This window comes from Sapajus apella, unplaced genomic scaffold (genome assembly GCF_009761245.1).
Source record: "Sapajus apella isolate SASKATOON/1434 unplaced genomic scaffold, GSC_monkey_1.0 scaffold66, whole genome shotgun sequence".
Classification (NCBI taxonomy): Eukaryota; Metazoa; Chordata; class Mammalia; order Primates; family Cebidae; genus Sapajus; species Sapajus apella.
Genome location: NW_022437006.1, coordinates 1,942,430 through 2,086,608, shown reverse-complemented (window position 1 = coordinate 2,086,608; position 144,179 = coordinate 1,942,430). Strand labels below are relative to the sequence as shown.

At 35.4% G+C, this 144,179-nt stretch overlaps 1 protein-coding gene, 1 long non-coding RNA gene and 1 pseudogene across 5 annotated transcripts; 1 reads left to right on the top strand and 2 right to left on the bottom strand.

Moving 5' to 3' along the window:
- Positions 1-32,153: 32,153 nt before the first annotated feature.
- Positions 32,154-33,261, bottom strand: LOC116530414 (annotated as a pseudogene).
- Positions 33,262-45,949: 12,688 nt separating this feature from the next.
- Positions 45,950-48,345, bottom strand: LOC116530280. The gene is made up of 2 exons (XR_004259921.1): positions 47,222-48,345; positions 45,950-46,933 (listed from the first exon to the last, which is right to left on the bottom strand). It is a non-coding gene; the product is annotated as an uncharacterized LOC116530280 (long non-coding RNA).
- SYT10 (synaptotagmin 10) lies at positions 46,664-140,405 on the top strand. 4 transcript variants are annotated; one of them, XR_004259918.1, is made up of 9 exons: positions 46,664-47,122; positions 59,674-60,031; positions 75,642-76,206; positions 95,386-95,506; positions 98,135-98,306; positions 100,670-100,799; positions 103,263-105,602; positions 115,954-116,105; positions 138,340-140,405. XR_004259918.1 is itself a non-coding variant. In XM_032248306.1 (7 exons), the coding sequence occupies exons 1-7, from the start codon at positions 46,972-46,974 to the stop codon at positions 103,332-103,334; spliced, it is 1,569 nt and encodes a 522-aa protein (XP_032104197.1). In that variant the 5' UTR covers positions 46,664-46,971; the 3' UTR covers positions 103,335-106,501. The 4 variants fall into 4 exon arrangements, 1 of the variants encoding a protein (XP_032104197.1); XR_004259919.1 differs by lacking the exons at positions 115,954-116,105; positions 138,340-140,405 and having other exon boundaries at positions 46,932-47,122; positions 103,263-103,411; positions 105,482-106,501; XR_004259920.1 differs by lacking the exons at positions 115,954-116,105; positions 138,340-140,405 and adding an exon at positions 102,946-103,092 and having other exon boundaries at positions 46,932-47,122; positions 103,263-106,501.
- The last annotated feature ends 3,774 nt before the right edge of the window (positions 140,406-144,179 follow it).

Sequence of the window (144,179 nt, the reverse complement as noted above, 5' to 3'; positions counted from 1 at the left end):
CAAGGGCTTAAGTTGAGGCAGCAATTAATAGCCTACCAACCAAAAATAGCCCAGGTCCAGATGGGTTCACAGCCAAATTCTACCAGAGAAACAAAGAGGAGCTGGTACCACTCCTTCTGAAACTATTCCAAACAATACAAAAACAGGGAATCCTTCCGAAATCATTTTATGAGACTAAAATCCTAATACCAACACCCAGCAGAGACTCAACAAGAAAATAAAATTTCAGGCCAATATCCATGATGAACATAGATGCAAAAATCTTCAACACAATATTGGCAAACCGATTGCATCAGCACATCAAACAGCTTATCCATCACAATCAAGTAGGCTTCATCCTAGGGATGCAAGGCTGCTTCAACATATGCAAGTCTATAAACATAATTTACCACATAAATAGAAGACAAAAACCACAAGATTATCTGAATAGATGCAGAGAAGGCCTTCAACAAAACTCAGCAGCCCTTTATGCTAAAAACTCTCAACAAACTAGATATTGATGGAACATATCTCAAAATAATAAAAGCTATTTACGACAAGCCCACAGCCAATATTATACTGAATGGACAAAACATGGAAGCATTCCCTTTGAAATCTTGCACTAGACAAGGATGCCCTCTCCCACCACTCCTTTTCAATATAATATTGGAATTTCTAGCCAGAGCAATCAGACAAGAAAAAGAAATAAAGCGTATTCCATTAGGAAAGGAGGAAGACAAATTGTCTCTATTTGCAGACAACATGATTGCATATTTAGAAGACCCCATCATCTCAGCCCCAAAATCTCCGTAAACTGATAAGCAACTTCGGCAAAGTCTCAGGATACAAAATCAATTTGCAGAAAGCACAAGCATTCCTATACTCCAATAACAGACTTAAGGAGAGCCAAATCAAGAACAAACTGCCATTCATAATTGCTACAAAGAGAATAAAATACCTAGGAATACAACTAACAAAGGATGTAAAGGACCTCTTTGGGGAGAACTATAAACCACTGATCAAGGAAATAAGAGAGGACACAAACAGATGGAAAAATATTCCATGCTCATGGTTAGAAAGAATCAATATTGTGGAAATGGCCTTACTGCCCAAAGTAATTTATAGATTCAATGCTATCCCCATCAAGCTACCTATGACTCTGTTTATAGAACTGGAAAAAACCATCTTAAACTTCATAAGGAACAAAAAGGGAGCATGCATAGCCACGAAATTCTAAGCAAAAAGAACGAAGCTGGAGGCATCATGCTACCTGACTTCAAATTATACTACAAGGTTACAGTAATCAAAACAGCATGGTACTGATACCAAAACAGAGAAATAGACAAATAGAACAGAACAGGGGCCTTGGAGGCAATGCCACATATCTACAACCATCTGATCTTTGACAAACTTCACAAAAACAAGCAATGGGGAAAGGATTCCCTGTTTAATAAATTGTGTTGGGAAAACTGGCTAGCCATGTGAAGAAAGCAAAAAACTGGACCCCTTCCTGACACCTTACGCTAAAATTAACTCCAGATAGATTAAAGGCTTAAACATAAGAACTAACACCATAAAAACCCTAGAAGAAAACCTAGGCAAAACCATTCAGGACATAGGCATAGACAAGGACTTCATGACTAAAACACCAAAAGCATTGGCAACAAAAGCCGTAATAGACAAATGAGATCTAATTAAACTTAAAAGCTTCTGTATAGCAAAAGAAACAATCATAAGAGCGAACCAGCAACCAACAGAATGGGAAAAAATTTTTGCAATCTACCCATCAGACAAAGGGCTAGTATCCAGAATCTACAAAGAACATATTTAAAAGAAAAAGCAAACAAATCCAATCAAAGTGAGTGAAGGACATGAACAGATACTTTTCAAAAGATGTCATATATGATGCCAACAAATATATGAAAAAATGTTCATCATCACTTGTCATTAGAGAAACGCTAATCAAAACCACATTGCGATACCATCTCACACCAGTTAGAATGGCGATCATTTAAAAAATCTGGAGACAGATGCTAGAGAGGGTGTGGGGAAATAGGAACACTTTTACACTGTTGGTGGGAGTGTAAATTAGTTCAACCATTGTGGAAGACAGTGTGGCACTTCCTCAAGGACCTAGAAATAGAAATTCCATTTGACCCAGCAATCCCATTACTGGGTATATACCCAAAGAATTATAAATCATTCTATTATAAAGACACATGCACATGTTTGTTCACTGTGACCTTGTTTACAACAGCAAAGACCTGGAACCAACCCAAATGTCCATCAATGATAGACTGGACCAGGAAAATGTGGCACTTATACACCATGGAATACTATGCAGCCATAAAAAAGTTGAGTTTGTGTCTTTTGTAGGGACATAGATGAATATGGAAACCATCATTCTCAGCATACTGACACAAGAACAGAAAATCAAACACTGCATGTTCTCACTCATAGGCGGGTGTTGAACAATGAGAACACATCGGCACAGGGAAGGGAGCATTACACACTGGGGCCTGTTGGGGGGGACTAGGGGAGTGATAGTGGGGAGTAGGGAGTTGGGGAGGGATAACATGGGGAGAAATGCCAGATATAGGTGACGGGATGGAGGCAGCAAACCCCATTGCCATGTATGTATCTATGCAACAATCCTACATGTTCTGCACATGTACCCCAAAACCTAAAGTGCAATTATATATATATATATATATACACATTATATAAATTTAAAAAAAGAAAATAGATTACGCAAGTTTTGGAGTGCTACAAGAGCCAAAGATGATGCTCACTGTTGGTAGAATAAAAATAAAAGATTTGCGTTCTTAGAAATTAGGAGTTAGAAGTGAGGATCTGCAAAATAAGAGCTCAGGTTTCAAAGGATGGAAGCATCTTTGTTGTTACTGGTACCTTAAGAGTTTCAAGGGGAGTTCACAGGCCTCTGAGAAAGGGTTAGCAGCACCATCCAGCTTTTGCAGGTGCCTTTGAGGAGGCAGAATGACAGTGACTCTAGAAGTGCACATAAAGAAGCTGAAATCAGAAGCCAATTGCCTCTCCTGCAGTGACTGCTGCTGGTCAGGTGTGGTAAAGGAAGATCAAAGTAAGAGGGAAGACCCTTTCCTTGACAGTGACCCTATAGTGTAATAATTCTTAATCTTAGGTGCTTATTAGACTCACTTAATATTAAAAACCCTGATTCCCAGTCCACACTTGCAAACAACGAAATCTGACTAAGTGGACGTAAAAATTAAGCAATAGTCTTAACAGCTCTCCAAGCGATTCCAATATGTAGCCAAGGTTAACACCCACAAACCTAGTGCCTCCTACTGGCAGAAGCCCTGTAGCCAATGAATCTGGATAATAGGATTTGCAAAGTTCCTGCTCCAAATGAGAAGAGAGAAAATAGAAAGTTGGATTTAGAGCAGAGAGATAATAGTTAACCAATCACTGAAAAATGTGACAAATATTTCTTGGCTATAAAGGCCAAATGAACTTGTGGAAATAGTAATACAGGAAAATTTTAACAGTCTATACTGATGTGTACCAATATGGTTAACATATTGTGCTGTATTATCAAAATGATTCAATAAAAGGCTGATATATATACACCCCACAAACACAGGCAACCAAAACCAAAATGAACAAATGGAAGCATATCCAGTTAAAAAGCTTCTGCACAGCAAAGGATAAAATATTTGCAAACTATCCATCTGACAAAGGATTAATAACCAGATTATATAAAGAGCTCAGACATCTGAATAGAAAAAAATCTAATAATCTGATTTTTTTAAAGAGCAAATGATTTGAATGGACATGTCTTAAAAGGAGACATACAGATGGCAAACAGGCATATGAAAACGTGCTCAACATCATTGATCCTCGCATACAAATCTAAACTAAAATGAAATATCATCTCATCCCAGTTAAAATGGCTTTTATCCAAGAGACAAGCAACTACAAATGCTGGTGACAATGTGGAGAAAAGAGAAACCTCATACAGTGTTGGTGAGAATGTAAATTAGTAAAACCACTATGGAGAGCAGTGTGATGGCTCCTCAAAAAAATAAAAAACTCTCCTCCTCTCTTTGCAACAATAGTTTGAGTAGGATTGGTATTTGTTCTTCTTTAGATGTTTGGTAGAATTCAGCAGTGAATCTGGAACTTGAAAACCAAGTTCCAGACCTTGCTTTTCTGGGAGACTTTATTATGGCTTTCATCTTGTTACTTGTTATTGGTCTGTTCAGGTCTTAGATTCCTTCATGGTTCAAGCTTGATAGATTGCATGTTTCTAGAAATTTTTTAAATTTCTTTCTTCTTCATTAACCCACTGGTCATTCCAGAGTGTATGTTTTTTAATTTCCATGTGTTTGCGTACTTTCCAATGTTCCTCTTGTTATTGATCTATAGTTTTATTCCATTGTGGTCACAGAAGATATTTGATACGATTTTCACTAGTTTGAATTTTTAAAGAATTGTTTTGTGACCTCACATTTGGTCTATCCTAGAGAATTATCTATATGGGATAGGAGAAGAATGTGTATTCTGTAGGCGTCAGATAAAAAGTTCTATAAATATCTATTAGGTCTATTTGATCTGTAGTGCAGGTTAGGTCTGATGTTTGTTTGTTGATTTTCTGTCCGAACAATCTTTCTAAAGGTGAGAGTAGGGTGTTGCAGTCTCTGGATATTATTTTATTGGGGTCTAGCTCTCTCTTAGCTCTAATAGTTGCTTTATTTATTTGCATGCTTCAGGTTGGGTCCATATACACCTACAATTTTTATATCCTCTTTCTGAATTGATCCTTTTATTATTATACAATAATTGTTATCTTTTTTGTATTTTTGTCTTGAAATCTATTTTAACTAATATAAGTATGGCTACTCTCCTGCTTTTTTTTTTTTTTTTTTGGTTTCTAATTACATGGAATATTTGTTTCCTTTACTTCTTTACTTTATGTTTAGCCTATGTGTGTTTTATATGTGAAGTGTGTTTCTTGTAGGCAGCAGGTCAATGGGTCTTAATTTTTTTTAATCAATTCAGCCACTCTATGCCTTTTCGTTGAAGAGCTTAGCACATTTACATTCAATGTTATTATCGATAAGTTAACACTTACTCGAGCCACTTTGTTATTCGTTTTGTGTTTTGTGTGTTCCTTCCTTGCTTCCTATCTTCCTTTTTTGTGAAAGTGATTTTTCATGGGCATCATGTTTTATTTTCTTGGTTTATATTTTTTGTGCAACTGCTGTGAGTTTTTTTAATTAGAGTTTACATAAGGCTTGCAAATAACATAACATTATATAAACTGATAACTTTGATTACAAAAACAGACTAACAAGCAAAGAGAAAATTCATACTTTGTACTTTAATTTTAGTTTTCATTTTTTTAGTTTTTGTGCTTCCTAATTATATCTTACTACACTGTCTATGTCTTTAAAAGTTGTAGTAGTAACCTGACCTTTCTCTCTGGCTGCCCTTAGTATTTTCTCTTTCATTTCAACCCTGGTGAATCTGGCAATTATGTGCCTTGAGGTTGGTCTTCTTGAGGAATATCTTTGTGGTGTTCTCTGTATTACCTGGAGTTGAATATTGCCCTGCCTTCCTAGGTTGGGAAAGTTTTCCTGAATAATATCCTGAAGTGTATTTTCCAGCTTGGATTGATTCTCTTCATGACATTCAGGTACACCTATCAAACGTAGGTTAGGTCTTTTCACATAGTCCCATATTTCTTGGAGACTTTGCTCATTCTTTTTTATTCTTTTTTCTCTAATCTTGTCTTTTTGTTTTATTTCATTAAGTTGGTCTTCGACCTCTGATATCTTTTCTTCTGCTTGATCAATTCGGCTGTTAAAACTTGTGCATAGTTCGCTAAGTTCTCGTGTTGTGTTTTTCCCCATAAAGGGAAGCCTATCAGACTCACAGCAGATCTCTCAGCAGAAACCCTACAAGACAGAAGAGAGTGGGGGCCAATATTCAACATCCTTAAAGAAAAGAACTTTCAACCCAGAATTTTACATCCAGCCAAACTAAGTTTCATAAGCGAAGGAAAAATAAAATCTTTTGTGAACAAGCAAGCACTCAGAGATTTCATCACCACCAGGCCTGCTTTACAAGAGCTTCTGAAAGAACCACTACAAATAGAAAGGAACAACCAGTATCAGCCTTTCTAAAAAATACCAAAAAACAAAGAACATCAACATAATTAAGAACTTGCATCAACTAATGGGCAAAACAGCCAGCCAACATTAAATGACAGTATCAAACTCATATATATTGTTATTAATTCTAAATTTAAATCGACTAAATCCCCCAATCCAATGACTCAGACAGGCAAAAAAAGCCAAGACCCTTTAATGCTACATCCAGATCCATCTCACATGCAAGGATACACAAGACTCAAAACAAAGGGGTGGAGAAAAATTTACCAACCAAATGGAGAGCAAAAATAAATAAATAGAAAGCAGGAGTTGCAATTTTTGCTGATAAAATACACATTAAAGCAACAAAGATCAAAAGAAGCAAAGAAGGACATTACATAACAATAAAAGGATCAATGCAACAAGAAGAGCTAAAGATCCTAAATATGTACGCACTCAATACAGGAATACCCAGATATATAAGACTTATAAAGATACTTGGACTCCCACACAATAATAGTGGGAGACTTCAACATCAATATTAGACAGATCAATGAGACAGAAAGTTAACATTGATATTCAGGACTTGAACTCAGGTCCGGAACGAGTAGACTTAATTAACATTTTTAGAACTCTCCACTTAAATACACAAAGTATACACTCTTATCAGTACTACATCACACCTATTTACAGGTTTAAATGAAATATTGGTTGGCTGCTTGTTAATTATTTTCTTCTCTCATTTTTTTTTAATATCTCTATTATTAAACACAATTACAGGCATACCCATTTTTAGACTGCATTCTAGCCCGGGCAATAAAGCAACACCCCTGTTCTCTCTCCTTCTTTCTCCCTTTCCTTCATTCTTTTTTTTAATTCTTTCTCTCTTTCTTCCTCAAAAAAAAAAAAAAAGTTGTAGTAGTTACTATATTTAATAGTTTAATTTTTTAGTCTTCCTAGTAAAGATTTGAATATTTTATGTACCACAATTAGATTGTTCTGAAATTCTGTATTTGTCTGCCTGTGCATTTACTGTTACCAGTGAATTCTGTACCTTCAGTTGATTTCTTACTGCTCACTAATGCGTTTTTCTTTCAGACTGAACAACTACCTTTAGCATTTCTTGTAGGATAGGTCTGGTGTTGATGAAATCTCTCAGCCTTTGTTTCTCTGGAAAGTCTTTATTTCTTCTTCATGTTTGAAGGATATTTTCACTGGATGTAACATTAAATGGTAAAAGTGTTTTTCCATTAGCCCTTTAAATATGTCATGTGACTGTCTCCTGGCCTGTAAGGTTTGCACTGAGAAATATGCTGCCAGATTTATTGGAGCACCATTATATGTTCTATGTTTCTTTTCTCTTGCTGCTTTTAGGATCCTTTCTTTAGCCTTGACTTTTGGGTGTTTGATTATCAAATGTCTTGAGGTAGTGTTATTTGGGTTATATCTGCTTGGTGTTAGAATATAACCTTCTTGTACTTAAACATGAATATCTTTCTCTAGGTTTAGAAAGTTCTCTGTTATTATGCCTTTGAATAAACATTCAACCGTAATTTCTCTGTTTCCATCTCCTCTTCAAGGCCAATAACCCCTAGATTTACACTTTAGGAGGTATTTTCTAATTTTGTAAGTGTGCATCACTCTTCTTTTTTTATTTTTATTTTGTCTCCCATAAGTGTATTTTTAAATAGTCTCTCTTCAGGCTCACTAATTCTTTCTTCTGCTTTATCAATTTCACTGTTGAGACTCTGATGCATTCCTCAGTTTATTAATTGATTAAAATTTTCGCCAAAATAATTTCTACTTGATTCTTTTTAACCATCTCAATCTCTTTATGAAATGTATCTAATTGGATTCAGAATTCCTTCTCTGTGTTGGATTTTATTGAGCTTCTTCAAAATAGCTATTTTGAATTATCTGTCTGAAAGGTCACATATCTCTGTCATTCCAAAATTGGTCACTGTTGCCTTATTTCATTCGGTTGGTGAGGTCATGTTTTCCTGGATAGTCTTGATACTTGTCACTGTTTATTGATGTCTGGGCACTGAAGAGTTAGGAATTTATTCTAATCTGCACAGTCTTGGCTTGTCTGTACCTGTCCTTCTTGAGAATACTTTCCAAGTATTCAAAGGGAATTGATGGTTGTGGTTTAAGTCTTTGGTCACTGCAGCCATATGTCCATTATGGTATAACCCAAGCCCAGTAACACTGTGACTCTCGTAGACTCATAGAGGTACCACTTTGGTGACTTCCAGCAAGATCTAGGAGAATTTCTGGATGACCAGGCATAGCCTTTTGTTCTCTCCCTTACTTCCCCTCAAACAAATAGGGTCTCTCGTTCTCCATGCACAGCTGCCAGGAGTTGGAAGAGGGAAAATATAAGCACTCCCACGGCCATCACTGCTAAAACTGTGATTTTCAGCTCCATCAAGTCATTTATATTCTTCGCTAAGCTGGTTAGTCTAGTTAGCATTTCGTCTAACCTTTTTTCTAGGTTCTTAGTTTCTTTGCATTGGGTTAGAACATGGTCTTGTAACTCAGAGAAGTTTGTTATTACCCACCTTCTGAAGCCTACTTCTATCAATTCTTCAAATTCATTCTCTTTTTTTCATACCCTTGATGGTGAGTTGTGATCCCTGAGAGGAGAAGAGGTGTTTTGTTCTTTGATGGTTTCTTCCTTTTTGCACTGTTTTTTCTCATCTTCATGGATTTATCTCCCTTTGATCTTTGAAGTTGGTGATTTCAGGGGGAGTCTCTGAGTGGACTTTTTTTTTCTGTTGAGGTTGGATCTGTATCTTTTTTTGGCCTGTAGAGGGCACTGCTGGCCTCTCTTGGGTTCAATCAGGTTGTTGAGTGGGAGGTCCTTCCCTGGAGTTTGTGTGCAGGTGAGATTGGCCCTGCCTTCCCAATGGTGTCTCTCTCAGAGCTCAGTCTTCCTGGTTGGGGTCAAACTGGTGTGTTTGCTGCCAAGCTCTCTAGCGAGGGCTTCAGTTCAATTTCTGTGGATGTGTGGCCTCCTAGGCCTTATGGTCTGTTTCCCTGCTTTCAACTCTGCCTCCCTCTGTGGGACGGTCCATCCCACTGCCATTAGTCCAAACTTCTGCCCAGGTCCCTGTGACAACTTGCCCGGCTGGGCGGGAGCCGCTGCTCAAATTTGCATGGACTACCCATGGCTCCCTTCAGTCTGGCAGGGCTCTCATGGACCATTGGTTGCAGGAGGGATGAGGTAAGCACAGGATCCTAATCGGAGCAGGAGAGGGTAAAGTTCCTCCCACCCTCTGAGCCAGCTGCACGTTTCAGGTGGGAACGTGCCCCCCCATCTCGATTTGCTCCCCTGGCCGGTCTCACCCTGTGGCTTCTTCCTTGGGCTACTTTCAGTGCCCTATCAGTCCCATCGAAACAAACCTGGCACACACCTGGCACTTCGTTTGGAATCGTGAAGTCCTCTAGCTCTCAGGGACTCATTCGCTGGGATCTGCATTCCGCTGTGGCTTTCTCACCGCCATCTTGGCGTCCCCCCTCTATTTTCACTTTTTAAAATATCAAGAACACATAGTAATATTTAATTAAATAATGTATTTTGAGTTTCTTGATTTTTCGGTCTTCTTTTAAATAGTTGAAACTTTATCAGTCAATTAAGTTAAGCTTGATCACTTTAAGGTTTTTCATCTTGCTATAGAGAGACTAGTGCTGCTTTTTCTCTGACATCAGTTTAGTCTTTCTGCAAGGCTGGGCCCTTATGGGACCAAGGTTCAGAAAGTGCCTACAGACAGAAACATAGAGTATTCCTTACAACTCTCCTCATTACTTTATTTTCTCTCAGAGAGAATAGTCCTTTGATGCTTATTGCCTAATGTCTGAAAATCATTGTTTCATGTACAGTCATGCATTGCTTAGTAATGAGAATATGTTCTGAGAAATGGGTTGTCTGGTGATTTTTCTTGTTTGAACATTATCAAGTGTGCTTACACAAACCTAGATAGTCTAGCCTACAACACATCTAAGCTATATGATACAGCTTATTGTTCCTAGGCTACAAACCCATAAAGCATGTCACTGTACTAAATATGTAGCAATTGTAACACAATGTCAAGTATTTGCATATCCAAACATATAAAGGTGCAATAAAAATACAATATTATAATCTCATGGGACCACTGTCATATGTACAATCTGTCAAGCATTATAATGCAGCATGTAACTGTTTTGTTTTATTTTCCAGTTTTATTTATTTATTTGTTTATTTATTTGCAATAGGAAGGCAAGTCTAGTATCAGTTATTCTGACATATCAAAAGTCGAAATTTCCTGTTTCACTGAACTTTACTTTTATATTTTCTTTTCCCTTCTGTGATTGCATTTGTTGTGTTCTCTTTTTCTAGCTTCTTTGGTTATATGCTTCCCTTATAGATTTTAAGTATTTATTCTTATCTTTTATATGCATTGAAGACTACATATTTCCTTTAAAGTACTATTTTGGCTACCCTCCACATGTTGTAGTGTGGTATATTAAGTACATTTCTGAATATGTTATGTGCATTATAAATTCTTCCTTCTTCTACAACATATTTAGAATGCTATTTGTAACTTATTTGTAATTAACTGAATTATATAATCAGAGCATACTGTTTGTATGGTTAATGTTTATCAGTTATCTGAAAATTTGAGACAATTTGTGACATATTAATTGCCAATTTTGGTAAATATTCCATAAATGCTTACAAAGGTTATGAGTTCTCTAATTTTTACTGTATTTTATCCATTTTATTAAGCTTATTAATTCTGTCTTATATTCTTATTACTTTTGTCTGCTTGATCTCTCAGTTATTTAGAAGAGTATGTTGAACTCTCACATGATAATGATTACTTTGTCCACTAATGTTTATAGTTATGTCATTTTTTTGCATATATTCAGAGGTCATGCTACTAGGAACTTAATGCTCAGAAGTAAATTATGTTTATCACGGTCTGAACCCCTTGACACTATATTATGACCTTAACAACATTTTTACTTTAAAATGCATTTTATCATGATATAGTGACTCAAATATTCTTTGAGTAAGTAAAAGCAGGTAATTTTAAGTGATACTGACTTATTCCCACTTAAGTTACCAGTTCAAACCTAAATAAAGCCTAATTAGGAGAGACTATGCCTGCATTTCATTTAAAGGTAGAAAAAAAAATATTTTCCCATTGGAAATATCAGACTTAAATGTCAGACTCTCCTGTATCTTCCACTTTAGTATTGAACTCTAAAATATTTTATATAGAATATAACAGAAATAGACAAGCACCATCATATACACATTAAAATGTACCATTAAAAAAATCTCAAAAAAAGCAAAAAAAATCAGTTGCACTTCGATTAAATATCCAGAGAATATTTCACATTTGTAGTCAAATAGTACATTTGTACACCTTTGTTATTTTTAAAATAATGCCTATCTATAATGAGTTAATTATTTCCTATGAATCAGGCACTAAGCTATGCATTGTATACATATAATCTCAATAACTATGCACAATAGAACACGTTATTTGACTTTTTCCTTTACCTCAAATTTTTCATCTTTAAAAAAACAGTAATATAAGTCTTCTCAGTTGCTTTTTAGTAACATAAACTTATGAGAAATATACTTTCCTGTGAATAATCCTTAGGTTAAGAAAGGCTAAATTTTTTTAAAACCCTACAGTGTTGTATGTTTATATCAAATACATATGAGTCATAAGAAAAACACAATAAGCCTTCAATTGTACCTGTTTTTAAAGGTTCTATTACACACACAAAACTTAGAATTTCCTCTTAAAAAATGTTTCCAAATAATGAGGAGACTGATAAAAGGGCAATTTAATAGCATCAGCAACTGATGGGCTCATTGCCAGGATTTTATTGATCTACTTGTCTACTAAAATGAATCTCCTTTTAAACCAGTCATCTATTTGTGCTTTATTACTGCATTTACAGAGTTTTTCTCCTTTACTAAATGTTTTTGTATACTATTAATTCAGCATTTTCCTTTATATTTTAAAGATTTGAAATTGTCCATGCAGTTTATAACAGTACTTTATATTAGAAGTAAGAAGATTCCTTATTAAAGATTAACTATAAAATTGATGCTATGTTAATCATGTGCTTTCTGTATTTTAACATGTTATGAAATCTTAAAAAGCCTGCTAGCCAGAGACAGACAGCCCCTCCCTGGGCTAGCCAATTTTTAGAGATGGCAAAAGGCCAGGAGCCTGTCTTTTATTTACAAACCAACTAATCACAAGTTGATAGCTCCAACCTCTCCCTTATCTATCACACACCACACTAATATTTCCCTAAATCATCTCAGAGCCCAGTGCCATGTAACTAGAGAACACTCCTATAGCCTACAGCTTGTGTGAATTATGCAAACTAGACCATCCTAAACTGTTTATTCTGCCTTGCTTTTCCCACAGACACTCCAATACAAGCTCTGGTCAACTTTCTCCTCACTGTGTCTTCCACCACCTCAACCAAAATCTGACACTTCTCTGATGGCCCTGCAGGCATGCAGTGGCCCCCTCACTGGGACTTGTATGTGTAACACATTTCTTCCTTCCAAATCTCATTCTCATTTCCTCCTGTAGCTGTGGTTACTTTACCGTACCATATCCAACATAGACAGTCTAAGAAAATATACAATATAGGATTTTTGAAATTGTAAATAAGCAGTTTGGGAGGCTTTAGATATGTGGACAATGTTTCAGTAAAGACTTGAAAAAGACAGGTTTCAAGAGTCACAGTTACTTAGGCACACTAATCAACTAGCTTTCATCTAAAGAAGTATGTATGAAAGTAAGCATATAGGAAATAAAATGAGAATATTGTTCGTAGAACTGCTAATGAATATTATATAATAAAAAAGAGCTGTTTCTTAAAAATAAAATGTTCTATAATTCTACATTGCCCATGCGTGTTGAATGAAAGAACAAGAAAGTGATCATTAATGTAAGTTAGAAAGTAATACAAAAAGGAGATTTTAGTGTATGAAATGCTACCCTCATAAACTTAAGAAATTAAATCCATTCCACCATGCATTCAGGTTTCTTTCAGATTACTCTGCAAGCATGTATGTCTATTTTTCTTTGTCTTCTGCCAATCTCCAGCAACTTTCATTGTATTTTTTTCCAAAGCAGAACTGCTATTAAAGACTACCTTCAGAAAGAAAAATTGGGCAGTAGTACTCCAAAGGACCCAAAGAAGTTAAGGTACAAAGCCTGTATGTACAGCCACAAAATCTGGGAACAGCACATGTAACTAAGATGGGATTGTTTACCCTTCAGGTAATGACCCCGGTCAGTGCTAATTAGAAAGATTTCCAACTCTGGGGATCTTCAATCAACAGGAAGGATTCTCCATGAAGGAATACAGTTACCCATGGAAGATGTATGTGTCCAAATATGAAACATTCTCCTTGGGGGTTAGGATGAGGCTCATTTACTTATACATTTGGTAAATATGATTTGAGTTTTTATCATGTGCCAGGCAAAATTCTAGGTAGTGGAATAGAGCAGTGAAGTAAAACATGTTTTCATCATTGCGGTGCTGAGATTGTGATGGAAGAACACAAACATTAATCAGCAGTTATTTAAAAAACTACTACCATTTCAGAGAATCATAAATATGAAGAATGTAAGTTAGAACAGTGGGATTAAGGGTGATTGAAACTTGGTAGTTAGGAAAATAAGCTACTTAAGATAGGATGTTTGGGTAATGCCTCTTTTAGAAAAGGACGTGTAAACTGAGAAAAGACAGAATTATAAGGACACAGTCACATGAAGATAAAGGGAGGAATACTGGGCCAGTCAGGACACTGGCAAGTGTAAAGCCTGGTTCAGAATCACATTCCCTTCCCATTAGTTAAGAACTGGAGCACCAAGAATGATTATCTATGGCAGAGAGGAGTGGTTAAAAAGGGAGAATTTAGAAGCATGGTACAATAAATTCCCTTTTAGAGAGCATGACAAGTGAAAGGACATAGTGTATCCTCCGCTAAGGAGAACAAGAAGATCTAAACTAACAAATTGGGCTAAAGACACAGGAAGACAGAGTAGGGGAATCAAAGCAGAGGCTGCCAGAAGCAAGATGACAATTCTAAGGACAGTATACATTTATTTATATACTTTGGAAAAGATGTATCTCTTCTACAAGGCTGTAATTTTCTTAGAACAGGCTTTTTCTTATACATTTTTCTATTTTTGATGTGATCTATCACCCCCCAAAATGACCTATTATTGAATATATTTCAAAAGAATAAATGCTTATTAAATATCTGTAGAGAATATTCATGAAATAGGAGACATTGAGGTAAAGGCTATATGGATTTATATTCAGAGATCATTTGAAAGGAAAAAATGTATTGAGGAGAGAGGAACTATAGAGTAAGACCTATCTAGTGCATATTAGAGGCGATTTTGAATACTTGAAGACTATTTTGAACTACTCTAGATGATCGTAGTATCTCCAGAAATCTTGCACAAAGTATAACCTTTGTCTGAGTTTCACTTTTAATTAAGGTTTGTATTTTTTCCAGACTCATCAGTGAGAGAAGAAAGAGCAATCATACAGTAAGGGCCAGCATATGTAGCACACCAGGGTCAAAATTAGTTGTGGCAAAGATAATTAACAGATAATGTCAATGTGATGAAGTGTTGTCACAAGATAAGGGTCTCCTGCTGCTATATACATGTTGAACTGAAGCCCATTTTTCAAAAACAAATGTCAAAGTTGAGACAGGAATTTTTAACCCATAAAATATTAACCTTTAAACAATGTTCTATTGCAATAATGTATTTCGGATACATTATACTTTGCTTTAAAAATGCTAGAAAAAATAATCATTTTTAATAGCAATGCTATAAATGTGCCCTAACATTTATTTGCTATAATAGTTAATACTATGGGTAGTCAACTGGATCAAAATCTGGATGTTTTTATTTTTAGCAGTTTAGAGATACTAATTTTACTGTACCTTCCAGTACAACTAGCTGTCATCTTACCACTTATGCAGGCACCTGAAAATAATGAGAGTCTGAATGGCAGGTTATATTCTTAATTATCAATAAGATGTCACTGATACAAATTTTTTAATTCAATTAATACATTTTAATCTAATACCTTTAATCAAGAATTCTAGTTTGATACGCCTATTTTTAAAAAAACAACTGTTAATAAGGAATATACATTTTTCTTCTAAAGAATATATCTTTTCAACTTCCAGATGATTGAAGATAATATTACAAACCAAGGTAATAATTCGGTAATCACATACATTAATATGGGAAGCTACTTCAACAGCTAGAGATTCTTGCGTAAACTGTATTATCTAAACTCACTTTATTAGAATAATTTTGTGCCATTATCAATTTGTTTGTCTCTCAGCTGAAACACCCCCTTTTAATCCTGCTATACAATAACAGAGGGAAACCATGTAAAAATTTCTTCCTTGTCAGTGGCATAATATTAAGTCTGTTAGTGCGGTGTAACTGCTCCACTAAGTTGGTTAACGTAAACTTCTGCAGTGTGCAGCAGTCAGCAGCACTTCTCAATGAGCATCTTCCCCCAGAAGGTACCTTTCAAACACACCACCCTGTAAGGGAGCCTTCCTATGCATGACCCTTGCAGAGTATTACCAGTTAGTTCCCCAATATGGGACCTCAGGAACACTTCCACCATCCTTCAGACCACTGCCATCCTCCCTAACAAAGTCTGGATCTCAGTCCTGAAAGGCAGGCTCCTCCCTATTTCTGCTCTTCCTGTATTCTTCAGAATTTTCTTTTTCTGTTAGTAGGTAATCCAGTATAATTACCTCTATATTCCACCTCCCCTGTTTAAATTGCTGTGTGGCTTCTGTGTCCTAATTGGTCAGTGAATAATACAACTTTCCATTTCACGCCATTTGTTTTTAAATGTTATCAGAATATAATGGCTTCTTTATAGATTTTCTCATTGAAGTAGGATTCACATAATATAGAATTAATCTTTTTTTTTTTTTTGAGATAGGGTCCTGCTCTGTCACCTGAGCTGGAGTGCAGTGGCAGGATCTCAGCTCACCGCAGCCTCAACCTCCCAGGCTCAAGTGATCCTCCCACCTCAGTCTTCTGAATTGCTGGGACTACAGGTGTGTACTACCATGCCTAGCTAATTTTTCATATTTTTATAGAGATGGGGTTTTGACATGCTGCCCAGGCTAGTTTTGAACTTTAGTTTTACCTCTTCTTTTCTAATTTGTATTGCTTTTTCTTGCTAATTGCCCTGACTTAACTTCTAGTACAATGTTGAATTTCAACATCAAATAGGCATACTTGTTTTTATTTTCAGTCTTAGGGAGAAAGCTTTTAGTCCTGCACCATTTAGTATGATGTTAGTTTTTAATAAACGCCCTTTTCGTATTGAGGAAATTCCCATCTATTTTAAGTGTGCTGAGTATTTTAATCATGAAACAGGGTTGAATTTTGTCAAATACTCTATCTCAGTCAATTAATATGATCATGGAATTTTCCCCCTTCATTCTAGAAATGTGATTTATTATATTGACTTTCTTATGTTGAATCATCCTTACATTCCTGGGATAATCTCTCTTGGTCATGATGTATAATCCTTTTCATATGCTGTTGGATTTGATTTGCTTGTATATTGTTGATGATTTTTACATATTTATTAATAAGGGATATTGGTCGATTGTTTTCTTTTACTTAGTGTCTTATTTTGGCTTTGATGGTAAAGTAATGCTGTCTGATAGAATGTATTAGATTATCCTTTCTGCTTATATTTTTTGGAAGAGCTTGAGAAGAAGTGGTGTTAATTATTCTTTAAATGTTTAGTAGAATTCACCAGCAAAGGCATCAGACCCAAGATGTTTTTGCAGGTAGAGTTTGGACTACTAATTCAATATATGCCTTCACAGCTCATATATTCTACATGTGCAGAGTTAGTACCGCATGGATGCCACAAGGATTTACAGCCTGTAGCAGCAGCCTGAATTCATACCTGGGCCCACTTGAACCCAAAGGCTGGGGCAGCCAAGGAGTGCTGCACCCAACTGTGGGAGTAGAGACTTCATACAATGCAAAGCACCAAATATTGAGATTCTGTGGGCACCCAGGACCCCTCTTTGGACACAGTTCTGTCCCCTAGGCTTTGGCACTCTGGGCCTCTGATGGAAAGGGCAGAGAGACACCAATAATCTCTGAAAGGCCTGCAGGGTCATTGCTTCATTATCCTGATGGACAATATCTGGCTCTCTTTCAGCAATGCTAATTTCTTTATCAAATGGTCACTTGGCTACACCCTTGGTGTTGTCTCCCAAACATGTGTTTACAACCTGGGCAGGCCGCGAATTTTCCAAATCTTTAAATTCTGCTTCCTTTTTAATCATAAATTCCATTTATAATGTGTTTCTGTCTTCCCACATTTGACTAAAAGCAGTTAAGAGAAGCAGTGTAGCACCCTGAATCTTTGCTTAGAGATTTCTTCCGCCAGAAATCCCAGTTAATTGCTCTTAAGATCTGCTTTCTACAAAGTACTAGAACATGAACGTAATTCAGCCAAGTTCTTTACATTGTTATACGGATTGCCTTTTCTCCAGTTACTCCTCATTTTTGTCTATGACTTCATCAGAATCACTTTCACTGTCTGTATTTCTACCAGCATTCTGATTATGACCACTTAAATAATCTCTAAGAAGATTCAGGATCTCTGTACAGATCTCTTCTTCTGAGCACTCACTAGAATTGCCCTTAACCCTCCATATTGGGCAAAAATCTAGGCTTTTTGTAGCATGTACCTCCAAACTCTTCCAACTTCTACTCATTACTCAGTTCAAAAGCTGCTTCCACACTTATAGATATTTGTTACAGTAACACCCTATTTCTCAGTCCCAATTTACATCTTAGTTCATTTGTGCTGCTATTGCAAAATACTCGAGACTGGGTAAGGATTTAACATGAATATCTCATAGAGAGCATATAGCTAGGTTATGTTTTTTAAAATCTATTCTGCTGAAATCTGCCTTGAATTTGCAAGCTTAACCATTTACATTTAAAGTGATTCATAATAAGTGAAAACTAAGGACTTACTTCTGCCATTATGCTTTGTGTTTTCTAAAGTTTCTCAGTTTCTCCAAGACTGCTTTCTTTTTGTATTTGATTATTTCCAGTGTATCATTTTAATTCCCCATCATTTTCTTTTCTATATAGTCTCAGTAATTTTCCTAGTAATTTCTCTATTACAATTAAAATCACAAACTTATAGCTAGTTTAAATTGATAATCTAGCTTCAGTAGCATTAAAAAACTCTATTTTCATCTAGCTCCATTGCCCCCTTTTAAGTCAAAAGTTACATTTGTGTGCCTTGTGTGTCTATATTGTATGTTTCTAATCATTGTTTTATACATTTATTTTTCAAATCATATATGATAAAACAAGTGTTATAAACCAAACAACACTGTTTTACATTTACCTATGTAGTTATCTTTACTAGTTATTTATCTCTGTGTATGCATTTGATTTATTATCTAGTATCCATTAATATTTCTTGTAGGTGGGCCTACTAGCAATGAAATCTTTCAGTTTTTGTCTATCCATGAATGTATTAATTTCTGTTTCATTTTTGAAGAAGAGTTTTGCCAAATATAAAATTCTTGGTTGAGAGTCTTTTTTCTTTCAACACCTTAAATATATTACCCCATTGTTTTCAGGCCTCTATAATTTCAAATAGGAAATCGAATGTTAACCTTATTGAGGATCACTTGTAGGCGATGAGACACTTCACTTTGCCTCAGTATGTCTATATTTGAGTTCATTCTACTTAGAGTTCATTAAGATTCCTGGATTTGTAAATTCAGACTTTCATCAAATTTATGGTTTTCAACCATAATTTCTTTACATATTCTTTCTCCCTCTTTATCTCTTTCTTCAACTTCTAAGAATCCCACAATGTTATGTTATACTTGATAGTGCCCAAAAGATTCCTTAGGCTTTATTAATTTTAATTGTTTTTCCTCTCTTCTCCTTAGAGTGCATAATTTGAATTGTCCTTTCTTGGAGTTTATTGATTTCTTTCTTCTGCCTGCTCGAATACACTGCTTATCTCCTTTAGTGAATTTTTCACTTAGGCTTTTTAGCTCCAGAATTTCTATTTGTTTCCTTTTTTATAATTTCTATGTCTTTATTAACATTCTATATTCGATGAGACATAATTCTTCTGGTTCCTTTAGTCACTGCCATAGTTTCTTTTAGCTCTTTGAGCATACAGTTTGATTTAAAATTTTTGTCTAGTAAGTCCAATGTCTGCGTTTCCTCAGTGATAGTTTCTGTCAGTCAACTTTTTTTTCTTATAACGGGCATAAGTTTTTGTTTCTCAGTATGCCTTTTGTTTAAAAAGTTGTTAAAAAATCAAAATTTTGAAACTTATAACATGGAAAATCTGGAAATCATATTATCCCTCCCCAAACTTTAGTGTTGTTGCTTATTGAGGGCTGCTGTCATCCAATTATTTAGTGACTTCTTAAAACTATTTTTTCAAAAATGTATTCCTTGCTGTGTATAGTCACTGAAATCTCTGTTTCATTATCATAGCCTTCAGTCAGTGACTTGACAGAGATTTCCTTAAATGCTGTAATTTAGCAGTGTTTTCTTTCATTAAGCGCTTCTCTGGTTCCTGCAAGTTTTCTATTAGATTAGTTATTATTAGATTCTAGAGTTTTGAAAAGCCGTTTCAGTTATTTTTCATCTTAATGCTTGTTTCAGTAGAGAGAGCTCTTTACTCTGCTATGTTTTAGGTTGTCCCCCCTGAATTGTGTTTTTTAACTGTTTCACACACAAAAAAAGTTTTAAAAACTATAGAGACAGATTCTATGAGCTACAAAAACGAGAATAGTCCTTTTAATTTCATTTATAACTTATTTAGAAATGTATTACCTTTAGGGTCTAGGTGATCAACAAGTTTCGCTAAACTCTTGGATCTCAATAATGTAATCAAGCTATTTTCCATGCTTACCCTTTTAACGATATTTTCTGAAAATGTATCCAGTATAATTTAAAAGTAGTAATATCCTCAAGCAGGTTTGTTTTTAAAATGGATCTGATGTTTTCTAGTACATTTTGTTGAAATTAAGAACAGAGTATCATATAGCTACTCATTGCAAAAAAATTTAAAGACATTTACCATTTTCTTTAATATAATCATGAATACAAGTTTTTGTCTTGTTAGACCAAGAATGGCCATCTAAAAATTTTAGGTTATAAGTGATTATAACCTAAACATTTAAAGGTTCTCTTAAAAAATCACGCCACTCCTCCAAAGAATATGAGAAACCCACGTGAAGAATAGTGGTGTCACAAAACACAGACTAGTATATCATAAAATTCTTTTTCCTCTACATCTTTTTTCAATTCAAATGATAAAGAAACTCGACAAGAACTTTATTTACAATAACTTTAAAAATTATATTCCATTTTGTTTTCTATTATTAGCCAAATCTGACTAAAACTATAAACATGATGATGTCTTACCAACATTCCTATTTACCAACATTCCCATTACAAAAAAAGAAGCACGGGAGACATGTTGTTCATGTCTAAATTTTATTATTTACACATAATAAAAGTACAATTCAACAATAATTATATACATTTTTAAAATAAAAGCATTCAGAATGGGTGCACTTCTTCAATTTAGTGGCTCTGCACAACTGATTTTTTATGTTCTTCCAGGATTCAGCTGATGGAACATAAGCCATTTGTATTTGTTCTAAAAAAAAATGTTGTTTGTTCCTTTCCAACCAGGAAGCTAATGAATTGACTCAAGAAAATCTGGTCTGATCCATTTAATTTATATGTTCATACATATAAATAAAAAATATTTGTTTAAAAAAATAAATTAACCAAACCAGAACAAATGTATGCCAGAGCTTTACAAAATCCTTACAAATAGCAAGAAGCCAGAATTAAAGAAAATGTTCCCATCAGCGAAGGAGGATGACTTTAAACAGGAAGTCCAAAATAAAAGCGTAGACAAAGGTGAATCCAATAAAAATGATTAGACATGTATGTGTAGAATGAGGGTTTGGGCTCCTAAAGAATAAGCAGGCTAGAAAATTAATTTACTCAACTAACTGATGCAATCTTAAAGTCTTTTTTCCAACTTTTGTAGTTTTTAGTCCCAGCCATGAATTGATGCCACCTGTGCCACTTTGTGAAAATGCAAGTTTTGGGGCACTCCCTTGGGAGATTCTTAATCATGGTCTTTGGTATGATTCAGACATGGCTATTTTAGAAAGCCCTGCAGGCAACTCTGATGCATGACCAGGAGTGTATACTGCTGACTCAGCTGTTTGGATGTTCCATGTAAATTAGATAGATAGATACATAGATAGTTGCCTTTATTTTTATATATCTGAATCCATTTCATTAGGCAAAATTCTAATCTCTGTTCTTCTGGAGGTCTCCACAATAATAATAAATGCATGAATTTAATAAATTTATTTTATGTGCTAAATTTTTATTTAATGATTAAATAAAAAGTAGAAAACTAGGTGATGTATAAATCCATCCTGTCAAGCCCCAAAATTCAGTAACTAGTATAAATTACCAAGTTTGCCCCAACCTCAGAGTCCTTGCCTAAAAAGTCTAAACTTTATGTGCATCAGGTTCATTTTTTATTACTTCTGATATGGAAGCAATATGTCTTTTGTCACAGCCTGCTTGGGCTTCTCAGTACAATTTTGTTAGAAGCACCAGGACCTTTCTTCCTCTTGATAACAAATAAGAGTATAAATATGAAATTAAAATCTAGTTTTGAATCTATTAACAGCTTAAGAGTAGCCACTCAGGACAGAAGAGTAACCTTAATTCTAGAACGTTTAGAAGGGCATTAGCATAAGGATGAAGCAACAGTCACTCTCTGAATAGACTGTGACAGTGACTCCTAGACTCTCTCACCAAAAGAGAGCAGACTTTGGCTGGGCATGGTGGCTCATGCCTGTAAACCCAAGACTTTGGGAGGCCGAAGAGGGTGGATCACCTGAGGTCAGGAGGTGGAGACCAGTCTGGCCAACATGGCGAAATCCCACCTCTACCAAAAATATAAAAAATTAGCCAGGCATGGTGGTGGGCACCTGTAATCCCAGCTATTTGGGAGGCTGAGGCAGGAGAATTGCTTGAACCCAGGAGGTGGAGGTTGCAGTAAGCCGAGATGGTGCCATTGTACTACAGCCTGGGCAACAGAATGAGACTCTGTCTCAAAAAAAAAGAAAGAAAAGAAAAGAAAAAGAAAAGGAAAAAGAGAAGACTTCCACGGAAAGGCTGCAGATACCTATCATTCTTAAAGGACAAAACTACTGTTCATGAAGTGTAAACCTCACAGGTTTTAGAGTCTGAATAAACTAACTTTATATTCCAGCCCCACACTTCACAGTTGGGTAACCTCAGGTAAGTTGCATAACCTCTCTGTGTCTCTATTTTTAATTCTGTAAGTTAATAATAAACATATGTATATTGTAAACATACATATGCATATATGCATATTTTACACACCCACACACAAGATCATTTTCTTTTTTTTTCTGCCCAGGCCAAATAGGTAAATGGCCAAATAGGTAAATGGGGTTGTGGTAGGAATCAGCACCTCTGAATCTTTCAAGTCCTTGATGGTAATAATAATTTCTGCAATTCCTCCAGGATTGCAATATTGTCTTTCATTTACTATTTTCTTAGGTAGAACTAGATCTAGGGGTTTCCATTCGGCCTTTCCTGACATAATAACCCTCATTCCAGAGGTCAGGGGAATAACATGGGGATTATATCAGTTGCTGAGTACATCTATTCTAATTACACATTGTGGAACTGGAGAGATAACCACAGGATTGGTATGTAGACCTGCTGAACTCTGACACAGGCTTCAGCTAAAATTGATAACCTGACCCCCATAATCTTCTACTCTGACTCCAAAAGCCCCTAACTTGACCTCCATTAGCCACTACTGTGACTGGTAGAACACAATAACATTTTGAGTCTCCTGGAATTAGAATAGATAGATATAGACAGAAAGATAGATGTGATAGATATATTTATTTCAAGCAATTGGCTTATGAAATTGTAGGGATTCGCTAGTTTGAAATCTGTAGGGCAGGCTGGCAAGCTGGAAATTCTGGCACAGAAGCTGAAGTTGCATCCCATACGTAGAATTTATTATTCCTCAGAGAAAGTTCAGTTTTGCTCTTAAGGCCTTTCGACTGATTGGATGATTGGATGAGTTAACTCCAAATTACTGAGGATAACTTCCTTTACTTAAAGTCAACTGACTTTAGAGATTAACCACATATACAAAAATACCTTCAGAGCAATACTAGATTTGTGTGTAATTTAATAACTGGGTACTACGTGCTGGCCAAGTTGACACATAAATCTAACCAATGCCGAAACAAAAATAACAACTTACAGGTCAACCATAAAGCAATCTCAACATCTTCCTAAGGTCTATATCTTCTTCATTATGCAATATGTAATGTATTATATATAACTATTCTGTTTAAATCATTTAGATGTTCCATTCCATCTAATTTATGATTAATGTTTACATCTGTTTCCACAAACAAGTTATATGAAAATCAGTGTAGGTCATTTTATCCCAAAACAAAAACTTCGGAAAATGTCATTAGCAGGTACACTGACATTCCAATATGAGAACAGGCACAAAGTGACATTAACTGCTAAATTCATTCTCAAAACTTTCCATAGGTCACAGCCATCTTCCATGAAATTCTGATGTAAAAATATAGAAAGGCATACTTCAAAAAACTCCCAGATTATTTTAAGCTTCATCCGACATGAAAGAAGTGTTCGTCTTTTGTCATGCTCCAACCTATCCTGTTTATTTTAAACTTTTTATATAACATTACACAAACAAGATCCTCCCACTTCTATACAATGATCCTCCAATTATAATAACCAATAATTTCATTTAGGATAAACCTTTGCTCAAACATAGAGCAGAGTCTTTCAGTTTCAATAAACACTTACTGAAAAAATGGTTAGCTCTGTGAAAGCAAAGATTGCTACTTTTTGACAGCTACAATATCCCCAGTTCCCTGAGACATTACTTAGCATAAAGAGGATATTCAATTATTTTTCATTTTTTCATATATCAGCTTTATTCAGATGTAATTCACATAATATTCATCCTTTTAAAGTTGGTGGTTTTTAGTATAATCACAAATTGTGCAAACATCACCATTACATAATTTTAAAACACTTTTCATCACCCTGTAAAGGAACCCCAGAATCCATTAGTGGTAGCTCCCCATCTCCTTGGTTTGCTCTCCCACAAGATTCTGAAAGCCACTAATCTACTTTCTGTCTCTACAGATTTATATATTCTGAATATTTCACATAAGGAAAATCACACAATATGTGATCTTTTGTTACTGGCACCTTTCACTTAACACAACATTTACAAAGTTTTTCATATTGTAAAATATATCAGTATGTACTCATTTTTATTGCTGAATACTATTCCAGTGTAGGGATATACCACATTTGTTTATCCATTCATCAGCTGACAGATGTTATTACTTTTTGGCCACTAGGAATAATGATGCTGTGATTATTATTGTGTACAGACTTTTGTGTTAGCATGTTTTCCATTTGAGTAGATACCCAGGAGTGGAATTTCTGGTAATATGGTAACACTGTGGTACACATTTGAGGAACTTCCCAACTGCCTTCCAAAATAACTGCACCATTTATATTCTTTGTCTATTTTGTTCACTGTTACATCTCCAGCATTTAGAGCACTGTCTACTTGGTCTCGATAAATATATATGGAATGAATTAATGAATAGCAACCATGATTCTTGTATGTATTAACAAATTCTCACTATAAAAAATGAATGCCAACACTTTATTTAAAATAAGAAGTTGTAAGGAGGCGTCCTGATCTCAGTCTCATAACCTAAAGCAAAAAGAAATCTCAGATAGTTACTTACAGCTCTGAAGTACTCATCTCAAAGAATAATTATTATGAACATAATTTTTTTCAAATATAGAGGAATTACACAAAGTAACAGATATATCATGGTTTATTCACATTTAAAACAGATCAGCTTATTTGGTGTTTATGTCAATAAAACCAAGGTGATAAGTTTTAGCTTTTACAAAAGGTGGTGATTTTCTTTCCGTCTAAGCAGTGGTTACGTATTGCATTCCTCTTTCTAGGCAACTTAACATTGCAAAAGAATAAAGTGACTGCAACTAAATCAGCTGAATGTACTCTGGATACTTGAAAACAATTCAGAAGCATGTTCTTGTTTTCAATTCATAGGAAAATTATTGTACGCCTTCATTTACTGTTAAGTTTACTAAGTGCTATTTATGCATGTGAATCTAAGGAGGCACAGATTCTTTAATTTAATTATCAGACATTGATATGTTACTGTATTTCGAACACCAGGCAATTGTTTTAATTTGAAACAATCAGCCAGCTGAAAAAAATCTAAAATAACTTGAACCTAAAAAATTTGTTTTCTTAAGTAATTTCAATGATAATGAAATACAAGATCACATGGAGAAACAATTTTTATTTAATATTTTTATAATGTTCCTTGCATCTAATTTAATTGAGATTACAACATTTTTCTATATTTATTTTGATGTAGTATAATGAAATAAAGTTCAAAGCAAAGCATTTAAAAAGATATGCACAAATGTTCTTAGGATCAAAATAGAAAAATATGAGCTCTATGAAAGTTTAAAGGGAGGTTACCACCATTTATTGAATTTCTGCAAAATATTAAGCATTGAAATCTGAGCTTTACATATATTACATCATTAATCCATATACCATAAATAAAATGCTGTAATTCTAAATTAATAGAAGATGATTCTGAACTTTTAGAATAGTTATTACTTAAGATGTTAGAAGACATGGCAGGGTTGGTGTTTGAACCTATGCTAACTCCAGACCCAAGCTCATAACTATTAAACTATAATACCCTTGCTATTGTCTGAATGTTTGTGTTCCTCCAAAATTCGTATTTTGAAATCCTAACCTCCAAAGTCATGTTACCAGGATGTGGAAGGTAATTTGCTCTTATAAAAGAAGGCTAAGGAAGTATAACTGGCCCTTCTCCTGTGTGAAGACACAAGATGAAAACTGCCCTCTGTGAACTAGGAAGTGGGCACTCGCCACTGAATATTCTGGCACTTTGATCTTGAGCTTCTCAGCCTCCAGAATTGTGAGAAATAATTTCTGTTGTTTATAAGTTAATCCATTTTATGGTACAAACAGCCCAAACAGATGAAGATAATGTGTTCCAAAAATTATTGCAGTCTTTTAAAAAAAATCCCTTTCTAAACTTTAGATTTATTTGAAACTATTATTATCTAATTAGTTCTTTCATATTGTAATAGTAACACATGGTTGTCATATAAAATTTAAATGATATATGTATATAAGCTAAATGAGAAACAGTAGCATAATCTAATCATTTCAGTGTTCAATTGCACAGAACAAATTGCAAATGTTTTCTCCCATTCTGTGTATTGCCTTTTTACTCTGTTCTTTTAATACATAAAATTTTTTAAATTTTAATAATGTTCAACTTCTCTATTTTTCTTTTATTGTCTGTGACACTGGAGTCATATCTAAGAACTTTTTGCCAAATTTAATGTCAGGAAGCTTTTGCACTATATTTCCTTCTAAGAGTTTTATATTTTCAGGTCTTACATTTATTTAGGTCTTGGTTCATTTTGAGTTAATTTTTTAATTATGGTGCTAAGAGTCCAACTTCATTTCTTTGCACATGGATATCTGATTTTTCTAGCAAAAATCCAAACAAACAAAACAAAATGATTTTTTAGTTTTTTCTAAAACTATCTTTTCCCCATTGAATGGTGTTGGCACCCCAGCAAAATCATGTTACCATATATGGGAAGATTTTTCGGCTTCTCTATTCTATTTCATTGGCCTACATATCTGTCCCTATGAGAAGTGTTAAGTCCTTCAGCTTTGTTCCCTTTTATTAAATATATTTTGGGCTATTCGGGGTCTCCGGAGATTCCATGTAAATTTTTAAACAGGCTTCCTATTTCTGTAAAAAGAAATGATGAGGATTTTGATAGGAATTGTATTGAATATGTAGATTGCTTTGGGTAGTGTTGATGTCTTAACAATCTTAAGTCTTCCCGCTAGGAATGTGGGTCATTTTTCCACTTATTTATGTCTTCTTTAATTTCAGCAATGTTTTCTACAGTGTACAAATTGTGCAATGTTTTATACAAAACATTGTACAAATTTTTCAACTGCCCAGTTAATGCCTAAGTATTTTCTTCTCTTTGATGTCATTGTAATGGAATTTTTTTTGTAATTTTCTTTTCTGATTGTTTATTGTTAGTGTCTAAATATTCAACTGATTTTTATGTGTTGACTTTTCTTAGTGCTATTTTGCTGAATTCATTTATTGGTTCTAACAGGTTTTTTAAATGGAATCTAGGATTTTCTACACATAAAAGTATATCATCTGTGAACAGGGATAATTTTACTTCTTTCTTTCTAACTTGGATGACTTTTATTTCTTTTTCTTGCCTAATTCCTATGAATAGAACTTCCAGTTTTATCTTAAATAGAAGTGGTGAAAGCAGTCTTCCTTACCTTGTTTCTGATCTTAGAGGAAAAGCTTTCAATGTTCCACAGTCTAGTATAATGTTCACTGCAGGTTTTTCATATATGGCTTGTATTATATTGAGGTACTTTCCTTCTAGTCATAGCTTGTAGAATGTTTTAATTATAAAAGAATGTTGAATTTTGTAGGATAATTTTTCGGTATCAATTGAGATAATTATGTAAGTTTTCCTTTCATTCTGTTAATGTGATATATTACATTGATCAGTTTTCATATATTAAACTATCATTGTATTCAGAAGTAAGTTGCATTTGGTCATACTGCATAATCCTTTTAATATACTGCTGGGTTCCATTTGCTAGTATTTTGCTGAAGATTTCTGCATTACTATTTATAGGGACATTGTCCTGTAATTTTCTTTTCCTGTAGTGACTTTGTCTGGCTTTGGCATCAGGGTCATGCTGACCTTATAGAATGAGATAGGAAATGTTCCCTCCTCTTCAATTCCTCCTCTTCAATTTTTTTTAAGAAAAGTTTGAACAGACTAGTGCTCATTTTTCTTTAAATGATTGGCAGAATTCACCAGTGAAACCATCAGGTCTAAGGTTTTTCTTTGTTGGAAGATTTTTCAATTACTGATTCAATCTTATTTTTGTTATAGATCTATTCATGTTTCCTATTTCTTCATGATTTAGTGTTGGTATGTTTCATGTTTCTAAGAATTTGTCCACTTCATTGAAATTATCCAATTGTTGGCATATAATTTGTGATAGCAGTCTCATAATCCTTTTTCCTTCTGTAGAATCAGTAGTTAAATGCTCACTTTCCGTTCTGATTTTAGTAGTTTGAGACTTCTTTCTTTATTTCTTAGTCCCATTAAATGCCTAAATGTTTTAACTGTTGTATCTTCCTACTTGTATTAAACCTTTTATGAATATAAAGTGTCCTTCTTTGTCTTTAAGAACATTAAAGTTCACTTTGATTTAAAGTCTATTTTGTCTGATATAATACCCCTGCTTTCTTTTGATTACTATTTGCATGAATTATCTTTTTCCTTCAATTCACTTTCAATCTATTTGTATCTTTTATCTAAAGTAGTCTCTTGTGGACAGCATATACTTTGGCCATGTTTTTTCAATCTGTTCATCCAATAGCTGTCATTTGATTGGCAAGTTCATTCCATTTATATTTAAGGTAATTACTTCTAAGGATAGACTTGTCATTTTACTGTTTGTTTTCTATATGGCTTATAATTTTTTGTCTTTCATTTCCTGTATTACTGTCTTCTATGTTTAATTTTTGTGGTGGAATTTCTCATTGTAGAAATTTTTTTCTACAAGGAGAAAAAAAATTTCTCATTTCCTTTTGTATACATTCTATAGCTATTTTCTTTGTGATTGTCATGGGATTATGTTAATATCCTAAAGTTATAATACTCTAATTGGCATTTATAACAGTTTAACTTAAGTAATATATAAAAAACTTTTTCTACAGTTCTGCCTCCACCATTTTATGTCATTCATAGAATGACATTTTTATACATTATGTGTTCCAAAACATAAACTAATAATTATTAGTCTCTTAAATCATGTAGAAAACAAAATTTGGATTTACAAAGCAAAGTTTCAATAACCTTTAGACTACTTTTTAAAAGTCTCTTAAATTCTGTAGAAAACTAAAAGTACAGTTACAAATCATTGTTTTAATACTACTAGTTTTTATAATTGCCCACATTCTTACCTTTATTGAGATTTTTATTTCTTTATACAGCCTTGAGTTAGTGAATAGTGTCCTTTCATTTTATCTTGCAGGACTTCCTTGAGTATTTTTTGCAGGGAAAGCCTACTGGTAAGGAATTCCCTTGGCTTTTGTTTTCTGAGACTATTTTAATTTCTCCCTCACTTTTGAAAGAAAGTTTTGCCACATATAGAATTCCTGGTTGACAGGCTTTTATTTTCTTTCAGCACTTTAAATATATTGACCTTTGGGCTCCAAATTTTCTGATAAATCAGCTGATAGTCTTATTGAGGATTTCTTATATGTGACAAGTTCTTTTCCTCTTGCTGCTTTCAAGATTCTCTTAGTTTTTGTCTTTGAAAAATTTTATTATAGTATGCCTCAGTGTGAGTCTTTTTTAGTTCATTTTACTTGAAATTCACGGAGCTTCTTAAATAACTTTTTTAATGTCTTTCATCAAATTTGGGAATATTTCAGTTATTATTCCTTCAAAAATTATCTTTTTCTCCTTCTGTCTCTTCTTCTTCTGGGACTCTTTCAATGTATATGTTAGTTGATACTGTCCCACATGTCCTATAGGCTCTTTTCACTTTCATTCAATCTTTTTTCTTTCTGCTCCTCAGACTCAATAGTTTCCATTGTCCTATCTTCAATTTTATTGTTTCTTCTTTCTGTTGAAATCTTTCTGAATCCCTGTAGTGATTTTTTTTCTTTCTTGATTCTTTCTTTTTTCTGTTCAAATCTCTCTGAATCCCTGTTGTGATTTTTTTTTTCATTTCAATTATTATAATTTCAGCTCCGGAAATTCTCTTTGGTTTTCTTTTACATTTTCCATCCTTTATTGGTATTTCCATTTTTTTCCACACATTATTTTTTTGACTTTCTCCACATCTTCCTTTAGTTTCTTCAGCATTTTTAAAGCAGTTGTTTTAGGATCTTCGTTTAGTAGATCTACCATCAGGTTTTTTTCAGTGACAATTTCTGTTGATTTATTTTTTTCTTTTGACTGGGTCATACTTGCCAATTTCTTTATATGTCTTCTGATTTTTTTGTTGAAAACTAGACATTTGAATCTAATAATATGGCTATCTCTGGAAATCAAATCCTCTCCCTTTCCCAGGGCTTGCAGTTTTATTTTTATTACAGCTTTTGTTGTTGTTGTAACCTGTCTCTGTGCCAAAGATCAGCCTGTGGTGTAAACTTTAGGTTTTCTCATGTCTTTTCTGAGCCCACACCTTTCCTTAGACATGCATGATCACTTTCTAATTTTCGCCATATATGCAATTGCTTTTTAAGGTCCTAGTTGTTAATGTCTGTTTTCCAATAGGGGAAAAGGAGAAGAATAGATTTGGCAGGAATCACTGGCCCTTTAAATCACCTGGAAGTCATCTCAGTCACAGAGGGAGGGCTAGCAACAATTGGAAGAGATGCAACAATGCCTCCTCATCCCCTGCCCTGCCTCGGTTTGCACCCCTGTAATCAGAAATAGCAATTGGTAATGAGAACACAGATTCTGATATTTGGAAGACAGGATACTTTTTTGCCCAATTTGGCTCCTGCAAACTGTGGGCAGGTTGTTCCAGGTACACATGCAAGCGGCCTGCCATGGGGTTGGGGTGGGAGACAGATTCTACTGCGGTAAGAGCTAAACCTGACCTAAATTAACTGCAAGTTACTGTCCATGCCACTCCTGGAAGTTACAAGCCTTCAGTAGACTCCAGAATTCCAAAATATTTACATCAGATCCATTCTGCTAATGCAATTGATGTCTGAGTAGGGAGACAGATTCCTGGTGTTTCCTGTTTCCATCATCTCAGATTCTTTTCACCAGTAGCTCTTTATTGAATAGCTGAATGGTGTTCAATTTTGCCAGTATGCCACAAGTGATCTAATAAATCCCCCATTTTGGAAATGTAAATTGTTCTAACATTTTTAGTATTACAAACAATGTTCTGATAAATATTTTTCTTGCTAAATCAGTTAATCCACTTTTCTTTAGGATATATTGTTAGAAGTATACTTCTAAGTAAGCATGCAAAAATTTAATTCTATTAAGTAATTTAGAGAAATACAACATCCACTTATTTTTTTGCCAACAGTATACACAACTACCCAGTTTCCCCCAAAATCCTTGCCTACATTAGCTCTTACAATTTTTTCAAAAAGCTAATTACATTGTTAAATTTTGCAGCTACTTCACTATTAATGAGGTTATTTTATGTGTTAATTTGTCATGGATACATTTTTTTTAAATTCATGTTGCCTATTTCATTAGTAAAATTTGACTTTTGTTTTAATTTTTTGAAATATTTTATTATTGAGATATTATTGTTACTAACCTACTTTTTGGTATATATTCCACACACATTTTTCTCAGTTCATTTATTTTGTTTTAAATATTTTTAAAGTTTAAAAAGTGTTTAAAGTTTGTAATTCCTAGGAGGAAAACATTATCTGAATGAATATCCTAATGGCAAACCACCGTAAAATGCTTCAGCTGCATTTTGGTTAGAGGGGTAGTGATTATCAAAGTAACCCAACTCTCTTGATGAGGTCAAAGTATACTGGTTTGTATTATTGTGACATCCATCCAAAGCATCCTGGGTGATCTCAGTTGCTTTTCCTTCAGCAAGGGCTTTATCAGGAGGGCATTATGCTCAACCTCCAAATTTGGCTGATAATTTACTGACAAAATTCACAACCTTTGGGTTACTGTGGTATTTTAACATATTTTCTGGGTTCTGGGCTACATGCTGGAAGGCCACCATAATTTTTGGATCCTGCTTGGCAGCCAGAACCTCTGGATCACTAAGAATTTCATTAAGTCCGGGCATTCCTGCCATTTGAGGCATGCCCCCCTCCCATGCTTAGCATTCTTCCATCAAAATTATCAGGCATTCCCCCAGAATAACCACCAGGATAAGGGCCATACTGAGCTCCTGACTAGCATCTGGCTTATTCCTCTATTTGGGCTTTCTCTTGCTCTTCTTGAGCCTTCTTAACTCTTTCTATTCTTTCTTTGATCTCTCACTCTTCACATTTTCTCTCATATCGTTTCTGATGTTCTGCAATTTTCTGTGTCCTAGGTTGAACTTCTAGCATTGCTCTAGCATCTCCATCATAATCCAGTTTACAGGCAAGGGGCAAGCAAGATCATGGGTTGCTTTGTTCCAATGGCCTAAAAAGTCTGTGTGGTTTCTCTCATGACTTATAAGGCTGAGCTGAATCAGGATTTATTTCAATGTCTCTGTCACAGTCTCAAATGGCAGCATTTGGCTTCTGTAATTTAACAAAGACACTGGCCCTCTTGGCATACAGAATGGCCAAGGGAGGATTCAGCTTGATGGTAACTGTGAATAAGTCAATGGCTTTCTGCAATTCATCATCATTTAAGGCTTCAATGGCAGCCACTTTCTTATCATTTGCCTGATCCATCATCTCCTCTGCTATCTCTGCATTTTCATTTCCCATTTCTTGAGGGGCATCAATGTCTAGTTCAATAACACCTTCATTATCAGTTCCTAGGGCACTTTCTTCACTTGATGGTTTATCTGTCTTCAGGTCTTCCTATGCCTTCTTATTATCTGTTTTTTTCTTCCTTGATATTTTCTTCTTAGTGAGCTTTCTGAGTAGCAGATGACACTTTACCCCACATGCTCTATACCCACTCCCTCAGGAAGCTCATTTTCTCATGCGCAGAATGCTTGGATCCTACTCACACATTTTGATGAAGGCCAGAAGCTCATTCACTTTGAGGGGGCCCATGGTGGGACGGCAGTGGGTGAAGCTGAGGGGCTGCCACTGGGTTCCCAGCCCAGGCACTGGCTCAGCGTGACCTCAGTTCATTGATGTTTTTCAGTACATTTTTATCCTGTGTTATGGTTTCAATTTTTACGTTAAAAATGCTCTAAAAATTCTTATTTTAGAATTAATTTTAAATATATAAGGCATTCAAAATTAAATGCTGTGTGGTGATAAATAAGCATTTGTTTTTTTTTTTAAGATAACAGATTTATTGAGATATTATTCACATTTAATATGCAATTTTTGAAAGTGTACAATTCAGTAGTTTTTAGTGTATTCACAGAATTGCATAAACATCACTACTAACTTTGAAACATTTCATCACCAAAAAAAAAAAAAATCTTTCCATCAGTAGCCACTCCCCATTCCCCAGTTCTTCCTGCTCCTTCCCCAGATCCTGAAAGCTACTAATCTACTTTCCATCTCTAAGAATTTCAGTACCCTGGAGACTTTGTATAAATAGTGACTCAAAAGTATGAGGTCTCTTGCAACTGGCTTCTTTCACTTAACACAGTATTTTCGGAGTTCATCTATGTTGTGGCTTGTATCAGTATTCTTTTTTTATTGCCAAATAATAATTATATAGTACAGAATATATCACGTTTTGTTTATCCATTAATTGGCTGATGGATATTACCACTTATGCAAACTAGGAATAATACTGCTATGAATATTAATGTACAATTTTTTGTGTGTGAAAATATGTTTCCAGTTCTCCTGGATAAATACTAAGAAGTGAATTAGTATTAACTGATAGGAAGTTCTAACTAGTTTTCCATCGTCATTGTACCATTTATATTTCTAACAGAAATGCATGAGTTCTAATTTCTCCACTCTTTCTCTGACATGTATTGTATCTGTCTTTTAATAATAGCTACCTTAGTTGATATGAAGTAATATGTTACTATGGTTTTAATTTGCATTTCTCTAATGGCTAATGATGTTGAATCTCTGAATGCACTTTGTGACCATTTGCATATCTTCTTTGGGGAAATATCTATTCAAATCCTTTACCCTTTTTTAAAATTGAGTTATCTATCTTTTTGTTGTTGAGTTGTAAGCATTCTTTACATTTTCTAGATAAAAGCCCCTCATTATATGTGTTTTGCAATATTTTCTCCAAACCTGTCATTTAGCTTATTGTGTTCTTGATGCATTTTTGAAGTAAAAAAAAAAAAAAAGCTTAATTTTTATTAAGTTCAAATTATCTATTTTTTAAAACTTTGTCTATTGAGCTTTTGGTGTCATACCTAAGAAATTACTGTATAACTGAAGGTCATGAAAATTTTTTCCTGTTTTTCTGAAAAAGGTTTATAATTTCAGTTTTACGTTTAGGTCTATGATCTCTTTTGAATTAATTTTTATGTATGGTGTGGGGAAGAGGTACACTTTCATCCTTTTGCATGTGTATACCAGTTTTCCCAGCACCATTTGTTGAAAAAATGATTTTTCCCCTACTAAATTGTGTTTGTAACCTTATTGAAAAGTCAACTGCCCATAAATAAAAGGGTTTTTTTCTGGACTATCATTTCATTGATCTGTATATCTATGCTTATCCTAGTACCTCACTGTCTGCATTACTTTAGAGCTTTATAGTAAATTTGATTGGAAGTAAGAGTTCTTCAAGTTTCTTCTTTCTTTATATATTGTTTTAGTTGTTCCGATGCTTTACAGTTCCATTTAAATTTTAGGATCATTCAATTAATTTTCACAAAACAGCAGCTAGGATTTTCATATAGATGGTATTAAATCTGTATCTCAACTTGGGACTTTGCCTTCTTAACAATAATAAGTCTTTGATTCATGAACACATCTTTTGTGTATTAAGATCTTTTAAAATTTCTTTCAGCAATGGTTGTAGTTTTCAGGGCTCACATCTTGCATTTCTTTTGTTAACTTTATCCTTAAGTATTTTATTATTTGAATGCTTTTATAAATGAAATTGCTTTCTTAATTTCATTTTGGATTGATTATTACTATTGTACAGCAACGATATTTCTATATTGATCTTGAATCCTACAACTTTGTTAAACTCATTTATTAGCTGTCATAGTTTTAATATGGATTCTTTTAGAATTTTTTATATATAAGATGATGTCCTCTGAAAATAGAGATAGTTTTACTTCTTCCCTTCCAGTCTGGCTGCTTTTTGTTTCATTATTTTTGCCTAATTTACCTGCCTAGTACCTCCAGTAAAATTGACATTTTTAACCTCCAGTAAAATTGAAGAGGCATGAGTACACATTCTTGTCTTCTCCTGATCTTTGGGGTCAACCTTCCCATCTTTCACCATTAAATATGAGGTTAGCTGGAATTTTTGGTTTTTGTGTGGGAGGCGTGTGAGAAGGTGGGTATTTGGTTTTTGTGCGTGTGAATGCCCTTCATGAGGTTGAGAAAGTTCCTTTCTATTCCTGATTTGTTTAGTACTTTTATCATGAATCACTTTGTTTTTAAAATAAAGATTTAACAGCCAGAATTCAAGATAGGCAAATAAAATATTTAATCAATGTATACAATTATAATTTAGGTTTAAAAACTGGTATCATTTTTAAGTTCTCTGGATTTTTTTGTTTTTCATGTGTTTGTGTGTTTTATAGCATGTGAATTGGCTTTGAAGTTGATCCCAAAAGAAGCACTCCAAAAAAAGTTTGTGTAAAGACAGCATTTTTAAATTGTTGGTGAGTCCATAAAATCAACTATGCAGAAAAACAATATATTTTATTTTCACAATCTGTATTCTAGCACTTATTCTTTAATATTTACAATAAAAAATAATACAAATACTACTGCAGAAAACTTACTCAACAAATTAAATTGAAATTCTCTGGGCCAGCTTTTTGCCAAGAGAGAAGCTGAGAATAAAAATTTTCTGAGAACCTACATACTATTTATATTATCATGTATTAATTATGTAACTCTGTTTAATGAATGAACTGTAATTCCACTGATTTACAAATCATTTTAATGTATATATCCTCTTTATTGAACTTCTCAAAATAACCAGTAATGTTTATGTGATTTTAGTGTTTAGAAATTGACATAGTACATTCTAAGCCCTTAATTCAAACTTGTCAGTCCCAGATAAATTCTACTCATAAGCTATTACAGGGCTTCATATGGTTACTAAAATGCTAAATTGTCATTTCATTCCTGCTCTGTGCCCACAATTATTCTCAGTTCTGGGATGCAGTGGTAAAAAAAAAGTCAGATCTGGCTGTCAGGGAATTTGTAATCTAGTATGGGAAGGATAGATGGTAAACAAATAAACCAGCAAGATAATTTCAGAGAGAGGCCACTGCTATAGAGATAATAGAATATTCTAATATGATTTACAATGATTGGAACGTCCTCTATGAATGAAAATTGGGGAAGAATATGGTGTAAACGGGAATTTTAGGGAGGTTAATTATGTGCTACGTGAGGTAATTCATCACTTGTGGCCTCTTGAGAAAGGTATTTTGCTACTTCTTAAGAGTTTTAGGGGCCCCAACTGTTTTACTTATGAATTACATACCAATTTGAGAAAACTTTGACACAGAGTAAAAAGGCTGAGTTATAACTGATTTATGTATCAAATAATCCTAATCCACAGAGTGATGATTATAATTTGTATTTGTATAGTGTTTTTGAGTACTTGCCCATTCACTGCCTCTTTTGAGCATCAGGGCAAGCCTTTGACGAAAGTAAAACGTGATTATTATTCTAAAAGTAAAAAAGCAAAGCTAAGTTCAAAGAGTTTGAGTAAGTTATGCATTACACAGCTGGCAAACGATGGAACTTAAAACAGAAATATGGGTTTGTTTGTTTTTTACCTAATTTCAATTAATGCTCTCAATCTTTTGTTATTTTAGATTGCTTATTTTGAGTTGACCAGACATTACACCAGAAGTTAGTAAGTATACTATTTAAATTCTTACGTATACTTTGTGGTCTAAAGAGCCCATGTAGAAGAGTGGTTCTCAAAGTGTAGTCCCTGTACCAAAAGTATCTGTATCACATGGGAAATTTTTAGAAATGCAAATTCTCAGTCCCCACCTCAAATCAACTGATTTAGAAACTCCAGGAGTGGGGCCTGCAAGTTATGTTTTAACAACCATTCTAAATTATTCTTACACACGCTAAGGTTTGAGATCACAAGTTTAGAAAAGAAGCAATGGTTAGTCTTGTATTCCTTGTTTTTTAATTAAAAATTAATGTATTTTACATTTTAATTTTAACTTCATTGATAGACATATACATTATATAAATAAAATTTCCATAAGTGTTTACATATAATATTATTTCTAGGGCAGTCTTTGAAAATAATGCACTCAAAATAATGGCAGGAATTTAAAAGTCTAACATCATTTTTGTAAGCAGGGGGTGCAAAAAAAGAATAATGTTATATGTTTCTGGTAGAAATGTGAGTTTAAATATAATTTCATATAGCAGAATTCCCTTCCTTGGAAATACAGATAATGCAAATAAAATTATCAGTATTTAACTAAATATTACAAGGAAATTCACTTTAACATCCATTGTGATAAATAGCTAAAGTAAAAAAAATTCTGCATCGGTAGGGAAATAGTTGAATAAATTATGGTATATCATCATCTTGAATGTTTCTGGTCATTAAAAATAATTATTCATCATGCTGTACATGCTGTAAATTTAATGTATAGCATAGTGACTATCATTGATAATACCACATTGTTTACTTGAAATTTGCAAAGAAGACAGGCATACCTCATTTATTGTGCTTCATTTTATTGCACTTTACACATACTGTGCTGCTTACAAGTTGATTTGTGGCAACCCTGCCTTAAACAAGTCTATTGGCACCATTTTTCCAACAGCATGTGCTCACTTCTTCTCTGTCACATTTTCAAAATTTTTTGAAATATTTCAAACATTTTCATTATTATTATATTTTTCATGATGATCTGTGATCAGTGGTTGATAGTTTGAATATTTATCTTGACCAAATCTCATGTTGAAATGCAATCCCCAGTGTGGGAGGTGGGGCCTGATGGGAGGGGTTTAGATCATGGGGACAGATCCCCCGTAAATGGCTTGGGCCATCCTCTTAGTGATAAGTGAGCTATCTCTCTGAGTTCATATGAGATCTGTATATTTAAGTGTGTGGCACCTCCACTCCCAATCTCCTCTCTCTTGCTCCTGTTTTCACCATGTGATGTGCAAGCTCCTGCTTCAGCTTCCACCATAAGTAAAAGTTCCCTAAGCCATCCCCAGAAGCAGATGCTGGCATTATGCTTTGACTACAGCCTGCAGAACCGTGAGCCAATTATATCTCTATTCTCACAAATTATCTAGTCTTAGGTATTTCTTTATAGCAATACAACAATGGCCTAACACAGAGATTTTTGGTATTACTGTATTGTTTTGAAGTACAATAAACTATACCCATAAAAGACAGCAACATAATTGATAAATACTGTGTATGTTCTGACTGATCCACCAACTGGCCATTCTGCCATCTCTCTCCCTCTCATCGGGCCTCTTCAGTCCCTGAGAGACAATGCTAAAATTAGGCCAACTACTAACTCTACAATGGCCTTTAAGTGTTTAAGTGAAAGGAAGAGCTACACATCTCTCACTTAATTTTAGCTTTTATTATTATTAATATTTTTACTTATTTATTTATTTTTTGAGACAGGGTCTCACTCTGTCACCCACGCTGTAGTGCAGTGGCATGATCTCAGTTCACTGCAGTCTCTGCCCCCTGGGTTCAAGCGATTCTCCTGCCTCAGCCACCTAAGTAGCTGGGATTACAGGAGTGCATCACCACACCCAGCTAACACCCAGCTAATGTTTGTATTTTTGGTAGAGACGGGTTTCATCATGTTGTCCAGACTGCTATTGATCTCCTGAACTCAAGGGATCCACTTGCCTCAGCCTCCCATAGTGCTGGGATTACAGGTATGAGCCACTGCACCTGGCCACATCTCCTACTTTAAATCAAGTGCTAGAAATGATTATGCTTAGTGAAGAAGGCATGTCTAAAGCCAAGATAGTCTGAAAGCTAGGCCTCTCGAATCAGTTAGCCAAGTTATGAACACAAAGAAAAAGTTATTGAAGGAAATTGAAAGCACTACTCCAATGAACATACAAATGATATGAAAGTGAAAACAGCATATTGCTGATATGAAGAAAGTTTTACTGGTCTGGATAGAAGATAAAGCCATCCACAATATTTCCTTACACAAAACTCTAATCCGGAACAAAGCCCTAACTCGCTCCAGGTCCATGAAAGCTGAGAGGTGAGGGAGAGGCAGCAGAAATCTTGTAAGCTAGCAGAGACTGGTTCATGAGGTTTAAGGAAAGAAGACATCTCCATAACATATAAGTGCAAGGAGAAGCAACAAGTGCTGATGCAGAAGCTGTAGCAAGTTAGCCAGAAGATCTAGCTAAGATCACGGAGGAAGGTGGCTACACTAAGCAACAGATTTTCAATGTAGATGAAATAGTCTTCTATTAGAAGAATATAACATCTAGGACTTTCATAGCTAGGCAGAAGAAGTCAGTGCCTGGCTTCAAAGGACAGGCTGACTCTCCTCTTAGGGGCTAGTGCAGCTGGTGACTTGAAGTGAAAGCCAGTGCTCATTTACCATTTCAAAACTCTTGGGGCCCTTAAGAATGACACCAGATCTGCTCTGCCTGTGCTCTCTGAATGGAACAAGAAAGCCTGAATGGCAGCACATCTGTTCATAGCATGGTTTCCTAAATATTTTAAACCCACTGTTGAGACTGAGTGCTCAGAAAAAAAGATACCTTTCAAAATATTATTGTTCATTGACAATGCACCTAGAAACCCAAGGGCTCTGATGGAGATGAACAAAAAGATTAATGTTGTTTACATGACTGCTGCTCATGTTTCAAGGCGTAATTTTGATTTTAAAGTTTTTATTTCAGAAATACTTTTTGTTGTTGTTTGGGGTTTTTTATACATGGTTTCTGTTCTTATTCCATTTTGATGCATTTCCTGTACATGGCTCTCAAGGTTCTTTTTTCCAACTTTTATTTTAAATACAGGGGGTACATATGCAGGTTTGTAACCTGGGTATATTGCATGATGTTAAGGTTTGGGGTCCAAATGATCCCACCACCTAGGTACTCAGCATAGTACCCAATAGTTCATTTGTCAACCCTTTCCATCATCCTTCCCCCACCCCCAGTAGTCTCCATTGTCTATTGTTGCCATCTTTACATCCATGAGTACTCAATGTTTAGCTCCCACTTAAAAGTGAGAACATGCAGTACTTGGTCTTCTGTCCCTGCCTGAACTCCCTTAGGATAATGGTCTCCAGCTGTATCCATGTTGCTGCAAAGGACATGAATATTTAAGAAATACTTTTGATAAGGGCATAACTACCATAGATTGTGATTCTGATGGGTCTGTGCAAAGTAAATATAAAGCCTTCTGGAAAAGATTCACCATTCCAGATGTCATTAAAAAGATTCATGATTCATGGAGGCGCCCAAAATATAAAGATTAACAGGAATTTGGAAGAAATTCATTCCAACCCTCATGGATGAGTTTGAGGGGTTCGCGACTTCTGTGGAGGAAGTAAATGCCCATGTGGCACAAATAACAAGTGAACTAAAATTAGAGGTGAAGTCTGAAGATGTGAATCACTGCAATCTCATGATAAAACCTGAACACAGGGAGAGCTGCTGCTTATAAATGAGCAAAGAAAATTTCATATTTCTTGAGATGGAATCTATTCCTGATGAACATGCAAGGAACACTGTTAAAATGACAACAAATGATTTGGAATATTCCATAAATTTAGTTGATAAGGCAGCAACAGGATTTAAAAGAATTGGTTCCAATTTCGAACTAAATTCTTCTGTGGGTAAAATGCTATCAAAAAGCACAGAAAAATCTTTTGTGAAAAGAAGAGTTGACTGGTGCAGCAAACTTCACTGTTATCTGTTGTAAGAAATTGCCACAACCACCCCAGCCTTCAACAACCAACCTTGATCAGTCAACAACCATCAACATTGACGCAAGACCCTCCACCAGTGAAAAAGACTACAATTTGCTGAAGGCTCAGATGATCATTAGCATTTTTGGCAATAAAGCATTTTTTAATTAAGGCATGTACATTGTCTTTTAAACATAGTGCTATTGCACACAATATACTACAGTATATTGTGTAAAGATAAATTGGATAAGCACTGGAAAACCAAAAATATGCTCTGACTTTTTGATGATATTTTGTGGCTTTAATACGATATTCACTTTATTAAGGTGGTCTGGAACCAAATCCACAATATCTCCCAGGTAGGTATTCCTGGAGATCTGTAACGTCCTCACTAACTTACCCTACACACACAAAATAGTAACTATGAGTAATGATGGATATGTTATTTAAAGTGATTGTGGTAATCATTTTGAATTGTATGGCTATATCAAATCATCACATTATACACCTTGAATATGTACTTTTAAATTTGTCAATTACACCTCAAAAAAGCAAGAAAAAATAATTCATTAAAACTGCATCAATTAAACTGAAAAGATTTTCATTAGTTACAATTGGGTAAGAACTGCACCATTTTGGAAAATAAACAACAGAATAACATCTAGACATGTGTCTATCCATATACTTATTTACCTATATGGGAGAGGAAAAGAATATGACAAGGCTCATGCTAGGTTCTCAGATGGTATAACTACTGGGACCATGGATTGGTTGCTAATGTGAATGGAGTAGATAAAGGCCATACTTTTATCATTTCACACTTTTATCAATTCACCTTCCTGGCTAATATACTATATATTTCTAAATAAGTAACTAATGGCTTTTATTACAGATGATTACTACAGAGAAAGAGATAGGGTTAAGAAGTGGCATATATTAATCTACTCATCAACAAATGTTTATTGAATAACTATTACTGCTGGAACAGTGTGAAGCACTAGAAAAAGAGCAGTGACAAAGCAAGAAATGGTCCCTTCCTTCTAGAGCTTACAACAAGTTATTTAACTTTGATTATGATTTGTGCTACAAAGGAGAAATTGAGAATGAAAAGAAAGTCCACAGTCAACTCAGAAAATAAAGAAGATAGACAGAGGTCACGTCAGATAGGGCTTTACAGACCACACTGAATTTAGATTTAGATTCAATAAATCTAAAGCACAATGGGAAGCCATTGGAAAGTTTTAAATAGTGGCACAATGAGAATTGCCTTTTTAAACAACTAAACATGATAAATTAAGAACTTATGTGCTTGTGTTCCTGCTTCTGAAAGGACACTGCAAGGACAGTAAAGCAATAAAGAGCTATAAACCCAAAAGAACAAAAAGACTAAAAAGACAAAAAAGAGAAAAGATGTTAATAGGTTTAGAAGATGGAAGCTGGTGAAGAAGCAGTCACTGACTTGCTAAGTAGTGAGAAATTAAACCTCTAGAGGCAGACAGCAATGAGAAGTTAGTGATTCACCCCAAAGAGGCTCAAAAAGAAACAGAGATGGAAACACCTCATATTCATTCTGCAGAAGGTAGGGGTAGGGCAAGAGGCCAAAAAGGCAAGGGTTGGGGGTCAATGTAATTCTTAAGATGTCTTGAAGATCAAGTCCACCCACACATCCTCAATGATTACCCTTCCCCAAATTGGAAATAAGCGGTTTTTTGTTGTTGTTTTTTGTTTTACCCAGAAATATTGACCTTGAAAGGCTCTAGATCCTGGACATCAGACCCAAAAGAGGACAGTCAGGTGACAGACTGAAGAAGGATTAAGTAAAAGCAGGCAGATTTTAATTATTACTTTGCATCCCTGGTGAGAGACTAGATAGTCCTCCTCTGAAAAGAATTGAATGGCTCCAGAGAATAAAGCTGTTGATGCTGATATTTGGAGTGTTCCAATTAAAAATACAGCTCAGTTCTGAATTGAACTTCAGTGATGCTCATGGGTTCAGTGTCTTACTGATGCACTTGGTCCTGCAAATCCATATTACAGTGCTCTTAAATGGAGATCAGGGATCAGCAGATACCTAAATCCTCCAACATAAAGAACAGAGCAACAGCAACAAAAAAAGAGTTATTCAGAGGAAAAAAAAAAGATGGCAAGACAGAAACAAAGGTGAAAGAGTGTTAAATATACATAATTAATATGATCAGAGTAATAAGAAAAAATATTATATTCATGAAATTAAAAAGTCAGTAAGCCAAAAATATGCAGATCTTTATAAAAGATGAAATTGCAGTAGTTTAGTAGAAGGCTCAGAGGACAAATTAAAGGAAATCTCCCAAAAATTAAAGCACAAGAAGTAAGGTGATAAAAATGGAAAATAGAAGAGAAGTGAAAATTGGAGATTCAGTCCTAGTAGTCAAAAATCCAACAAAAAAAGGAATTCTAGTAAGGGACTACACAGAAAAATGGAAGGTAGAATATTATTGAGGGAATAAATCAGCAGAATTTCTCAGAATTGAAGAACTCAAAACTTAGACTGAGATTGAAATGCTCACTGGGTATCCATCAGGAAAAATGAACAAATTGAACATAGTGGAAAAAGAGAAGACACCAAATCTTCCAGAGTGGTAAATCAGGTTGTATTAAAAGGATCTGGAGTCAGAACTGGACTTCTCAGTAGGGACCCCTTCTATGCAAATCAGAAGTCTGGTCATCATCATCACCAGTTAGGAGTGAGCAGCAATTCCATTTTCTGAATTGAAGAATACAAGAGCAGGCCCAAGTGTATACAGAAAATTACAACTGGGCTATTATGAATCCGAGCTGCCTATCAAATAGAGAAGGAAAGAAGTAACACTTTAAGTTAAAATTTAGTAAATGTCTGTGATCTTTATTCAGACTGAGCTTAGCCTGCTCGGAGATTTCCTCATTTACCTACTGTCTCAATTCCTGTCTTGGAGGTCAAATAATATTTTGAATTATAGTCTTAGAGTGATTCCTAAGTTCCCCTTACCTTAGCTAGATCTCTATCTAACAAGCTAACTCTCCTTCCTCCATTATGTGAACCAGACAGGGAAAGAAGGAATTAGAAGAGGATTGAGCAAGTAGGGAAATCACAGAGTTTTTAATGTTTAAAATTGTCACTTAACAGGTATGCTTGGTTCACACATATTTCTCTGGGGTTTCTTATTTCCAAACGAGTCCCTCCTCTACATATGTAGAGGTCATCCAGAAGGAAGCTGTGACAGAGATCATTACAGCCAGCATTTTTTTTTTTAAACTAACAATGGCTACCACAGTACTTAGCACAGCAAACAGTACTCAGTAAATATCAGTCTAACCTGCTCTCCTCTCCTTTTACTATTTCACCAATTCCTTCAGAGTGTAAATGGGTAAGTAAATGCAAATCTGCATTGCTTGGTTTACTTCTTAGGGTCTTGGTAGCTGAAATAGTTGGGGAAAAAAATTTAAAGACTGAAAATTGAAATTCTTGTCATCTTATCTTCCAACATTGAAAAAGATGACCTTCAGTGCAGTTTTTACTTTGCCCAAAATTCTTACTGAGCTTTTGGTTAGTGACAAACAAAACCATTTTGATTCACCTGCTATTGAGCTGTGAGATGGTCTAAAGAACAAAGGAAAAAAAAAATCAAAACCTGTGATATTCATTTTAGATGAAAGAAAAAAAATTTCAGAGAAATGAAATCAGAGAAATGAATATCCAAGTAAACACAATGGTAAGAGTAACAACAGGCCAGGAACAGAATAAACAAATACCAGGAAAGTTATTTTCAGAATTTGTTTACTTAATGTTTAACACTGAAAGCAAACACAAGAGAATCATTAAGGAGACCTTCTGCATTGCTCCACTCAAGCAATTAGAATCTGTAAGTAGTATAAAGATAATTACTCACTTGGTCCTCCTACATAGTAATTAGTTCATAAGGTAAATATGAAAGTACAGCATTGCATTGCAGGTGGTTTTATACCAGCCTGTCTGTGTAGACTGTAGCAGAATGGTGGGGGCAAAAGGCAACTGGAAAGGGTCTTACTAAAGTTTGTTACTTAGCTTTGTCATTACAGTAGATGTCTAATATTTTTTTGAGTGACAGTGAAATTATTTCTTTAGACAATTTGACTTAAAAACCACCCAAGTCAGTGTGCATAAAAACAAAAATCAAATGAAGCCTGCAGATTTTAGTTTGTCTTAATTCATGGTAAAAATAGTCCTAGTTAAACCAATTGTCGTATGAATCAGATCAAAATGATTCAACTAATGAACGCTTCCCTACTGGAGTGCTATGCCTAATATTTATAGTAGGTTTACCACAGTGCCTGTGCAAAGGAAATAATTTACCATGAACTGATTAGCAGTTTTTTCCGTATTCTACTACTATAAACATGCTAACAAGTTCAGTATATTTCACTTCAAAGATAAAGAATCCCTCACCACAAGAGGGTTAAATCAATCCTCAGGTTATGATATGGGATCAAATTCTGCCCAAAAACAGTTTAAAAACCATGTAAACACATTATTATATCCTGAGGCCCTTATTAACTGTATTTTGTCGCTTTAGTTCTAGTGATTTGCACCCATTTGCATTAAAAAATTATAAGAATAGGTGACCTTAAGACATCTGAGTCCAAATCCCCCATTTTACAGACTCAGGCAAAGACCCGAAAGCAGGCCGTGCATAGTGGCTCCTCCCAGTAATACCAGCATTTTGAGAAGCTAAGGCGATAGGATTGATTGAGCCCAGGAGTTCGATACCAGGCAGGGCACCATAGTGAGATCAAGGTTAGGCTGAGATGCGTGACACATTCGAACTTAATCCTGTTCCCTTTAATACTCATGTCTTGTTTTAAGTCGCAAACTAAGGCGATGGAGGGAGTCAAGTTGTACATTCTCAATCGCCAATTACGGATTAATCGACAGAATCTTAACTGATTATTAGTACAAATAACATTTTATTTTGTGATCTACCTAAGAGGGTTTGGTTATTCACGCATTCATATTTTTTTTAATTAACTTATTCAGTTTTTCTTCGATTGGGATGAGTTTTTCAGAAGAGCAGAAGCAGACAGCACAGAAAGTAGAATACATCCGTGGAAAAGTTGGGAGAGACAAACGCGGATGGGGTGGCTGCACTGATGCAGGGAAAAGGATTAGGAAAACGGAGAGGGCTCCTCGGCCCCGCTCTGGGCAACAAGGAGCACCCCCGACCTCAGCAGGGGTGCCCGGCCGCCCGCCCTCCCTCGCGAGTCTATTCTCCAGAGGACGCGGGGAGCTGGGTCTGCGCGCTCCGCCGCCAGTCACCCCGCGCCCGCGCCGGGCTGCGATTGGACGCGCCGCCGCCTGGCACTCGCCAGAAACACCAAAGCGCCGCGGAGAGGAGGGGGGCGTGCTTGCGAGTCGAGGGCTTTGGCTTTTTTATGGCTCCCCCCTCCCCTCCGCACTCCATGCCGGGTCTATAGTTCCTGCTGGCCTCGGCTCGCTCGCGCGGCGGTAGAGTTGGCGCAAACGTCGCCTCAGCCGCAGTCTCCTCGCCGCTCTTTCCCCAGCGCCCTCCGCTCCCGCCATGGGGCCAACGCGGGGCTCCTAAGAGTTGCAGTCTCTCAGCGGCGCGCTCTGCAGCCAGTCACCGCGGGCGGACAATGGCTTAGGGCGCCAGAGGGGTTAGTCTAGACGTACGGGAAGGGGAAAAGACGGCTAACTGGGGAAAAAAAGAGAAAACGAAAGAAAAGCCAAACGATGAGTTTCCACAAGGAGGACGGAGTCAACAGTCTGTGCAAGAAGGCGCTGCACATCGTCACCGAGCTGTGCTTCGCGGGCCGAGTGGAGCAGGAGAAGTGCTTGGGCATCTTCCCCCGGGACCGGGGCAGCCAGGGCGGAGGCAGCACAGGTAACCGGGAGGGGACCCTGCGCGCTCGGTTGCAAGCTCCGGGGTCCTACACCTCCCGCGCCGCTCCCAGGGCATATTTAGGGGGCCGCGCTTTCCTACCTCGCTCCGTACTTCGCTCGGCTCCTGGCGACTTCGAGGGTGGGATGTTTGGGTTTTGTCTCCTCTTGTCCACCTGCCGGGCTTCTCCCGCTGTCTGGTCCGCTTCCGGCCTCCTGGCGCCGTCTCCCGCTCCCAGGCTCGCCGCGCCTCTCCGCGCTCTCCCACGCCTCGCGTCTCCCTCCTGGAGTGGAAAGGCGAATGCGGGCGGTGGCGGCGCCCGGCCTCTCGCGGCGCGGCTGCTCCCGGGGGCGGCTCACCTGTGGGACTCGGGCTGCCCTCGTTTGTCACAGTGGCCGCTGGTCCGGGTCTTGCGCATGGGGCCTAGGTGGGACGCACCAATCAATGTTTGGACGCACAGAACTAACTCCCTTGCAGATGTGGCTGCCTTGGCCTCTGAGGTAACTCGCGGCTTCAACCGGTCGGGCACTTAACAATTTCCCAAGCCCTTTAATAGATACGATTTTCTAGGGTTTCATGACAGAGTTGGTGAAACAGCAAGGATTATTGATCCCATTTGTGAGTTGACACCTAAAGCTCAGGACACATATCGAGGAAGTGGAAGAGAGAGGAAACGTTTAAAATCCCTTGCACACGCAGGCTCTCATACACCCAACTCATAGACGTCCTCCCTGCCCTTCAGGAAACTTGGAAATGGGCTGGATGGAGGCGGATATCGACCGTCGGAAATCTGGAGATGGGGAAAAGTCTCAAGTGGATTTTCCTCAAGGCTTGGGGCTAGAAAGGAGCGAACCCGAGCCACCGTTCGGGTCACTGTTGGGGAAAAGGCTGGTGTGTCCAGCCTGCTGTGCTGCTCGCGCGCAAGAGAGATGAACCCCCGAGTTGCGGGCGGCTTGGTTTCGGGAGTCACTAGAGAAGGGTCACTTGTTGCATTGGGAGTCAAAAAAAACACTGCTTTCGGGATTTTTGGCTGGAAGGTTACCATTCCTTCTGTAGGTTCTTTCCCTTTGCTTTTCCTGTCATTTTGATGGGATTTTAAGCGTGGAAGATAGTCGGGGCAACAAGAGCTGGACAGCCAAGCCCGGGGTGGAGCAGGACAACACTGAGCCCTTCGTGCTGGGAGGGAGCAAAGCGGGCACACTTAGTGAATCCCCTCCACCGCCACCCCTGCGTCAAAGCCAAGCGGGGACTGGAAATGGATTTAGTTTAGTTTTTACAATTCCATTGTTCACATGGGTAGCTGCAGGGTTTAGAATTCTCTGATCTGTGGAGCCAAGGGGGCTTTGTCCGCACTTGTCAGAGCTTGAAGAGGTGCCGATGTTTGGACCCTGGAGCGGAAAACTTTAGCATTTCAGTGTATAAACACAACCGAGAATCATTTCCATTCGTTCAGTAGGTGTTAAATTCCTAGGAGTGTGTGAAACTCAGTTATCAGTGGAAGGGACTGGGTGAGCATGGTGTATTCATGTCGTGTGTCATTGCTAAGCATGAGGTAAAGACCAGAATACTGTGACCTTAGAGTCCTCTGTGGTGATATTAGATAAGGTTTTCGGAAACGTCGTTAGTGACATACGTGCTAAAGGTAAGACTCAGAGAAGGGGCTACACTGGATGAAATTAGAGTATTTAACTTTGAAGACTTGTGCTTTGGTAATTGAACAGTTGATCCTGTGAATAAAACTACTGATTTTCCTCTTTCCTGCCCAGAAGTGATCACATACCAAAATAGTGGTTTCCCGGGTCTCAGATTGGCTGATAATGAGGAAAATATGTGAAGGCTAGAAACCAAATCCCAGCTTTTAAATCTGTCTAAAATGCACAGCTATATCACCTTCTGATAAAATACAGTATATGAATCGTAGAAGGGGTTCTCAGTTTTTCCTACACTACCAGAAGTAGTTGTAGTCTGAATTCCTTTTGAACTTTTTCCCTTGGGAATAAAAAGAAAAAAAAAAAAAAAAAAAATGCCTAAAACAATTGCAAGAATATTTTCCTCCCCTTAAGAGGAAATATATACTCCGTAATATATACAAGTAGGGTATTCGATTGAATATAAGAACATTTAATGACTATTACTAAGAATTCTACAAGGTTGTGTATGACGTATAAAGACAGACAAGATTGCTTTACATTTTTCATTTGCGAATATAAGCAACAGTTAGAAGTAAAATACTTTAATCTGCAAATCGACTCTCAAAGTTAATAGATGTCTATGAAGTGGACTTAAAGATTGTTTGCCAAACATTTAATTTTATTTATTAGACGCTCAGTGTCACACTGTTCTTTAAAGTAGATTTTCTTATCACTTGTGCTCTCATGCTTGTTATTATAGGTTCCCAAATGAAGCACTTCCAGCCACCCTTCTACTCATTGTTTAAAGAGAAGGGCATTTTTGGTAGGAAGACATCAACAATGTTAAATGGCACAGTGCTTATTTATTTTGAAAGTTAATCAGCACTGCCCAGATGGTATTAGTTGTTCTAACATTACAGTGATAATTACAAGCACCAAAACTGTATATTTTTAATTCCTTCACATAGAGATAGAGGGAGAGAAATTCAGGTAATTCCAGTTAAAGTCATTCTACATGAAGGGAGCTACAAATCACATGTATAAGTAAGATATCATCTGACTGGTTTTGTAAATGCCAGTGAAGTGCAAGCATCACCATACCCTTTACCATATCAGCAGTAGCAGAAGCAGCAGCAGTATTGTTGCCATTGAGGATCTCACAATGGCAATATGATCACAAAATGACCAATCTCATACTTTAGTAAAATTGGTGAAGACTTACACTAAAGTGGCCAACACTAGTTCATTTACTCTTTTGGAGTAGTTTATTAGAGTCATTGTATGTGCCAACATTACTAATATTCTAGAAAGTTCACCATGTGCAATTTTTAGAATATCAGATTTTTTTAGTCTTTTTACTACGACTCTCTCCCTCCCCCCAAATAGATAAGTCACCCACTAAATTCATCTGAATGCACAATATGGTTTAATACTGGAATGCTTAGAGAAAATACAAAGCCATATATTGGACTCAAAAGTTATTTTTCAGGCATACTCTGACTGAATATACATAATAATTTTGAACTGGATTCAGCTTAATTTCTGGTTACTCCTGAATTGTTGCTCAGATGCTTATCAGTTTCAAGGAGCCTACGTTGCTTGAAAGGCAGACCTCATACTTCATAGCTGACCAAACCCACTTAAGCTAACAGTCACTTGCGCTCACATCACAATTGTATATATCTAACCTTAAAGATTTTCATAAGCATTTAATTCATCACTGTATTAATTTGCATGTTTACACAATTTCAATTTGGGACTAAAAATTCTGAAATAAAAATTTAGACAAATTCTTCTAAATTCATACATGTGTTCTTCAGTTTCTTAGAGGTAGGGATAATGAGTAGGTATATGGCAAAGAATATTATTAAAGTACTTAACTGATAAGAAAAGGGATAGTTAAGTAAAATTTTAAGAATTACATCATAATTTTCCTCTGAGATCAAGGCATAGTGGGTCTATGATAAAAGTTTAAAATTAGAAGAGGGACTTTAGAGAAAGCAAATGACTACCCAATTAATTGAGTTGTCATTTTTAATTACCATAATGGAGTTTTACACATCCTAGTGATTGTATAAAGAATTGCAGTTTACAAACATATTATCAGCAGAAATTTGTCCTTGAGATTGTAGGTCTATAGAATAATGCAGCCACAGTGAATCCAGAAGGATAGGCCCATTTGAAGAAGGATACATGAGATATTTTTCCTTCCTCCACATTGTCACTCCAGTGAAGAGTGGCCAGTTTCTGTTATGTCTAGTTTTATTGTCACATGACCATCAATACACCTTGTGCTTGGTCTGATTTACTTCAGACAGAAATGGACAACTATCTTCAAAGCCAAGAAGGTCTCAGCAAACATTTATTTTTCTTAATTCCCAGTATGTTAGCAGTATTAGCAGCCATCTTTTCTTGCTTTAACGTTTTCTTTTTCCTTTGTGACAAATTAAAAAGCTGTATTTCCTTTTTCTATGAACTATAAGTCTCTGACACCTAATTCTTATGAATTATTTTGTATACCAAGTTCAAATCACAGTTTTTTAAAAAACTTAATCATTACTGTAATTTTGCTTTTTTTAAAAAAATTGGTAATTAAGATGAATCTGCATTTACAAGCTTTCTTTATGCAAAATTCTGGCAGAAGACAAACTTTACCATAAATGTTTAACGTAATTTCCAAAGCCAATTAAAATCATTTATATTTTGAACGTGTGATTATATTCTTCCTGATCTACATTTTATTGCACTAACGATGTGCACATTAAGTCAATAGCATGTCAGCTCTTTGATGGCAGGGGCTTGTTTATTTTATCATCAGTGGCTGGAAAAATCTGTGGTTCCTACTGGGGACTTAATTTTGGTTTTTTGGAGATGGAGTTTCACTCTTGTTGCCCAGGCTGGAGTGCAATGGGGTGACCTCAGCTTATTGCAACCTCTGCCTCCCAAATTCAAGAGAGCCTCCTGCCTCAGCCTACCGAATAACTGGGATTACAGGTGTGAGCCACTGCGCCTGGCTAATTTTGTATTTTTAGTAGAGATGGGATCTTCTCCATGTTGGTCAGGCTGGTCTCGAACTCCTCACCTCAGGTGATCCACCTTCCTTGGCCTCCCAAACTGCTAGGATTACAGGCGTGAGCCACCACGCCCAGCCCAACTAATATTTTTTTTAAATAAATGAATGAATCAAGGAATTTATTATCAAGAAGCTTCAACTTTATTATTTGTAAAATAATAAGTCCTATTTAATAATCTCCAAATCCCTTATGCAACTAAATTGTATACACCTGAATTTTTGTGTCGCCAGTGTCTAATACAATACCCTATATAGGTAGTCATACAAAATATTCAGTTTATGATAGTAGCAGAAATTGGAACACTTGAAACATTCAAATGCTAGAATTCAGAGAGCAACATCCTCATGAAAAAGCAACTGAACGTGATATAGGTATCCATTGACTTTCTTCAGAGTGTGTTCAGGTGGAGCAATAATTCCATGACTAAATTTGTAAGTGTTACGTAAAGCACTGAGTCTACAAGTTCTAGAATATCTGTTCAATATATTCATGTATGGCAGTAAAAGGAAGGCATGTTAATGTGCTAAGTAGAAAGTGGCAGGGGAAAAGTAACTATCTCATTATTCAAATTGCTGTTAATCATTCCAGTTGAAAGTAGGAATCATCACTTTGCAGATGGAAAAACTAAGGTAAAGAAAAGTTAACGTCCCTTCAAATCACAACTAGTTAGTGATGGAGATAGGCTAAGAAACCAGGGCGTCTTAGATTTTAGCCTAGGTTTAACAAAGAGTATGAATAAAAAGAGGAAATTCTGGGGGCATTCTTGACACTGAATGGCATTGGAAAAAATGTCTGTGAAGATAAGCTCTTAATATTATTATATTATTGGCTATAATTACTGGCCAATAAAATTTCCTCGTGTGCAATTATGACTCAAATCCCAAACCTTTCTTTTTAGTAGACTTTCTATCATCCAAATATGACAAGCAGTGTTTTTCATTTTTCTTATGTGACTATATGCATACATGTGTACTTCAGTGTATATGAATAGCTGTTTACATATCCTTGGCCAAATATAATTGATTTGTGTCAACTGTAAAATCATGTAAAAGATTTTTAGCGTGTTTGAAATACACAACTTTGAACTCATATAATCCCAAATATATTCTTTCTATATGTTTATAAGTAAGTCTTTAGTGAAAACAGATATTAAATTACCAATTACATTGTTTTTGTTAATTAGTAATTAGAAAAAACAATCCATTCAAATCTTGTATACTGTATTTTCCTACCATATTTTGGTCAACTTAAGTAATTAACAGTGTATACTATTAAAATTTAGTACTGTGAGGCATGGGAGACAAAATATGACAGTGAGAAAGAGCTAAGAGTCACCCACTCAAAAATCTCAGAGCATAATTAGTATGAATGTATCAAAGAAACTGAACCTTCAAATAGGGAGTGTTATTTTTATAGGTATTTCTTCTAACTTGCATAAAGCCAGTTTCCTCTGTTGGTGGAATACCTAACACTGACCAAGTTTAGAAACAAAATTCCTGACTAAAGAGACGGCTTCTTTTATTATTTTATAGGGTAGTTTTTTTTTTTCTTCATAATGTTGAATACATTCTAAGTAGTCACTGAAACTATAAGAGCTGACATTAACATGGCTGACGTAGACTATCAAGGAAAAAAAGTAGTAGCTGTGATGGTTTTATTACCAGAAATTAATAAAAGTCCTTACACCTTTATTTCTTCATGGAATTGTGCCATAATGGCTTTGGAACCAAAAGAGTGGAATCATCCTAAGGGAGATAGAAAGGAACCAATATTAATGACTTCTTTTTCCTTTAGATGAACCTTGATGTATATTATGATCTGCTAATTTATTATTACATTGTTGACTAGATAACATGATAGTCAGTTTTTAAAACCATGTAGATGTCAATTTGTCCATCCTGCAAAATTGTCTTAAACAAAGACAATTGTTATCTCTTCAGTATTTATTAATATTATTTCCTTAGTGATGTTTGAGTAGTCGTGGATTTATAGGTCCTACAGACAAATCAGTATTCAGAAACCTATAGTTTCTAATCTGTTACAATATGAGCTGTTAATGTACCTGAAAAGTGGTTTTAGCATTATACTTTTATTCAAGCAATATTTGTTGAGCACTTACTGTGCAAACGCCACTGTGCCAAGCATTAAATGTACTCGTGCCATTAATTAAATGTACGTGATGCTATGTGTGATGTTCAAGTTAATGTAAATATGTGATTAATATATAATCACAAATTATAAATAATTTACTCAATTATGAGCATATGTAAAGCTTTTTAATATATTTGGATGTTCAAATACCATATTTGGTACCATATTTTATCAAATCTAAGATGCCATTGATTATAAGATGCGCCATTATTTTATGTGGTACCAAGAAAAGGAAGAGAACATTGACAAACTGCGGCACAATGCTTTTTAAACAGATGGAATTTTTATTTTATGTGCAGAAGTACCTCTTTTAAAACTTAGACTTTTAAAGAAATCTTATATCACCCTTGTACAAGTATAAGAAAGAAAACATTAAAGAAATAAATAGGTTAAAGTAATTTTAAAACTAAAATTCTGAGTCTGATTCTTCTTGATTTAGAATTAATGATGCCTGTGGTTTTCCACACATTATCATATTGTATGCCATAAAAGGTGTTAATGAGGCATTTTTTCTTAAAACAATTCATAAAAGATATACAGGCCATTGGTACAAGCTCTAAAGCTAATTGTGCAAATATATGGGATGTTGTCAAATACATCTGACTCACCACCTTTACCACTAATTTCCAAAAATTTGACTTACAAGGGTGAAGGACATGCTTCACTATTTTCTCCAACATTCTCTTTCAAGCCACTTAGACTTATTCTATGAATTTTGATGCTGATGCTTTTGCTTTTGCATATACACAAATAATGAAAATTATCACACAACTACTGCCTGGCTATCAGCTATTGTAACAAGCCATCAATACTGAGGTTACAATCTAATTTCAAAAATGCAAAATGTTTTAAAGTATGTATTTTATAATAGGTTACATATAGTATTATTACAGTTTTTATTATTTATTGAAATTCAAGAGAAAGGCATAAGGCAATACATTTAAAATGGAAGTTATAAGAGCGCAAGTATTGTTGTTGATTGATTATATTATGTATTGGATTTATAGATGAAAAAGAGATTGCTCATTGCCTCCCAGTATTCATCTCCCACTTCTACTTGACAGCAATAGAATCTCTTATTTTTGCTTAAGAATATGGCAGCATAAAAAATTTTTAAAGAGCATTTTTCAGTCTCCTTGAAGTTCGGTGTGGCCACATGACTAAGTTCTGATCGTTGGGAAGTTATTAGCAGGGATATGCACAACCTCAAATTTGTACTTTTAAAATGAAATGACATACCCTCCCCTTCCCTTTTCCCATCTTATTCTTCCGTCCACCTGTCTGAAATGTGGATATAATAGCTTGCCATCTTGGACGTTATAGAGAAGCAAAGACCTTTGAATAGCAGAGCAAAAATGTAAAACAAACCAGAATTCCAGGCACCTTAGAGTTGATAAATCTGCCATGGCCTGTTTATGCTGGGACAGTCTCGCTTCGCATGACAGAGAAATAAACTATCTTGTTTCAGTCTCTATTAATTTGGTCACTTATTATAGAAATCAGAAGCATGCCCTAATTATAATAATGGTAGTATCAGATGAATAGTATAAATAAATTAACCTCAAAGATAGTCCAAAAATTTCATCTTTGAGGCAGTTGCCTCAGTTTTATTTGACTAAGTGTTGCTGATTTGAGTTTTATTCCCTCTCTTTCTCTATGAAATGGTACCATAAACAAATAGACTGTGGTCAGGCAACAGCAGGGAGCAGTGAAATAAACAGAAGACTTGGAATATCCATGAACTAAATTATATTAATTTATGATTAATTGTTGGAAATCACATTTTTGTACATTTTGAAAAATTAAAAATGAACTAGAATTTTAAAATTTTTAAAAAGATACAGATAGACACAGAGAAGAGTATCAAGTCAAGCAGTGGTAATTGGAATTGAGAACATGACACTTGGCCTGTGCTTTTCTGCATGATCATAGTGAGCTGCATGGGCAGGAGGTAAGTGGACCTAGCAGTATTTATAAGCCTCTGTGGACAAGATCATGCAAATGTTATGGCCTGTTTATGCAGACTTTAGCAAAGTTCTGCTATACTAAAAGTTTCTGAGGGAATTTGCATTTTAGAAGTTCCCTGTATTTTCTGATGACAGTGATCTTTTTCTCAGTTTTTCAGAACGGTGTTACTTTATTTTGGGATATTAAGACATGATAAAAGAGTAAAATCTTTATAACTAAAATGAGTTAGAGATATATAGTCAGACAGACTGACAGACATATAAACAATGGCAGAAAGAATGTTTTTGCGTATGTAATCAAACCAGAGTTTGAGCTATTTTAAACCTAATTATCCCAGAGCCTAATCTAATTTCTGTGCATTTCATTAACGTTTAATCTTTCCGGATATAACAGGATGAATGTTATGTAATGGATTTTTTTTTAATTATCTGGAGACAGTGAAAATTACAGCTAGAGAGCCTAGTCATCAAGTTTCTCCATTGAAATGGATAACTTGAAAGTCCATGTAGAAAAGCCAGGACATTCGTATTCATCACTTTGGCCGCCCAATGGTTGGCCACCTTCCTCCAGTGATCTTCTCTAGTCCACCTCTTTTCTTTTATGGTCATACTCAAACCCTTGTCATTATGGTAAACAATACTAACTTAGCATTGTGAATCCAAATATTTCACTCCCTAACCAAAATCTCCTATTAGTTCATCTTGCTCATTTAGAAACTCCAGTCTATTAACTTTTCTATTTATCTCTGAATCTTCTGTCAATAAGTATGGCATCATACTTATGATGCATCATTTTATCTATGCAATACACTGTCTCCTTTGGGATCTATCACCTTCTCCTGGAAAAACAAACAAACCAAAACGTTATCCATGAATGAGTTTATTTGTCTCTCTTCCCCTACACCAAAGCTGCTGAATATTTAGAAGATTTTAAAACCAGGCAGACTAGTATCACTTTATTAGTCTCCAGTTTCAAAAGAAATGTATATTCTGACTAGGCATCTAATGTTTTCTTATTCAATTTTCTTCTGTTCTCTATAGTCCCTATTTCAAACTTTTATCACTCTCTCCAAATTTCCCAAACTATTTTCAAATATTCCAACATAATTAACAGTTAACCCTAACTCCTCCTTTGGAGAGAAAAATACTAGTTACAAACAAGAATTCACTTGACTTCCTGCCTCAAGACCTATGACCTTACCAGCATCCAGAACTATTCTCTTTATCTTACAAAGAAAGAAGCAATCCAGTTCTTTCACCTTTGCTTCAGACTTCATCCATTGTCACCTTTTGTGGAACTTCACTATTAATTATTCTGTGTAACTGCCTATTTTTTTGGCCACTGATTCCTTCTCATCATTCTTAAGCATGCTGAAGTATTGCACATCCTAATAAAAACACCTTCATCAACTCCATGTGCTACTGTAGTTATTGCTTCCTCTCCCCTTTCCTATGTATAATTTATTGAAGAAATTATCTACTCTCACAGAATCCACTTCTGCACTGCTAGTCATTTCTTAATCCACATTAATCTGGTTAACACTGCATCTGCTTCACTGGACTCATAGAACTCACTAAAGACATACTTGTTAAAGTAATTGTCACTTCTCAACTCTTGTTTTAATTGAACTTATTTTAATTATTTACAGTATAATTTCTTAAAATATTCTCCTAGGTTCTGTGAAAACCCACTGACCTGATTTTTTACCATATCTTTCTTTCTCCTTTTCCCCATTCTTCTATACAGGTTTCTTATTCCTTAAAACTCTCTTTCTTGAAATATTGGTGTACTCAGGATTCTGCTGAGGAACATTTATCTTCTATAGATTTAGATCTCACTATTTAAGGAAATTAGTTGCAATTTATCTAAGTTGCATTTATGCATAACCAGTAACCTACTAAAATTTCTATTTGCATGACCATAAGTACTTCAAACTCAGTACAACCAAAACTGAAGTCATAGTCTTTCTTACTTCATCATCTCAATGAGTCAAATTTTTGTCCTTTATAATCTTCACACTCCTTTGCTAGAGCTTTGATTTTCTCTGGAATCTTTTCTTTCCCATTACAGCAACTCTGGTTCAGAACCACTACAGTCTCTCACATGGATAGCTGTTGTAATCTATTAACTAGTATTTACTCTAACAATCTTGCCTTCACTTCTGTCTTCTCCTTAGCCAAAACGTTATTTCTGAAATACATATTTCAGAAGTGCATATTTTCATTTCAACACCTTATATAAAATGTTTCTGGAACTACTTATTTTTCTTTGAATTAAATTCAAACTCGTAACATACTTCATGTCATAGTTAAATGAATTACGAACATGAAAATGTCATTTAAAACTTTTTGATGACTTTATAAATTCTCCTAGATCGTCACTCAATCTTTTGATAGATTCTTTTCATTTTTTTAAACGAAGCTTGTTATTGGGGGAAAAAACATGTCATGAAGACCTAAGCATTAAGTACTTGATTTCATTTTTAATACTATTAATGATGCGTCATAATTGCTGCGGCAAGCAATGCAAAAAATAAATAAAATACAATAAGCTTGTTTGCATAATTTTAGTTTTATTTTTCAGGATAAAATTTTACTTAATCTAAATTCTTGCACTGTTTTCTATTAAGCTGAATTCCGTTTCCCCATGCCTTATGTCTCTGAATGCAAGGAACTACAAGATTGAATTATCATGGAATCTTCACCCACCCCCATCCTTAAGAAATGATATATCAATTTCCTCCTTCTTTGAGGAAAAAGCTTGACATCTTCAGTAAACAAAAATTCTCTGCTTCTCTATATTATAAAATGTATAGGGTCAAGTACCCGTGGAGAATGCCTGTGCTAGTCCAGTGGGCCCATTTCCTAATTCATAGATGACACCTTCTTGCTGTGTCCCCACATGGTGGAAGGGCAAAAGAGCTCCCTTGGCCTACCTTATAAGGGCACTAATCCCTTTCATGAAGACTTCCCTCAGGACCTAATGCCCTCCCCAAAGTTCCCACCTCTTAATACCATGGCCTTGGGGATTAGGATGTCAGCATATGAATTTTTGGGGGGGACACAAAAATTCAGACCATAGCACAATTCATTAATTAATTTAGGACTCATGAAATCAAGATAAATTAGGAACAAAAATAATATAAAATTATCAGAAAAAAACCTATGGAGTTTGAAAATGTAACTAACAGTGTCTCATTCTCTATTAGTAATGTGTTATTGTCATTTATACTGTAGAGAAAATGTTATTCTCATTTATACTGTAGAAATATATACTACAGTATATATTTAATCATATTAAATATATTACACAAATATTTAATATGATTCTCAGCTTGAGAATGAGAAACTTGCTCTTTAGATCAAAGATGAAGCAAACAGAAGTTTCCTGTTGTGTGCAGTTTTAGATATTCTCACTTCATGGCGGGTTGGAGATTTTCAACCCCTATTTGTAACATCTTAAACCCATCATAGTGGACTTGGAAATAATATGCATACATCATACTTGTCCTGTATATAATTAGAATTTTTACCGGGATGGAACTTTTCAAGTACCTCCTTTGAGAATTTCCAGGAATGATTACTAACCTTTTCTTCCTACAAAGATAACTTAAAATTGAGTTTTTGAAACTCTAAATCAGGAAATAATAACAATTATGATGTAAAATTTTCTCTCCATTTCTGCTTTTTTATGTATAATATTAATCATTTTTACACTGTAATTTTTCCAGATATTTCGGTCAGCCTGTTAGCAGTCGTTGTCGGCTTTTGTGGACTGGCCTTGTTGGTTGTCTCGCTTTTTGTCTTCTGGAAGCTGTGTTGGCCGTGCTGGAAAAGCAAGCCTGTGACTTCCAACGTCAGCACCCTTCCACAGAGCATTTCAAGTGCTCCTACTGAAGGTCTTGAGACTGAAGAGAAAAAAGAAATTAAGGAAAATGAAAAGCCAGCCGTGAAAGCAATTGAGCCTGCAATAAAAATCAGCCACACTTCCCCTGACATACCAGCAGAAGTCCAAACTGCTTTAAAAGAACATTTAATTAAACATGCACGTGTGCAAAGACAAATTACTGAACCTACATCATCATCCCGGTAAGGAAAAATTAAACATATAAAACTGTGTGTGTGTGTGTGTGTGTGTGTGTGTGTGTGATTTTGTAAGAGAGAAAAATTTAGTTGAGAGAAAAGAAAAGAGAAACAGGATAAATGGGAAAGACATAGGAAATAGACAAATAAAGAGAGAAAGGGTAGGACAGAGTACATAGGGGCAGAGAGAGAAAGAAGCCAAACAGGGAGCAGGACCATGAAAGGAGCTTAGCAGAATGTGAAGTCTCAGTAAAATCATGTTACTACAGATTATTATTAAACTCCTTCCCTTGAAATATCATTAGTTGATAGCTGCTACTTGTAGTCTTTCAACTTAATTTAATTCAACCAATAAATATTGAGAAAACCATTTGAAATGTATATCATGGAGGCTCTACACAATCAGAAATTATCTAGAATTTCACAATCACAACTAACAGATTCATGTTTACTTTGCAACTGTTTAACACATATACCATAAATGTGAAATTTCATTGCATGTTTGAGCTCATGTAGACCAAATTCTTACACTGGACAAAGTATAAGTTCCACAAGAGGCTAAATATCATGGACATGTGAAGGAGTGTACACAAAAGGGAGGAAGAAGAGGACTTCCTTAAGGAAATACGTTTTAACTCAGCCTGGGAAAATCAGCAAAACTTTGTTGAAAATAATTCACCACAGTATATTCTAATTGTATTAACTATAAAGGAAAAAAGATTCTTGTAAAGAGGCATTTTTATTCTGCTAAGTATAGGCATCCATTTTTAAAACACATGGCATGATAGCAGTTTTTCTCGGGTTCCCAAAGGTAGCAACTAGTTTTATTCTAGGGCAGAGTAAAATCAGTGGTCCCCTATTGAGAGGTAACTGTTATTTCCTGCAAACTAATTGACTTCCTAATCTTACCTTCTTATCTCTCTCAACTGAAGGTGCATCCATGTTTTTCAACATAGTAATACTTCTCTGGGTTTAGAAATCTATCAAATTGAAAAACTGTGTCATGTTGGCTACTAGAAATGAAGGGCTGTTCAGTATATCTTTTGTGTATATAAAAATAATTGTATCTATAAATAAATCCACTCCTTTCTCAAATATATTCCAGAGGGATAAGTAAGAATAATTGTTACCTCTGAGGTAAGAAACTTTGGGATAAGGAGGATGGGTGGAGGTTTCTTTTTCTTGTTATACTTTTCTGTGCTACTTAAATCTTATAACTAAGGGCAGGCTGCGGTGGCTCACTCCTGTAATCACAGCACTCTGGGAGGCCAAGGTGGGCAGATCGTTTGAGGTCAGGAGTTCAAGACCAGCCTGATCAACATGGAGAAACCCCGTCTCTATTAAAAATACAGAAAATTAGCCCAGCATGGTGGCACATGCCTGTAATCCCAGCTACAAGGGGGACTGAGGCAGGAAAATTGCTTGAACCTGGGAGGTAGAAGTTGCGGTGAGCCGAGATTGCGCCATTGCGCTCCAGCCTGGGCAACAAGAGCAAAACTGTCTCAAAAAAAAAAAAATTTATAACTAAGAAATACCTTATATTTTGTTTTTATTTTGACAAGTTTTCCTGAGCAGTGACATTTAGGCTCATTTTAATATTTTCTTATTTATGATTTTTATATAATTTAACCCAATAAATAGCCATGTTAATTTTTACTATATATTTATTGAGATATATATGTATTTATTGAATTATATGTGTGTGTATATTGAACTATAAATAATTGTCCAATATACCACTTTTTAAAATATGTTTTAGAAATAAGGGAAATAATGTCTTTGGGAGGAACTTCTTTTTTTCCAAGACATTGGGCTCACTATATCTGTAGGGGAAAACTGCTTTAAAATTACATCATGTGGTTACTTGATTATCACTACCATCCCTGAAAACTTTGGCCAATATTATATTTTATATCCACAAAGCCTTAAGACCCTAAGAAATTTCAGGGTAAAAATCTTCAATTAATCTGCAAAACATTTTAAAAATAGTAACCACTGTGAATAAATATTGGCTTAGCATTCAGAATTATTCGACTCTTATAGTTGATATGTACAAACTATATAAGGTTACGCTTATCTTATCTGATTATCCCTAGCTAGGGGAGAATGAAAACATGTGAGCGAAGACTTAGTTTTCCAGCTATGGATTTCTCAGTAATTATGTGAAATTGAACAAATCAGAAAACATAAAAATTTCAACCTTAAAAACATTAAAATTAGATTGTACATATCCAATATTTTCTAAGAGGAAAAACTGCAACACACATTCAGGGTTTTTCTAGAACTTTGATATCATTTCACCTGCCTCTGACTTTCCTTGTTTATATGGGTGGTTAGGGAAGGAAGAAGAAGAAAATAATTTTGAGCACTTGCAATTTTGCCAGTATGCCAGGGCACCCTTCCTGATAATCCTTCACCAATCTGTATGAAGTGTTATTAATTATCCCCCGTTACATGTGAGTTAACTGAAACCCAAAGAGAGCTTAAAATTTGCCTGAAGTCATACAGCTGGGAAGAGTAAGAATTCAAATTTATCCAGATAGATGAACGCATATTAAGCACAAACACCAAGGGGATGTAGTTTTCCTGCAATTAAATATGTTGGTTATGAAGCATGCTTAGGATAGGTAGTTTAAAAGTTGAAGAGTAAGAGCATGTTTCTGTTCATTCTACTCAATTAAAAATCTGGAATTGTATATGATCATCATGAATTACTAGAGTCATGATTTGAATCTGTTTAGCCTTGGGATGAATTCCTTGCAGAAAACTTGATTATTTATAGTTCTCAAGAACCCTAATCTACATTAATTACTTCATGATACTAGAAATTACCTTTATAGAGAGAGGAAGAGGAAATTGTTGAGTTCATTATGTAGTTCACTTGAACATAGAGATCTAGGGTACATTATTATAAATCAGATTACTCAGCTCGAATGCCAACTTTTCACCAAGATGTAGCCAAATCAAACCTGCATGCACAGGCGCGCACACACACACACACACACACACACACATATACACACACACACAGAATTTAACTTTAATACTTTGTTTCCTCACCTTGTTGGTATGCCTTAGCTTCAGTCTGTTGGGATGCCTTTTAATTTGGCTCAGACATCATACTCTTTCAAGTTTTACTTGTCTCTATATTTAAATAGCATCCTGTTGGGCCTAGAAGTTAGCAGCATTGCTGGAAACTCCCACACTTCTCAGGTTCTTGTCTTCCTTTTCAAATGCCTGGACATTTTGCCCTGTCAGCCTGCCAGGCAACCAAACAAACCAGCTGGCATTTGTGTATTTCTTCGTTACTAATATTCTTCTAGTGTCATCTTCATTGATTGTTTATTCATCCAATAACCTTATTCAACATATATTTAATCCTGGGTATAGTCAGTGTGTCCTACACACTCTGAAAACTCCAAGGATCTGTGACAGTTTATGTAAATTTATAAGATAAATATGAGGAATTGCAAGTGCCAGCTATGTGATGGAGAATGTGGAATTAGAACATTCAGACATTATTTCCAGCTAAGGCATGGAGAAGAGCCATTAAGCAGAGTCGAAGGAGACTGGAAATTCATATAAATGGCATTTGGGAGGGGATGTACATCCTAGATGGAAATGTTTTATGTGAAAAATCATAGAGTAGGAAGTTGTGCTAAGAAGACAGCAGGTACAATACTTTGATCAAAAAACAGAGTCAAGTGAAGAAATAATGGAAAACAAAATCAGCTGCAATTGAAGTATAGTGAGACATTGAAAGCATGGTCAACATATTCAGAGTCTGTCTTGTCAAAAAATATTTGTAGCAGAAGAGTTCTGTGGATAAGTGTTATGTTTTAGGATAATTCACTTGGCAACACTTTATAAGACAGACTGTAGGAGAAGGCATCTACTTTGTAATTACTTTTTATTATATTGAAGCATAATAATAATCAGGAAATAGAAAACAATAAGAAGAAGAAACGTAAGAACATTTGTAAAGGAAAATCTAAGATCCCTTGTTAAAAAAAAAAAAAAAAAACATTAAGTGGCACTTCAGTAATTCCATGTCTGGTCCAAATCTTTTAAAAGTCATTCAAGGCTGTTAGTTATAGTATGATTGTACCAAGCTACCATTAGCATTTTGGTCCCATATACACCACATATGGAGTTCTATGCCGCTTTTTTAGGCAGAAAATCTGCCCTATTCACTTCTGTATTGCTTTTTGATGCCTTAACAAAGCCCTGTAGGAACTCAAGGTGAATTTACTGAATTAAAAGAATCAAGAAATGAGTTCAATGACCTCATCTTGTTTATCCCACTCATCTTCTAGATGGTTACTCACTAGAAGAGTGCTTGGTCTTTTTATCATCCTCCTAAAGACCTGACTGTCTTTGCCTCTGCTTTTGTTAATACTGCTTTCCTTGTTTGGAATAACAACCTCATTTTTATGTAGTGTAGGATCCTTAAAGAAAATGCATCTGTGAGTCCACTTTCTCTGCCCAATTATAACTATTATCCTTTATTATTTGAAGCTGTAATTACAATCTAGCAATCATTTTGTGTCTTAATACTGAGCTCCAGCTGTTTCTAAACTAGATGCTAAATTTTCAGAGAACAAGGGGGTGTAACCTACTTTTATGCCCTCCTAATTTCCAGCACTATGTAGGCACATAAGTGTCAAGTGAATGCTTTTGATTAATTGATCATCCTCCACTTCATTTTGCCTTTTTAAAGACATCGTCTTTGAAAAGCACACCAAATGATGAGTGGTGAGATAACACCATGTTCATATTAGAAAGAGGTTAATGATACTATTCTCACAGGGATGAGTATGAGAACCAATTTTCTGTGCATTTATTAATGGTATAAAGATGAGGTAAATAGTAACTGGCAAAATAATAATTTGTGGAGGATGAGGAATTACATAGATTTACCACCTTTAGGACTCTTAAGTACCTGTTGAAAATAATTAGGAACCATAATAGCAGAGTCAATTAAACATAAAACAAAAGCAGGAAAATGTACATAGGAAGAAATCACTGACTTATATGTGCTGATGAATTTACAATATTTACAATTAGGTATGGTTGATTAGAAGAATAATGCTTAAAAATCATCAAGCACAGTATCCAAAAGAATGTTTAGTGTACATTATTATTAGAAAAATAAAGAATTATGTAAAAAATACATAAAATGAGATTGCATAGTTATCTTTACTGTAAAAATGTTTTTAAGAAGTTAAATTTCTCTGAAAAGATAGCAAAAATTGAAAATATCCTTGCTAAAACACTGTAAGGAATGAAAAATGAGATACTACAAAAAGGGGGAGTTTAAAATATGTATGCCTAGCTAGGGTAAAGGAGCAACTCTTGCTCAGAACAGTGGAAAGACTTGAGATCTGTCTCCCTGAAACAGAAACTCATAAAACATGCTTTGCAGGAACTTGAGGTGGTTAAATAACCCCCTTCATTAAAGATATGTATTATGTATATACATTTGCTTCTTTTCTGAAAAAGAGATGACTCTTTGAACGAAAGCCGGAGTTACAATCTTAACAAAATTACTGAAATTTGAAGTTTGTTTTCTGGCACTTATATTGTCTTATACACAAACACTAATTTGGCTCTTTTGTTGTTGTTGTTGTTGTTGTTTTGATACAGGGTCTCACTCTGTTGCCTAGGCAGGAGTGCAGTGGCATGATCATAGCTCTCTGCAGCCTAAGCTTCCAGGTTCAAGCGATCCTCCTGCCTCAGCCTCCCAAGTTGCCAGAACTATGGGCATGCACCACCAAGCCCAGCTAATTTTTTAAAAATTTTTTGTAGAGATGAGGTCTCAAAATGTTGCCTACCTGGTCTTGAATTTCTGACCTCAAGCAATCCTCTCACCTCAGCCTCCTAGTCTTCTATATAATATGAATAATGCTTGGAAAGTTTTATTAGTCACAGAAATCTTAAGGTAAATTATTTTCATACAAACTCCAACAGATGTTTTCTTAGTTCCTAGCAAATGTTTATGATGAAATACATTAAAAATTGAGTAATACTTAGTCTTTGTTATTAAAAAGACCACAATTTAGAAGAAAATCTTGGAGAGTGGAAGACAAGTCTGAAAACAGGTAATTTCAGTACACTATTTGCAGTAACTTCAAGGAGATGTGGAGGCACAAAAGAAGCATTATCAAGAATGGTACATGAACCCAATTGTAGAGCTATGACTATTGTTCTCCAAAACCTAGCTGAGCTCACCATGAGGTAAGCTCTTCATAGTCAGAAGCATATTACAAAGTAAGGGAAGGCTTCAAATTGCACACTGAGCTTAGAAATTCAGACCTAGAATCATGGTCAAATGACCTCCTAGGAATCAAGTAATACTAACAAATAAGTGCTTAGATTTATTATTTTGACCAGCTGTTATTGAGAAATTTTAATGTTTAAGGCTGCAGTCTATACTTACTTCTTTTCTTGTAATATAATGTGTTATGTTCTCAGAACATTATCTGTAATTCAAAAGCTATGAAGAAATATTTACCAATCTAATTACTTCATATGCATTCATTTAAATATATGCTATATCAAAAGCAATTGCTTATCTCTTTTTTATGATAGTGATAACATTTTTCTTAAAGAGGAGAGAGGTCAAGGTATTTGGATAATAACTCAGCTGCCTGTAAATTATTTGAACAGAAAAAAGGTAAATTACGGAAATGGATTTTAGCCATCCCTTTAAGTAATTGAGAAGGAAACCAGTTGTTTCCTTAGTTATTATTATTATTCAATTGTTATTTAGTCACATGGCTACATTTCTCAGAGAAAAATATATTCTTTATTCAACAATATTTATTTAACACTTATTCTGTCATAGATATTTTTCTTGAAATTTGATACACACTAGGCACAAAACTGTCAAAAGTCCCCCCCACACACACACATTCTTACAAATTATATGATGTATTACAAGGTAGTAAGTCCTATGGAAAATAATAGCACAAAATAAAGGGATTGGAAGGTCTGAATGGTAGGCATTTTTGCAATTTTAAACATTGTAGTCAGAATAGCTCTTGGTGAGAAGGTAAATTGAGCAAAGACTAAAAGTGGTAGATAAGTGGACCTTGAGGAGTCTGGGAGGGCTTTTCATTTAGAGGAGACAGATGCTATAAAAGCCCTGAAGCTAGAACCTGTGTTATGTATTCCCACCCAGAGAAATTTAGGAGCAAAAGCAGAGGTAGCGGGACTACATTATTTTTGGCTTTTACTCTGACTAATATGGTAAGCCACTGGAGGGTTTTAAGTCAAAGGAGTGGCATGACCTGTTTTAAAAGATTATTCTACCTGCTGTATTGAAAATAGACATTGAGGAAGGCACAAGGATAGAAGCAGAAAGACCACTAAGGAGACTGTAATCCAGGCCAGAGGTGATAGTGTTTCAGACCAGGACAGTGTTAGTTAATGATGTTTGTGAGAACTTGTGACCAAATTGTGGACGATGGGCTCAGGTTGCTCCCTCATAGGATGTGTTCTTCCAGGCACTTGGTCCCTCACTCACCCAAGAATGGGGGAGAGGACTCCGCTGGACACGGTGATCTCATTCAAGTAAATATCAGACCCGAAAGAGTTTTGCAGAAAGCGTTTTATTTATGCAGAGAGAGAAAAAGAAATAGAGTGAGCGAACTCCCACACTGACGCGGGAGGGGATCCAGAGATGAAGTCCGCACAGATGAAAGAGAAGGGGACTTTTATCCTGGGAGTTATTCCCACCTCATTTGAGTTTTTTATCCTATGAAAGGAGTTCCTCTAAGCTTCTGCTGGAGTAATCTTTGATTTCTGACATCTGATTTATTGTTTGGCCCACAGTCATCCCATAGCTTTTCATGGGCTTACCTGGGCAGTCTATCTTCCTGAGCTCACACAAAAGTTAAACAAAGATGTCTAAGCTCCCGGATGGACATGTGAAAGAAGGCAGGTTGGACATGTCACTAGGAAGTTCTTGCCTTTGAAACCATGCCCTTTGTGGACCCAGGAAGAGAAGTTAATTACATTCCCTCAAACTGACTGGATATATTTTGAGAGTATAAGAAACAGACTGTCCTAATAGATGAGCTGAGGCATGTGAGTGAAATAGGAATAGTCAAAAATAACTTGAAGATTTTGGTCTGAGCATCTGGGAAAATCAAGTTGAGACAAATGAAACCATTAATGGAGTGAGTTTCAGAGGCAAGAAGAGGATATCTGGACCTGTAGCATTTAAGGGTTCTATTAGAAATCTAAGTGGACATGTTCAGTAGGCAGCTAGGTAATGACTCGGGAACTCTGAAGTGGATCTGTGATATGTATTTACATTTGGGGTCCTCAGCATGTAGATCATGTCCTAAGCCAGAAGATGGTATCATCAAATAGTTTATATAGGAAAGAGAACAATAAAATTCTGAGTGATGAGGGATCAGAAACAGCCAAGTGGACTGAGAAGTAGAGGCTAGTAAAGTAGGAGGGAAGCCCAGAGGGTGGAACCTGGAAGCCAAGTGAGGAGAGTAAGTAATCTCCCAGGAGGGAGTAGCTGTCAGGTGACTGTGCTAAGGCCAGGTGATGAAGATTGTGAATGGAACCATGAATTTAGCAATGTGGGCGGGGACATAGTTCACATTTTCAAGAGTGATTGTGGTACAATATATGAAAACATGGTTAGAGTAAGTTTAAATAGAATTTAGATAGTGAATATATTGTCTTCAACTCTTTCAAAAAGCTTTGCTGCAAAAATGTTAGAGAAACAGAGCAGCACAGTGAGAGGAAGAGGGGTGAATAGAAAGTTCTTTTAACTTTACCTCCCAACTCAGACAACCCTTCCAACTCAGCAAAACCCCCATCCATTGATTCTGTCGTGATGTCATTATTCCAATATACTTGATATTTTTTTTTTCTTCTTTACTCAGTTTCAATTCCATAGTCAATCAGAGCCATTCTTGCATTTATCCTCAATTCTCTTGTTGCTTTCTACTTCTGTATTGCAGGGCAAAACCACAGCCCTAGCCAAATTCATTGCTCATGTCATCTCTACATTTGCACATGTGCAAGTGAACATGAATGGAAAAAATACAAACTCCCGTGGATCCACTTGAAATTCATGACCGCATTCTCCATTTCGCTAGCTAATGCTGCACAGTAGTCTGTTTCCCCTCTCAGTCTTTTGAGATTCACAAGACTGTTGTCTTAGTACATTTTCTGTTGGTCATAGCAGAATGTCAGAAGCTGGATAATTTATAAAGAAAATGAATGTATTTCTTACCGTTCAAAAAGCTTCGAAGTCCCTGGTTGAGGAGCCACATTTGGCGAGGCTCTTCCTGCTGGTGAGAACCCTCTGCAGAGTCCCAAGGTGGTGCAGAACTTGTCATGGCAAAAGGGCAGAGTGTGCTAACATGCTAGCTTATTTAGCTCTCTCTTCCTTTTCTTATAAAGCCAGCAGCTCCACTCCCATGATCATCCACGAATCCATTAACTCATTAATCCATTGGATTTAATCTATTCATACGGGCAGAGTCCTCATGCCCTGGTCACGTCTTACAGTACAGGCTCTGCTTCTCAACACTGCCACATCAGGGATTAAGTTTCAATGTGAGTTTTGGAGGGAACATTCAAACCACACCAACTCTTTATACCTTCTCATTTTTTTTTCAAACTTCTGTCACCTTCTTCCTCATTCTTAGTTTTAATTAGTGACCTTACTTCCCATTTTACTAAGAAAATTGAAGCAAATGGGAATCTAACTGAGCATATGATGAGAGTTTCTGATACAGATTTTAATATTAAAATAGAGAAAATTCTTTTAAACATTTAATTTATTAAATAATCAGCTGCTAAAGATATTTTTTTACTTTTCTTTGATTTCTCAAGCAATATCTAAGGTTAATTTAATAGATGGTAAGGACATTGAAAATTAGAGCGGGAGGATATATAGGTTTCCCAATTAGATGCTGAGATGTGAAGCCAGAGGATCTCTTTAGCCCAGGGTGGTGGTCCAGGACATGCTCACATAGAAATGACTTTGTGTCGTCACTATGGGAGGAAACCTAGACTTGAATTTGTCAAAACTAGAGAGTTTATTATGACATTTGCACTTCCCCTCCTTGTGTCCTGAATTCTAATAATAATAACTAATGCCAATATGAAAAAGGATAGTTGGGAAAGTCATATGTCATTTAATCTTCTCAAAAATTGTAAAGGAACCATTTTATAAATGAGAAAAATAAAGCTCAAACAAATTAAGTGATTCACCTAAATTTGCCCTCACAACATAGGGAAGCTGGAACCAAACTGTAGTCAGAGTCCAGTCCATCACTTTTTCTTCCTTATCTCTCTGTAAAAATCTTTAAACACTTTCTTCTGATAGGTGGGAAGAATTTGCCCATATTCCTGTGAATTTCCAGGACTCTACCCACATGTCAGCCAGAGCAGCTCTGTCTTTACATAGTCAACTTCTGGCCTCAGATTTTATTGGAAGAAAAGAGTCTATTACTGGTAAATATTTGAAAGTGACCATATTAAAACATGATACTCGTCTGCCATCAAGTAATATTGAGTATATCTAGCTACGCTCATTGTTCCAGGTAAGGTGGGAAAAGTTTTTCCTTCTCTGGGAGAGTGCTTGGACAGTGCTAGGTTTGAAGGATAAGATGGAATTTAGGTTGGTGCAAAAGTAATTGCAGCTTTTGCCATTCCTTTCAATAGCAAAAAATACAATTATTTTTGCACCAACCTAATACTAGGTTTGAAGGATAAGAATGGGGTAACAGTCAAATGACTTGCACTGTGATTGGTTGGATATTTGTGTGAGACTATATTGCCACTAATCACTGTCATCCTAAAAGAGAAAAAAAAAGCAAGAAGAAAAAGAAGATCTGTGTTGTCATGGCAATAGTTTAACATTGTAATAATTAAAGCCTGTCTTAACTGACTAGCTAAACTGTGACTTAAAATATGTGCTATTTACCCTATAATTAGGACACTGACTTACTAGAACAAAAATGTTACCACTTTTTTATTCTCATAAGGGACTTTACAGCTGCAAAATTATAATCAGAGTCATAAAGAAGAAATTACAGAGGAGAGAAAATTAAAATTTTATAATATTGAAAAGCATAAAGGAGTGTGAAATAATAGAATAAATCTATTAAAAAATAAGGAATTAAATTCTTAGAGGTTTTGCTCCCAAAAATCAAAAACTTCTTGCATAATTGAAAGTGATTTTAGCAAGAATATTAGATTCTCTATTCAATAAAATATTCTGAATATCTTAAGAATATTGAATATGCAAACTAGATTATACTAGACCCTTTTAATATTTCACAGCCATATGTACCATGTATATTCCTTTTTCTTTTTATTTTCATAAATTCTCTCTGACCTCTCCTAACCCTAATTTAAGCTCCCAATTCTTCATATCTGGGGTAGATTCAAGGTCAAAGTGCATTTTATGTCATGCCTAATGCATTAGAATGGCATATATCTGAAGAATCAAATCACTTCAAGATTTAAGCTAGCAAAGACTTACATGTATACTCACTTAAATACAGAAAGTAAAGTATTGAGTCATAAAGTCAGTATAGTTTCAATTAGGGACTAATATTCTCACCTGAGATAAAGTAGTTCTAGTATGTTTATATAGTAACAATTTTTCAATTATAGTCAAATTTTTAAATAGTCATTTTTAATACATGATATAGCACAAATTGCTTTACAAATTTTACTTCATTGCTATTTTCAAAATACATGTCATTTCTAATAAAATGTATCATAACTATAAACTTGATAAAACTTTTGTACACAATGTCTGATCACAATTTCATTTACAAATTAAACATTTGTGCTCTCTTCCAAGTTTTGATAACAAGTCAAAGAAGTTGAAAGCACCTCTAAAAACATATCTCAAGCTGTTTTAACCAAATGATCTTTGGATCTTAGTGGATTACATAATTATGTTATATATAATATTTAAGTGGAAAACATAAAATGATACTTTAATATTTTATATGGTTATTCAGTAGAATAATTTGTTTTTGAAGTAATTTAATCAAATAGGATAACCATTAATATGGCAGTATATATAGCATGGTGGTTAAAGGTGTGGCCAGTAGACCCAGACTGCCTCAGTGAAATTTTAATTTTAGCATCTGCCTAGCATCATGACTTTGAATACATTACTCACTTCTCTGTGCCTCAGTGACCTCACTTGTGAACATAATAGTCAGTACCTAATTGGATTACCTGAGGCTCGGTTGAGTTTATAGAGAATTTATACCCATACCTGCAACATCATAAGTACTCCTATGTTAGCTTTTACAGGCAAAATCTCAAGAGCAAGGGCATCCTAACTTTTTATTGTGAAAATATTGTAGTGCATATTTATTTTTCCTGCTTTTTATTATTTTTTATTTACTTCTAAATTGTATTAGACATTATTTTTTTCATATTCTAATTCTTGGCATACTTTAGCACTAATCTGATATTGAAATATCATTTTTCCTTAAGCCTTCTCTTTTTATCCATGTAATTCTCTGTGGCAGCATGCTAAAAGCTTCTCATTCTGAGGGTGAAGCTAAGCAGCATGTTTCGAAAACGCTGCAGTTTACTTTCATCTGTGACATCCTTCCACCACTTTACTAGTCTGATTTTCAATATGTGTACTGAACAATAGGTCCTTTAAACAAATGTTTGAGAAGTCTGTGACTAGCACAGTAGAAACGAACAGAGCTACTGATACTCTCACAGCTCATTTCGGTTTGTCTTCCTTATCCGTATGAAAGGGAACTATAGAAAGAGGTTGAATTACTTTCAGTACAGCCCTAAGCACTTCTTAAGGTGGTGTTTGAATTACTCCTCAATAGTTCAGTCCAGCTAAAGAAAATAAGCAATTTACATGTAAGAGAATGAACTTGGCAATACCTTAGTTATAATTCTGATTTTAACAAATTCTGTTTTATGAATACACATACTATTGATGCTGCCTTGTAAATATTTAGGCTCATAAAATTATTGAAGAACTATAGAATGGCAGAGAATCACAGAGTAAACTTAAGGCTAGAAAACACTTAATGCTTTCTACCTCAAGTGAGATACTAGACTTGAGGCAGAAATCTCACTTGAGGCAGAAATATTTTTCTTCAACATCTAACCTTTGTTCTACATTTCCAGGTTGAGGAAGTTCACTACTTCACTGTGTTAGATAGGTCGAGATGATTTTAAATGTTTCTTTATATTAAGCTAACATTTATCTTCCTGTACCTTCCATCAATTTTTAAATGCTGTCATGACAGTCCTTCTGCCATTAGAAGAGAGCCAGCCTTAATCCACCTTTACCCTATTCTTTAACTGCTTCAGCTTTCTAGGTCAACATCCTCAGCTCCTGTCATTACTTCTCAATGGTATTGTGCCCAGGCATCTCACTTCTGGGTGGTCACTAATTTGTAAACTCTTATTTACGAAAACAATCTTCCCATGCCTGTAATCCCAGAACTTGGGGAGGTAAGGTGGGCAGATCATTTAAGGTCAGGAGTTCGAGACCAACCTGGCCAATATGGTGAAACCGCATCTCTACTAAAAATACAAAGATTAGCCAGGCCCGGTAGCAGGAGCCTCTAATCTCAGCTACTCGGGAGGCTGAGGCAGGAAAATCACTTGAACCTGGGAGGCTGAAGTTGCAATGAACTGAGATAGCACCATTGCACTCCAGCCTGGGTGACAGAGTAAGAACCTATTTCAAAAAGAAGAAAAAAAAATCAATCTTCATGTGTGTATCAGTGAATTAAATATTAATCATGCAGTGTCATCCATATTACTTAGTGCTGTAACAGGTGTAGACCTGCTGCAATAGACAACAGAAGTGAATAAAGTATTTTGAAATGAATGTTCTCAGGGTTTACTGACTGGATATTAAGTGTAAGACAGAGCTGGAAGGAAAAAAGTCAGCTGAAGGTAACTAGAGAAAGCAAAGTATATGGTGATAAGGGTCTGGACTCCATAGCAATGGAAAAGGACTGGAATGAATAACTATATGAGATATTTCAAAGGAAAAGCAACAGGATTTAGAAAATTGGGTAAATCCTATGGGTAAAGGGAGAATGACTCAAAGCATACTTCATGCTTGAAAGCTTGAGTGACTGATAAAAATGTTAGTGCTATTGTCAGACATTGTGAGAGAAAAAAATGGATTTGTGAGCAAAAAGGAGAAAATGATGAGTTTGCTTGTGTTTGGGGTGAAATTAAGACATCTGTTTAGAAATCTTCCATAGAAATTTAGAGATATGGGACTAGAACTTTATGTAGCTGGGACTTATCTGAGGAACCATCAGATTTAAGACAATAATTACAGTCCAAGAACTGATGATTAGTCTGATGGACAGACTGAGGAGAAATGTAACAAAAGCCCTGGGCCTAAGCTTTGAGGAGACGTGTAGGTTGGCACAGTTCATGCCAGAATGCATGGAGGAAGTTTTAAAGAAGCAGATCTTTCATGCAAGTCACATTTAGAAGACATTAGTAAACTTATATATTTAATATTCTGGAAATGTTGACTAGATGAGTAGTCATAGTGACTATAGGAAATTCAGTCTAAGTTTTAGAAAAACTTGTTATATTGGACTCAGATTCTAAAATTCTACATTTGTTTTTATCCTTAGAGTTTCTGAAGACCACATCATGTTGAAAAAAAGAAAATGTACTCATTTTGATTTTGGCTATCACAACTATATATTCTTTTTAAAAGTAAATATTCATTTACTTAGATTAAGAATTAGAAATAACCATTATGAGAATATGTGGACTTATAATATGTTTTTCATTTTAATACTATAGTCACTGAAACGTGAAATTCATGAGACCCAAATATCCAGATGAAAAGAAACCAGCCATCAGAATGATTTTGTCCGTATAATGGTTACATTTAGATACACCAAGATGATTGATAACATTCACAATTTTACATGGAATATTGAACTTTGTTGCTAATTGTATTTCTTTAGAATTGTCTTTAATTGTGCATTTATAATTGAGGTACAAAATTGCAAAAGCATATAAAAATTAACATTTGCCAGCCAGGTATGGCTCACATGTGTTATCCCAGCACTTTGGGAGGCTGAGGTGGGAGGATCGCATGAGCCCAAAAGTTCAACACCAGCCTGGACAACATAGTAAGATTCTGTCTCTACAAAACATTTAAAAATTATCTGGGCAGATATGGTGGCCTGTAGTCCGAGCTACTCAGGAGGCTGAGGCCAGAGGACAGCTTGAGCTAAGGAGTTTTAAGCTACAGTGAGCTCTAATAGCACCACTGTACTCCAGCTGGGGTGACAGAACAAGACCCTGTCTCAAAAAAAGACAAAAAAGAACATTTAAGTGTTTCTGGAATTTTAAGAGACTTTTTCTTTGATTATTGTACTACTTTATTTTTTTTCAAAAGTAGTTCTTTGATTGTGTGTGTGTGTGTGTGTGTGTGTGTGTACGTATGTGTGTGTGTGTTTGTGTGTATCTAAGTAGATATAGATATCTTTTCACTATTCTGGGGGTGGGGGAGCGTTTATATACCACTGTATAACATTCTCGTCGAAATGATCTCCCTCAATGATTTTATGTGTATGTGTGTGTTCAGCCACAATTCCTTCCGAAGACACCTGCCGAGGCAAATGCAGGTTTCCAGTGTTGATTTTAGCATGGGCACGGAACCTGTTTTACAAAGAGGAGAGACAACAACCAGCATCGGGAGGATAAAGCCAGAACTCTACAAACAGAAATCAGTTGACTCTGAGGGCAACCAAAAAGATGTCAAAACCTGTGGGAAACTTAACTTTACCCTCCAGTATGATTATGAAAATGAACTTCTAGTTGTTAAAATTATCAAAGCCTTAGATCTCCCTGCTAAAGACTTCACGGGAACTTCTGACCCTTATGTGAAGATGTATCTTCTTCCAGATAGGAAAAAGAAATTTCAGACCCGTGTGCACAGAAAGACTTTAAATCCTCTATTTGATGAAACTTTTCAGTTTCCTGTAGCATATGATCAACTAAGCAACCGAAAACTACATTTCAGTGTGTATGATTTTGACAGATTTTCTAGACATGACATGATTGGGGAAGTGATTCTTGATAATTTGTTTGAAGTCTCTGATCTGTCCCGGGAAGCCACAGTATGGAAAGATATTCATTGTGCTACCACAGTAAGTAGTAATTCAACCAATATATTGTTTTTTATTTGACCTACAATGATATATGACTAGTTTACTCATATTATCAGAATAAGTCTTACAGAGTTATGTAATTTATGCCTTAGATCCTGCAAAGGTACGATTTCATTACTACCAATTATAATTCAGGTACCTAATGCTATATTGGTAACCCTAGTGATTGTGTAAATTAAAAAAAACAGTTCTTATAAACTAGTAGAACTGGTAGGCTATGTCTCCTTTAAAATATTTGTCTGTAACCTATCTCCAGCACCCAATTTCCTTATAGTTAGTATTGACTTTCATTATTTAAGATACTTTTGTTAATATCATTATTTTAGAAATTATTTCACTGTTTAAGAATAATTACTTCATTTATTAAGATAATCCATCAGATTAAACCTAAAATGTACTTTGATGGGGTGGAAAAGGACTTTGGAAAAGTCCTTGGTTTGATCTGAAACAACTCATTAATTCAGCTTTTGTAGAATACATAAAATTATGATATATGAAATGATCAGTGATAAAGAAGTAATCATTGTTTACACTGAAGCTTTTCTTTATTACAAACTACTTTTTCCGATTATAAAATAATACCAATTTTTAGTAGTGAACATTTTAAAAACATAACACAAAGCATGAAATTAAAATAATCTACAATGCTACACATTATATATAATATTTTGGCATATTGCTTTCCAATTATTTGCCATTCATATTTTAAAATAATAAGACCATACTAAGTTTAAATTTTTTCACGCCAATTTCCTTTCATTCTGTATTTGTTGTAGTGCATGATGTTGAAATAGGTGATCCATTTATTTAACCATTTTCTTACTGTTAGACAGTTGAGTTAGGCATAAATTTTGTTACATGAAAAATTGTGTTCTTTTTTCATAAATCTGTTTTTTTTTTCAAGATTATTTGTCCAGCATAGGATTATAGAAGTAGAATTAGATAACCGATCTCTTAGGTGAGACCACACATTTTAGTTTATTAGTTTTTAAATGGGGACGTTTAATATTTTACCATCAGGTTGTTTCTATGCATTTATCGTCTTTTGTTTGAGTTGTATCAAAATTTATAAGTTTAGAATGTTGAATTTTTGAAGAGAGAGACAGGATTATTTAAAACATAAGCAAACTTTTTTTTTATTCAAAAATATCTCGTTTTGTGTTTTCCAGTTATGAATGTTTTACTAATTACAATCAGTATGTAGGATAATTATATTGTCATTATATGGAGAAATTAATTTAAAATTCTATCATTATAACATTTTTAGTTGTTGGATTTTTGTGTTGTGATATCTGTTAGGGAACAAAGAAGAAATTTTGGAAGTGGATCGTATTTCAAAAGCACAGTGGGGCTCTTTTGATTTCACATTCGTGTTCATTTTATTACCTATATTCCCACAGGGAAAATATGATGAATAGTGATTTTTATTGTACTTAAAAATAACACCTTCTAGAATACAAATGCAAATGGAAATTAATTGTTAGATTATTTCTCTTGATTCCTCAATCTTATTACTTTTTATTTATTTAACAAATATTTACTATTAAATACCTATTTATTTATCTTTTTAAAGTACCTATTTATCTTTGGCATGCTCTAAGTACTAGAGTTGCAACAAACAAATTTCTTTTTTTTTGGAGACGGAGTTTCGCTCTTGTTACCCAGGCTGGAGTGCAATGGTGCGATCTCGGCTCACCGCAACCTCCGCCTCCTGGGTTCAAGCAATTCTCCTGCCTCAGCCTCCTGAGTAGCTGGGATTACAGGCACGCACCACCATGCTCAGCTAATGTTTTGTAGTTTTAGTAGAGACGGGGTTTCACCATGTTGACCAGGATGGTCTCGCTCTCTTGACCTCGTGATCCACCCGCCTCAGCCTCCCAAAGTGCTGGGATTACAAGCGTGAGCCACCGCGCCCGGCCTGCAACAAACAAATTTCTATAAAAAACTGAAATATGTTCTGTACATATATTCAGGTTCAGAGGTAAATAATCTGCATGTAAAGTCTAAAAATTAGTATAATTGACTAGGAGATTGGCAGTGGATTCTTTTAATGATTAATTCATCATTGTATTCTTTTTTATTATGATTATACTTTAAGTTCTGGGGTACATGTGCAGATTGTGCAGGGTTTTTTTTTACATTCATATGTTTTCCAAACTGGTTCTACTTAGGAAAAAGTAGGAGTTCCTTATGGAAACTTTAGTGTCTTACTGCTAATAATATTTATTTATTGTTTGGTAAATATTAATGAATTACTTAAATTTCTTTCCAACTCTCCCATATGCCTTGTATATTAGTTTCTTATTTCTGCTGTAAAAGTTACCACAAATTTAGCATTTTACAGTTTCATTAGAAATCTGAAATGGATCATACTAAATAAAATAGTACGATATATTTAGTACTATTTTATTAAATAAAATGAAGGTGGTTGGCAGGGCTGCATTCCTTTCTGGAGGCTCTTGGAGAGAGCCATTTTCTTGCCTTTTCCTGATTCCGGAGGCCACAGGCATTAATTCCCTTATACTGGGCCCAAGTGTAATCTCTGAAAATCTCCCCATCTCAAAGTCCATAATCTTAATCACATCCACAAAGTCTCTTTTGCCATTTAAGTAACATTATTCACAGATTCCAGGAATTAGGACATGGCCATCTTTGGGGCTACCTTTATTCCACCTGCCACATCTGCAGACATTCTTATTACAGAATTCTGAATATAAAAAGAAGTAGACAGAAAATAAAATATATTATTAGATTATTCTAATAAAAGGACATTCTCCTTTAACTAGACATTGAACCACACATTGTTCAGGATGTTGCTTTTGGGTGTTTTGGTTGGTAACATAGTAATGAAACCTAAATTTCTAGACTATGTGGACAAAATTAATATTATGGTTAAGGTAGTATTTAATTAAAATTTCTGTTCGGCCCTCAAAAAATCATTAAGCAACGTTATATCTTCTTATTAGTAAAAATGAAAAAAAAAATGATGTAGGTGGAAATTTCTTTAAGAAACTTTCTTTTTCTATTCACACATCATGAATTTTTAATAATTTCATGAAGACATTATTGAGTCTTCTAGAAAAAATGGAGAATAAGAAGAAATAAATAAAAATAAATGTAGCATATGCTCTCACTTAAGTCCTGTGGAAACCTACAAAGGCAAATCCAACTATGCAGACACAGATATAAAAGAGTTTATGTAACAAATAAAATAAATATTGGATTACAAGACTATTGGCCAGGCACATTGCCTATAATCCCAGCACTTGGGAGGCCGAGGTGGATGGATCACCTGAGGTCAGGAGTTCGAGACCAGCCTGGCTAACATGGTGAAACCTCATCTCTACTAAAAATATAAAAATTATCTGGGCATGGCAGCACGCACCTGTAGTCCCAGCTCCTTGGAAGGCTGAGGTAAAAGAATCCTTTGAACCTGGGAGGCAGAGGCTGCAGTGAACCAAGATTGTGCCACTGCATGCCAGCCTGGGCAACAGAGTAAGACTTTGTCTCAAAAAAAAAAGTTTTTATTTGAAATAATCATTTATGAGATTTTTAAAGAGTACCTTTATATAATTGCAAATCTCCAATTTAATTTAGACCAATATTTACTGGGGAAAAAATACCATTTTGCTATCAGTTTGAAAAGCAATAGCTGATATATCTTTAATTTTTAATGATTCTTCTTAGTATCATTAAGTCTTGGTTTATTATCATATTGTTGTAAATGCCATGATTCTCTTCTTCCTTCTTCATGCTAATTACATAATTATATCTCATAATTGTTGAAAAAAGACTCTGAGAATCAGACTAGCTGCTTTTGTGATTGTTGTTTTTAAGTGTGTTAAGCATCTCATTCCTACAAATTTTCATCACAGAGTCTCTGTAATATTTTCTTCCCACAGATCCAAAGGCCTGTGCATGGACTTATCCAAAAATATCGTCCAAAAACAGTTCATTCCCTGAAATTTTCTGTTCTATAGCATTTGATTCAAATAACTTGAATTTGATTACATGAATATTTACTGAAAACTTTCTATTAACAAAGTTTATATTTCGTTCTAAAATTGCAAGAAAGACTAAAATACAAGTTTTACTCAAGGACTTTAACAGAAGAGGCAAATAACAAAGAAAGAAGTGTATGCCTGAGTGTAAATTATATAATCGTTTCCTAATACCCTCCACAAATGTGGTCCTGTCTACACACACACACACACACACACACACACACACACACTTTTTGATACAGATTATATCCATATGAAAATAATATTTCAGATGGCCTTTCAATGATGATAGATTTCTGAGGAAAGAAATTGCATGATCCTTGAAGAAAAAACGGCATGAGGAAAAGGAAATAAATTGAGACTATAGCATGTTTTCAGGGGGCAAAGAAGTAGAGTGTGAATATAAAATGAAGAGACTAAAGGGAACCCAAACCAGAATGTTATGTTTAATCTATAAGAAGACCTTTAATGTCATAGGAGTTTATACTTATTTTGTTTTTTATTAGAAGAGTGAAATCACTGAAGCCATCATCTCCTATGGCAACCCATGTGTACAGTGGATAGGAGTGGGAGATTGTGAGATGTAGTGGTCAGGTAGGAATCGAGCACAGACTAGATGAGATGAACAAAGCCTGATTGAGGCTGGTAGCAACGGGAATGGAAAGAACAATGCTAATGGAAGCATTGTCTGCTGCACTTATTTAAACATTCTGCAGGTATTTATCCTATGTCAGCCACCACCCTTTGAGCTTCTGGAAAGCAGAAATCATCTTGCAGAATATGAGTGCTTAGTGGTTACAGAATATGAGTGCTTAGTGGTTGATGAATAAATAACTTAGCAAATTTTCATATGAGGTTACATGTGGAGTTATATAAATACAGATCTACCACTACCAGAGGAAAAAATAATGTGATGTTGTACCCTATCGTTATGCTCAGGTGTACTTTGTTAATGTTAGCTACTTTTTGTAGACAAATTCTTTTTAATATTCAGGGTATGGCACCCATATATGAGAAATAAAGCTGGAACATTTTAAATTTATTAACAAAAATGTTACCAGGTTGAAACAAGAGGCACATATTTTGTATTTATGATTTCATTAATAATAAATTACATAAGAATTAATATTTTTCAGGAAGTAGCAATTGTTTTGAAATTTGATATGGACAAAAAAACAATGAAGGTGAATCTTTTTTCTGTGCAAAAATTTAGTTTTCACTTTAGCAATCATCCTATATATATCACAAATATGGCAAGCCAACCACCTCTAGTACTAGCATAGAAACATCTCCAGCATAGGGAATAATCATATTAAAAAGCAGTGTATCCTGTGCTGCTATTTCTGAAAGGTAAAGGAGAAATACATATTTAGATTTAGTTATACATACAAAAAAGTCTATGTAAAGACACACACGAATTTAATAGTAGGAGTTACCTATTGGCAACTGTATAGAATGAATATATGGTAGAAATTGGATGAATGACTATAGAAAAAGAATGATTTGCAGCATGCGCTTTATATACATTTTATGTTTAAGCTATTATGTATAACATTATTGAAATGTTTAGTTTTTTCAGAATATCAATATCTATGAAGACTTTTTTTTTTTTTTTTTTTTTAGACAGAGTCTCACTCTATCCTCTAGGCTGGAGTGCAGTGGTGCAATCTTAGCTCACTGCAGCCTCTGCCTCCATGGGTTCCAGTGATTCTCCTGCCTCAGCCTCTCAAGTAGTTGGGATTACAGGTGCATACCACCACATCCAGCTAATTTTTGTAATTTTAGTAGAGACGAGGTTTCACCATGTTGGCCAGGCTGATCGCGAACCCCTGACATCAAGTGATCCACCTGCTTCAGCCTCCCAAAGTGCTGGAATTACAAGCATGAGCCACCACACCTGACCAAGACTAATGTATTTTGAATATTTAAATGTAGTTTTTCCATGCAAATGCAAGAAACCATCGAAAGTATAGGTAGACAAGAAAAAGATTTCCTTTTTTTAAACAGAACTACCTTCATTTTGCATATTTATTTATGTACTTACCTATTCAGTTAACTTTTTTTTTTAGCACCAACTGTGTCCTACACACTTTAAAATTGTTGTGAGTAAGGAAGTTGCTTGTGTGTATCACATTGACTTGCTTACAGGTATAAAATGTTTGAATCTATTATATTCTAACTAAGCATCTGTCAGGTATTGTTTGAAAGAGTAGACCTTGATAGGACACAAAGCAACTGTTATATTCATTGTATCAGCCATTCAAAGTATTGGATGTATCTGCTGAGCTTCAGTTTGAAGTAACATATTTTATTACACATTACTAAAATTTTTTTAATATTTAAAATTCTTTTTAGTCTAGAGATTCTTTTTAATTCTACCCTCAATCATCCATCGGAATAATACTATATATTTTTTGCATTTAGCTATCAATGAATTATCTTCTGAAGTTCATTAACTATGAAATATGTATCAGCTAATCACATTTTAAAGATGGCAAAATCCCAGTTTTATTTTAAGGAAAAGAGTGTGATGGAAAGTGGGGCAGTAGGGAGCAAACCTTTCTGATCAGGGGCTATCTGTCTTACCAGGTCTCCTGGAGTATAACAGATAGTATTGTAGCTATAGACGTGCAGGTTGGGACAATTAATCCACATCTGCTCCTCTCTGAACATTCCTAGTTTTCTATTTCATCTCTGCAGTAAACCTGGCCTTGGAGTGTCACAGTTTACACATCTGCTATTCGGCCACCAGTAACTGATGATAGATTAACTCAAATAATGCAAGTAAATTCCATAAACCTATATGTCAGGTCTTTTAGTTATTTTGTTAGAATTGATGGGAAGCATCTATGTTGCAATTTAAAATTAAATTTAACTTCACTTTAAACATAATAGAGTCCTTCATGTGCTATCATAAGGTCATGAGAGTTCAGTTCCCAAGTATGATTTTTCTTGGCTTTAACATCTGCCTAACTCAGGCAGCCTACTTAAGGGAGCTTTGTCTCATGATTAATATTAAATAAATCATCATAGTTTATTGTAGTATTTTCATATTAGATCACATCTATGCACATTTAGAGAACAAGGTTTTGTGGTCTGATCAATGTGTTTTGACTACTTTAGCTTTCATGGGAAGGATTGCAGGTAAGTGGCTGTAAAATAGCCCACAACAATGATTATATTAGCCTTTTATGAGCAGTTTAAATAGCAGCTTCCTGTAACATTGATTACAGGCTTCTGTTTTACAAAACAAAAAAAGTCAAAGATAATACAAATCTGAAACATAAATTTGTGCCACCAGTTTTAAATGTAATTCAGCATTGATGCCATACTTTTTAGATAAACCAAGAATTAATTGCTGGGTAAGTACAATATAATATTTAGGCTCATTGGAAGGATGTCATTCGAAAATGAGTTTCCAAGCAGCCACTTGAGGAATAGCTCCCAACCATATTTTAGTCATAATATTTGGGGTTATTTGTACAGCAAAAGGAAGATTTTAGCCTAAAGTCATAGCATCTACATAATTTCTCATTTAAATTCCTACCTGGTTGTCCTGGTAAAGATTATAATCCTCATCTAGCTTTCCCACTATATCCTTGGGACTGTCTCTTTCTCTTTGTCTGTAGTTAGAGGCAATATAGCGTCTAAGTATTTAATTAATGAAGCACTGAAGTCTGTAACAAACCCACATTGCTTTATATTCCTGCTGTGTCACTTACCTGTGTATGGCTTGACCACATTACTAAACCTCTCTAAGTGTTAATTATAATATCTGTAAAATGGGAATTATGAGAAAGCTAACCATAGCTTGTTGTTAGGACTAAATAACATAAGTGCTATTTGTAAATGTATCCATATATACGATAGGATATATTTTGTGGCGGGTTTTTGGTTATTGTTGAGGTAGCTATCATATTAGAAGGAACAGAGACCTTGATGCTAAAAATTATATCATAGTAGTAGTAATATTATCATAAGGGATAATTTAGATGTTATATTTTTCTATTCAAGTTGGAAAGTTTTGAGTTAGGGATCCTTTAAATCTTTTTGATTACTGTGTGCTATGATTCAGTGAGTAGATACTGTTGCTTCTTTTTATGATGTATGATGTATATACTCATAATGCCATCTGGCCTGGCCCTCATCTCCTACCTGGAGAGGGTATATCAATTATTTTTCACACATTCATTGAGTATTTTGGTGTCTTCATTTCTCTCCACTTCCACTCGGGGTATTATTACCCTCCTGAGCACCCTATTCCACTGCCTATCCTTCTTATCCCTTCCAATTTCTGACTCTACCTATTCTTTGTGATCTGGCAGTTAGTTCTAACTTTCCCTGCTTGTTTCCACCACCCTCCTATATGACTTCTCTGCATCAATTTCACCTCACTCAAAGCAATAGGTTTCCATGTCTGCAAGCTTTCTTATTGACTGATACCTCTGCCTGAAATGTCCATTGTCCCTGTTTCTGCCTGGGAAGCCTCACTCACTCATCTTTTTATTTTCAACTCAGACACATATTCTCTTCTCTTCCCTGGGAGAGTCAGTCTTCTCCCAAGGGAAAGGCTCTCTTCCCTTTCCATTAGGCATTTCATTCCTTCACCAGTCTGCATCTTATAAAACCTCAGGAGCTGAAGATGCTGGATATCTCCTGTGTGTGTCTTTAGGTTCAGTCTTTGCTGTTCTCCACCCTGTTTGGTGCCTCAAAAGGCTAGTTGGTTTGGTTCAGACTTTCTGTCCTGAGGCAAGAGTCTCTGCCTTCTGGCAAGAAATATTAGGGCAGAAGAATTACCTTGGGAAACATGTATCTGTCCATTGCTCTCTTCCCCTGCAAGAAAACCTCAGGCTGTACATGCCCCTCATCTGAGGGTAGAGTTTTTCTCAAAGCGGGCTTTTCTTCTGACCACTTTCTTTCTGGATCAAGGTAATTGTCCCCACTTGCTCTTTGAGTCCTAGTGGTCATGACAGCCTGTGCTGTTACCACTCCAGGGTAACTACCTCTTGTGGTTTCCTCCTCCCAGTTCACATATCTGTGCATAACCTCTTCATGAGGCCCTCTGGAATATCTCTAATTTGTGTGTGCCATCTGTTTCCTGCTGGATCCCTGACGATTCTCTAAAGAAAGAAAATGTTTCCTAATTACAAACAGGTTAATTTCCTATAACCTTTCTGGACCATGCTGTGTATCTGACTGTGTATCTATGTGCTCATTACCTTCGCAGAAATCAAATTAGACCTTTAAAGGCTGGTGATAAGACAAGGCTTCAACCACAAAGTAAGAAATAGCCATGACCATTGCTAAAACACTCTACTCTTTTACTACATAAGGAACTTCAAAGGATCGCCGTAAATGTGGAATCCCACATTTCATTGCAAATGAAAAAGTAAGAATTTCTGCCTCTTAAAATTCAGATTTCAGACACTGATTATCTATCATTTATTAAGAACAGCCTGGAAAAATAACTCTGTTTATGTTAATTTCATAGGTTCCAAAACATATTTTTATGTTCCCAGTTTCTTTCCTTAGGAATTTAAAATATACTTATAAAATGTTACAGATGTATCTGCTTTTTAAGTAGAATATTCTGAATGTAAATTGTCCTTTTCTTAACAGTAGTGATCTTTGTGATCATTAATTTTATAAACTTAAAAAGCAGATTTTCGTTTCTGTCCAATGCCCTCTTATATTTCACTATTTCATCTCTGTTATAAGTTTGCTTGCTTCCTGCATTCCTTACTGCTCCAATTCGTTGCTTTCAGGTTGAATAATCAAATATTCAAATTATATAATTGTATATAAATAAAATCATTATCTTAAATCATGACCTGAGATCTTGTTCTCAGAGTAAAGTACATAAGATTTGTAATAGGTCAGACGTCTTTTCATGCTACCTTTACTACCTTAAAAGTTCATGGGCATATTCTGGGAAGGATTTTGAGAGTGCCATGTCTAGATCATATAATCATTATTTTAGAATCGGTAGAGAGACCAAGTTTAATCCTTTCTTTTTATAGTTTAGAAAACTGAAGCCCAAGGATGTTAAAAAATAATTTAAATTCACAAAGCTGATTAGTAGAAGAGCCAGAACTAGGTTTTATATCTTTCATTCCTAGTTCAGCCATTTGCCCTGAATGTTATTAGAGTTTTATCTTACTTAAAATATACAAAAGAGAAAAGAATTGAATTTTCTTGTGAAACATGGAAGTCCAGAATTGAAATAACTAAATACTTCTATAGTTTGAATATTAAAAATTTGGAATAAAATACTTGTGGCAAAAACATACACATAAGACTTTTAAAACTTATAATCTTGACAAATCTATCTTGTAATTGATGTGCATAGAGAACTAAGCCAAGCTTTTCTTTGCCTTATTTTTAAAAACTGTTGGAGTCTATTATTTCAGAAAATGTCCAAGCAATTTTTCTCTCTTAGATGGAATTAACAAAATATTCATATTTGGATTATTATTCGGTCAGCTGTGTCCTGGTATATTTTAATGCTTGAAGGTTGTAGGAAATAAAGAGAAGCTATTTAACTTCTAATTCTCTAGCAACACACATGAGCCTATTGTGAGTTCTAGGAATTTAGTGTGGTTCCAAAGATACTGTTTAAAGTTGTTCTGTTTCTCCCTTGCATTTAACCAGTATGATTATTAGTTATTAACACACTCTTATATAGTGAAAAGAACATGCAGATGCTTTTTAAATGTAAATGTTCAGAATAATTCTTCTCCTCTGTAACAGGCTGCATTAAGCAGTTTGCTATAAATCAAGTATCTGATTTTCTAATTTCTAAAAAAATGCCTTCAAAGAAATATAATACTTCATTTGCTGGTTTTGAAATCCAAGACCATGAAGACAGTTTTGCTTTTCTGGAAATTAAAATTGTAGGCACAGAGAGAAGCAGGAAAGTACAGGAATTAAAATATTAATGAATACACTTTCATTAGAATCCTGGGATGGCAACCTTTAGCTGTATCACTTTTAATAAGTTCCTTAACATTTCTGAAATTGTCTCTTCATCCACAAAAAGATTTATAATAATATCAACCCAAAAGGAATATTTTGAAAGTAAAATTAGATAATAAATGTAAAATGTTTGCAAAATTTAAAGTTTCTAGTTGTCAGTTATCTCCTACATGCTATCATGCTCACACAAAACACCTTCTTCTTAACCACTCGACTGCTAATATCCCAGCTACTTCTGTGTCCTAAAGTTCTTGCCCTAATATTTAGATTTCTTAAATGTATCACCCTCATATTTTGAAAAAATGAATGAGAGTTACTTATGCCTTACCTCTTTTCCTAAATCTTAAAAATAGAATAAAATATGACAATATTATACAAGACTATGCCATGACATAAATTGGATTAAGTCCTGCGCATTTAATTCTGTAAACCAGAGACCTTACAGACTGGATACCAATTTTGTTCATGCTTTTATAGTGCTTTTAAGTTTTTAAATATCTATAATCTCACACCCTATGGTAACAAAAGGGACACTGCCACCTATCAAATACCAGTCTACAGAAGGGCATAGATAACGGGACACAGAAAATTGTGCCCAATCACGATGTTACCATGACAAGTAGACTGTTAATGCTCTAAAATATAATCTACTTATATAGAGAAGAGCAAGGATCTTACACTCTTCAACCCAGTAAACTTTTGTTCAGTTCTCCTGTTTACCGGACACTCTTCCTGGTGTCTTAGGACATAAAATGTCCCTTTTCTATAAGGCCTACTTTCTAGAAAAGAAGACAGATAATAATGAAGGAAATATACAATATGCACATGAATGAAGACATGTGCTATATGAAACATGAGGGAGGGTAGGAGGAAGGCAGTGGTAGTAGAGTGGCCAATGAGAGCGATGGGAGATTAAATCAGAGAAATAGCCATGAGTCAGGTTATCTAGAGTCTTCAGGCCATGGAAAGAGCTTTGGGGTTTATTCTGAGTGACATTTGAGAACACTGATGGCTTTTGTTCAGAAGTGAGCCATGGAATCCCTCAGAATCAGTAAGATCTCTGGCTATTATATGGAAGATAAACTTTGAAACCAGAAGTGGAACCTTGTCAATCAATTTAAGACAGACTCTGAAATAGTGAAGCCAAGTTCATCCTGTCTAGGTGTCTACATACAGCAATACTTAGAGGGACTCCTTTAATTAAGAATTTTGTAAAGATATTGAAAAGCATCCAACACTAAGGAGAGTTGTATATAGTTTATTGAACAAGTTTTCATGCCCCTATCTATAAATGATGATGAAAGTTTGAGAATAAGTCTCTGGTTTATTTCACTGAGAAGCTTATGATTATCTCTTAACCAGTATGTTGAAGGGAAGAGTTGTTATGAAATTTGTATCCTCTTTTGTGTCTCAGGTTGCTCTTGTCTCAGTGTCTATGTTGGGCTATTCCGTCATTACTTCATAGTCTTCATTACACAGCCAATTTTGAGACTTGATTAGTTATATCAAGGAAAGATTGTTTTAAGGCCTTAGCTCTGTCACTTTGTGGCTCCTGATAGCTAAAGTCCATGGTTGTGTTGGATAGGACAAGAGGTAAACTATTCTGGCATATAAGAGGTTGGTGCAAAAGTAATTGCGGTTTTTGCCTTTTTTTTTAAATGACAAATAACTAATGGTGTTTTTTTTGCCATTTTTTTTAATGGCAAATAACTACTGGGTTGGTGCAAAAGTAATTGCAGGTAGTTACTTCCCATTGGAATGGATCTTCATGTGTTATTTAGCTCTCATTTTTGACCAGTGCTTAAAATTACACAATTTTACAGCTGGAAACTAAATTCCCTCATCTCTTTGAGCACTCTCATGTTATACCAACGAAACTGAGGTCAAGTGAGGTCAAGTAGATTGTTCAAGGTTAAATCCCACAATTTTCTCAGGTGAATGAGTAGTGTCAGTTGGGGAAAAATACATACATTTTACAGTAGTTTTAATCCAGTAGACCCACTCTGGGTCTGTATTTTGTTGTAGGTTATTTTGTGGGCAGGTGGTTGAAGGACTAGTAACTTGATGAAGAAGTTCATTTGATCTAGTTACACATCTCACTTTTAACAGTGTGAAGAAAACCATCTGTTTTCTTACTACCAAGGAAATGTGGACGGCAGACTGCATTTAGGGTGCTAAGTGGATGTGATGACTGCTATCACCATAGCAACCAATTGTTTGTTTAAAGTTTTTTTTTTCAATACCTGTTAATGATTCTTACTTCCCAATATATCCCTGAATTCAAACTTTTCCTTAGCCAACATCTTCCCACACCAACTTTACTTCAGTGGCCTCTCTCTCTTATGCCTTGTTTCATCCTAATCTAGCCTACTCAAGATAAATGTTTTTTTAATATTATTTTCATTAACATCATTATTGTTTTTGAGTGCCTGTTTACACCAGGCACTTTACATGTTTGCTATCTACCTTGCAAGTTACTTATTACTGACTCCATTTTATTTGCAATTAAGCTCAAGCTCAGGGTCAAGTATTTTTGCCATGTGCTTGGAAACTAGAACATAGAAGATTTCGTATTTTTTACTCTACTTTCTTTGACCCAGGAACCTATGCCCTTTCCACTCTGCCAAGCTCCCACCCTTTTCACCAACACCTTGGATCCCTGTTGCCCATAGAAGACATCAAACAACTACATCAACCCTAAACCTCCTCTAACATGTTTCCAGACTCCATATTTCTCAATGCATACTTACCGTTTTTATTTCTGAATATTTATCATAGTACTCACAAACAGCATTATTCCTCATCACCCTGTGAAATCCCATCTGGTTAATTCTTTAAGCCCAACCTAACGATTATTTTGCTCCGAGAATGCTTCCCTTGGTTCATAGACCTTCTAGTTATGGAGCCTTTAATCTGTCTTCTCTCCATCTCTTATAGTCCGTTGCTACAGCTTGATTTTACTGCTAGTCCTGCAATAGGATATGCAGTGTAAATATTTGCATATCAATTTATCCTTCCAGTGACTTTTATTTTTATTTTGGAAAAGTACATGGAAAAAACTTTGTAACTGTGACTGTCTGCAAAGTTGACTATAGCCAATCATCAAAACTGGTCTTTATCTACCCAGCTCCATTTTGGTGAAGCCAGCATGAAGAAATTGAATTAATAACCTATGAGCCAGCTTCAGTGTTACCCTTTTTTCATATGCCCCTATTCCAAGTAGGAACTCTGAAGATTATCATTGAGATTATTCAACCAAATAAGTTAGTGTGTATGAGAATGGGGTAAATACCTTCTTACCCATAATACATTTTATGGAACACTGCATCTTAGACTTAATATCAGGCTTTCAAATGGTTATTTGCCCAAAAAATACATGAATTTTTTAGAGGTTGATATGGGAAACTCATGTTTATAAAAAATTGTCGAAAATGAGACTGCATGCAATTTGCAGAAACTCAAAGCGTTACTCATTTTGAGCTGAAATTATAATAGCACTTTAAATATTTTGCATTTTGGATAAAAATAATCCTGAAAAATAGTGTACATGTCTCTATTTTCTTGAACAGAACATATGGGATATATTTCCTTACCTTGACTCAAGGTCATTACTTTAAATATTAATTACTGTTCAAGTCTGTAATAAAATGTTAAGTTACTGAATCATTATTATTGGTAATTACCCCAATACAAAGTGATTCCAATTTGCTGTTCTTTTTAGAATATTTGCTTTTTTTTTTAGCAGTTTTGTGTCTTTGTCACTATTTTTTCTTGCTGTCTTCACTAGACTTACTATAAATTTCCCGATCTCCACACTGCATATGTGAGATTTGACCTGCTGTAGACTGATACAGCAAGTAAACAATCTTGCTAAACTTTTGACCAAAATAATAGCAAATGAGTGTTGAAAAAAAAGATATAGACTTCTTGTATAAATAACTTTATTGTATAATTTCCTTATATTAATGCTATATGTTTAGAGACCCTTCAATTTGTTTCCTGGTTCTTGACTGGCCACCAGAGAGCTTGGATTGTTGGGAATGAAGATGGCCTTATAAACCACAGTGGCATGGGGCAGACAGAAGAGGCAGCCTTAAAATTCTACCTGCTCATTGGAGTTGAACTATCAATAAGGGCACAGACTCAGTGGAGGATAGCAAAAATTAGCTCACATGGTATCTCAGAGCACTGTCGCCAAACTCTAGAGTTCTGCGTTACATATGTTATAGATCCCTTTAAAGGTCATGCAGCCACCTACCTTTGTTAATTTCACTTTCTCATGATAATTTCTTAGATCACTTAGATTTTAAATAAGAATATTGGTATTTACCTTAGAGAATATTCTACCCTTTGCAATATGTTGGCACTTTGTCCTTTCACACTCTTGAAAGAAAAATTTATTTTAATGAAGACTTAAACTTTTGTGCAGTTATTATGCATGCATCCCTTACATTAATTTTTACCACCCAGTTCATTCCAGTTTTCTTAAAACTCCTGAATACATGGAGTTTGAATTTTGTTTTCTTTTCTTTTTTTTCTTTTCTTTTCTTTTTTTTTTTTTTTTTTTTTTGAGGTGGAGTCTTGCTGTCTTCCCCAGGCTGGAGTGCAGTGGCATGATCTCAACTCACTGCAACCTCTGCCTCCCAGGTTCAAGCGATTCTGCTGCCTCAGCCTGTCAAGTAGCTGAGATCACAGGCATGCATCACCACACCCAGCTAATTTTTGTGTTTTTAGTAGAGACAGGGTTTCACCACGTTGGCCAGGCTGGTCTCTATTATTTGTTTTTTCTTTCAAGATGGAGTCTCACTCTGTTGCCCAGGCTGAAGTGCAGTGGCCTGATCCCAGCTCACTGCAACCTCCACCTCCCGGGTTCAAGTGATTTCTCCTGCCTCAGCCTCCCGAGTAGCTGGGATTATAGGCAGGCACCACCACACCCAGCTAATTTTGTATTTTTAGTAGAGACAGGGTTTCTCCATGTTGGTTAGTCTGGTCTGCAACTCCTGACCTCAGGTGATCCACCCACCTTGGCCTCCCAAATGCTGGGATTACAGGCGTGAGCCACAGTGCCCAGCCCACCTCCACCATATTTCATAATGGAATTTGGTGTCATGATCTACATTCATAGAGAGATCCCTTTAATTTGACCAGCTGACAACAAAGTATGCCCACACTTATTGATAGTAACTGAAAGGAGAAACACCCAGTGAGGGAAAGGGGAATGGCTGTCAGGCAGAAAATTTAAGCCCATAGAGTGAGCCTGAAGAAATGCTTAGACAAAGAAACAAAGAGAAACAAGGAGAAAATCAACAGATAAAAATGGCATTCAGACTTATTTTCTTAGCCTTTTAAAGCCTACTCACTTTCTTCTCAACTGAGACCTCCAGGGGCCAAACCATGTCCATCTTGGTGTCTACAGCACCAACCACTGTTCCTGGCAAATAATGCTCAAAAATCATTAGATGTTGGCTGGCTGCCATAGCTCACACCTGTAACCCCAGCATTTTGGGAGGCTGAGGCAGGTGGATCTCTTGAGCCCAATAGTTCAAGACCAGCCTGGCCAACATGGTAAAACCCTGTCTCTACAAAAATTAGCCAGGCTTGGTGGCACATGCTTATAATCCCAGCTAGGCTGTGGTGGGAGGATCACATGAGGCTGCTGTGAGCCATGGTTACACTACTGCCCTCCAACCTGGGTAACAGAATAAGAGACCCTGTCTCAAAAAAAAAAAAAGTTAGAAGGAAGAGAAGGTTCCTTCTTCAGCAGGAGGTTGTGCTCTTTCTGTTTTTCCTCAACCGTCTTCTATGGGATCTTCCTCACTGTTTTTAGTCTACAGCAATCCACTAGCATAAAGGATATCCAGTTGGATATACCTTTCTTTCAAAATATTTTTTGTTTACTAATATTCTTGCAAAATAATAATCACTTCTATTTATTAAGCTTCTCATTTATCCAGTACTTACTGAGTGCCTGATATATGTAAGGCACTGCTCTATGTGCTAGCAATACAGTAGTAAACAAAAGATCATTCTTTATCACATGCCAAACACTGTATAAAGTACCTTATGCTTTATTTACATTATGTCCTTTAATGCTTACAAACCCTGTGAGGTGGGCATTATTCTCAATTTGAAAATGAAGTTTTACAGATTAAAAACTTAATTGAATTTCCCAGGATCTCACCATTAGAAAGTAGAGAACTGGGGGTCAAACACAAATTTAATTAAAGTTTTTGCCCTGAGTTACTGGTCTCTAACTTCTAGACCATGAATAAAGAAAGGAGAATCATGTAAATCAGCACCCAAGCTATATGAGTAAGCCCAACAGATGTTAATAGTGTATCATGAAAAATGTTTAAGAACCCAGCCCTGTGGACCTGGGTGCATAATCAGCAAGTTATTTCCCCCAAACGTAAACCTGCCACAAATTTCTTACCAAGTGTGATTTTATTGAATCCTGTGAACAACTCTTTGAGGGCCATCCTAAATTATCCATTGTCCACATTCATTTTCATTTGTCCACTCTCTATACAGTCAAAGACCACATATAAATCTATATTGGGGTACTGTGGATAGTCCTGCTTTATAAAAATGAAAAAAAAAAACAGGTTTTATTCAGATTAATTAAGTAATGTATTCAATTCTTCAAAAAATATGCACTTATATGTACCAGCTATGCATCATGCACTTCAGTACATTTTAGAAAATAAGACCGCCAACAACCCTGCTCTCCTGGGTGCTATATGAGGGAGTCTGGGAAACAACAAAAAAGAATTTGAAAGGTGATATCAGACAATAAGTACTACAAAAAATATGTGAAGGGTCTGGACTGTGGTGAGTATAGGATATGAAAGGTGTGCAGTCTCTGAATGAATGATGGGTGGAGGCCCCACTGCAGAGATTCTGTTTGAGTTGAGTTCTGCATGGTAAAAAGTCAGCCATATAAATATTTAAGAGAAAGAAGCACTATTCAATGAGAAAAAAAACACAGAGGCCCCAAAGCAGGAACAAACTTCATTTGTTTGAATAGCACATGCACAAACACATTTGTGTCTGCATCAGACCTTGGAGGGGAGAGGAATGAGAAATGTTAGAAAGGTAGGGCACAGATGGCATAAACCTTATGTGTGTGACCTTCTAATGTATTAGTCAATCAAAGACATATTTAAATGTGGACAGATTGGGAAGCTGTGGTAGGCAGATCACTTGAGGTCAAGAGTTTGAGACTAGACTGGCCAACAGTCAAAACTAAAAATACAAAAGTTAGCCAAGTGTGGTGTCGCATGCCTGTAATCCCAGCTACTCAGGTTGCTGAGACAGGAGAATCGCTTGAATGCAAGAGGTGGAGGCTGCAGTGAGCTGAGGTTACACCAGTGCACTCCAGCCTGGGCAACAGAGTGAGACTGCCTCAAAAAAAAAAATAATAATAATGTGGACAGGGATGTTCTTAGTAATTACACCATAACAATAGGTATAAACCAGGAATGTCTCAGGTATACCAGGACTTGAAGTTATTCCACTTATATGCCAGGTAGGGAGTTTGGACTTTATTCCACTACAGTTGTGATCCCTTAAACAATTTTAAGCAAGAGATTTGCATTTCATAAATGATCTTTTGCTTTGTGAAGATTAACTTCTGGAATGAGAGGTTTGTTTTCAAGGCTAGTGAAGTAATGCTGGCAAGAGAAGATGGAGGCTTGACTAGTAGAGCTGAAAAGAAAGTCACTGATTTGGGATATACTTTGTAGATAGCGTAGACAGGACTTGCCCATGGGTTGCTCATAGAGGTGAAGATAAAAGAATAAAAGTCACTACTGGGTTTTTGGATTCAGTCTTTGGGTGAATTGTGATGCCTTTTGATTGTGGAACACTGACAGAAGAATCAGTTTTGGAAGGTGATAGGGCATGGCTGAAATCAGTAGTCTGGTTTTGACTATGTTAAGTTTCAGATTCTTGTTGTAAATACAAGCAGAGATAGCAAATAAGCAGCTGGGATAGACTTTTTTTGCATACTGCATTCAGAATAGCTTTCTTGCAATGTTACCTGTTTTATCCCCAATAAAACAATTTAAAGTGACATTCCAATATTCTTCTAAAGTGATTTTCTGTTCAACATCTTTTATTATTTTTTGTTTTCACTCTGCAGTGTTTGAGATTGCTAACATTCCAGTTGCCTTTCTAGGAAAGTATAGACCTGGGTGAAATCATGTTTTCCCTTTGTTACTTGCCGACGGCTGGGCGTATGACATTGACAGTGATTAAGTGCAGAAATCTGAAGGCAATGGATATTACTGGCTCATCAGGTATGTACATAATGGCCATAGGACCAAGGGCACGTTCCCAAATAAAATAGTTCATGTATCTAAAATGATACATGGCTACTCAATAAATTGTCTATAATGGAGTACTACAAAAGAAGAAAAAAATTACAAATTAAAATGTTCCAAGTCACCTCTTTTATTTACATTATCATTATGAAATTTTTAAAAGGTATTATCAAATAGATCTGAATTTGAGTTCTTGTTTCTATTTCTTTCTCTGCCAATTTACCAATATAGCACTGTCTCAAAAATACATTATTTACCATGTATTCCTCCACTTTCAGCTAGTCAGTTGTTTATAAGGGAATATTCCTAGCCTTTAAGCTGTGAATGAGGCTATGTGAAGAAATATTTACTCTGAATTTATTCCCCCTCACCTGATCTGCAGAGAAATAGCCATGTTCCATGACCACCATTTGCATTTGCATTTTTTGCCACCTAACTAAAAATTTGTGCATCTCTGGTGTCTGAAATGAATAATAAAATAAATTAATGTTTCTTGAAGATTCTGAAAGAAATTCTTGAAGGAAATTCCTCTTGTGCTAACTTTGATAGAAGGATAAAGACGCTTCATTCTTCTTCATCCCTTTATTTAATTCACTGCAGTTCTGAGTAACTAGTTAGAATTTAATACATAAACACTGGCACAGCTCTGTGAAAGGAAAATGATAAGGGAAGAGTAGAGAGACTGGTAGGTGTTTGTTGTAGTAAACAGAAATAAGAAATAGTGGTGGAAATAAGGGGTGACATTTTGGGAAGATGTATAATTTGTGGTTTTGCAGAACAACAAAACTCAAATTTGCATCACAAAAAAAATAAGGGAACTGTAAATTCTGGTGTGGAAATAGCTCTAGGATGTACAAGTGATTTTTTAAAAGGAGGTAAAAAATTAACATGAATATTATGCACCCTTCTGTGTAAGAATGGGGAAATTTGGAATACATATTCATATTGCTAATATTTGTATTAAAAATACCCAAGTGATATACAAAAACTAAGGGATGAAGACAAATGGGAGGGAGACTGCTGATTGTATATCTCTTGATCATGGATTTTCAAACTATGTCATGATGTTCATTTTTTTAAATTTGTAATACATAGTGTGAAGGTAAAACAAGTAAATTCTACATTAATTTTGGTGAAAAAGTCTTGGGTCAGTAAATGTTGAGGAATTGAAGATAAACAGTATACTCTGCAAATTGTTTATTCTACTCTTTTTTTTAACCGTGTATGAAAAGAGATCAAATTTTGAGGCAAGGAAACAACATCAAAGTTATAATTAAGCGCAAGATTACATTTTATTTATATGAAGCTTTTCATCAGAGGAGCGCATGGTTTGAGAGCACCTCCTCATTAATCCTCACAACAGGCTTGTGATTCAACTAAAGAACCAGTAAATTATCCTTGTCACAAGCAGAGAAATGTAGTTGGAGAGCTGTTGGGAGTTGCAAAGGGTAATTCATGCTTCTCATTCCCATTTTTCATTAGAAGTCCTAGGTCTGTGGGCTCAAACACAAAGCTGTATCACAAAAATGAGCTTCTCCTTAGGACATTCTTCCTACTATTTAAAAATTAAAAAATAAATGGGAAACAGATATTAACATTATCTTCTTTTCCTCTACATACCCTATTGCCAGTCATGAATACCTTGCTTCTTGATGAGAATGCTTTGGAAATAGAGAGTTACGTACTTCAAAAGTTTAAGAAGCATTCACATGCTCAAGTAAATTAATATTGCCATCCTTTTGGCTTATTCTGTGGAAATAAAGTGTATTACTATGGGAACAGAAAAAAAAGAAATATTGGTGCTACAGTTAGAGGATGGCCAGAATGAGAAAAAAAATTAAGATAGCAGACACTGATTGTTTATCTAGTGTGCTCAACCCAATGTTGACATCCCCTCCCAAAACCATACCTGCTTTGAATAAAAGGTGTAAAAGTAAGGCTTGTTGGAAATTTTGCATAACCATCATACAATTTTCTATAATACCATAGCAGTTTTTCTATTTAAGGTAGTAAAGGTAATAGGATAGATATCAAGTCTGCTGTAGCAGAACTTGTTAGCAATTGTCTGATCCCTTTGGCCTATAAAAATGTAGCCCAACTAAATTTTTCTCTCATAATTGGCATCATGCAGATAATGTCATATCAGGAGCCTTCTTTCTGTGTGGCCATCTTTAAACCAAATATCCCCCTTTTTATCTTTTACCGTTGTGTATGCAATAAATCACTTGTAAGAATCATTTTTTCAATCCAAGTTCCTTATCAAGCAAATGGTATTTCTAATTTTAGGTCCTTTTTCAAAAGTAATTGAAGAAGATTCCACAGATATTTTTTGCTTTCTAATTTCTACTTATCGTGATCATCTCTATCTGTCTAGCACAGTGTTGCTAAGTCTTTCACAAGTTTTGATCTTCTTACTCTAAACCATTTTGAAAGAAACTAACCTTACTACAATTATTTTTTTGAGACAAATTTAAAATTGGTAGTTCTAAAGGTCTTAATATAGGCCTTAATATTATAGGTCTTATTTAGTACTAATAAACTTCAGTTTTATTTATACTTTGTAGTACTACTTTTATTTTAATAAAGTTATCCTTTTATTCCTAGATCCTTATGTCAAAGTGTCTCTGATGTGTGAAGGTCGAAGATTAAAAAAGAGAAAAACAACTACAAAGAAAAACACTCTAAACCCTGTGTACAATGAGGCCATTATTTTTGACATCCCTCCAGAGAACGTGGACCAGGTCAGCCTCTCCATTGCGGTCATGGATTATGACAGGTATGTGTATCTGTCTACTCACTCAAGAGCAGCCATCCCTAGTCATGCACAGGAACTCAGCTTTTCAGGTCATTTACTGCTACAACAGTTTAAATTTAAATTGGAGGAGGGAATAATAATTAATTCAAAATTCATTGTTTTCTATTTTATAGTTCTGGATTTTCATTTCCAAAAGAAGTCATCTTTAAATTAAAATTCACCTGAAACTAGTGAAATAATGGGTCCAGAAGTAGTATAGAATATATTCAAGAAAGCACTGTTGTGGAGTCTTTTTACAGTAACAAACAGATTATAATCAACGGAATTTGTTTTATCAACTAGGCTGGAATATGAATATCAATGATGCTTACCCAAGCTCTATCATTAACTAGCTACATGAGAGGACAAGTTGCATAACACTTTGGGAATCACTTTTCCCATTTGTAAAACTTTAGCATCATATAGAACTGTGAAAAATGAGGAATAGGAGTGGAAAGTGAGTAGCAGCCATAAAGATACAACTTTGATACTTTCACGTTAATCTTAAAGCATTGCTTTCTGGATAGTTCTTCCAGGTCACACACTTTGAGTCACTCCTGCTCTCATGAAAACATTGCAGCCTCCCCTATGCAGGTCTGAAGATCCTGCCCACTGCAGCTCTTACCCTTGCCCTTCCACTCTCCCCGTTGCCTGGACTGTCCCCCAGCTTTGTGTATCTTGTCCCATCAACGCCCCACAGCCTTGCTTATGTCAGCACCTCTGTAAGCCTTGCTTTGCTGACCAGTCCTCTTCTTCCTCTGAACTCTTGTCCCACCAAAGGTTTCTGTCTCTTATTTGGGCCTTACTATATACTTTCTCTTATTATTTTGACTTTTATATTGATAAATTTTTTGGAAATGTATACTTGTGTTTTTAACCTACAAAATTATCAGCACATAAACAGTGCCTTAGTACATTTGTTTTGTTCTCAAATACACACAAAGTATCCATTTTATAGTATCATAACCAAGACCCAATAACTGAGAGAAGTTAATGAGCTCTCCCCTGGCTTAGAGCTAGGGAAAAAAGAAACTGAAAAATAAAATTTGCAAGCACCGTCTATTAGTAATGAATTTATAACTTTGAAAAAATTAACTTGTGACTACTGTTTAAAAGGGGAGAGAGAAATCTTGAATTAGTTGAAGTTTCAAACTCTAAAAATAATGCAGATGTTTTCATCAGGAGCCCCATTCTCTTTGCCAATTACCCCTATTGATTTCTCACAGCAATAAGTTCAGATAGATACACACTTGAGCATTTGTCACTCAGGCAATTTTAGGGAAATGAATGCTAACAATACACAGAAAGACAAAAATTTTGTACCTAAAAACATGCTTGTTTGTGAAATTTCATATTAAGGAAAATAATACTACATACACATATCTACATCAGTGATGGGGGAAAAAGGATGAAATGTCCTAAAATAATCTCAAAAGTACCTTTGGAGATGGCTGTCAAAATTGAAAGCTCCTTTCAATTACATTTCATTCTTGAGAAGCTACTTAACCACATGTGCTCTCGAGTCAACAACTTGTTTGATTCAGCTCCTGCCTCTGCCTCTTACTAAGTGTGTAGTCAGGCTAGCTCCTAACCTTCTGGGCATTTAGTTTATTTGTACAATGGAAGAATGATAATAATGATATTCATGGTCATGGTGGGAGAATTAAGCGGGTCAGTACATTTAAATTACCTAGAACACTGGCATATAATAAGCTCTCAAAAATATTAACTGTTATTATTATCATCTTGATTCATTGCTATAAAAGAAGGACATGAATAGATAATGCAAACGTTGTTCAGTATGTTTCCTGTTATCCAAAAATAAATTAAATGCCATGCAACTGAACATAATCCTGCCCTATTTAATTGTAATGCAAGTGGTAACACACTGACATATCATTTAGAGCCAATTAAAGAAAATTGGTACTGTATTTCTTGGTGAGAAATCTAAACATTGTTATAAAACATTAAGCCTCGTGGAAAGAACAAGATTTGCTTTACATCACTTATGTTAAATGAGATTGCTTCCAAGAAAAACACTCATGATATAGGTAAAGACCTACTGGTATTTCTCATTTGTGCTATTTTTATTATGATGAAATGTGCTTAAACTACAAAGCACTGAAATGGTTTGTGTCTACCTCTTACACATATTCATTTTTTGAATGTTGATACTGTTTAGTAAATTTTTATTTATTTAAGATATTTCATTCAGTCTGAAGTAGTATCTGCAGAATTACAGCATCTAATATTTTAATCATATGTGTAAAATTCTACTAAGATTTGTGAAACTCCTTTTATCTTTGAATGTTGGAAATGAAAGTATAATATTCTACGAATCCTAGGGTAGGACACAATGAGGTCATAGGAGTATGTAGAACAGGACTGGACGCTGAGGGACTTGGGCGAGACCACTGGAATGAAATGCTGGCCTATCATCGAAAACCAATAACACATTGGCACCCCTTGCTGGAGGTAAGCTTGTGAATTCCTTACATCTGCCTTTTTTGTTGTCTCTTTTATGTAATACTATTTATCTGCTAATCTTTATCTGAAATTTTATGTATTCACCTTTGTTAAAAAAATAAAAATAAAAAAGATTGCTCTTGCTTTTGTCCCACAGTCTCTAATATTTAATATTCAAAGTTCTGTGTGCCTTCTTGGATTTAAAAAAGCTACTGCATTTTCTGGGCTTCATATTCTTTTGGACAGTAAGCCCATTAAAAACTGCAAGTCTTTTTTTTTTTTTTTTTTTTCAAAAGCCAAAAAATTTAAATTGAGTGGGGGCTGGAGCAATCTAGTAAGTTTATTACTAGCTGGAAACTGCATTTTTGTCCTTCTCTTCTGCAAAAAAGAAACCAGCCACCTTACCTAAAGTTTTCTACAATCCCTAACTAGAGGTACTGTCACCTAATTATAACTTTTCAGCATAAGGGGAAAGATATGTCTCCCTCAACTCTGGTCAGGAAGTAAAACTGCCCAAGGTTTTTAAAATATTGAGGTGTCAGTTTAGTTGAGTTCAAGGCCTGGCTCTGCTGTGTGACTGCTTATTGTGAAACCTCAGGCTAAGTTACTGCTATGACTCTGAAATAGTGGTAAACTCAGAGTAAAACTAAAGAAATGCTATTAAGTACTTAGTGCTTCTTGTCACTAGGGACTGGATTGAATGGAAGAGGCTGTGCAGTGTCATTGACTAAATATCGGTGGGGCCAAGTTCTACTCTCAGTTTAGTCACAAAAAAATGCAACCTTGGCTGTGTTACTCAGAACATAGTAAGGGAAATTGGATGAACACCAAATGAGCATTACATGCTCACACAGGTGAACTGTCGTCATCAATATCTGTTTATATGTGAATGTGCCAAGTCTTTATCTGACTTCATAATTTAGTATAAATCATAAAAGACATACACACACACAAATGCATCTATAAACACACACACACACATACACACACACACACACACACACACACATATACACACACAATCACTTGGTGTTTTCCCTTAGGACTTCATAAGTATAGACATGTGTATTCTCTGAGTAGCTCAGGTCTTGGAAAGTTAGTATTTGTTTCAACAGTGGATGTTGTCTAAAGTACACTTTATTGCTTATTTTATAATTATTATTCTTTTCCTAGTTCTCATCTTTTCTTAAGTGTGGAAAGTGAACATTAATTCTAAAAATCTGAAAAGAAGAGTAGAGCCATGTTGGGCAGGAGCTCACTCTGAATGCAGTGGTGGATTCTAATCTTTGTTCCTCTGGCTGTCTACGTCTGAGCGGGCTGTTCACTCTGTCTCCAACTACACTTCTCCATATGTTAACAAAAAAAGAACTGCATGCCTCTACAGGCTTCACAGGGAAGATGCAGGGAGAAACGAAGGAGTTTGAGCAAGAATTGTTAAGTAATAAGAGAAAAGGTGCTTTATGATACAAGGCATATTAATCATTCATTAGTGCTTAATAAGCAGGTATACATTTTGCTGATGAAGGGGAGTTGTGTAATAGGCACATGCTTGTGTTTAGGAACATGTAAACATCTTTTAGTCATAATAGAATATACAGAAAGATAAGCCACAATATAGACATCAGAAAAAGATCCCAGATAGTTATCGAGAACGAGGTCATGTAAATGTACTTTCTCCAGCAAAAGCTCCTTTTAATCCCTGCTCCTGCATTCATTGGTCAAACAGAATATATGGACTAGGGACCTAAGAACTGGCTGGATTGTGCATTTTGGGAAAAATAAGTATATAATTATACATGTTCTTGTCACAGAAGGCATAAATGTGAGAAGGGAACAGTTATTCGAGAGTTGGGTCTGTTGGTACAACAGAGACTAAAGTATCATGCAGAAAATCTGGTTCTTTTTATCTAGATAATTGTTTGTTTTGTTGTAATTAAACTTTTTAAATACACATAGGCATTTAAGGATTGTAAGAACATATCTCTGTCACTTGGGGCTCCCATCTGCCAAATGCAGTTCTTCTCATCTCATTAACTGCCTCCGTGATCACCTCCTGCCTCAGAGCAAGTGGAGTGCAGTCTCTTGTGTTTAGAACCTCTTACTGCTCTTTCCTAGCAATTGCCCCTCACTAAAGTAAACCATTTATTTTTTATAGAAAAGAGCCAAAAACCTGTCGTAAAATTTGAAATTATTCTGCAGTCATAAATAGTTATCCACATAGTGCTGCTTCATGTTCATCTGTGTACCGTGCTCTGCCTACATTCTAGGAGATAATCTGTGCCTCTTCATGGTAGCAGAGAAGGTAAGTTCTGAAGGGCAAAGGGAGTCATGTATTTCTTTTCTTCAGAGATTTGCATATTGTGGTTGAATAATCACTATTTGAAGTGAGCAACACTATTTGAAGGGAGCAACAATAACCACTGTATTATATTTCTGTACTAAATCATATATTATGAAATTACTGTCTTTCAGTTACCTGGCCGGGCAACCAGTTTTGATAGTCAAGGATCCTGCCCCTCTCCCAAACCACCTTCCACACCATAATGCCTCCAAAGTAAGATACCATGATATTAAGAACCTAGGACCATGTGCTCATTGAATCAAAAAAGAAAAAGTGGAAGGTTTGATTTCCTCATTTAAAATATATTCATAGTAATGAACAAACTTGACATGTAATTTTTTATTTACTTTTATTGCCGATTTTTTAACCTTGAACATCTTAATACATTTTACTTGAATACATATAGTCCTTAGTTGCTTAAGGCATTTTGTCCTTCATGTCAAATGCCTGTTAGCACAAAGAGTGTTGAATATGTTGTAATTCTTTGCATAAGCAAAGAAATGTTTATTTAAACAGTGCATACTTATCTAAAATTAAATATGGTTTATGCTGCTATTATATAAAGTAGCACATGTCACATATGTATGGATTTGGTTTTGTTATAGTGTGTTTTTCCAATTGTGCACATGGTTCAATATAAACTTCAAAGGACATTTTGAACTTAACTTACACAACATTAAATCCTTGCACAATCAAATTAATATTACTTATCTGATAATACTTTTCTTTCAGTCTCATAAAATTGCTTTCTTGGTGAGATTTGGCTCTGCTAAACTCAAAACTTTGTCTCTCAAGCTTGTTCTTTAAAACACACAGACAAAACTATAAATTTAAAGAATCGTTTTGAATATAAATTTAAGAAGTAATACTTACTGGCTGAAAAATGGAGGTTGGGCCATTATGGCTACCATTTTATACTGTTTTACTGTTATGTTAGCTCAAATATCTGTTGCACTGTTTAACTGATATTTTTTAAATTCTAATAATCTTCATCTCAAATGTAGTACAAGTATTTCTAAGTGTAAAGAATCAGAAGTTAATTTTTTAAGTGATTGTAAGGTTCTCAAGTACTGTGACATGTATTTTTTGTGACATGTATTTTTTGTGACTTGAAGCTATGATATAGATCCTGTGTTTATGATAGACCATGCTAACAGACACCAAAAGAACAACATTCTCTGTGTTCATCATCGTTTAGATTGTACACAGTAGTGGTGACTCTTCACACCCAGTCAGAAGCAAATCATTGAAATTGGGTATTTTCTGAAAGAAAGGATAATTTATTTCCAGCAAAATATAGAAATATGCCATAAATATTAATAATACAATGTCAATACTTAATAATAAACAAATTAATTCTAAAGGCTAGGACTCCAGTCCTTGCATGAAAGGCATTTGCCTTCATAAGCGTCAAGGCTCAGGCCACTAGATGTAAAAACTATGCAAACGTTTTTACAAGACAGACCTTTCTTTTAAATGAGGCCAACATATTTGGTCTCATTTTCAGGCCCTATTGGAAGGTATCTATACGGAATTACCCCAACCTTACTTTTGAGATGTGTGGTATAGATAGTGCCTATTTCAAGATTATTTCAAAATTGGTGTGTTTTAAAAAAAAAAAAGGCAAGAGAACATACTTACTTGGATGAGAAAAATATTTCAGCAGTTATGAAATTTTTAATTTTGTAAAATCCCATTATCTCTAAATATTAAAAAAAATTAAAGCCTTGATATTTTGTTGCCATCTCTTATAATGATGTCATTACTATTAATTAAGAGGTAAATATTTTGCACATTAACATTTTAAAGGCAAAAACAGTTCTGCCTTAGATTTTTCAAAAATGCTTATACTACCCTAAGGAAAACAGGTACTCGTAGCTAACATTTTCTCATTGAAAATAATAAAAGAAAGCTGTTTGAAAACACTTGGCTACCTTGTCAAGCCAAAAAGAATTATTTGCTATAGGTAAAATGAAAGATGACACTTGCATTCTGAAACTCTTTGTTTTATTGGGAAATAAAACTTTTCAAATGGGAAGACAAAAGGTTATACTATTAATAGAATGACATTTTTGGAGACAATTGTTTTATTAGTAGATATAACTGCAGCTTAAAGTAAATTAGCAATTACGTTTCCTAAGTGAGTATAATAATTATTTTCACCCAAAAACATATTTCAAGGACTTTTTATTGATTCTTAGAAACTCATGCTTGTCTTTACTTTCTAAGGAGAAAAAGCCAGTGCTTCTGATGTAAAAATGTGAACCATTGACGAATCAGAAGATTCTAATATGGAAATTGTAGATTACAATGTTTTTTAAATAATTTTTAAATGTTTGCTTGGAGTTAGAATAAACTCGTCATACAAGGATATGTGTTAATCCTGAGAAAGAGATCAAGCAGAGGAAATTCACCACAGCAGCTCATCTTTCATGTAATTCAGGAGGAAGGTTTATACACAGATTGATAAGGTATGATTGTTAAAAATGACAGTTCATATTATAAAAATGTAATCCTAACACTTTTAATACAACACACCCTCACTCGACACAGCCCACACATTCATATACACATAACTTACCTTTCTGCTTGTAATTGAAGATGAAATGTTTTGAGTTTCAATATTTAAAATAAGTTTTGATGTTAGAAATCTCCTTGTGTGGGACATCACATTTTAATGACAGTACCAACACATTATGAAGTTGTAGTTCAGATACATAATGAATGTCTAATTTCAGGGACTTACCAAATATAAGTCTAGGAAAACAGTAACTTAATTCATTAGCAAACAATACTGATATTCTTAGTTTTGAGGGAGGGATTTGTTGTTTGCTTTACCTGTTTCACCAAGAAAGCAGGGGAATGAGGGAATTGAATAGGAAAAGAACATTCATGTTTGTGGAGTATATCTTTTCATAAAACTCAGAACATTGTTTTTTTCACACTGGTTTCCTAATAATATTTTCCCCAACAATTGTTTTTGTCAGGCCAACCCTGTGTTTCTGAGACTTCATTAACATGTAAGAATTTCTATATTGAATATATTCATGGTTCAGCAACATATAACATTAGGACTAGTGCCTGGGGAACACAGACAGGAGAGCAGAGCCAAGCACTCACTTTCTTATGCAGTTTTGGGAAGTGTGTGCATGTTGTAGTTATTGCAGGGAAATCACAACTGATCAATACTGACTCAGGTTTTTGATAAATAAAAGCAAATATATTTGAACCTATTTTGTGGTAATATTTAATTGACATTCTCAACTGTGTTTATTCTCCACCAGTGTTTATTATTTTAAATTTTTTGCAACTCAGTAAAGAGCTATCCATCTCCTAAAGCCTTCATTTAGTGATTAATTACTGCAAAATTGAAAAAGCTAAACTTCCACCCCTGTGATCAACTTTTACTTTCCATAAAACAAAATATAACTTATTTTAGGATCAGTTATCAAAAGAGCCAAAGACTATTACAAATAAAGGGACATGAAATCTTAACATTGAACATGTGGTAATTTCTTTACCTCCTCAAAAAGAGTGCTTGATATTGTTTAAGAACGTATATTTTTATAGAATTTAGTCTGATTTTTTGTGCCACCTTAGTTGTAATAATGACCAGGTAATTTAACTGCCTGATAATAAAAAACACCTGAAGTGGATAAGGATTTGAGAACGTCATTTCACCTCTACTAAATAAAAAGAAAATGCAGATTTTTCTTCACTTGTTCTTGAAGCAACTCCAGTTGTTTTGAGGTACTCTACTTGATCCAAACTTTTATAAGCTTTAGGCTAAAAATCATGAGAAATGATTCAAAGAATGAACATAAAATAAAGTAATTAAATGATGGTTGAGCAAAGAAGTTAAAGCCTATGGAAATTTGATATTGAGATGCAAAATCAAAAACTTGTTATGTTTTAACTTTTAGAGAAATGTATATGCTTTAACATTGTTCCCAAAAACCCTATGACAGAGCATTTAATCATTAACTCAGTGACATGGCTCAGGATATGATTCATCTGAACCTGCTGTAAAGACCCATTATTTCGAAGAAAAGAATGAGTTTATATTTTGTATGGGAAACAGCTAATTAAACTAAATGTTGTCTCCAATACGTTATTCAGCGATACCCTTTTAGGTAAGAATTTTGTGTTTTATTAAAAAGACTTCTATATTTACTCAATATTTTATTAATTAAAATGAATGGTAATTTAATAAAAGATGTATTAGTAATTAGTTGTCATCTACCATTAACAGTTAACCAAAAAGATATGTATTTGAACAGTGGCAGTTCATTAATATTCAGTTCAAGTGTCTTCTCATCAAAGTAAAAAATTATTTTCACTTTCACCCTGTTATCATGAACATAAGAAACCAGGATGTGATTTGGTGGCATGACAACATCATGGCTACAGAGACTTCAGAAAAGAAAGCACTAAATTAAAGGCTGAAGTGGAAGTGGGACTTAACGGTTTATTGAATGCAAACATTTCGAATGCTAGATGTGGTGACTGAAAAATAAGTAGAAGATGTTTAAGAGAAAGGATAGCCTTTTTCATGTCTGGAATGATTTAAACATACTCCTGCCAGGAGGAATTGATTAGAATTATTCTATACTGAGACACTAGAAATGACATGCTATTGATAGATACATTTCTATGGAAATATTTTTATCTCAAACTGACAATAATTTCTTCTAAACTCACCTGGATCAAGAGAAGCGTCTCCAAAGAGCAAATTTATGCCTAATCTTGTCACCAGAGGGTAAAAATAAGCCATTTTCTCCTGAAATTTTGCTGTAAGTGTTATCTGTTGTATGTATACAGATCCCATTATTTACTGCACAGGGTGGGTGGGTTTTAGTTATTCAATTTCATGTTTTTGTTCCCTCAAAAATAATTTATTAGATATTAATGAATATTATAGATATAAGTCAAAAGTGTAAAGATAAATAAATCTTGATATTGAAAATTTAATGCATTAGATGTTTATTTCATCTTCCCTTTCAAATTTTTCTTTTTAATTTTCCTATTCTGAACACCAATATATGAATTATATTCAGCTATGATTTTTCCATAGAATAAAGTTTGTGGACCCAAAACAACCTGTAATCCCTAAGGCTATGTAGAAACTCATCATTGAATTATTCTGTACAAAAAAAATGCATGATTTGTTCTGTTTATATCTATATAGATCATTTTGTGAGTTTTATTACAATTTTTGTCTTTAAAAATACCCTGAAGTTTTCCTTTTAAAGAACATAGTAATCTCCAGTGTGAATAGCTTCATAAATTTTATCACTGTATAAATAAGAAGCAGGTAAACCAACTCTAATATACAAAATATTTGCATTTATAGTTTGTCTTATAGACAAAAAGTCCAGCCCAAGTTGGTGTAATTCACATTAACTTACTGTTGACCTTTCCAACTGAAAGAAGTGATCAGTTTCACCTGAAAATATGGAGACATTATGGACAATGAAGCGAAACCTTTATTTCAGGATAAAGAAGCCAAAGTTGAAAAGAACTGCCTCACGTTGTAAATCTGATGAGTCCACTAATAAATAGTCCAAGATGTTGCCAATTATTCTAAACTGGCAGGAATCACTAAAATTCATCATTTCACATATAGCCTCAAATTATTTGGATCCATTCTATCGGATTTTTTGAACCTTCAGTCCTTGTTGATAAGGTGACTTTTCAGCTGAAGTTCGTGATTTAATACTTGGCCATTGTTCAAATCAATATCTTTGGCTTCCACATTATAGAATGGAAATTTTAAAATCTCTTGAAATTCATGTTTCTGGCTTTTGTATGGTAAACAGTCATTTGTGAAACTTGACAGCATATAATTGTATTACTTAGAACAAATGTTTTTGCAACCACCTTTAAAAGATATTGCACAATGCAATATTTTTACAATGTCTTCTTTAGAATGTGTGAATATATTTGTCAGGTTCAGATGAATTACGTAACAATTAAACCTCAAAGCTGTTACGAAGTATACAGTTTATGATTACTTTTGTAAAAGAAAATGGAAAGCATTTGAAATATAATTTTACTGTTTCATATGTATTTTGAAAAAGAAATAAAGTGATTATAAATTATTTTGTCTGTGTTTATAGAAAATATCTTTTCCAGATTTAATTTTGTGACCTTTAAGGTTTTCTTTAATAGACACTATTTGTCGCACTCATTAGTAGTGCAGAATGATTTATTTATCAATAATCCAATAATAATTCAGGTACTGAATATATGTTAAAGGTCTTCTGTAATACAGTCTATTTGTCACAAAAGTATTAATTTAAATTCCTGGATTATTTCCATTAAGAAGCAATGAAACAATCATGTGCCAAGTGTTAAAACAGGTAAATGCTATTTATACACATTAGCTAAATTTCTTTTACCTTCCAAAAATATTCCAAGCCCCTAGAAATACGTTAGCAGGTGATTCAGCAGTTGGGGTGTACCAGATATTTGCTGGGTTATTTGTTTGCTTGTGTGTTGCCTCCAATTTTCAAAATATTTTCATGTATATAGATATAGCAACAGTTTTAGACAGTAAACAGGGCATTGACTCAAATAAAATTGTAACTGTTGATAAATTGGATGTTCTATACCTAGAGTAATTTGTATATAATATATATATATATGGCCAGGTGTGGTGGTTCACACCTGTAATCCCAGCAATTTGGGAGACCGAGACAAGTGGATCACCTGAGATTAGGAGTTCAAGACCAGCCTGACCAACATGATGAAACCCCATCTCTGCTAAAAATACAAAAATTTAGCCAGGCAGGGTGGCAGATACCTGTATTCTCAGCTACTCGGGAGGCTGAGGCAGGAGAATCACTTGAGCCTGGAATTATTATTTGAATCTGCCAATGTGAATTTGAGAAAAATGCTTTAATTTCTATTTCCTTTTTTCTAGCAGGATTTGTCAAATTTTACATAATGATTGGCAATTTGGATTTTATTAAGTCTTTTCCCATTCTTCCATTGGGATTTTCTTCCTTATTTATTTTTAGAGGTTTTTATTTCAGTTTTGAATGCAGATAAATTTTTTCATATCACCATATCTCAAACTAATTGTTCTTCAAAGGAGATGTCATAATATTAGGCTATAATCTATAAAGGATGTTTATACAACATACATAAAAAAAAACATATTGAAATACAAGTTGAGGAAATGTAAAGCAAAGTTTAAACAAAAGTTAGCCTCTCTTGAAGCTCATGAGCTCTTATCCTTGAAAATCTCCAGGGTGATGTCAGGCCGTCACCCACCAGTGTGTCTGAAAGAAGTAGAAAAAATTCTTTTCATGGATAACCCATTATTTATGCTATTGTTTTAAAATCCCTTGGAAAACAAATCCTTTTTGTGCCAAATTTGAATAGTTTTTATTCTATCATCTACTCGTACAGTGACACAGAATGGAGTAAAGTTGTATCCATTAATGTCCACAGAGAATAAGACCAAAAATTAAACAGAAGCCACAAATAGGACCCTTCACAAATAGTTTCCATTTTCATGCTGCAGTTAGAATTTTTTTAAAAAAAAATTTTCTCCAGGTGAAAAAAATCCAACTTTCAACTATAAATATAAAATATGTGAACAGAAATGAATCCCCATTATGAATCTGTTTAGTGAGTCTGATTAGGTTGTATGCATTTTCATGAGCAAGTAATTTATTAATTTTAGAACATAGATGAGTAAAAACCTTACCTTAAATGGGAAGCTAGACCTGAGTCAGTAACAGAAACTCAAGCCAGAAAGTGAAGGAGCCAATAGATAAAAATCACACAGAACACAAGGTACAAACAGGCCACAAATTGCACAGTCCAGGACGACTAGAACAGCCTGTGATCTGTATAAATGGTGCTTCCAGGAACACGCAACTCTGACCACCTCAAATTAGTAAATAACAAGGCATAAGTAGTGCTAATAGGTACAGAGTTAACTCAAACAGAAGCTAAAGTTGAAAGCTGAAGTTGAGAATTAAAGAGGAGATTTTTTTTCTAATGGACATGTTACCTAAAACATACAGAATATGTGCTATGCACCAAGCACTGTGTTCATTAACTACCATATTCCTAATCTCTGTGTACAAAATCTCTGTAATTTATTATTGTGACCATTTTAAAGATGGTGGAATTGAGGCTCAGATTGAGTAAGTGGATACACCCATAGTTTTTTTTTTTTCTTCCATTTATTTTATTGCATTTTAGGTTTTGGGGTACATGTGGAGAACATGCAAGATTGTTGCATAGGTACACACGTGGCAGTGTGATTTGCTGCCTTCCTCCCCATCACCTATATCTGGCATCTCTCCCCCTGCTATCCCTCCCCAACTCCTCACCCCCCACCGTCCCTCCCCTATTTCCCCCCAACTGACCCCAGTGTGTAGTGCTCCCCTCCCTGAATGTGTTCTCATTGTTCAACACCCGCCTATGAGTGAGAACATGCGGTGTTTGATCTTCTGCTCTTCTGTCAGTTTGCTGAGAATGATGGTTTCCAGGTTCATCCATGTCCCTACAAAGGACACAAACTCATCGTTTTTGATGGCTGCGTAATATTCCATGGCAGAGCACAACCTTGCAAACATGGCTAACTCATTCCTAAATCAGGGCTTTTATTCTCTACAAGACATGAGATATAACAACTAACATTGATACAATTTTAAAACAGTTTCACATATACTCTTTCTTAATTCTTACCACAAGGCATGTGGATTTCATCACCCCCATTTGACAGAGAAGCTAATTGTGGTCAACAGAGATCAAATGAAAACCCAAGGTCTTGTAGTAGACTATAGAGCTGGGCCTCAAATCTAGGTCTTCGGCCCTCCAACTACATGTACATTTTATGTCCTGTTGCTTTTCTAGTTGCCTTCATACCATGAAACAAAGTAAGACTTAAAGGTATTTTGCCTCTTTAGGTAAATCACTTAGATGAAAGTCATATTAACCTCATTACCACTTTACTCATCTATAAATTGAGATTAGTTTTTTCTGCCTGATCTACCACTTAGTTAATGCATGTGCCATCTTGTAATATGTAAAATATTCTGCAAATAGTAGGTACTAGTTTTTGCACCAACATCATTCCCATCATTAATAGGAAGAATCCATGTATGGGATATTTTTAAAAGCCTAAGGTAAGGTGTTTGTGCAGATGGAGTGGCTAAGAAGGGAGTAAATGCCAAATTGACCCTGACCTGAAAGAAAAAAAAAAAAAAGCCATGAAGAGTAGAGTAGAAAAGGAGCCTAGTCAATAGGCTCAAGTTCTATAGACTCCTGTTAATCATATTCAACTAAAAACAGTCTGTAGAGAACACTCACTCTCCACTATACAGCTCCATCTCCAGAAAATGCATGGCTGAGCATCCCATACCTTTACTTAAAAACCCTACATGGATCTTAAGAAGAAAAAAAGAGTGGTAGTGGAACAACTGGAAATCCAAAAGAAAAACCTCATATCATACATAAATTAATTTCATCTACGTCACAACTAAATGGATACCTTAAACCTATAATTCTTCTGGAAGACCAAGCAGGATATCTTTGTGACCCTGGAGTAGGCACACCTGGCCAAAGCTTTCTAGTGTCTTAGAATGACCAAAGACAATTATAGAAACACACGAAAGTAAAGGTTTAAATTTCCTCCAAATGGACCAGCAAAGCAACTCAGAGTTTCGAAGCAACTCTAATCAAAACTGCAGCAAGTTTTCTGTTTGTTTGTTTTTGTTTCAATGGAAACTGACAAGCTGATTCTTAAATGCATATGGATAAACAAAGGTCTGTGAACAGACATTCTGCTGAAAAGAAAAGAGTTGAGATTTCACCTAATAAAAAAAAAAAATCATCCTCATCCTGAAGCTATAATCATCAAAACAATATGGTACAGCATGAAGTTAAGGAAATTGACAAAACAGAGTAAAACTATGCCACATAGATAAGGAAATTAGATATATAACAGAAAGGACATATTAAGCTGCGAGAAAACAATGAAACTAATAACTGCAGGTTTTAAAAATGGAAAAATATAAACATGGAACCTCTTTTCAATTTACATACTAAATTCAACTTCAAGTGGCATTCAAATGTCAAATGAAAAATTTCAAAATTCTGTTGTAAAGTTTAAGTAATTTAGAAAGAGGAAATGGTTTTCTTAAGACACAAAATATGCTCTACATTGAAAAAGATGATGAATACTATTACATTAAATAAACAACTTATAATTATCAAAACAAATATTTAAAGAGTAAAAATGCAGCCAGATGTGGTGGCTTAGGCCTGTAGTCCCAGCTACTCAGTAGGCTGAAGCGAGAGGATTGCTTGAGCCCAGGAGTTGAAGGATGCAGAGAGCTATGATCATGCCAGTGCACTCCAGCCTGGGCAATAGATCAAGATCCCCATCTCTAAAAAAATTAAAAAATTAAAAAACAAGAGTGAAAACAAGCTACAAATTGAGGATAAGATATTAACAACATATATAACTAATAAAGAGTCCATAGCATGTTATGTAAACAAATCTTACAAGTCAATAAGAAGAACTTAAGTAACCCAGTATAAAGTGAGCAAAAAACATGAAAGGTTTTAATGGAGGAGGAAAAGCTTATGGGCAGTAAACACATAAAGAAGTACTCCACCTCATTAATAATTAAAGAAATGCAAATAAGGGTTATAATGACAAAAATATGTAACAATTGACAATGTCACAGTCTTACAACACTAACTCCAAAGAGGTGGTAAACCAATAGAATTTCTAATATGTTTCTAATAGGAGAGTGATATTAAGAAAACAATTTGGAAGTATCTATTAAACATTCACATGTATGGGATGGAGCAATTCCACTCCTAAGACTATACCCAGAGAAACCTTCAACCATGTGGACTCAGGAGATACATACCAAATTTTAATAGGAAAACAGTACAAAATGGAGGAGGGGAGAGGAGTGACTCACATGCCAATAAAAACAGTGGTGGATAAAGTGTGGTATATTCAACAACAAAATATTAAACAGTAGTGGAATAACTTAATTATTTCTACCTACAACATGGATAAATCTTAATTTAAACTTTTTTTTTGAGACAAAGTCTCACTCTGTCACCCAGGCTGGAGTGTAGTGGTGCGATTCTGGCTCACCACAAAGCTTGAAAACATTATGCTGAGTGAAAGAAACTGGTGACAAAAGACAACATATTTTAGGATTGTATTTATATGAAATATGATGTACAGAATAGGCAAATCCATTGAGATGGAATGTAGATTTGTGGTTGCCTGGGCTGTCGTAGATGAGAAGACTGAGGACGACTGCAAAGAATATAGAGTTACCTTTTGAGGTGATAAAAATGTTCTAAAATTGATTGTGGTGATGGTTGTATAACCACATGAATACAACACTAAAAACATTAAATTTTATATATGTGGGTAAATTGTTCGCTATACAAATTATATTTGAATAATGGGGTTATCAAAAAACGGGGCAAGAAAATAATAGACATAAAATTAAGGGGAGAGTTTATTTGGAGGTGGTAGCTGGAACGATAGAAAGAAGATGAATAAGTAAACTCATATACGTAACTAGAATGGTCTAGTTTATTATTATTATTATTATTTTGAGACAGAGTCTTGCTTTGTCACCAAGCTGGAGTGCAGTGGCACGATCTTGGCTCACTGCAACCTCCGCCTCCCAAGGTCAAACGATTCTCGTGCCTCAGCCTCCCAAGTAGCTGGGATTACAGGCATGTGCCACAGTATAGTTATTTATTAAGATTTGAGTTCATGGCTGCTCTTTATATTAACAAACACATACATACACCCTTATCTGTTAACATAAAATAAAAGAGGACTTTCTTTACATGAACCAATGAAAATAATTTGTCTACAAACCAAACATTATGATGAACACAATTCTATAAAACAGGTTCATTTTTAATATAATTAACATCTACCTTGTTATATTTTATGAATCAATCTCAGTATACAAAACCAGATCACTAAATCAAATGTAGTTAATTCTGTTAAAGAGAAAAAAAATGGGCCAGGCACAGTGACACACACCTGTAATCCCAGCACTTTGGGAGGCCAAGGCGGGCAGATCACGAGGTCAAGAGATCAAAACCATCCTGGCCAACATGGTGAAGCCCCATCTCTACTAAAAATACAAAAATTAGCTGGGCATGGTGGTGCACACCTGTAGTCCCAGCTATTCAGGAGGTGGAGGCAGGAGAATCGCTTGACCCTGGGAAGTGGGGTTACAATGTGCCGAGATCCCACCACTGCACTTCAGCTTGATGACAGAGTAATACTCTGTCAAAAAAAAAAAAAAAAAAAAAAAAGAACAGAGAGAGAAAAATGTACTTTTACTACTTAAAAAATGAATGGCATTAATCTCTAAAATCTCACTCAACCAAGGTAAAAACAAACTGCATCTGTGTTAATTCCCTGACTGTTCCTATCTACCCTGTATTTATATTTTATTTTAAATCTACCTGGTTCATTTTCATTTACCACTATAGTCTCAATCATGATACAGACTATGGGGAAAGGGAAAAAAAGAGCAGTGATAGAAACAATGTTGGCTAAAAGCTGACACATAAAGACTGGTGGTGGAGTAGAGATTGGGAAGAGTGTTATTAGATTACATAACATTGTTTTAAGTAATCTCACAAAATATCTAATTTTAAAATTTTTATTTTGTTATTGATAATTCTTGTAACTTTGAAATATCAGTTTTAAGTTTACCTTTTGGGTTGTTTGGGGTTTGGTTTTTGGCTTTGTGAAACTTCTCCTTACTCTCCTAAGTGTGTTTGCTTCTCTTTAAGGCTTCTACGGTTGGAAGGAAAGAAAGGAAAGACAATACTTTCACTTTGGCACTTCTACGGCAAAATTACAACCCCCTCATATGTGATATAGAAGTTTCAAGGAAAACATGAAATTCAAATCTGAAAGCCAATTTCAGCAAACCACTCCAAAGGTTAGTTAAGCTTCATTTTTGCATCATTGTTTTATGTAATCCACCATATACAATTCAATATGTGTTTTCAACAATGTCATTTTCTACGTGGTACACACTTGCCTTTTTCGCAGATATTTTGGGAAACAAAATGCCTGCCATATCTCAGATGCATAGTGTTATATAAAAATATTTAAAGTCTGGAACATTTGGAATTATTTTACTCCTTACAAAGCCTCACCATTGTTCAATCCAAAACATATATTTTCTACACCCCTACTAAAATGCAAACCTGTGTAAATGCCTTAAATATAAGCACAGATTTTACTTCAAATGAATGTTGATTTGTTAAAGATTCATTCTAAGAGACTATTGATACTATTTTCAGCTGTCTTTTCAACAACAATAAAATTTACGAATCCTTTTTTAAATAAATTTTGATATTCAGCTGTCTTACATGAAGTGACAGCTGTCATTTATTTGTACATCAATATTTCCATCAGAAACTACTAAATAAGCCAACAGGAATATAGTTACCAATGTCATATGGCATTCTAATTCTTATAATCCTATTTTGAATTTGCACGATTTTGTAGGAACATCTTACAAACTAATATATTGAAAAACTATCCTTTTATGGATGGTATTCACAATAAAATACACTATATTTTTCTTTTGAGACAGGGTCTTGCTATGTTGCTCAGGCTGGAGTGCAGTGACACAACCACAACTCACTTCTGCCTCAGCCTCCCAAGTAGCTGAGACTTCAGGCAGGTGCCACCATGCCTTACTAATTAAAAAAGAAAAATTGTATAGATGTGGTCTTACCATATTGCTCAGGCTAGTCTCAAACTCCTAGGCTCAAGCAATCCCCACGCCTTAGCTTCCCAAAGTGCTGGGATCACAGCCTTGATCCACCACATCTGACCTATCTTTCTTAAATATAAACATGCTTGACTGAATAAATATATTTTGCTATCAATTTCAGGTGTGTTCTATTTGCCTAACCTGTTGTAAGTGATTAGATAATTTAATTTTAATTATAATTATATAATTGTAATTATTAGTAACAGTTTTATTATGAAATTGGCAATTAGTCCTTAATTACAATAATTTCTAATATAGTCATGTCATCTATTCTTAAATTTTTCAATTTTTTTGTATTGTGAAAAACATAATGAAAGAACTCTATACACGGCTAAATTTGCATTCAACTATAAGAATAAAAAAATTTTTTTAATGTGCAAGTGTTCAGAATATAGCATAACCATACACTAAATACAAGATATTTGAAGAAGTAATTCAACAAAATGAGAAAAGAATAAAAAACTCAAAGATTTTAATAATAGAAATGTCATAGTATAAAGAAATTGTCTCCATGAAATAAAACTACTGAAATAGAAAATTGCTTGAATATTAATTTACTAAAAAATATAGTAGAAGAATCTTGAAAATGTGATATGAAAAGTATAAAATGATAACATGAACTAAAATTTTAGATTTCCTCACCTAAAACGTAGATATGAAATGAAATGAGTGAAGAGATGGAAGACAGGGGGTTGAATTTATTATAATACAGGGGTGGCTAATAGACACTAATATTTTTAAAAAATAATAGTTATACTATATTTACCTAAAAGCATATATCTACAATGAAAATAATGAATATACTAATAGAGGTTAAAAACAAAGTAGTCTAGATTGCAAAAATAAAAACACATAGAAGCAAAACAACAAGAAACCACTAAAAACAGTACATTACATAAAAAGGTAATATAGGATTAAATATTAGTTAAGATAATCAAAAGAAGTAAAAAACCTCCCATATTTATAGCAAATGCTCTTAAATATACCGTATAAATTTTCGACAGTATAATTTTGCCAAGAAATTATGAACCACTGCATTTTAAAAATCACATTTCAGAAAATAATTGTTATCAGGATATTATTTTATAAATTTTTAAGAGATATTGGGATGGGAAAAACAACATCATGCTTGTAAGCTCACTCATGTAAAGACATTGCTCCAGAAATTCTGTCCCCTCTTCCTCATATCATTATACTGTCCTTATTTCACTTTTATTCCCAACAGCATACAAGCATGATGCTGCTTTTCCCATTCTGATTTCTCTCTTTCTGAGTGCTTCAGTGTTCTCAGTGGAGAAGGAAGGTCGCTGGTTGAGAAGGAAGGTTGCAGGGAAAGGATTCCAAGGATGAGAAAGGAAGGGGTAGGAAAATCTTCCTGGAGAATGAGGTTGAACAACCAAGGGGAAGGCGCTCTCCTGCTAGGCAGAACTAAGGGTCTCTTTTTAGGCTTATGGAATGAATTTAAAGTGGAAACAGTCAGTATAGTTGTATTTTTTTCTTCTGCCATGCTTAGCTCCAGGGGTACTGGCACAAAATTTTGGAATAGAAGAGAAAGAGGAACTGAGCTGGAAACACAGGAGGTAGTGATCCAAGAGTAAAGTGCTTGAAATTGAGATGACAGAGAGGTTGCATTTAGGAGAGAAACTATACCACTGTGAGTCGCTATAAAGACATCATGCTTACACTTTGTGAAATACAGTGAACAGACTGATTCATAGTCATCTGTTCATTTTTTCCATGGATGTTATTGAAAATCTATATAGGAGAACACAATGGCCCCAGACCCTGCTATTATGAAGCTTACTTTAAGGGTAGGAAATAAATATTAATAATCATTCTAATTGAGATATGCAACCTATTATATTATATTACAGGAAGACTTCACCTAGTCTTGTAGAGAGCTTGATCAGTGGAGGTTTTATTGGAGGAAAGGGAATTTTAGCAGGGACATGAAGAATGAAAAGAGAGAAAGCTGCCTGTGCGAAGATGCCGAGTGCATTAGTAGAAATGAAAGTGGTAATTATGAGTGGAACAAAAAGATTTGCAGAGTGAGGAGAAACTAGCACAAGGTGAGCTGGAAAGAGGTGGTAGGAGTTAGCCTATGTAGGGATAGGACTACTAAAATGGCCTTTCCAATAGGGGCAATGGGTTGCTTGCGGACAGGAACATTTCAAGTTTACAATTTTAAAGTTTTGAGTGACCAGATTGGAGCTGTGCAAAAGTGAAAGACAGACAGAGAACACTGAAAGAGGTGTATTTGTTTATCTATAGAGACAAGGTCTCACTCTGTCGACCTGGCTGGAGGGCAGTAGCATGATCATAGCTCACTGCAGCCAGCCTCTAACTCCTGGGCTCAAAGGATAGGAGGGGCATTTTTGATGGAGGAAGAGAGTTCAGAACTTGTTTTTCCATATACTGAGTTTGAAGTGACTGAGTTATCTAAATGCCTATGTCAAGTAGATAAATATCAAAACCCAAATCATTTGCTAAGAGTAAGAAGGAAAGTCAGGAAGGGATTAGGCCTTTAAGAACAGAGAGTAAACTTCAGAAGTAGTTATGAGAAAGCTACACAAGATTGGTGCTGAGAAGGTATAGGATAAAAATGAAACAATTATGCCAATAGGCTATTTAAGCCAACAAGAAATATAGGCAGTTTAGTCTTTCAATGAAATGCATTGGGGATTTTAAGATGGAACAGTTTGGGGTGAGAAAAGGTACAAGACACACCCATGGAACCGAGAATGTCAGGTAGATGGGAGAACACCATTTGAGGCAAGTGGTCAAGGCATTAGTACCCTACATGGTTCACATGATCTGGCCCAGAGGTGAGTAAGTGAGCAACTTTTCTGCTTGAGAATGCTGCCGCAGGAGGTCTGGTTAAGGCAAATAGGTGGAAAAAGGTGAGACTTTGTAATAATTTGCTGTTCATAGATGAGGAATACCAAATAGCACAGTGAAAGGGTTCAGGGGAGTGTAAGAAGAGTAAGAAAACAGATCAGTGGAGAGGAGCCCCAGGACATTATGAGAAACACTTGGGAGTGGTTGGATGACTATAGGTCTGAGAGTAGAAGGAGTGCCAAGATTTTACCTCAGTAGATTCTGGAGGGTGGTGAGCTCTCAGTTCCCCAGGGCTGCTAAAGTCTGGAAAGGAAGTCTGGCTCTTTGTGATAAGGCAGGGAGCATGCTTTCTTGATCTCTTGGGGTGACAGCTGTGGGAAGCTCCTGGGAAGCTTTTCTTGTAACCAATCCAACAAGTTGAATTGCACTTTAATTCTCTAAAAAAGTTAACAGTTTTCTGGAAAAGAAGAAAAATTAATAGCTTTTAGTTATGATTGGAAGCATGAGTCACCTCATCCCCAAAGACTACTCCTGTGTCCTGTGGGCAGATCTAAAAATCAAAATCTCCAATGTAAAGTATGAATTTTCATTTTCTGCTACTTGATTTCACTTAACATTGGATAAAGTGGTATGTACCTCCACCATAAATGGAGACTCTTCAGCTGAGGTATCATACAGTCTTCCATTAGCCCATTCTCTTATTGAAAGTTGTTTTAGATAAAAGTCAATTTGTACAATCCATTTTGGCTAAATGAATCATGTTCATACTCTCATAAGTTGTACCTATATCATAAAAGCAATGACTAAACACTTCAAAGTCACTTTATATAATGTGAGTTTTTTCGCTTCTGGATAAGAAAAGTTATATGAGTTAGGTGGTTAGATTACTGCTAACGTGTGTGTGGAGGGTGCCATGCAAAGGCTATACTTTGAGTACTCAAGGGAAGCAGCAACAAAAAAAATCTTCAGCCACATGTTAATTACTTAACTGAACTTCTGCCCGAAACCTCTGCCTCATTTGTACCTTGGCCAATAGATTGAGACAATTTAGAGCCTTATCACACAGCATATATAAACATTAACTCAAAACTAATTAAAGACTTAAAACCTGAAACTGTAAAACTATTAGAAGAAAATATAGGAGGGAGAGCTCTATGACATTAGTCAGGGCAATAATTTTGGACATGGTCCCAAAAACACAGACAACAAAAGCAAAAATAGTCAAGTTGGACTACATCAAACTAAAAAGCTTCTGCTCAGCCACGGAAATAATCAACAAAGTAAAGTCACAAACTACTGAATGAAAGAAAATATTTGCAAACCATACATCTGATAAAGGGTTAATATGTAAGGAACTCAATAACTCGATAGCAAGAAAACAAAAAACCCAATTTAAAAATGGGCAAAGATCCTAAATAGACATTTCTCAAGAGAAGATTTGCAGATGGACAACAGGCATATGAAAAAAATGCTCAACATCACTAATCAGAATATGCAAGTTAAAACCACAGTGAGATATATCACTTCACAATTGTTAGAATGACTGTTATCAAAAAGACGAAAGAGAAGTTTTGACAAAGATGTGGAGAAAAAGGAACTCTTATATCCTGTTGGTGAGAGTGTAAATTAGTGCCTCCATTGTGGAAAACAGTATGGAGGGTCCCCAAAAAACTAAAAATAGAATTACCATGTGATGCAGCAATCCCACTTCTGGTATACATATATGAAAGAATTGGAATTGGTATGTTGAAGAGATATCTGCACTCCCATGTTCATTGTAGCATTATTCACAATAGCCAAGACATGGAAGCCACCAAAGTATCCTTCAATGGTTGGACAGATTTTTTAATGCTATATATTCACGATGAAATACTGTCTATCCTTAAAAAAAGTAAATCCTGTCATTTGTGACAACATGGATGAGTCTAGAGGACATTATGTTGAGTGAAACAAGCCAGGCACAGAAGGGCAAAGATCACATGATCTCACATGTATTTGGAATACAAAATAGCCAAATTTACAGAAGTAGAGTAGAATGATGATTATCACAGGCTAGGGTTTCGGGAATGGTGGAGAGGTTAGTGAAAGGATACAAAGTTTCACTTAAACAGGAGGAATAAATTGAAGAGATCTACTGTACATCATGGTGACTACAGTTAATGATATCAGTAGAGGTCCAAGAAGCAGTACAGCATAGGCAGAAAGCATTGCCTGTTGGGTGAAGAGTAACTCTAAAAATTTAGAGTTGGCTGTGATCTAAGGGGAGCCCTCTAACCAGCCTGAAGCTTAACTTCTGTGAATGAGTGATGGGCAGGGCGCTTGGAAGAGTTTTGGGAAGGGCAGTCTTCCCCTACTGCCAGGTCCTTGGATAAAATGCTCCATCAGCAGGATTCTTTGCTTTAGAATTCCTCAACATGTGAATTTAGGGGAGAGGGAACTCAATTCAGTTCATAGAACTATTGGGTTTAGGTTCAGGAAGGGAGCAGACAGCCCATACATACATATCATCCAGTCTCTCCCTTGGTCTTGTTCTCCCTGTTTCTCTATGTTTACATCTCTGTCTGTCTCTAGCTCCATCCTCTTTGTATCTCTTCCTATTTTGTATTTTTTTTCTTATCTGCACTACAACACCAGGAAGGATCTATAGCTTCTGAAATTTTGGTTTAAAAAAAAGCAAAATTCAAGAGCCTGAAATAATTGGTTTTCTGACTACCCAGAAGACACTGGATCTGTAATATTTCTGTTTAATTCCAAAAATCTCCTCTTCTTTGCAGCTTCTTGAAGTCAGATGCATGCTATAAACAGATGATGGCAACATAAGATGTTAATTCTTACCTGTGGCATAGTTCTCCATGTTATGTTGTTGCTTTTCCCCAAAATTACAAATGTTTTAGATACCAGTACTGAGAACAATCTTGTCCCATGTCCAGCTGTTTTATTATCTAGTTCAGAACATTTTGTCTTTCTGTTTTGAATCACAAAGTGACCTTACCTGTTAACCTCCTGTTATTGACACAAATCTAAATAGCTTCCATAGCTATGACTGCGTCTACACATATGGCAAAATTGAACATCACTGAACTTGGTATTTCACTTGGTACAAATCACCTCAGCAACCCTGTCCATTTCTAAGAAAAACAAGAAACTTAAAATCCTACAGCTCTCAAGAGAACACTATACTTATTACAGAGGGTTTGTCCAACAAAATTTGAGGGCTAAACAAAAATCTACGGTCCTATGGGAAAGGAGTTGGCATACGTTTTGATGGATATTATACCCTCTCCTCTACTGGATGCTCTGCTCTTCCTTCTTTACCCATTAATTTAACTCCTATACTCTAAGGGCAATCAAAATATCACACCCCTCCATTAATGCCTCTATAAGATTCCAACGTGCAAAATATCTTTAATTTTGCCATTTTTATACTATAAAACAAGAATTTTATTATATGTGTGTGTATGACTTCTCTATCTACTTGCTTTCCTGCAAAATTATAAAACTTGCAGCAACAAAGGCCATGTATTCCTTTATAATATATAATATAGCACTAGCCACACATCAGGATTATAACAAATTCTTTTTGCTTGATTTGATATTGAGAATTGTCAGTACAATTAATAATATCCCTCTGAATTCTTAATTGCACAAAATGTACGGCTTATTTTTTAATGCTAAAAAAACATGATTATAATAGCAGGGTCACTAAATCATAGAGGGACCAGAAATAGCATAATGTAGGACTCAATTTTTCATAGTATATTCTTGTTTTAATTGTTTCAAATCTTTTATTTCTATTTGGTTTTGGAAATTAAAATATGGATAAAAATTATTCTGTATATGTAAAATGTATTATTTTATTATTATAAACATAAATTGTCAAAACTTGATTCTTGTTGCGCAGCTTATTACCATTATTTGATTTCTCCTGGAGAAAACTAATGAAAAGGCACTCCCTAGAATTTGTAATGGTAAATTTCTGCAACAAAAAAATTGTTATGCTGTTTTTTTTTCCTCCAGGGAATATTCAATGTTCTCTCTAGCAAAGAATTTAGTTGCAAGAAACCATGGAATTTTAATCACAGAAATAACCCTCTCAGCTTGGTAGTCAGCACCATCACAGAGAATAGAGATTTGCTAAAACTGGAAATCAAAGGTAATCATAACGAAGTAAGGGGAAATGGATAGTTTGAGATAAGATATCACCGGCATTTGGCTGGATTTTAGATCAGATTCCCTGTGGAACTGGTACTGGACAATGCTGTGAGTATAAATAAAGATACTAATGACATTTTTGTGGGCCTAAGAAAATTAGAAACGAGAAGGATAACTCAATAAGAGGTGAGGTAACCGTGTAGTAACTCACCAAGACAACTGTACTCAAAATAAGAATGCCTAAAAATTTCCATGCTCTATTTTTAAATGAGACTAAAAAATCAAAGTGAATCATATAAATGCAATGATATCCATATTTTTCATTAGGGTTTATTTGTAAAAGTAATTCAAAGCATGATACAGTGACTAAAATCACATGAAACCAATGAAGGACCAATGTGTTTAGAACCAATCTTTCTCATATACATGGTGCATGTCCAGAGGGGGATAGAATAAGGTGTACATTAATATAAACGAGAGTAAAGGACAAGATCTAGAACAATGGTGGGGAAAGCAATAAATGGAGGGTCCAAAAAGGCTAACAGCCCATAAGAGCCTGACTGACTACAGACGTGCTCTATGGCCTCATGGGCAGCAAAGTTCATCACTGTGGTTGGGAATCTCTGGGCTTACTGAGTGGTTATGCAACTGCATGATGATATGGTTTGAATATGTGTCCTCTCCAAATCTCATGTTGAAATGTGGTCTCTAGTATTGAAGGTGGGGCCTGGTGGGAGGTGTTTGAATCATAGGGGCAGATCCCTCATGAATGGCTTGTCACCATCCCGTTGGTGATGAGTGAGTTCTTGCTTTGAGTTCACAGAAGATCTGGTTGTTTAAAAATGTGTGGCATCTCCCCCACTGCTTGCTCCTGCTCCTGCCATGTGAGATGCCTGCTCCCCTTTCCCCTTCCATCATGATGGTAAGCTTCCAGAGGCCTCCCCAGAAGCAGTTGCCAGCACTATGCTTCTTATCCAGCCTCCAGAACGTTAAGCCAGTTAAATCTCTTCTTAAAAATTACCCAATCTCAAGTATTTCTTTATAGCAATGCAAAAATGGCCTAATATACTTGGATTCACACATTTCTTTTGCCTTATGCTAGGATTTATACTTAAATTTGGACTATGCCTACACCTCCAGCAGGCATTGAATGACTTCAGAATTTATGCTTAAAGAAATATAAATATGTAAATTCCAAGAGCCACTACATTCTCTGAAAGTCAAATTGGCTAGTTTTTTTTAAATAAATAAATAAGTGAGAATTATAGAGTGAAAAATCCCTGTGAAAACAAGGAAATAAGGCACTATTATCACAAAGAGTACATTGAGTTAAAAATAATTTGTTTGATATTAAAAACTATTTGATAATCATACAGTTCATGTGATTAACACAGTTATCATATGGCTCAAATAAATATGCCTAAAATTAAATTGCCTTGATATAACCTTATCCAAAAAGTTTATTCTTCTGTTTGTTTTTTATACCAATGACTTTTATTAAGGCAAAGAAATAATAAAAATCACAGATAAGGTGAAATATATACCTATGTACAGATATATGGCCAGCATATATTATTTTTTCATCTTTTGTTTCTAAGTCTAGAACATGAATGGATTTTTCTAACTATATAATTCTCTAGGAATTCTGGCATATTAAAATTCAGGCAGAAACAGTAAGGGAAAAAATTTTTTAAAGAAATTTAAAGCCGATAATAAATTTTTGAAATTAAAATATCCCAATTTTATAGTTCTTTCTCTAAGTGTTTTCAGTGGGACAAAAACTTTGGAAGATGGCAATATTTATTTATCTTTTTAAGTGAAAGCAAGTTTATTAAGAAAGTAAAATATCCCAATTTTATACTTCTTTCTCTAAGTGTTTTCAATGGGACAAAAACTTTGGAAGATGGCAATATTTATTTATCTTTTTAAGTGAAAGCAAGTTTATTAAGAAAGTAAAGGAATAAAAAATGGCTACTCCATAGGCAGAGCAGCCCTGAGGGCCATTGGTGGCCCACTTTTTTTTTTCCATTTATTTATTTTATTGCATTTTAGGTTTTGGGGTACATGTGAAGAACATGCAAGATTGTTGCATAGGTACACATGTGGCAGTGTGATTTGCTGCCTTCCTCCCCATCACCTACATCTGGCATCTCTCCCCCTGCTATCTCTCCCCAACTCCCCACCTGACACTGTCCCTCCCCTATTTCCCCCCAACTGACCCCAGTGTGTAGTGCTCCCCTCCCTGTGTCCATGTGTTCTCATTGTTCAACACCCGCCTATGAGTGAGAACATGCGGTGTTTGATCTTCTGCTCTTCTGTCAGTTTGCTGAGAATGATGGTTTCCAGGTTCATCCATGTCCCTACAAAGGACCCAAACTCATCGTTTTTGATGGCTGCATAATATTCCATGGTGTATATTTCTTGATTCTATGCTAACAAGGAGTGGATAATTTGTGCCTCCCCTTTTAGACCATGTAGGCTGACTTCCTGATATTGCCATGGCATTTGTAAACTGTCATGGCGCTGGTAGGACTGTAGCAGTGAGGATGACCAAAGGTCACGCTCATTGCCATCTTGGTTTCAGTAGGTTTTAGTCAGATTCTTTATATATATAGTGTATATATATATATATATATATATACACACATATATATACACAACTACATATACATTCTGCACATGTATCCCAGAACTTAAAGCGTATATATGTATACATATATATACACGTGTGTGTATATATATATACATACATACATGTGTACATATATATACACACACATGTATGTATGTATATATATGCTCTAAGTTCTGGGATACATGTGCAGAACATGCAGGTTTGTTACATAGGTATATATGAGCCATGGTGGTTGCACCCATCAACCCATCGTCTACATTAGGTATTTCTCCTAATGCTATCCCTCCCCTAGCCCCCCATGCCCTGACAGGCCCCAGTGTGTGATGTTTTCCTCCCTGTACCCATATGTTCTTATTGTTCAACTCCCGCTTATGAGTGAGAATATGCAGTGCTTGGTTTTCTATTCCTGTGCTAGCTTTCAGAGAATGATGCCTTCCAGCTTCATCCGTGTCCCTGCAATGGACATGAACTCATTCTTTTTTAAGACTGCATGGTGAATATGTGCCACATTTTCTTTATCCAGTCTATCATTGATGGACATTTGGGTTGGTTCCAAGTCTTTGCTATTGTGAATAGTGCTGCAATAAACATATGTGTGCATGTGTCTTTGTAGCAGAATGATTTATAATCCTTTGGGTATATACCCAGTAATGGGATTGCTGGGTCAAATGGTATTTCTAGTTCTCGATCCTTGTGGAATCGCCACACTGTCTTCCACCATGGTTGAACTAATTTACACTCCCACCAAAAGTGTAAAAGCATTCCTATTTCTCCCCATCCTCTCCAGCATCTGTTATTTCCTTTTAAATGATCACCGTTCTAACTGGCATGAGATGGTATCTCATTGTGGTTTTGATTTGTATTTCTCTAGAGATCAATGATGATGAGCTTTTTTCATATGTCTTTTGGCCACATAAATGTCTCCTTTTGAGAAATGTCTGTTTATATCCTTTGCCCACTTTTTGATAGGGTTGTTGGTAGCACTGAATCTGTAAATCACTTTGGGCAGTATGGCCATTTTCATAATATTGGTTTTTCCTATCCATGACCATGGAATGTTTTTCCATTTGTTTGTGTCCTCTCTTATTTCCTTGAGCAGTGGATTGTAGTTCTCCTTAAAGAGATCCTTCATATCCTTTGTATGTTGTATTCCTAGGTATTTTATTATCTTTGTAGCAACTGTGAATGGGCATTCACAATTTGCTGAAGTTGCTTATCAGCTTAAGGAGTTTATGGGCTGAGATCATGGGGTTTTCTAAACATACAATCATGTCATTCATGTCATCTGCAAACAGAGAAAATTTGACTTCCTCTCTTCCTATTTGGATATCCTTTATTTCTTTCTCTTGCCTAATTGCCCTGGCCAGAAATTCCAAGACTATATTGAATAGGAGTCATGACAGAGGGCATCCTTGTCTTGTGCCAGTTTTCAAAGAAAATGCTTCTACCTTTTGCCCATTCAGTATGATATTAGCTGTGGGTTTATCATAAATAACTCTTAATATTTTGTGATATGTTCCATCAATACCTAATTTATTGAGTTATTTTTTGCATGAAGGGCTGTACTCCCGTTTTTAAACTTTTTAACACCTCCGAAAGGAGTCAAGGGAGACGTTTACTAGAAATTGGAGTAGATTGCACTATTGATTCATATTTTAAGAAAAGTATAACACTATTTGATTAGAGTAAATTATAGTCTTCTTTGATACTTTGGCACTCAAGTTAATTTATATGTATGGTGAAAATAATTAATATACTCTAATAGGATAATTTGTCTCTAGAATCTATATTACTGGAAGCAGAAATAGCAAAGGCATAAAAGGCATTCAACATGTGGTCCACTTTTGTTTAGGGTCTTGCTCTGTCACCCAGGCTGTAGTGCAGTGGAATGACCATACCTCACTGCACCCTTGAACTCCTGGATTCAGTAGCTTGGACTATAGGCACATGCCACCATGCCCAGTTAATTATTTTAATTTTTGTAGAGAGGGGCATCTCACTGTGTTTCCCAGGCTGGTCTCAAACTCCTGACCTTAAGCAATACTCCCACCTTAACCTCTCAAAATATTGGGATTGCAAGTGACAGCCACCATGCCCAGCCAGTCCTCATTTATTTAGTTATTCTATTATCCTTGTCAAATGACTTCTGTGAGCCAGACACTGCTTAGGTGGTAGAAATAGATGAGTAGGTGGGCAGACAAGGTCACTGTGGTCAGGTTATTTTCCTGTCTGAGGAAGAAAAACAAACAAATAAATAATATAATGAAAGATCATGATAAATGCTATGTTGAAAATAAGGTAATTTGATGAAGAGCAAATGTGTAGGCTCATTTTGAATAAAATAAGCAGCATGGATCTTTTTGAGGACCACACATTTAAGCTGAGACCTAAAAGATGAGAAGAACAATTCAAGAGATAAGCTAAAAATGAAAGCAGACAGACAGCAAATACCAGTCCCTGAGGCAGAGAAAAGACTGATGTGCTAGAGGAACCTGCTCTGGGGCCTGTCTCCTATTAGGATAAATTATTACCTTGACATATCCCTGTTCTCCACGTCCCCAAATAGGCTGCTTCCAAGCATTTTACATAGGTACCAAAAATCTGAAGGAGGCCTGCAAGTCTGCGTGAAGTGGAGTGCAGGGGAGAGAGTAGTACAAGATTATCCTGGAGCTACAATGGGGGAAGCAAGGAAGCAGGGAGCACCTACAAGGAGTTGTGACATTCCTCAAATGCAACCAGAGTCCAAACAAGTGTTTTAGTCCAGATTGTAACATGAAGCTGTTAATTTCTTTTTGACCAATTACAGTAACTCCTGTGTTTCTTCCTAACCCCTAATGACCTTCCTTTTAAGAAATAGCCAATCCAATAACAGTAGGAACATGGAAACGTTGTCAAGTGAAATAACAAAACAAAGCAAAATGTTTGAGTCTGGCCCTGGCCTCATACGAGAATACTGTGCCTAAGCCAGAGCACTGCTTCATTCCTCACAACTCTTCATGCTGAGGGCTGAAAGGATTGGAAATTCCACATTAAGCCTGCTGACTTTTCAGAGGTTTATAAAATTATGGTATCACCATGATTCTTGATCAGTCTGTCAGTCATTCTCGACAAAATATCACCAAACAGTAGGGAACAAGGCAAAGGAGCAGAGTGGAAATACTCTGGGTTCTTTGTGTCCTTGGAGGACAATTATGGCCTGGATAGGACACTGTTCTCCACCTCTCAAAACAGGCTGCTACTAAGACTTTAATACAAATGTGAAAAACTCAACTGACTACAGGGGTCAGGAAGGGAATAGAAATGATTAAAACGGGTCTGATGGGGACTGTGTCAAACTCCGAATTACATACCCCATCTAAAGAGTTTAGGAACTACTCAGCTGAAGCTTATTGTTACCCTGCAGAATTACACATATGTATTTTAAAGAGAAGCCAAAATCTCTTTGGAAAATGCTGGCAACTAATTGAAATTGTTTAAATTACTGTGTGGGCCAATTTAAAAAAAGAAGAAGAAGAAAGAAATGTCAGTCTTGCAGCTTGGATTGACCTGCAGTAATGAGTTTGCAAATTCTCCCTTAAGCTACTTTGGAAGCTCACACAAATTTAAAACCTTCCAGGCCTCCTCCTGTTTTCCTGAATCACCAACGGAGTCTACTAAGATTTGGAAAACTTCTCAGAAGAGCCAGTAAACAATACATTGGTGTCCTCAGGAACTTATTGCTAAACACTTTTCTTGAGAACTACAGTAAGCATAAGCAAGAAAAACTAAAAGAGAATGAACAAGAGTCAAAATCAGACCTGAGATAACAAAGAAAGTGAAGGAATAAGCAGTACATTGGTGGAACGCAGGAAAATGGAAACTGAAAAAATGTGACAGAAGTTAATACATGAGAAATGTAGGGAGAACAATACTCATGCAATATCCTAGTGACTCATGTATAAGACAGGGGAATAGAGTAGAGAACAGAATTCCCAGGCCCATGAGAACACACTAGGGCGAGCTAATGGGAGTGAGTGGCAGTTGTGATGAACTGGATACAGGAGGTAATTAACTTGGAGAGAATAGCTTATTGACAGTATATTTCTGCTAGAAGGAGTTGAGATTTGAAGGGAACCACTGTTATTATTAATGATACATGAGGAACAAAAATTTGTGAACTATTTTCGTGGTCTCCTCATACAACTACCACATTTGAAAGAACATGATGAACGTGAGAGCTTGATCTCCTGCAAATTGTGATTTCTGGAGAGGTAAGGAAGGGGCACATAGGCGTGTGCCCAGGGTGGTGTTCTGGTCATATCTGTATGAGAAAACACGTTATTAATAAACAAGTCTCAGGAGAACAGTAGCAACCACCCAGTTCTGAATCTCCCCACATTCTCTCTAGAGAGCCATAAAATTGATTAAAAGAGTAATTAAAACCACATGATTTTTTACACTGACAAAATACATATTAAAATATTTAGGGATAAAGGGCTGTTGTATGTCACTTGCCCTCAGACTGTTCAGAAGAGAAAAACTTTCTGACTTTTCAAGTGTGGTCATTTATTTATGTATTCATTGTTTATTCATTCCACAAGCATCATCTGTTACATATGCTTTATTCAACATTACTTCTTTAAATTGAGTGATTGCTATTTCTTATTTGCTTAGTAGGGATAACACAAGTAAAACTAGTGTTACTTCTTACATTCAAAAAAAAAATGTAGAAGTCCAGCCTCATAAAACAATGAAAATCTTGCTGGCGTTTATTGCAGTTCACCTAAAGATGTATTAGAATTAATTTGCATGTCAGAGAGTAAAACCTTCCAAACTCCCTGAAAGTTTCACTTTAAAAAGTGATTGCCTACAGCTCTTAAACCTTTCTATTTATAAAATTTAACAGAACGCCTGACTTTCTTCTTACTTCCCTTTCCCCTGTCTGACCAAGCTCTTCCAATCTCTAGTCCCTTTTTGCCAATTTTTTATATTGATGATCAGAAACCCTCAGATTCTTGCAGTCTCTTTTCTGCTATACTCAGCATACTGAAGGTCTTAGAGGCACAAAGAAAGGATTGTGAGCTGACTGATTCTTTCTTCTTAGAAACCCAGGGCAAAAGGGAGAAGGAGTTCAGGGATGCAATAGAAGTGGAAATGAAAGAAAAATACTTAAAACAATTATATATTTTCCTTTATTCCTATAACTTTTTTTTATGTGGAATTAGTAAAAGACAGTATTCTGTTTCTTCAGATAAAAAAAAAAAAAGTTTCTTTTTTGAAAACCTCCCAATCTGGCATCTAGTCTACCCTCTAGACAAGAAAAGCAGCAAAAGGAGAGAAATAGTAAGAGAGACAAAAAGAGAAGAAAGAGAAGGAGAAGGAAGAAGAAAAGGAGGAGGAAAAGAGAAAAGAAGTAAAGAAGAAGGATTCAGTTGTGAAAGGACAATAACCCTCAGGACCCCAAAATCACTAAGGCCAATGGAAAGTCAAGCTGGAAACTGCACCAGGCAAATGTGCTTCCCATTTTATTCCTAAATAGCTACAAAGATTTAAAAAGTTACATACATCTTTCACAACCCACAAGGAAATTCCCTATGGTCCTCAAGATCTTTACCCTAAAACAGTTCTGCTGAACTTCACCCTGGTGATGTAAATTGATAGCTTATCTTTACAGGTTTGGGACAAAGGATAGAACTCAAAGTCATCCCTCTGCTCACCTGAGACAAATGCATATCATTGCTTCCTCTGACCTATTGTTCATGCAGATTCACTAAGCCAGACTAAGATGTAAGTGACTATTAATTACTCTACCCCTTTCTCGCATGTAAATTGTATATGTAGTGAAAGCTAATCAAAGCCCCAAAAAATACAACCTTTTTTCTCCTATCTACGTATGACATGGAAGCAAGGATCACCTCCCTGCCCAGCTTCCAGTGGTCCTGCCTTTTTGGACCAAACCAAAGTACATCTTCACATATTGACTGCTGTCTTTTGTCTCCCTAAAATGTATAAAACCAAGCTGTACCACAACCACCTTGGGCACATGTCATTGAATCTCCTGAGGATGTGTCACAGGCGCATCCTTAACCTTAGCAAAATAAACTTCGTAAATTGACTGAGACCTCTTGTCAGATACTTTGGGTTCACACAGATAGTAATAGAACCATGTGTAATATAAGAATTTCTATTGGTATGATGATCATATATGCCTTGGATATGACTGTGATTTTTGCGTGTTTATCTACAGGGCACCCTTCACTCTCAACTGTCTCCATTTAGATGAGAAATTATGTTTGATAGACCCATAAGCAGAGTAGAATGAGGTCTAATTTTGATATTACAGAAGTACCTTTTCAAAGATAGAGTTGGCCTATATCCGTAGGATCTCATAACTAGATTTTCCCTAAATGAATTCTTCAAGGAAGAGATCTGCTAACTGTTGGCTGCTAATTATAATTTTATTCATGGCCCTTGGGAAAACTGCAAATATTTTAACCTATTCATGTAACTGAATATCCCCCGTTTTTCTAAGAGGTGACTTAATTATTATTATTTTCTTTCTCTTTTCTTGTTATCTGGTTCCCCATTTCCGACTTAGCTCTTTAAAAATGTGAATATATTCTTTCACATCTCCCTCACCAGACATTTCCTGCAATGCAAGTTCTGACTCTGTGCTCCAAGACAGGTCTCTCCTTGAGAGCTGACAGTCGCTTTACAGACCAAAGCATACCCACCACGGACCTCTCACCTCCAGGGGTTTGCCTTCAAACATACTTTCCAGGGTTGCCTTGGGACTTTCATTCACCAGGAGGGCATATCAAAAGCATGCCCACTTGGTCAGTTTTACAAATTATTTCTTCCCAGGAAGGTGTCAACTCAACTGTTCAGTAGATAAGTCACCAAGCTAGCAGACAGATCCCCTGCCCTGGCTCAATTACTCCTCTTACCTTATAAAAATATTCACTTTCTGCTCCAAAGATGAAGTGGCACACTTAAAGGCAGGATACTTTGTGCCCCTTCCCCCATGTTAGCTTCAGAATAAATTCACTTTTTTTTGCATCAGATCTCTGCCTTGTTCGTTGGACTCTACATGCAGTGAGTAACTAACTTGTATTTTGGTTACATTCAAACACTAAAAATCTCCAATATGAGATTAAATGAATCAGTTGCTGAGGGTGTTCTATGCTGGGTCTTTTCTGATCTTTGGAAAACTAGCTAATTTTTGGATTACAGAGACAATGAATGACAAGGTTTTGATACAGGCAGGAGGCAAGGAAATACTGGATAGAAGAGGGCAGTTCCCCTGGCAAAGGCTTCTCCCTCAAGCCTGGAAACCCACACCCCTAAATAAGAATAGGTATTCCTGTTTTCACACCAAATATTGCCTTTTGGCCCACCACACTCCCATAGCCTGTACCCATATAAACCCCAAACCCCAGGCTGTATGAGCAAAAGAGCAGAGGAGCAGAAGAGTGATGTGGCAGAGGAGAGAGGAGAAGAAGCATCTGAACGTCAAGAGTTCAGCTGGGGATAGTCAGAGAGGAGATCAGCAGCAGGATGCCAGAAAATGATCGTCTTTCCACTCCACCCCTTTCCAGCTCTCCATCCTTCTTGTTGAGAGTCACCTCCATCTGGCAATACAATCTCCTGCATTTACCATCCTTTAATTTGTCCATATGACCTGATTCTTCCTGGACACCAAACAAGGACCAAGGTACCAAAAGAGCACGGAGCTGGTTAAAACTTAAGCCATCTGTAGAAGGCAGAGTGAAAAAAGCACTGTACTCATTGGGGCTTCAGGAGTCACGGACACCCGCCCTTAGATGTTACTGTGTGGCTGGAGCCCAAAAGCACTTGCCCTGGCTCCTGCACCTACCAGCCTAAGTGCTTCTCCTCCAGTAAGAGGTTTTAGTGCACAGTGGCCAAACAAATGAGCCATACCCCTGACATCCTGAGAGGGAGGTCAGGGAACTCTCCTGTTTCAGTTTCAGTCCCAATCCTTTCTAACTTCATGGGATAATTTTTATCATTCCAATGATGTCAAATTATTATCTTCATAGAATAATCAAACAAATCAATGCTAAACTCTGAAGTGAAATTAAGACAGCCTTGATTGAGCCACTGTAGAAATTGAGTGCTGCAGATTGAGTCTGTTGAAAACACATGTTCCAACTTTCTTAAGAAAAACATACTGTATATATGTGAGCCTATTTTATGTAACAAGTGGGCAATTTTTTAAATCTTTCTAGAACTCAATATTGGTACTCTTTAGGAATGAGGGTCACAGAATAGGAAACACGTAATTTTTAAAACTTTTTCCACTCTCCTTTCACCTTTGTCTGTTAAGTTTCCTGCTTCAGATATCAGCCATATGCAAACCAATTAAATGAATAAACATTTCTCTTTGAGAATTCAAAAAGCTCAGTTATTTGACTGATTGAAATGTCTGGCTTAGCTTCCTAGCTGTTCCTTTCTCTTGTAAGTAAATTTAAGTTGATCACTACAAAGAACCTGTGGGGGTTTTTTGTTTTGTTTTGTTTTGTTTACTATATATGGTATTTAAGGCTTCTTTGTCTCATATTTTAAAAAGCCCCCAAGAAAGGAGGAAATGGTGAATTACTAATCAATAGGCATAAAGCTTCAGATAAGCAAGATGGATAAGCTCTAGCAATCTGCTAACATTGTACTGATAGTCCACACTATGTATTGTATATTTTTAAATATGTTAATATGGAAGCTCTCATGTTAAGTGTTCTTATCACAATAACATACGATTTTTTTAAAAGCCCAATGAGGTAGGGTGTGACTTTCTCAGAGCAAACAGAATCTGAAAATGACTAAGTATCAAATGACATGTGTACATTCTACTGTACTGTACTGATCCTATTAAATCTCTAATGAAGTTTGAAGCAGGATTTTAAAGTTTTTTATGTCTTCTAGTTTCATTCAGCTTCCTTCATCTGCAAAATAAATTGCTGTGATAAAACAAGTCCTATTCAAAAGTGAATGTTTTGAAAATAAAATTACCCAGAGGAGATAACATTCAAATTCAACACAGTTTTTAAGGACTCATTATGTACCAAGCAGTGTTAGGTACAGTGAGGAACATAAAGATGACACAGTTTAGTTCTCCTGGAACTCATAATCTAGTGGAGGAGAAAAAAGCATCTATGCAAGACAGCCTGAATATGAGACATAACAGTGTAGAATGGAGGAGTTGTGTGAAAACAAAATCAAGTCCCAGCCTGAACAAGTTGACAATTTCCTAGCAGAGACAAATCTTCTACCAATGCTAACACCAAGCAGAATGTCCTAAGAGGTTTATTAAGTGTACACCATGCAATAGTGTCAGATATAAACATTTGTAGAATGTCTACTATTTGCCAACATTTACGCATAACACTGCATATTCATTGGCTCATTTAAAGAAAGGTGATATTAATTCTGAGAGGAACTTGAGGAAGTTCTGATGGATATCTAGAAAGTGGTACATATAGAACAAAACCAAGAGCTTATCATTTGGTCTCCCCTGGCTGGTTCATCAGAGACCTCCGTCTGTTCTCCAGCATCTGTGCATTTTTTCTTAATACAATTGTACAAGTTATGTGGGCAACAGCCATCATCAAGCATACTGTTGCCTATCTCAATCTGTCAACCTGGAAAATATGAGGCACATCTTTAAAATAATACTTATAGGGATAGCCTAGCAAAAATTTAATGATCTCAAAGATATTTTCCAGTTCTTAAAATTTAACAATTCTTTGTTTTGTTTTGCATAAGGGAAGTTTCATGGCAAATGTCTGAACATTTGGCTGTAATTTGTTACACTTGTTTTTTCTTTACTTCTTTAGGCAATATAAAACAATGAAAAATATATACCTTAGTAACTAATATAAGAAGGGCAAAGGGCCAAAAGGGGATATATTTTAGAAATTCCTGACTCATAATGTTGTAGTATTAGTGTTCTGCCAGCAAAATTTAGTTTTGAAGGGAATACAGTACTCAAATTTGAATGCATTATATTGGTCCTTGAATATTTTGTCTATAATTGTGTTAGTCTTTAATTTTTTTTACTTCAAAAAACCATAAATGTTACTGTTGTGGGAAAAAAGGCCCTACAATTGAGCAATCCTTAGTTCATTATGGTGTGGTACACATTGTTCTAACAGCTGCCAGAAATCAAAGCTGGTTGCCTGTAAATGGCAATAGCATAATCGTGATGCAACTCAAAGTTGATCTGGTCCATTGAAAATTGATGTCATGCACCATATGTAGTGTACAATTCCTACAAATTGACAGGAATGAATTTGACAGGCTAGCATTCAATTTTCTTTAGAAAAATTTATCTGTAATCCTTCAACTTTGCAAATTACCCAAAGATCTTAATGTATATTAAATGTATCTAAAGTTGACTGTGATGATGGCAATGATCTTTAATTGCAGTAGCTTCTGGTAGCTACAAGAAGATTTGTAGCTTCTTGTTTTTCATGTAATGTCAGAGTGACCTGTGTACTAAAGTGCCTGATTGCTTATACTTCAGGGTTTTTATTTTATTTTTTTTTAGTTTACCAGCTCTGCAAATGACTTCTACAAAAAAGAAAATTACCAATGCCATCAATTAGTTATCATGACTTCTATCAAAGTTATATTAATTTAGTTGTATTAGGTTTAGAAGTATTCCTCAGATTCCTCTCAGTCTATTAGTACTTTGAGATCTAGCAATATTATTCATTTCATCTGCTAGTTAAATATTTTTTTTAAAAACTGCCCCAACTGCCAAAGATTTATGTTCTCAAATTTGTTAACCCCAAATTGTTACCATATAATTAAATATAATCACAGCTAATGTTGCCTTATTCACTTTATTTAAACTACTCCAATGTGCATTTTAGTGTTTCATAAGCAATTTGTGTTCTTCCTGACATTAATTCATTATCATTTATCTGACAAAATATCAAATTTTGGGATGGCATAAGAGTATTATAGAAAATATTGACATGTTGTGAAATGCATTTGTACAAAATTTTTTAAATTCTTAATACATCCTTTTTGTATAGACTTCTATACAGAATTACCATACAGTGTTTGTTGAAAGTTGAATTAGTCATGGTATGCTAGGCTATACTTTGGTAAAAAGAAAAACAATAAATCTGAAATTTTAGTGATTTAATCCAGTAAGGATTTATTTCTTGCTCACATCAAGTCCAGCACAAATTTGGCACCCCTCTCTCATCTCATAGCTACCTCGGTAGCATATGGTTTCCATAGTCCCCACCTCAGAAGAAGAGAGAGGAAAAGAATTGTTGCATGAGTTGTTTTTAATGGACAGGCCTAGGTGTGATTTAGCTTGGCAAGTGGCCAGGACATAGTCACATGGCCATAATGTAAATTTAAGGGAGCTTGGAAAACTCTCATGTGCCCAGAAGGAAGAAAGTGAAATGGAATTTGGTAAACACACAGCATTGTCCCTGCCACACAAAGTCTTTAAGAAAAATTCTTGCAGGGCTGAAGGAAACAATGATGCTTTTTTTTTTCTTAATGTTGTTAAATATCTGAGTTAGTTTCATGCTAGTGTAAAATGATATTTTGAGTCACAGAGACCATGAACCTCAATGTGAAAGTATCACTTCAAAATTAACCTTTAATTTTAAAACAAATCAAAGCTCTTTATGCCTTTTTATCAAAGGTACAGATAGTTGTTTAAAATGTGGCACTAGCCTAAATGTTTCATCCATTTCTTCCAATGAGGAAAGTCTTATGATTTCCCTTTCAGACTCTTTCCAGATCATCTTTATGTGAATTATATCACACCCATCAGTATGCTGCCATCAGAGACAAATGTAGCCTCCCCTTCAGAGCCTCTTCTTACAGGTCAGGTATTCATTCTGATTATTCACCATCTGTGCTGCTTTCCTTGATAAATAGTTTGAATATTACCATTTCAGGATTTACACATTCTCTTGCACTCATGGGCGTACAGGCACACATCTGCACACAGTTATTCATGCACACACACACAAAGGTCACCATTGATTTATTTTCCTCTTCCTTGCTTTATTCTCTTCCTATGCTTTTTTTATATGCATTTATTTGTTTTTTGTTTTGTACACTGTTACATCCCTTTCTACTAGGACAGGACCTGGCAGCTAGGTGCTACTTAAATAGTTGATAAATAACTCAGTAAACGAAGATGTTTTATGTTTCAATGTCAGTGAGGGTATGTATCTCTCTGTGCTCCCCTTGTATCATATGAAAAAACAAGGTAAGAATCTTTGACTTCTAAGTTGATTTTAGAAATTGTGCAATGTCCTAAGAAAAATTATGGCATTTATTTTTTGAAAATATCTTTATTTAATATGACCCCAGATTTTTTTACAAAAAAAACTAAGGTTTGGAGAGTCCAAGCAACTTGCCTATAGCTGGTGTTACTTGTGTTGCACACTCACAAATATATTGTCACCCAAATCTCTGGGAGAAGAATTATCTTCATTTTATTTGCTTGTTTGTTTGTTTCATTTTACTTTCCATAACTGACTTTATCTTTCTCATGAGCACTAACGCTTTGGAAGGCAGGTGGGAAAGTGGAAGGTGATAGGGCATAGATTCAGTTTTTAAAGTTTTATAGGGAACTCAATCTCGTTTGGTTAAATGCTAGTTTTCAGACTTTTTCTTTAATATTCTTCTTCTCCTGATCCCCAGAATGGCATCTGGATGTATATAAGAGCTTAAGAAATCTGTTGTTGATGGAAGAAGGAATGGAAGAAGAGATGTCAGAGAAATGCTTTCTTTCTAATATTTTCCACGTTCTGGGATAGGTTAGGTTCACTACTGATGTTTACTTACATGGGACTGCTCATCCCAGCATTCAGAGAATTTCCATGTACCTGACACTAAAGTCTGCGGCCCTGGCCCTTTATCTCTAATCACGAAGCTCCTGTATAATATGCTGGTTTTTTTCCCTACCTTGATTCCTCCTGGGTACATTGATCTTGGCATTTCACTGGCCACTGATCAGAGCCTGAAGGAACTTGTGGACCCGCCTCCCAGTAACCTGCAAGCACCAGTATTATGACATCTTTAGCCAGCCACCTCTAATCACCAATGATGGAAATGCCAGGATTTTCTTAGAAGCCTATAAGTTTTCCAGATTCTGCATCAGGAAGAAAGCTACTAGCACCAAATCTATTGGGTCTCTTAAATTCATGTGGCTGTTTGTACAGCACCACTCCACAAAGAGCCACCAAGTGTGTGTATTGGGTGGAAGGGGAAGAGTCAGTAGTGTGTGAGGGTTGGGAGGACATTGGAGTCCAACAGCTCTCTGACTTCTGCCTCTTTCTTTTCTTCCTACTTTCATTGGGTTGGATCAGTCTGGCTTTACAGTTTCTGCAATGTTTGACAAGAATTCTTCTTACAATGTATCTAATTCACTATAATTCCTGGTTTCATTGGATACAGAATTATTAACATTTGTTAATTACATTTAGTGTGCCATTTTGCTCTCAAAAGTGTTCTAGTTCAGATGTTAAATGACACGGTCATTTCATTTTACTTAAAAAAAAAAATCTGTTTCCATATCTCTAAATTTGCTTTGACATGTAAAAAAGGCTTAAGGAAATTTAGAAATCTAGAAATCATTTTCCCCATGGACAAAACCTGACTTTCAAGAAAATTAATCAATCCTGAGGCTGGACAAAGGAGAGATCAATGTGAGCTAGAGTGTATTATCTGGGAGTAATAATATCTTAATGTGCTAAGGCATTTTATTTTAATAGTAGAGATTTCTTTGAAATAAATGTCTTTAGGATTTCTGGAATAAAATTTCTGGGACAGTGAGGTGGGAAAAAAAAAAAGACCAAGGATTTAATCAAGTCAAAATTACAGGAGCTAAAAAGCATGGAAAAAAGAAAAATGGTTCAATTCCTAGACAGAAGAATAAGGGTGGTCTAAAAATGGGTTGGTGGTACAGGGAAAGTCTCCTTTTTACCACCCAACCTCCAAACACACTTCTAGATTAACCACAAGCCTGAGAAAATGACATTGGTCCAGGTAACAAGTGAAACATACAAAAAAGTGGTTTTATTCCCACAGTGTCATGGAGCATTCAGGTGTCCAGTTTCCTTTTCAATAGGACAGAGACCAACCACTTGCTTTGATTTCGAGAGCATACAGGATCAGATTCAGGAAGTTGGAGGTGGTATAAGGAGTTTCAGAAAGCTAAATTCAGAAGAGAAGCTGAAAATATTGGGGGAAAGATTGTGCCTAAAGAAGTTACCATTGTTCCCCTTTGGTCAAATTCATTAAGTGTAGTCAGAATATAGTCAGAATACATGGTCACTAGTTCAGTTCACACACATTCATATCATCAATCATCAATGATGACTCTGAAACTAAACATGAAAAAGTATGAAATACTTACTTTTCCAAAAAGAGGAAAAAAGAAAAGTCAGCCTGTTTAGCTACTTTAATCTCAAGACCTTCAGAATTTAAGATCATCTCTTATGAAGTAAGAAAGCTTACATCTTTTAATTATTTTGCTGACCCATTGCTAAAATAAGGCATTGTACATATGTCAATGCAGTCAGTCACATGCTGCCAAAACTAGAGTGGCATGTGATTCAGAAAACTGCAAAAACTTCAAAAGGAAACAAAGTTTTATCAAAGGCAGTCTTTTAAAATAAGACTGATTTTATTCCCACTTTTCTACAAGATGTATTTTATCTTCCAAATATTTTATATAAATTAGCCAAAAAACTTTCTTAAATACTATTAAAAGCTAGAATTTATTGAACCTTACCATATGCCAAGCATTATGTAAAGTATTTCTTGGGACATTGTGGAAGGTGTTGTTAGTATATCTGTATTAGTCAGAGTTCTCCAGAGAAATAGAACAAATAAGATGTTAATACATACATATGAAAACATATTCCCATAGAATGCTAAGACCTGTCACACAGATAAGGTGTCCCATAGATAAGTTTGTATATAGACAGATATTTATTTTTCAAAACTGACTTATGCAATGATAGAGGTTGGCAAGTTCAGAGTCACAAGCTACTAAATTACACGGCAAGAGCTCCAACAAGGTTTATTTGTTGGGAAATTTAGCACTCTAAGCCATCACGCTTTACAAAAGAACAATTGGGAGTTTGATAAGTTAATTGGGAAAGTTGGACCTTTCCAGACAGATGAACTAGCATAATCAGGCTCAGAGTACTGAAAATGTCTGACTTGTCCAGGGAATATGGTAAAGTCCAGCATCATAATGCATTTCCTACTTACAGTTTGCTATATATTCTTTAGTTGGTCACTCTGTCTTGACCTGGTTTCTAACAATTTACACAATGTTTTTTACGTGATACACCTAGAATATCAGAAAACTGTGACCTGAAATCACATATTCTTGTTCACCCATAGATTTCCTTTCTCATTTTTATACATTGTTGTAACATTCTTAGCTCTGGTTGAGGGATGTTTTTAGAGCTTGCTGTGCCGAAAAGATGATTCTGTTTACTGTTGGGTTGTCCTTAAGTGTGCCTCTGAAGTGAATATTCCCAAAAAGAGTTTACTTTCATTTCTTAAGGCAAGAAAACATTTTACTTCTGAAATACTAGTATTTTCCTTTTACACAGACAATGCAAATCATATAACTAACTCTGCTGTTTTTGTTTTTTGCTTTGGCAACTGGAAAGGTGAAAGACATAATTCTATTGTAAGAATTATTTCTTTTTTTCTTTTCTATATGGAGTCTCACTCTGTCACCCAGGCTGGAGTGCAGTGGTGCAATCTCAGCTCACTGCACCCTCTGCCTCCCAGGTTCAAGCGATTCTCCTGCTTCAGCCTCCTGAGTAGCTGAGATTACAGGTGCGTACCACCACAACTAGGCTGATTTTTGTAATTTTAGTAGAGATTGGGTTTCACCACGGTGGCTGGGCTGATATTGAACTCCTGACCTCAGATAATCCACCTGCCTCAGCCTCCCAAAGTGTTGGGATTACAGGCATGAGCCACTGCTTCCCACCTTATAATAATTATTCTTATTTCCCCTCACCCCTGCTCTCTTATCTTTATTATTCAATTTTAATTTTGTTTTAGTTTTATGTACTTCTTTTTTTATGTTCTTAATAACCACTTCAAATTCTTTATGCTGCAAAATGTAATAAATGAATAAATGTATGAGAGAATAAATCAATGAGCAAGTGAATAAACAAATGCACAAATGACAAAGAAATAGTTTTTATGACTTAGCCAGAAAAAAAGCAGGGAAATGTAGCCCCAAATTCTACCTTTCTGGTTCAAGGGATGATGTGTTTCATATGAGTTTATGAAGACCTATGATTGTTTTTTTCTCCAATGTTTTGAGAGGCTGTTTTTCTCATTAACCCTGGCTTATAAATAATTCAACTGATGTCTTGACTTCTAGTTGTAGGTTCTGTTTTAGTCACATCTCTTACATTACCAATGTCCTAGGTTCCATGTGCAAATAAAATTTCAATAGCCCTACTTTGACATTATTTGTAAATGTCTCTGTACTTATATCTTAGGTCCTGGTTACAAAATCTCTCTCTCTCGCCTTCTCTCCCTCCGTATCAAAATCTCCATATTGTGTGTATCAGTGGTACATTCTTTTTACTGCTAAGGAGTATGTTATTATATGAATTTACCACAGTTTTTTAATCATTCACCCATAAAAGGACATTTTATTTGTTTCTAGTTTTTGACAATTATGAATAGTGTTGACATAAATTCTTACAAACAGGTTTTTGCATGAATGTAAGGTTTTATTTCAGGGGAAACAATAAATACCAGGCGTGGGATTGCAGAGCTCTAAGGGAAGTAATTTTTTTTAAAAAGAAGTCACCAAACAGTTTTTAAATTGGATGTACTTTTTTTGCATTTTCACCAGCAATATGAGAAGTGCTCACTATTGTCAGTTTTATTATTTTTTAACTTTTAGACATTTTGGTAGGAGTGCAGTGGCAACTCATTGTGGTCTTAATTTGCATTTCTCTGATGGCTGATAATATTGAACATCTTTTCATGTTCTTATTTATTACGTACTCAAAAATTTAACTCTGTGAAGAGAGCTAAAGATTGTTACCTTCAAATTTATAGATAACATTTTTATATCATTAGAGTTATGATAGAGCTAAGACTGGGGTGATAAGAAAGATAAAACCAGGCTAAAGCATTCTGCTATGTTCTGAAAGATGGTGGCATGAATCTTAATTAATAAGGTCTATTAACACCTGATTTGGGAGAGAGACTTTAGGATTTATTCCTGAGTAGTACATGGTAATATATCTACCTCAGTTAAATTGAACTAAATGAGTCAAATTAAGGAAACTCAAGCCCCTACAACTCTTCTGCCTCTCTAAGGTAAGAATTTATTGATGCTACAACCTATTGTTGAGATTATCCATATATTTTCTAAAAAGGTAGGACTATATGAAAATAAATGCTCTTGTCTATATTGTCATTCCTTAGATCATTGAATTTTCCTTTATGATTTTAGCTCTCCCACTGACATTAAAAAGTAGATAAAAATGACCATAAAATTTAATATTTATATTTAAATATCTATAGTATATAAAATACTTATATATTTATTTATATTTATATAATTT

Bases quoted from the DNA above. Each gene is read 5' to 3' on its own strand.
- SYT10 (XM_032248306.1), top strand. From the start codon at position 46,972: ATGAGTTTCCACAAGGAGGACGGAGTCAACAGTCTGTGCAAGAAGGCG. The intron at 60,032-75,641 runs GTAAGGAAAAAT...GTGTGTGTTCAG, and splicing joins GAACCTACATCATCATCCCG to CCACAATTCCTTCCGAAGAC. The intron at 98,307-100,669 runs GTATGTGTATCT...TACGAATCCTAG, and splicing joins GCGGTCATGGATTATGACAG to GGTAGGACACAATGAGGTCA.